This window comes from Psittacula echo (genome assembly GCF_963264785.1).
Source record: "Psittacula echo genome assembly, chromosome: 7".
Taxonomy (NCBI): domain Eukaryota; kingdom Metazoa; phylum Chordata; class Aves; order Psittaciformes; family Psittacidae; genus Psittacula; species Psittacula echo.
In genome coordinates this window covers 19,151,235-19,295,413 of record NC_137740.1, presented here as the reverse complement: position 1 = coordinate 19,295,413, position 144,179 = coordinate 19,151,235, and the positions used below count along the sequence as shown (strand labels likewise).

At 38.8% G+C, this 144,179-nt stretch overlaps 1 protein-coding gene across 2 annotated transcripts; it reads left to right on the top strand.

Moving 5' to 3' along the window:
- The first annotated feature begins 44,517 nt into the window (after window positions 1–44,517).
- Window positions 44,518–110,287, top strand: PLA2G4A (phospholipase A2 group IVA). 2 transcript variants are annotated; one of them, XM_080623086.1, is made up of 17 exons: window positions 44,518–46,466; window positions 52,174–52,255; window positions 66,260–66,408; window positions 69,055–69,168; window positions 72,927–72,964; window positions 75,196–75,337; window positions 83,497–83,633; window positions 89,060–89,282; window positions 90,984–91,098; window positions 95,170–95,307; window positions 95,638–95,730; window positions 97,851–97,922; window positions 98,880–99,122; window positions 104,088–104,272; window positions 106,701–106,896; window positions 107,098–107,255; window positions 108,729–110,287. In XM_080623086.1, exons 1-17 carry the CDS (start codon window positions 46,434–46,436, stop codon window positions 108,858–108,860), a joined length of 2,250 nt encoding a protein of 749 aa, XP_080479212.1. In that variant the 5' UTR covers window positions 44,518–46,433; the 3' UTR covers window positions 108,861–110,287. The 2 variants fall into 2 exon arrangements, with proteins under 2 accessions (XP_080479212.1, XP_080479213.1); XM_080623087.1 differs by lacking the exon at window positions 44,518–46,466 and adding an exon at window positions 51,622–51,720.
- Window positions 110,288–144,179: the final 33,892 nt, after the last annotated feature.

The window sequence follows — 144,179 nt, the reverse complement described above, 5'->3', positions numbered from 1 at the left end:
CCTGTCTTTCTATATGGTCTAAGAACTTGAGGTTCTTAGAGGGCATGTGACTTTATTCTTATTTTGCATGATATTTGGTGAAAACAACAAAATAATCTACCTTTCAGTTGTAGACCTGTTAAAATTTTGTCCTTAATGAGTGAAAGGATTGTGCTACATATCTTAAAGTATCCATGGCAAAATTGCATTTTCAAAATAAAAGCTATATTTTCTTGTTTATTCTGTTAACAGAGTTGACACAGTATGCTTTGGAGTTGAGACAAAGCATGAGTAGCTGTCTGGATGCCAGGATGATTTTAACTTCTCCCAAGCTTCCCCTGCATAGTGGGTGTCTGGTCATATCCAGGATATGGATGACTAACAAATGCTCTGATGGAGCTGTGTGGTGTGAATATTCTGGAGAGAGAGCATGAGACTGCAAAGACTGCTTGTAGTCCCCAGTGAGGTGCTAAGTGAGCTTTTCATCTCTGCTTTAGCGAGCAGCCAGTATTTTTATGAAACATTGAGTAGACGATGCATGGCGTTAAATAAGCACAGATACAGGCTGGGTGGAGACTGGACTGAGAGCAGCGGGGGAGTTGGTTGACAAGAAGCTCAATGTGACCTGGCAATGTGCATTTGCAGCCGAGAAAGTCAACTGCGTCCTGGACTGCATCAGAAAGAGTGTGACCAGCAGGTCGAGAGAGGGGCTTCTTCCTCTCTACTGTGCTCTCATGAGAGCCCCCTGCAGTCCTGCATCCAGCTCTGGAGCCCTCAGTACCAGAGAGACATAGAGCTGCTTGAGTAAGTACAGAGGAGGCCACAAAGATGCTCTGAGGGCTGGAGCATGTCTCCTGTGACAACAGGCTGACAGAGTTGGGCTTGTTCAACCCAGAGAAGAGAAGGCTCTGGGCTGACAAAAAAACTGGAGAGGGACTTTTTACAGGGACATGTAGGGATAGGACAAGGTGTAATGGCTTTTAAGATGTAAGAGGGTAGATTTAGATTGGATATTAAGGAAAAAATCTTTACTGTGAGGGTGGTGAGGCACCGGCACAGGTTTCCCAGAGAAGCTGTGGCTGCCCCATCCCTGGAAGTGTTCAAGGCCAGGTTGGATGGGGCTTTGAGCAACCTGGTCTAGTGAAAGGTATCCCTGAAACTAGATAATATTTAATGTCCGTTTCAACCCAAACCATTCTATGGTTCCATGATAAAGGCATATTTCTATTTGTAGCTACAAAGATCCACATCAGAGCTTTGTCAGATTTAGGTTCACCATGAGCGTGAGATGTAACATGCAGTGTATGTACCTGTCACAGCAAGTAGATAGAGTATGTATCTCTCCTCCAAAGAAAACCTAGTATTTGTGCCACATGCACAAAACCATGAGTGAAATATTGATAGGTACCATATAAAATGGCTGGGAAAAACCCATATTATTTCCCTATCCATTGTTTGCATTTGCAGATTTCTAAAAAAAGAAAAAATTACCCAGCCAGTAGGTTTTATAGTATCTGTGTGTCATGTGGAAAGAACATCAGTAAAACAAGACACTTGTTGTATCAGCTGGTTCCATGGAGTAAACTGAATTCCAATCAGTAGGGCTCTTTGCTTAAGCCTTTTTAATATGTTTTGAATATTTTCCTTTCCTTTGTGATTGTGGGAATATCATCATCATGTTTAACAGTGTAGTAATTCCCTGGCAAGCGAGCAAGTTTTGTTTCTTCAGTCTGTACTTTTCTGCTGTTTTATTGCAAAATGTGCCCAATCTGAAGTTTGCTATCACAGAGTTTTAGTATGTTGCATTTGAAACAAAAACACACTCCAAGGCTGGTGGGTACAAAGATATGATAACAATTCTGGATGTTCTGAAAATGTTCTTGAAAATCTAAGGACCTTAGGAGGAATTCAATATCTTTAAGCGTGTTAGCACAAATGTTTGGTTTTGTAGTTGCTTTGAACTTTCATTTAATCACACCCTGGTTTTTCTGGCCAGACGATTGGGCTGCTAGTTCTCTTTTTCTTTATTCTGTGTCCTCATGGGCTGCTTCAGTCGTTTGGGTCCCAGTTTCAATGGTACTCCTAAGTTTTGCTGGAAAAAAACCAGCCTCCATTAGTTGGTTTTGAAACAAGGGAAGTTTGTTTATTTTTTCAAGAAAATCACAGTTCAAAGGTGCCTTATTTGTGGAGTTTCTAGACTACTGCAATTTTGGTATTACTGTCTGGAACACAAAAGAAATTTGTTCCAGTTAAAAATATGTATGAATATAGAGTATGTGAGATCTGGGAACTGGATTGCCTTGCACTGAACAGAAACATCATGGACAGTGCTGGGCAAGAAATGCTTGTGCACTGGCTCTGGCTGACTATATAGACCTGTTTCAGGGAGACGTAGAGCATGAGATTGAGGTGGAAGGTAAGCTAAATGGGGTAAGTATGGGCATTGATCATTCCTTAGGAAAATGGGAGTGTACCTTTTCATCCAAATCAGTTTGGGTTGTTTGTTGGTTTTCTTTCCTGTCCTCCTGGAATTACCCTACACCCCCAAAAAAAGAAAAAAAAAAAAATTCATACAAGAAATATGCGGGCATGAAAAACTAAAGCAAGACCTTAACAAGTTTGGGCCCAATTTTTTATCTCCCTTTCAAAGATGCTTACCTTTTGCCCTCCAGCTACTGAAGGAAACATGTAAATCTACAGTTTGTGTTTTATTTGGAAGCCCATAGGGGTTTGTGGGAATGCCTTCCAATATGAAAGACTGTCATTTCTATCATTAACATCTGCTTAGAGTAAACCCTGTTCAAGTAACTCTTTCCATGCTTCTGTTTTTATTAACGTATCCAAGGTTTTGTTTTAATCCTCTCACGTTCTTGACTTATTCAGTTAAGACTCAAAGTCTGGAGTGAAACTAAGGCAAAAAGAGTGACTTTACATAAAGTTTAATGAGTGAAGACACCTGTTCACGTCATCATTCTGCGTCACAGCTAGGTTTCTCTCAGGTAGGCCTCTTTGCTTTGCAAATTCTTTGTCAGTTACCTGTATTATAATGTGGGTATAGAGCATCTGAACACTTCTTGGTAAGTGGTAAACATCAATTTGTTACAAAATAGAGAAAAAAAGAACACAAGAATTGCTTATTAATAACAGCTAAAATTTGAAATCTCCACCTTATCCAGAGCAAGGTTGAACTCTTTGTTTTGGGAGGTGACCAGACGTGGATTCACATTATGTTAAATGAAAGTAATGAATGAAGCTTCAGCAGAATGGCTTCCAGAATTGTGTTTTGTTTTTCAGATGAATCGTATTAGACAATATTATTCTTTTCCTCATTTGCAAACTTGGTAGTCACAAATTCAGTCCTGCCTGACTAGTTCCTGAAAAACAAACCCCAAATGACTTAAACTCAGTGAAAGCATTCTAGGACAAACTTTTTCCAAGGAGTGTAGATGAATGGAGTATGATGCACAACATTTTTATCCCATATGATAGTTTGAGGCAGAGGCTGACTCTGAAAATTTCATCCCAGCTGCTACTTGTCCCACTTTTTTTAGGCAGCAAGACTTTTAATTAATTTTTATGGTGACTTTAAAGGAAAAGGCCACAAACAAACTGTCAGTTTTTCAGCCATGCTCTGGATCAGATCTATGGATTTTTTTTTTCTTTAAAATAATTATTCAGAGACCTTGTTCAGATACACTCATCTATGAGATTTTCTTCCTTTTGAACTTTATTTATTAGAATGGAAAATATTTTTCATTATTACTTGAATGAAGAAAACCAGGCAGCTGGCTACCAAACTTAACCTGTGAACTCTGCTATTGTGATTCAGTTCTCTCGGATATTTTTTTTTTTAGCAGAGCCCTTGGGGTATTTTTCTCATGCAGCCTCAATATGTTCTGCATTTCTTATGTAGACATTTGATCACAGTTAGCTCTGAAAAACACGTCATGAGATTTTGTAACTCCTTTACAGAAAGAAGCATCAGCTGACATTTTATCTGCTTTTTATCTTCTCACAAAACGGCCGTAACTCATATTAAGGTAATTGCTTCTGTTATGCCTCTTATAATAAGCATTGTATATCAAAACAATCAAAAGGCTATCTTTCTGTGGAAAACCTCCACAGAAAATCTGTCCATACAGAGATTTGCAAATATTATGTTCTTCATTGCAGATGCTGGAATTTTCTGTTAACTACTTCCTGCTTAACTTTTAGCAAATTCTTTCATCCAATCTCACACTCTTTTGTTCTGCAGCTGAAAGTTGGCCTGTTGTTATGCAGCTAATATCATGCTTTGTAATTTTCCATTGCTTTCCAGAACTAGGAGTTAAACTGGATAAAGGAAACTGTGGTAGGTTCTACTGAGTAGAAAATTGTTATCTTGTAATGTTTTTTTACATAAAACACCTCTTAGGGTACTGAAGTTTATTTAGTTTTATTCATTAGTCCCTTTTCTCATTCAGCTTACAGAAAGTAAAACATGATTTCTGTAAAAAAGAGATTTACTTTTTTTCCTACAAGAGCATTTACCAGATCAATTTACAACAGTGAAAAAACTGCTGATCCATCTAGTAAGCTGTACTCAGCAGGGTTTTGTAATGTTTTCTGAGAACTCATAATTTCATAAGGTGAGATGCCTTTAGTCACTACAAGAAGTCCACAAATCCTGCAGATACAACATACATTTGTATCAAATGCTTAAATATAAGACCTGAACCCAGGATGTGATACAAATGCTCTTTTGTCATGTAGTCGAAACTCAGTCTTTTGTTATGGAGATGTATATCATACCTCAGATACAATTACTTTCCAAAGGAGAAAAAAGGAAAAAAAAACAACCCAGCAGCACTTTGGCATAAACTGCATAAACCAAAACATAATAGGGTTTACTGAAGAGAAGATTGAATCTAAGGCCACTTAAAACATTTATTCACATATGGAACTATATGCAGTATATATAGTTATATGTTGTCCACATATGTAACCATATATAATGAAAAATTAACTGTATTCACAGAATATTATCAAGCGCTCAAAAGAAAAGAAAAAAATGAAGCTGCACAAAATTAGCACTGCCTAAGTGCAGCTCATGTACTTCTAATGTAGACATTTATCTGATGGGATGCTAAGTTGTTTCCTGGAAGTCTTTGATGTGCAAGGCTATGCAGAGGTATAAAGTTCTGTGGGCAGGTACATCTATGAAGGTATGTGATTCCCAGTGATTATGCAGAGATGGATTTATTAACTCAGACAGTTAATTGTTAATTGTAAACTTCTGTCCTTAAGGCAATGCTTAATAGAAGTATGGGGATATTTTTGCAATGTGAAGTACACAAGTATAACATTTCATCATTTTTCACTCTCTTAGCTATGGATGAGCTTTCATCAAGGTCTAATATATTGCAATAAATTTTCTATATGCGAAACTCACATGTGAATAATAATTATGAAAGTGCATGCTTACAGTGCAGTAAGACTTTGTTAGGGCTTTTACAGTTTCAATACATAATGGGATTCTGATGATTAACAGCAGGATCTCACGAGGTGGATACACCCACCATGTGTATAGTAACATTCAGTGGAGATTTATTTTGGTGCAAATGAATGGATGCATGGACTGTCCTCAACTTGTCCTCTGGTTTTCAAATGCTGCTTTTGGTTACTGTGTTGGTTGCTGTGATGCTGCTGTACTTACTCTGATCAGCAAATTAATTTTAAAGTAACTCAGTTGGGGATTGTAGTATGATCAAACACTGCTTGTTAAGTAATAATATTCAGTGCTTTGAGAAGAGGGCAGCTCTACTCTGTAACTTCTTGTTGTGAGCCTTCACTCAGTGCCTACAGAGGAAGATGCCAGCACCATATATTCTTCGAGGACTAGATGTGGATTAAAGTGTTGATGTTAAGATGTTGAGTTCACTAAAACTGGCTTTAGCTCTTCACAGCTGGGAGGCTGGAGGAGTCATCTGGTGTCAAAGCAACAAAAAATGTTCCATGACACAGATCCATGGCAGCCCTTCAGGATGGAAAGTGCCTGCTCAAATTATAGTAATAGCTTGAACTGGGGTGGGGAGGTTCCTGGAGCAGGTTGTGTTCAGTGCAGGCTACCCAAACTCCCAAGTCTCCTTTCTAGTCATCTCCATTTCCAGAGGTAAATTGTGAGTTTTTCCAATATTCTTGTAATGGCTTGCTCCTCTGCTACACTTCCAACATACTCTTACAATTAAAAAAAAAAAAAAAAAAAAAAAAAGGAAGAAATTAAGAAATAAAAAGGACGAAATTATATTAAATGAGATGATTAAATGCTTATATTAAATGAGTGAAATGGACTCAGAGACCAGACTCAGAGACCAGATAAAAAAACTGTTGCCCATGATCCTTTTCCTTAAAAGGCCTTGAGAAAATCAATCAAGTGGATAACTTGGTGTAATTATTTGTAGTTGCCAGTAGGAATTGAAGGCACTTTAAAACATATTGCAAATTAAACCATTCAGGTTGGAACGAGTTTTAATCCAGGAAGATTCTGCCAAGAAAATGTACATCTCAGAAGAGAAAATCTGGAGAAATTCCTGCTTTTTTTTCAAAGTGAAATTAGATGATTGCAAAGGAGACATCACATCATGTTATGTCTTGCCAAGACATATGACTCTAAGCAAAGGCAAATAATTTAGAAATTGTTCAAATGCTTTTATGCTTTTTGAGACAGCCAATTATGTAATGACATAAAAAAAATGGCTAGCTCACTGGGCTTAAAACTGAGCCTCTGAGGGAAATAATGCCATCACAATACTTATCAGGAAATAAAGTCTCACTGGTTTTAATTTCTTTTCCCTAGAATTTTCAATTAAGGAAAATATATAATGATCAAGTATATAAAAATAGAAAATAATTAAGGAGATACAAACACTGCAGTGGCTGTAAGAAATCAAACCCACAGCTCAGCTAGTTTAGTATGTGCCAGGGAAAACATCTGACATTTCCTTTTAGTGCTTGAACTTGTTACAGGTTTCAGCCTGTGTGCGGAATGTCATCCACTTATCATTTCTATCTGTGTATATTAGGGAACCAGCAACTGGCAAACTGCAACACTGCAGAGCACCTTTTGCCTGTAGGAAACCCCCTTTACAAAAAGCAAAATAAGGGAATACCTATTGAAAGGCTGTTTTCTCAGAAAATGCTATGTGTTGATTTGATCCTGAATTGTCAGAATACAGGTTAAAGGACTAACTGATTTCCAGCCAAACATTTCATTACTGTTTGTAATAGCAATGCATACGATCTTGTGAACAGTTCATTATTGCACTCCACATGATTCATCTTCTATCATGACTTTTGACGGCATTTCTTTGTGGAGGAATTGTAAACTTAGTTTAATATTGACATGACTCTCTTCCATTATTTTTCTGTTTATCCAGTGGTGGTTGCTAATCTAGTTTTGGATTTATTTTTCGTCTTAACTCTCAGTGAAGAGAAGATAAATCATACAAATCCAACTGAAAACAATTCAGCTTGCCTTGTTTGGGTTTTTTTTCATCAGCTGTGGAAAGTATGTGCTGGTGCCACTCTGTACCTTGCTGTGTGCTCCTTATAGGTAGTTCATTAAGTCAATGAGGGCTTTGCAACATGTTCTGGCAATGCATGTTATTTTGGGTTTTCATTTCACATAGCAGTTTTCCTGGGATTGTTTTGGGGAGAGTTGCCAGAGACCTCAGGCCAGTCAGCCCTCAGCTTTGGCTTGAGGAGAGGTTTGGCTGGAAATAGCAGGGTATGTTGCACCATTATAGGGTTCTGTCTGGGGAGCTTATTTTGTGCCGGTGCCCCCACAGAGCCATTGTTTCTTTGCACCACCCCTAGTTCCTTTGAAGCAACTGGTTCCAGACCATTGCAAAGGCTATCATAATCTTGTGATAAGCCTTCAAGTGGTTTCTAGGTCAGCAGATGGTGGCAGGGCCAATGGGGATTACTATTGCCTGTTGGCTCCCAGAGAGCTTTCCTTCTTTGCCTGCAGCTCCTTAAGAATTTCAGCTGCTGCTGAGAAAAAAACTGCCTGACATGCTGCAGTGTGTGCCTTTCCTCTTGACTTGTTTTTTGTAGGGAAGGGCCATAGCTCCTATGCAAATAGCTCCCCCATGGCTTATTCTAACCACAAACTCAATGCCCAAAAGGCTCCTACACCCTCTGTCCTGGACTCGGTGAACTCAGATGATTCGGGTTCAGGCCTATGGGCATCTTGGGGTAGCTGTTAATGGCAGTTTGGATGTGGCAAGCAAGACCTTGTGAACTTCCTCTTGGTGAACTCATTTTAAATAGCTGGCACTCCTGCCCATATCAATTAAATATGGAGCATTTCATGCAAAGTAGTTCTTAGGTGTTGTAACGTACCTCTTGGGGCTTCTTAAATGTTTATGGACTTTCCAGAGGGTAGGAAAGAGGAGAAATATTTATGTGTAGAACATTTTGTTGTTTCACTTGGCTGCTAAGAATGGTTAGCCCCCCTGCCCAAGGCTCCTTGTCCCCTGCTCTTTAACACTAATGAATGTAAATGACATAAAGGCAGTACTGTGAGAAGTCATTTATTATTGTCACATTATGAGCAATACTGAATGGGGAGGAAAAAAACCCAACAAATGCAAAGCACTTCGCACAGCAGGAATTACTAGGTAATCTGGGTAACATCCTTTTTCTGTTGCTGTACTTCACATACTGCATTATGGTATCATTTGATTTGTTATCCACTCCCAAATAAGTCTCTGTAGCTCCACAGAGATTTACATTGCAATGTTTTGGATACTCTATGAGTCTTATCCTGGGGATGGAATATTTTAGTGATTGTCAATTATCACAGTTACCTAGAAGTCCTTCTCGGCACAAGGCGGTGTAAGATTAATGTGAAAGAACTTACACAACATCAGAATTTGGACAGTGAAAATGTTTGTGGTGAATAGGAATGAAACAAGCCTGTAAGCAGAAATCAAATTCAAATCCAAAGCGTTTCTTACACTGATACAAGCCTATCAACTGGATAACACTGTAACCTGGGACCAGTTCCTATGCAAAAACTGTGATTTGAGGCATCAGAAGTAGGGTTGATTGGAATAATGTGTTTCATTTTACACCCTAAACCTATTTGTATTTCAGACAGGTGAAAATTTCAAAACCTCCACTTCCCAGGGTGTTCTGATTCCAACTTAATTAGGATTGTAGTTCTAATTTTCCTCTTGCTAAACTGTTCCTTTTTGCTTAGATGCTTATCCAAAATATTAATGACTTGTTAATCTCCTGAGGATTAAAACCAGGCTTTTTCACCTGATGTAGCTATTTCCTTGTCTTAAGGTGAATCTATATCTCTCGCTTTGAATTTCACATTTCATATAGACATTTTAAACCATCTTTTAAAATTACTAGTATCAAGCGTCAATAGCAGTATCACTCCAAATACTGGGATTGTGTGCTGAGCCCTGAGTTCTAATCCTATCGGGTTTTTTTGCCCATGATCAAGCGTTCATGAACAGGAACACTATTTGGAAGGCTATAGGACATGTCTTTAAATATGATCATCCCTGCCATTAGCATATCCATATTCATATCGAGGTCTAAAAGAGTATATTTGAAGCTTGCAGAAAAAGTGTATTCCTCATTTGCATGATTTTTATTTAGAATACAGCACAATGCTTTTTCAAAACAAAGCACTTTGTTTTAACTAGAGCTGAAAGTATTTTAGTCCAGCCTGATATACAGACTCACCCCTCTGCTCATTCTATGCCTCTGTCATAGCTGAAAAGCATGGCTCCCTAGAGGGGTTTTTTAGGAGTATGGCTTATGTTTTTTCAGTTGTTTGAATTGATGCTGGAAGACAACAGGCAGTTAGGAAAACATGAAAACCAGAAACTGTACAGACAGATTTGGAAGAAAACTTGCTGTTATTTTATGTCCAAGAGCACATTTAGAGCAGGAGAACTATCATGATATGGTAGTGCTGCATGGTTTTTCAGACACAAGCTGAACTGTGGCTGAAGAGCTTCCAAACTGACTTTCATGGATTTGTGTAAGGACTCACATAATGCATTTCATTATGTTTTGCACTGAATGGAGGATTTGAAGGATTTCTCTTGTCCTATGCTCACAAAAGTTATGGAACAAGAAGCTGCCAGCATATTTGATGATAATTTGTGCCTGATTCCTTTGATGGATTTCATTGGCCAAGAGCTGGTTTATTTGCTGAATTAATAACTTCAAAATTGAAGTTCTCTGTTCCTGCTACTTTGAGGACAAGTCATAATTTTGTTGAGTTCTGTACAAAATGGAATAGATAACCAATCTCCTTTTTTCACAGGCTTCTAGGTTGTACCCGTATCTTTCTCCAGTGAGAAAAAGAGGAAAATGATGATTTTGAGAGTTAGCATACCTGCTGGGTGTTGCAGCTGAGGGGGAAGATACATATAAAAACCTGTGGAGGGAAAAAAAAGCAAGCAAACTTTATTTAGGTAATTCAAAACCCAAAAGATAATAATTAACATTGAGGTAAACAACACTAACAGAAATAAATGGGTTTTTTTAGTTACTGAATAAAGTAGCATTAGGCAAATTGGATTACAAATTTGAATTGACATGAAATTGCAGTAATGGTAGCCAACTTTCTTGTTCTTTGAATTCACACCACCTCCTTTTGCCCATATGACGTGACATGGCATTGGAGTTGGGTGAAAGAGGATTGTTTGCCTTCTCCAGTTACAAGGAGTGTTTAACTCAGAGGTTACCAAAATCCCCATCTCTTGAAAAGCTTGGGGATTATGGTGAGCTGCAAGCTCTGCAACAGCAGAGTAGCTGTGGTAGTGTCGTCAGCTCAGAGATTGTACTTAATAAAATATGGGCATAGCTAGTTGATAATTTTTGGCTTGCTGTTGGTGTTTTGTTTGTTTCACAGCCCAGAGAATAAGGGTGAAAATTTAGTAAGACCAAAAATTATCATCTGTTTGCAGGTCTCCTGCTGTTGTCTTCTCATTTCTTTTTAAAAAAGAAAAATGTTGGTTTTCAAAATATTTGCCAACTGAAAGTACACAACAGGTTGCTTTTGGCTAGGTTTGTACACAGATGTGATTCAGGTCCCTTTTTGATGAAGTTCACGAGAGTGTGTAAGTGTTGAATAGCAATGTGCATACGTGCCTTCTTCAGTCTCCTGTCTCTGGTTCTGACCTCAACAATCTCCTTTCTAGGTTTCTATTTTTTCATGTTTTATGAACTCTACTAGGCAAATATGTGTAAATTATTAAAAATGTATTTTTTTTTCCCATTAGCTTCATGTGTAACCTGGTGAAAATTGTTGAGGCTCCTGTGCTAAATTCCTAAGCAGAAGAACAGGACTTGTCACCTTTGCCTTGTCTTCTGGGCAGGGGCAATCTTCTAAGTTCCTACAGAATTAACACCTGGATTGCGGTGTCAGTGGGCGTCTCTGGTATTGTAAGTTACAAATAATCTCCCTAACAAGATGGATTGAAGTTTTATGATTGTAAACTCTTGACATGAGGTGTGATTTATGCTCATGGGGTTGGCCCTTTTTCTACCTGTTCAATTAAGAGAAGTGTTCAGGTCCCTTTTAACACATGCTGAGAAGAGATCTGCAAACAATTGTATTTGGAGAAAAAAATGGGGGAAGTGTTCAGTCTAAATTTAAAATGTAGATAAATATTGTGTCTAATATATGGCTGTTGTATCTCTACCTTCAACAGGTGTAGGTGTGATTTAATGATTCAGCTTTCAGGCTAATGTGAGGTATTTGGTTTTTAATAGCAGCACTAGGTGGCACACATGGTCAGGTCAGAGCACCTCACTTCAGGAGCCGGGGTTTACCTTCTCTCTTGGCTAACCAGTTGAAATGACTGCACTGAGCCTGTGGCTCGCAGTCCGAGGCCCCTTGCCCAACTCTTTCAGCTTACTGCAAAGTCCAAGAGATGCTGAAGCTGTTCTTGATGACAGCTGCATTTATGTGCAATAGCTATTTGCCACATCTGGAAGTACTGTACTACCTTCCTACAAGAACAGTTAAATTCTACTCAAATTTTAAAATGAAAAGTCACCTGAGAGTGAAGTGCATATAATCAACAAAAAGCACCCTCAATGTGGAAGTTCATGCATTCTTAATTCTCATAACGTGGAAGATGAAGGCTTGGTGGTCTGTGGAGTTGCTTGGATGCTGGATGGTTCTTGCTAAGAGAAAGCTGTGCACAGAGTCTGTGTAGTGAACTCCTGCTGTAGCTAGAAGTGTGCAATCAAGGTGAGATCCTGGTGGGGAAGAGCATCAGTAGGGGACCACAGGTTAACACCACTTTGACAGAAGCTGTTTGCTGGTTCTGTTACATGTAATTTGCATTGTTTTCTTGTACCTTTGTTTACTACTGCCAGTCTTGTATCATACTTCAAAATAAATCATAGAATCAACTAGGTTGGAAAAGACCTTTAAGATCATCAACAGTTACCCAGGTGGGTAACAGTTGGGTAACTGTCAAGTCCACCACTAAACTGTGTTGCTGAGGGCCTCATCTACACAGTTTTTGAACACTTTCAGGGATGCTGATTCCACTTCTTCCTGGGGCAGCCTGTTCCAATGCCTGATCACCCTTTTGGTGAAGAATTTTTTCCTAATATCCAGCCAAAAGCTCCCCTGGTGCAACTTGAGGCTGTTGCCTCTTGTTCTATCATTTGTTACTTGTCAGAAGAGACTAGCCACCTCCTGTGTCTATCCCCCTTCAGGAGGTTGTAGAGAGCAATAAGGTCCCCCCGAGCCTTCTTTTCTTCAGACTAAACAATCCCAGTTCCCTCAGCCATTCTTCATAAAACTTGCTGCATTTCTATTAAGTAGCTGGTTTAGCTATAAAGACTTTTTTTTTTTTTGGCCTCACTATCTTTGTGAAGATGTGGGTTTTTTTTGATTTATACTGGTTGGTGCTGAGAAACTTGTGAAGAAACTCCCCAGAACACCCACACTCACTCTACCTCAATGCAAAAGGGTGATCAGCATGAATCCAACAACTGCCAGCCAAATTTGCTGAAGGCTCAACATGCTCCAGTACTCATGAACAAAAGGATGGACCTAAAGGGGCGAAGAGCCAAAGTCTGCATTTTTCTTGGTTACTCAGGTCAGTTGAATCTAAAACTGAATGTAAAGTTGCAAATGAGTTTCTGATTATTGACAGCCTTGGCAAAATCTGGTACATGAAATTCAAAATAATACATCTAAGGAGAATCTATCTTAACTGTACTTAGTGGTAGATACTAAAGCAGCTCTGAGGGAGACACTGTGGACTTACCATACTCTGAATATTTGAATCCATAGGAAAAATTTAAGAATGTTTTTAAACTTAATGTACGTGCCCTACATGTAAAAGTATTACACTAATGTTTGTTCAGGTACAGATGTACTCAAACCCAGCTTGGTTTTTCAGACATATATATACATGACATCCATCCTTCCAGGATGACTGTTTGCTTACCTATGCTTACTCCGCTGCTTGACATGTTTTTGACCGAGTATGACCTCTATTTTTTGAGTTCTGATTCATAGCCAGCATATTTCCATCTGAAATTTTATTATCCTGATATTGATACCTAACTATTGACTTATGTATGTCTCACTTCCAGCAAATGTTTTAGCTGTGTCTTTTATCTTTTTTAGTGAAAAACACAATGCAATGGCATTTGTGTCTCCAGTACATGCCTGTCACTATCCAAAAGATCATATTTCCCCAGTTCTTCAGGCAAATAGAGACAAAGGAGTGGCTGAGCAGGGTCACAGCTAGGAAGCTATGAGATGTCAAGGTAGGTCAGCAGATAAATTGTCTGAGAGAAGAGCAAAGAATTAAAGCTGATAACCTACTCAAGCCATCTTTCCACATGGTGAAGAGCTGGACAAGACTTTGTCTTGGGGAAATACCCAAGGATTGCAGGCTTGGTGAACATTAGCAAGGTGAAAGTTAAATCCAGAATCAACAAGGACTCAGAGAATGATGAGTCAGCTGATGTGGAGACATCTTTGTTATACAGAAGAGCAGCTGGCTGCCAGAGAGTTATGGGTGTCCTGATGGAAAGCATGATTCTTAATCTTCCTGCTTTGTTAACAAAACTTCTTAAACCTGAGCAGCTCCAGTTGTATAAAGAAAGCCCCAGCTGGTAAATATTTCTCCTTTGATTTCTTTTATCTTTCTTGGTTGTGAGTAACTGATATTATATATGATGCAGATTTTGTTTGCCTTCCTTTTTTTGTGTGTTTCTGGCTCATACTATACTAGACAGATGTATTTATATAGATACAGAGGGGGTGTGTGTGTGTTCATATATGTGGCACATCCAGCCATATAAACAGGTACTGACTGGATTTTCTGAGAGTCCAATGTGAAAAAATAATTTGGTGCTTTTGAAACTCTTGATTTGATTCCAATCTAGATAAGAAATTTGTAGCATACCATTTCTGAAAGGTCTGGCTGTAGATACGATTTTTGATAAAATGTAGATAAAATCTTTACATTACCATTTTTTTAAATTGTGGTCATCTCAATTTAGTAGATTATTTGAAGCTAATAAACCAAGTGATCTATGTGGATGCAGAGGCTTTGTATGGTGCCGATAGTTTCAGAGTGTCACCATGCTCTGTGGATCCCATTTGTACCAGTGCCTGTTGCACTCAAAGAAGGTAAAATTAATGATGGCAAATCGATTCCCTGGCCTTCCTTCTCACCCTTTCCTCCTGCATTTCATCCAATCACTTCAGTCTGTGGATAAGAAAATAGCACAGATATTTCTCTAATTTGGGAAGGAAGTGTAAGACTATACCCGTGTGTGCTGGGAAGCATAATTGGAGGCATTACAGAATGACATTTAAAACATACAGAGCTGTTCTGGAATTGTCAAAGTTGGCATCTAAGATAAACAGTGTGCTTTGCTAGAACAAACAGTTCCCTATTAAGACACAGTGTAAGCATAGGGATGTCCTCCTTCTTGAGATTCTTTCAATTCTGTGGAGCATTTACCACTGTGCTAAATTTAAATTGGAAATATAATTTCCATTTAATTATTAGGGAAGGAACAGTTAGGTTTTTCTACCTAATCTTTCCTTGCTAATGACCCTCTGTGTCTGCTGGACTACTTGGTGTTTTCTCTGAGTTATTGTACCTGTCTGGCAGATGAATAAAATATAATGTGTACGTATAAAACTTAAAAATCTACTGATAATAGGTATTCCTAGCATGAAATAAGGGAACTTTGTGGGGAGTAGGAGTTAGTTATTTCCATGCAAGATTTTCCTAAATTTCAGCAAGCACATCAGGAAAAGTGGATTCCCTTTGGCAACCAGTGTTTTCTGACAAGAAAAGCAAGCACTATGAACCTGGATTTAAAAACTGAGCTCAGTTTGAACTGTAACAGTTGGGACCTTCAAAAATGTTAGAATTATTGCTCAGTTCTTAGAAACACTTAAACATCTGGATGTTTTACACTGAAGAGTAAAAATTTCAAAAGAAAAATGTTTAGGTCAAAGGGGTCTGGATTCAGGATATATTTTTAAGACTTGGAAAGTGAGTCAAAATTTCAAAACTTCTGATATTGTATGGTTCAAACCTTTCTTTCCGTGGGAGTTTTACAAAACTAGTAGATGAAGAGATGACAGCATATGACTATGAAACAATGTTTGAGTGAAACATTGTCAAATGAAATAAAAATTAAATCTTGACATCTCAGCTGCAAAACTTGAAATTTCCAGTGGACTGATTATAGACTGATGAACAGTAAATTAAAGATAATAAAAAATACCTGTTTTCTTACAGAAGTAACTACCTAGTCAGCTGTTATTAGTAAGTTAATTATCTATAAGTGATTACTAATTAAATTTTGGACATCTAGGAGAAAAAAGTAGTAAAGATTGAACTGCTTTGATGAGTATTTGTAGTTATTTTTAAACTCATAAACTTCTTACTAGTGCTGGTTTCCTAAGAAGATGTTGTATTTGTTTGAATTTTTGTAATATAAAAAAGGGCAGAAACTGTAAAAATATCATAATATTTCATTATGTTTTCCTGCTATTTCTGGTTTTAAGCTTCAAATAGCTAAAGTGTTACAAAGGTCTGTACATGGAGAAGCCTGAAATAACACAAAATGGCAGGAGGCCTTCAGGACAGAAAGGCCTGGAAGTAAACATGCTGTGATGAATACTGAAGACATCACGACAAAAACATTAAAAAATAAATATAGGATGAGAAATACAAAGATTTTCAGACAAAAAGAAATTATCTGAAAAGTATAGAAAGAAATAGGGAAAGAATTATTCCATTGAAATTATAGCGTAACAATTCAGAGCAAGATTCTCACAAATCTCAAGAGCAACCCATAGTATGATTTTTAGGTTGGTCCCATCACATACCAGAATGGGAGATAGTAATTTTTAGTGCAATTACACTTAGATCATGGCATTCTTTCTGAACAGAGGAGAGCTGGAAGAAATTAAGAGCAGATGCAGAAATAAAAAAGGTAAGTGGCTGGAAGGTTTGGGTTATGAGAAGTTATTGAAGTAGGTAAATATGCTGCATAACTTGGCTAAGTGACAACTCACTGCATAGCTAACTATCTATGGACATTGGAAGGGTATATACAAGAGGATGAAAGAACAGTTTCAGGTGTCTTCAAAAATAGCAGGCAACGTAAAGGGGGAAATGTTCATCTTGCTAAAAGGGGATTGTTTAAAAATAATGTCTTGTAGGCCATTCACAGTGGTGGAAACATAGGAGGGTGCTGAACAGCATATGGGGAACAAGGAGTGGGAAGGAGATGGCCTGGAGGTGAGAAGTAAAGCAGGCATAAACAACAGGCAGGAGTAGGGGGAGAAATGTCCTATTCTTTCCTCTTCCCAGCCATGCTTGTCCTGTCTTCCTATTACGGCACTGGAACTGACTTCTAGAGGACAGTTGTTCTTCTGAGCAGAAGGGGTTTAGTCTGGTAGAGCCTTTCCAGGTCCAGCTTATTTGAACATTTTATCTCAGCGACTGAGAATTCACTGAGTCCTGCTTAGAACACACATTCCATATGAATGACAGTGGATTTTTAGTTAGCAGCAGCCACCTTAATTGCCTTCTTTTCAAGTGACTGGTAGCAAGGAGCTCTGATGTTAAGACAGCCTGAACTCAAGGTTGGCATGGGACCAGAGGGGATACATGCCCATCCAGAGTAGTAAAAGCAAGAAATTCCCATTACCTACAGTGGAGAAGGACTTGGAGCTGCTAGAGCAAGTCCAGAGAAGGGCCATGAACATGCTCAGAGGGCTGGAGCATGTCTCCTATGAAGACAGGCTGAGAGAGTTTGGCTTGTTCAGCCTGGAGAAGAGAAGGTTTAGGGGAGACCTTAGAGCAGCTTTCCAGTATCTAAAAAGGCCCTACAAGTAAGCTGGAGAGAGACTTTATATAAGGGCATATAGTGATAGGACAAGAGGGAATGGCTTTTAAGATCGAAGACCAGAGATTTAGAATAGATATTAGCAAGAAGTTCTTAATTGTGATGTTGGTGGGACGCTGGAACAGGTTGTCCAGAGAAGTTGTAGATGGCCATCCCTGGAAGTGTTCAAGGCCAGACTGGACGGAGCTTTGAGCAACCTGGTGTAGTGGAATGTGTCCCTGTCTGTGACAGGGCGGTTGGAAATAGATGATCTTTAATGTCCCTTTCAACCCTAACCATTCTATGAATCTATGATACAGTGACAACAACTAGCTGCGTAATTGTTTCAGAAATTATAATATTCCATATCTATTCTTTAGTGATGTTTTATGGGCCAACAGAAATCAGAAGGCTTGAGAACATAACTGGTAAGAAGAAATATGAGTGGGAAAGGTTTATGGCAGAAGGATTTGTTTGCTGACCTTTAGCCACTGGTAGTGTTAAAATAAATTCTAAGGAAATACACCTAGGAAATTGGTTGTCTGAAACAAATAATGGCCTGAAAGAGCAGTTTGCTGCCTTAGGCAAAGCTTAAAAGACGTAGTAAATTAATCATTAACCACAGTAATGATTTGTTTTCGACAGTTTATTATAAGAAAAACAGGATTTTAATGTCATGTCTGAGAATTATTACTCAAGATTTAAAAATTTCTCCTAGTTAGGCTTAAGATAGTTTGCACATACAGAAAGGAGAAAGGATTTTATCTTGAAAAATGAATGTGTGAGCACGAGAATTAATTCCCCTGAGGGAAATGCAAGATCCCATAGGATTTTTAACGAATGTAGAAGGTGGCCATCTATGACCCATTTCACACCAGCCTTTAAGCATACAAGTGAAAAAACGCATATGCTTAAATTTCTTTGACGTCAGTGGGACTTCAACAAGGCTTAAGTGATGTCCTGGTTAGAGAAGCCTCCATCACCTCTGATTTCTGCTGATTTAAAACAGGACTGAAACGAAAGTCCTTCGAGCCTATGTGCCCTTTTATGGGGTATTAAAGTTCTATTTGCAAATATGTGCACAATAGAATAAAAATGCAGCTAGAAGTCATAATCAAAAGCAAAGGTAGCTGGATTATTTATTGCAATTTTTTATCTAGCTGTTCACAAATTTCGACACAGGAAGATTCATTTGGGGATGTACAGAAAGGTGTTTCCTTAGGGGAGGGGCAGCAGGGAAGATTTTTTACATTCATTGAATTAGATGTTGTCCTGCCACATGAGAAAGGAGGGAAGAGGTAGCCAGAAAGGAAACAAGAGTTTTATTCTGATAAGCAGATAACCAGTGATAGGCTGGTTTGTCTTGCTGAAACATTTCACTGCCACATATTAACAAAAAATGTAGTTTATAAGTCACTCTCCAATTATTTTTATTTCAGCTGTTTTACCTGGCAACTTCACAAGAGTAAACCCTGTTGTATTCATGGTAAATATGGGGCTATGTCCTTTAGGAGAATTTAGTTCGGGCATATCAGGAATGTAAAGAATTATAATAACTGAGGACTAACCTGTTGCACACATATTAATAATGAGGATTATGCTCTATCAAATAACAGCATCCTCTACTAATTCATGTATAAGGTTTGTTTTATTTGGCAAAGTACTGTATATTCTTTTCCAATAAATAGTGATACTTCTAAGGGGCAAGTAGATTAAACAGGAAGCTAAAATGTGTTTCAAAAATTGTAACACTATCCTCTAATACATTCAGTCTATATTAACTGAAATGGAGATTTGCAGTCTTGTTCTTTCCCAGGCAAGAAAGCTGTTTCTCTGGTCTTCTGCATTATGAGTTTTGGTTCTCCCCCCCCAGACAGTGAGACTTGCAGTTTAAAGGAAGGATTATGGAGGGAAGCCCTCCTAGAAGAGTGAGAGACACTGCCTGGTGCGGTCAGGAAGCCACTGTATTCTATGAGGTGGTGGTGCCTTCATTCACTGTCACCTCATTGGATTGGTCAGTAATATACGCTGGAGAAAAGAAAGTAAGAAAAGGTAAAATATTGTGTCCAGCATTCAGCAAGCAATGTTTTAAGAACTTACTGGGGCTGAGGTAATTCCTGTGACAAAGCATTTAGTGTCTGCACATGGACATATCTTTCATGTACTTCTCTAAACTCTGAGTTTGCTTAGTATTTGGACCTTTACAGTATCTTCTGTTAGGGATCTCCAAGATTTGCTTATGTGACAAAAAACTACCTGATTCTAGGAGGATACAGTTCATTAGTATAAGATGTAATAAAAGCACAACCAGTGTTTATTTAGGAATCACCCATCTCAGAGATTTTAATTCTGTATTAATTTAGCTGCAATAGATTCCGCCTGATCACTTTATCCCAGTGCAGAGCATGCATCTTTAGAGCTGCAGGACAAGGTTCGTAGGGCTGAAAGTCTTGTCTTGCGTTGTACAGACATGAGCTGCAGCATTAGGGATGCAAAACTGGGGTGTGGCGATCCACTTTTTGCTATTACTAATGTATTGTTACAGTCTGAGGTCAGTCTGGCACTCCACACTGCACAGCACTCCTCCCCGTTCTTGTCTCGTTAGACTAAATTATTTGAGGAAACACATTTGCTAGCTGTGCTTTTGGAGGTCAGTCACACTGGGGCCTTACGCTTGGTGAAAGCCTAACAACACAAATAAGAAGATAATAGAAATGACAACTCTTTAAAGGAAATATATATATATATATATATATATATATAAAAATTAATTTGACCCCAGAACTTCAGTCTGCTCTAGTATTGCATCCATGGCACAATGCGCATGTTGTGTCATTCTGCCTGCAGGTTGAAATAGCCTCTGCTGTATAGGTTCATGCTTTAGAGATTATCTCTAGAATTAAAAAATTGAATAGAAGTTTAAGAGAATGAGGAAAGCTATAGGAAAATTACCCAGAGTGTATTTGTAACTCGGCTATGCAAAACAGCATATCAAAATACTCCCAAGCCCCAGCTTCTGAGCCATGCAGTGCAGCCTTTTTCTTCCTATATTGGGTTGCCCAGGTTTGTCTGTAGGATTGTAAAAAAATATTTCTGAATATATCATGTGTTTATCAGCTCTTCTGTGTTGGTCTCTGTTGCTTTGGATATTTCCAGGTTTTACTTTCATTTCTTAACTTCTACTTTGTTGTTTTGAGGAGAGTGACAGATTGCCGCTGGGGTGATGTTGGTGATGTTTGTTTAGTTTTAATGTTTTCCAGCCATTTATGGGAGAAGATGTCTTTAATCATTAGAATACTTTGCTTCAGAAATAAGTAATGGAAGTATTCATAACAGTACATATAATTAATTGCCAGGATCAATTTGATAAGTAACAGCAACTCAAAAATTCAGCTTTCAAACAATAAGAAGTCTTTGGGTTTACTCTTATTCTGGAGTGCCTTTGACCATTTATAAAGACAGGATTTCATGGGTTCTCAGGGAGAGATGTGTAAGTCCATATAATCTCTGAGAAACAGCTGGCTCCTGAAGTTCTTAGTTTTATTTATATATTAAGACAAACATTTGAGACATGTTTAACTTACAAATGATCTATTCCTAGTGGTGCAAAACAGAAACAAAGCCATAAAAAGATAGAGTTTTCTCATTCTGCATATGTAAAAATTGATTATGTCTGAGTGTATTCTGCAAATTTGGACTCAATTTTTCCCAAGCTTTAAAAATTGCAGGTTGAGAGATTGTTCCATACAAGACTTATTTCGATTATTTGATGCCTGGTACCAGATAGCATTTGTACATTGAAGTTCAGCTGTCCTGGAAGTATTTTGAAAATTCACATTCAGCCTCAGTACAACAAAATGCTTGGTTTCCTTGTAATGGAAAAGTAGTGTGGGTCCATAACTCTTACAGGTAGAACAATCTCCTATTTGAGTTAAACTTCTTTTATAGAGTGTTTCTTCATGGTTAGAGAGTATTTTTATGTCCTTTGCTATTGCCATAAGAGTATAATAGATTTAGGACATAAGGTTTTCTGATAGCTGAAGATTCTTTGATGGTATCTGGAATCTTTACTGAACATATTCAAAAATAAAGACATCACTCTGCCTAGTGCAGTTTCTCATATTGGTCTTTGGTGCAGGTTTTTTATGTCTAACTTACTTTATGGACATGAGACAAAGTAACACTCAGGAGAATGAATGCAAACTAACTCAAAGAGATTAAAGCAGAATGTATCAGCTGAAGATGCAATACTTAGCAAACACATTTCTCAAGAGCTTCTTAATGTTTATCTTGCATACCTGGATTCCTGGGCTGTGAGCAGTCCCTGGAGATGTCTCTGCTCTTTAGCAGCAGAAGGCACATTTTGGAAATAGCACCTGAGATTTTCACTACTCATGGGTTACCGTTATAATTTCTGATATAGTTGTAGAGTCTCTTCTTGTGGTCATGATAAAACTCAGATTGGTTTTAGTCAAAGAAGCAGCAGAAGAGTAACAGAAATTTAGGGGTAGGGGGCAGGAGGAACTCCCTAAAAATCACTTTCTTAACTGCCTGAGCAAATAGTTCCACTAAAACCAGAATTGTATTAATCTGAATAAAAAATAAATTTCTGGAGTATTTAAAATGTTTACGTGAAACAGACTATTGCAGAAGAAGAAACACTTAAATAATAAAAAAAAGAAGTCAGAAGAAAAATTAATGCCAAAATGAGACATTGGAGTTTTTCTTACAGTGCAATGTTATAGTAGTGGAAATTCTGCTATAAATAACACGATGAGAATCTTTGCCATCACACACAAAAAAAAAAAAAAAAAGAAAAGAAAAAAGGAAAGAAAGAAAAAGGCCATTATAATAGAAATGCACTCATTTAGAAGAGGAAATGTGCAAGTTACCCTTTAACTGGAGCGTTCCTTTGAAGAACCTGAATGAAATATGCAGAAAACCAGTGACCTGTGATGTTAATAATAGTGTGTCAAGAGAATGTTTATTATGCAATAATTCTCAAAAGGGCAAACAAGGTTGTCCAAACACTGCTTTCAACTCTTTAGCAGAAATATTTTATCTCCTGAAAAGTGTTTCTCAAATATAAACTATAGATTTCTTTCAGGGTTTTTGTGATGCTTATGTGAGTTCTTCGGAGAAAATATAATTTACTTGATTGAAGCCTGAGCCCTCTCCAGTACTATGTGCTCAAGCACAGGAAGGGTTCAACCTGCTCCATTCTTTCAAAGTCAGAAACTTATCTATAAAACTTACTTTTTTTTTTTTTTTTAAATCATACATTTTTTTCCATAAATCCTCTTTGCACACAAAACACTTAAAAAAGTAGAATAAGCAAATACATCCTGCAAATACCTATTGCCAAGAGTAGTAACATTTTCTTTATTTGAATGAATTCCATGAGTAAAGGTTTGTGATAAAGAACATGACTGTAAAGGATGGGGCATGATGAATATGATTTGTATTCTTGTTACGGCTGTGATAAACAGAGTACAGTCCCTATGTGTACTTCTCTGCTTTTCACTGATGTGGCCTTCCACACTCCTGGATATTTTTCTTTGAATATTTTGAACCACTCTGCTGTTTAGTAGTGAGGTTGACTTAACTTCTTTTGATTTCTGTGTTGATGCTGGTTTTTTTCAGATCACAAAGTCTTCATTAGTTACTGATTTTTAATGTAGTTCATATAGTTTTCTGCTTGCACTGTCTTTTTTTATTCTTTTAGATGCATACAAGGTTAATAGGAGCACTCAAGGATGATGGCAAATCGTAGGAAATCTAAATTTAAAGCATCCATCCTCCATATAGCAGAAGTCAATGAGATTCCCACAGTAGAGTCATTATTCATGGGATGGGGTTAGAGGGAAAATCTTAGTAGATGAATTTTGGAGCAGACTGATACCAGAACTATAAGCATAGCTCATGTAGCAAAATTTCAAACTGCTAGTTTGGACGTGTGCACCCTATCACTTGATTCAGTTTCACCATGAGGCCAGTAGCTGGTGTACTACTCATTTATTTTAACAATGGTTGTAGGGTAGAGCCACAAGATTTCAAGGGGAAATCATGCCTTACTTACTCACTTTGAAGATGTCAACCACCTTTTATGTGATCCAATTTGATAAACTGGGCTTTTTGAAAAGAAGTTAAAATATTCACAGTCCTCTTATGGGTTAATAACTGGCTAAAAGAAAGGAAAAAGTATAGGAAGGAGTGTTCACTTTTTGTAACAGAGCAATAACCAGTGGAATCTCTTGCTGGAGCCCGTGCTATTTACTGTATTCATTCAGGGGGAAAAAAAAGGTTTAATAGTGAAGGAGTCAGCTTCATAGCAACCAGAATTATTCTCTGTGGCTAGAACTGCAGCACACATACACAGATGAATATTCAAATTCAGTATTATTATTTAGAAAAGAGAGCTGGCAACCACTGTGGCTAGCTCAGCAGTCAGAAAAAGGCAAGTAGGAAGTTAAAAATAGAAAGGGAACTGAAAACAAGCAAAGCCATTGTTATTGTATGAACTCACAGCTAGCCCATGTTTTGAATGACACGTCATTCTACTCCACTGTCTTACAAAGAATATAGAAGACAGAAAATGTAAATGAAAGACCAGTGACTTACACACCTCAAGAAAAAAACAAAACAAAACAAAACAAAACAAAACAAAACAAAACAAAACATGGATTCTTCAGATGGAAAAGATGTAACAGGCATAAGTCTGTAAGTGATGGGTGATTTGAAAAAAGTGTATAAGAAATAACTTGCTGTTAATTGCAGCATGACAACTCAGCTTCAGCTAATAAACTTGTACACAAACAAGGAAAAAAGTAAGCTTTCTATCAACTCAAATTGTGGAATTTCTAGATGTAGGAAGGTATAGAGATTGAAGGTATTCCATCAAAAAGATTAGATGGGTATGATAATACTAATGTCCACAGACAGATATTTAAAAATCAGGGTCCTGGTGCAACGCAAAGGGGAGTAAGTCCTTAGTCTGCACTGTCAGTGCCAGGGAAAGGAGCACATTACACCTTTTCTCATTCCTACAGTTTTTCTTTAAGTCCAACCACTAGTCACAGTTGAAGACAAGGTACTGGAAAAGAAGGAAGGTTGGAAATTATAATAAGGACAGCAGATCTTCAAAATAATTAACTCCATACCATTCATGTTATTAAAATGATATTTTTTTTGTCTATTGCTTCTTTTTGTGACTGATTTTTGTTTAGAAGGAGGTAACTTTATTTACTTCTATAATATAAATAGTACTCTGTGATATAATTTAATAAAATATTTGCTGGCATTCTCATCCCCTTTAAAATGAATAGTCCTAGTATAAATAAAATCAGCCTTAGTGTATAATTATTATTCCATTGATTTGGGGGAATCTAAGTGATGTGTCACTTTGTGATAGACACAGCTGTTCACCAGCTCAGGATCTGATGTGAAGTAGAATAGCTCTGCCTGCTGGAAGGTGATAGGGAAGATGGAGCCAGGTCCTTCATAAGTACATGATGGAGAGACCTTAGATAGTGGATGTGAGCAGAAACAAGAGGTGTATGTAATGGATTTGAAGAGAAACTTTTTCTCCAGAGATATTACAGCTATGGCACAGGTTGCCCAAAGAGGTTGTCAACCCCGACCAACCTTGTCTGACTCCAGAGGTGCCCCTGCTTTGAGCATGAGGTTGGACCTGAGGTCATTTCCAGACAGAGTTATCCTACCATCCCATCATTTTATGAGGTCAGAAATTACAGATATAATAGCAGACAATAACAGAGACTAACTTCTTCCTTAATATGAAGGTTTCACCCAACGTGCTGTACTTCAGGCTCTCAGAAGATATTTCAGGATCGCAGGATTGTGTCTGAAAGTTGCTGTTATTTTAGCCCTTCATGTTTGTTTCCATAACTGCCATGGATGACTTGACCACAACCACAGAAAACCACCGTGTAGGTGGAAGGAGGGACAGAAACAAGGGGCTTGCCAAGGAATCAGACACCTGAGCAGAATTCCTTAGAATTCAAATTCACCTCATTCATGTCAAGAATGTTTAGTTATTTTTTAAGTGATGGAAAAATGTTTATGTGTGGATGCAGGGGAGTAAATGCAGAGGTAAGCTCGCTTAAAGGAAATTTCACTTTTCTACTGTACCAATATGTCTGATAAATTGTCTTAGAGGGAAAAAATGGAAATTAAGAGTGTATTTATTCTGCCAAATGTCAATGATAGGAGGTACTGGACAGCTGCTGCAAGCTGAAAATCCAGCTTTGGGCAGGGCCTCAGCAACACCATTTGAAGTTATGCAATTGATAAGAAAATGGCCATTTTTCACTAGAAGCCATCTCAATAGTAAGATTTATAATTCCCCCTGTGGAGTTTGTAAGCTAGAGATCACAGTGATTTTTTTCTGATACAGTGTGAAATGTCTGTGCTTAAAAAATGACTTGAAGAAAATACTGGATTTGTATTAAGCATCTGACAAAGTACCTCTGTTTACTTAGTTGCCTTTTTGTCCTGGTAAGCCCAGTCTCACTATTCTATGGTTTGCCTAAAATAGTGTCTGAGCTTTGATGCTCTTGAGCAGCACAGTAAAACAGCCTCTGTAATTTCTCGTATCTTCCCTTACAAATCTGCTTCAGAAAAGACCTTTGTCTGCTTTGTACTTTTCAATGTCATTTTCCACACCTTCTAATCTGCAGTTTCCTCACTGCAGCTCGTGGCTTGTTTCCATAGTGAACCAGTCACTGTCAGGGAGGCAGCTCATGGTGTGGGGAGGCAGCTCATGATCTGGGGCTTCTGGCAGATCAGAACATATGGAGCACATCTTGATCACTGGAGGGCAGAAGTGACATCTCACACCATGGGAGCAGGTCTTTAGTGGGTTGAAATTGTCTGAAATACAAAAAACAAAGCAAAACAAAACTTCACATAAAAGAGAATGGAAGGAGGATTCTGAACCCTTATCCTTCACAGATTAGTTGTTGAAGCACCCCACAAAATCTTACACAGGCACAATGAGTTAAGTAAGGACCTGCAGTGTGCTGGGAAGAATGAGAGATGGGGAAAGGCATTCGCTAAACTTGTTTTGTCATAGGAAAAAAGATACCATAAAACTCTACTCATAATTTTCTTGAAGACATAGTATTAACACCAAAAATAACTTTCATAATATTATATGAAACAACAGGAACAGTCGTAATGTAAAATAAAACTTTTTATTTCTTCTTGCATCAAAAGGGAAGAGGAATTTTTGCTCACTAGTTAGTCAGCTTCTTATCAGGAGTCTGTGTTATTTCTTTGGACAGAGAAAAATTTTAGTTTGACTACTCAGAACTTAAGTTAGGGAGTTTTAATAGAAATACTGGAGTTCCCCTATTTGTTGGGCTTTGTGTTTATTTTTGTATTTGCTACCTGTAAAACTACAAAGAATATAAGCAGAGCCATACCCTGGGGATTATGTTTTACATAAATTTAAAATGCCAAGAAAGAGAGTTGAAGATTAGCTTCGGTTTACAGACAACCCTTCCTTGGAAGTTCAGGGACAGATAATCACGCCTGTGAGCAAGATGTAGCTCCACAGAAGTTTCTGTATGGCTGGAGCAGGACTGTGCCAAAGTGGAGATGCCTGGGACAAAGTCGAGCAACAAGACCCCTAGGAACACAGCTCATATCTGTGCTGGAGTGGTGGGTGCTTAAGGTCCCCTCTGGGACAAATGCAGCTTCTGTAAACTCTGCCTTTCCAGCACTCAGCAGTATGTAGTACATGTCTTGGACACTTCACAGTGAGAAAATTTGGGGGATTTAGAGCACAGGAAAGGTCGTCATATCCTCTTACCTCGCCAATCTATCACCAGTCAAAGGGAAGAAAGTAACTAACTTGCTAAGAAGCAAACATACCCATGCCTCTTGTCATTTCTACATGTCTCAAGACCATTGCTGAGCTCTTCTGACACATGTTAAAGAGTACTTTCCTACCAAAAGATGAGTTGATGGTGTTCTTCAGACAGTAGTTTATGTGGAAGTCAAAAAGGCCTGAATAGTGGCTTTGCTGCTTTTTTCTGGTTGATGTTCCCTCAAATAGGCACGATGAGGAAGTGAGTGAAGAGGTTGTCCACATCAAATAAGTGCTTTCTGAGCTGGCAGTCCTAGTTTTGTTTTCTAAACATAAACTTGCCCTTCTTTGTGTCAGTACTTACAGGACAGCACTTTCTTACCATGCCTTTTTTCCTTACAAGATTAGATGGAAAAGTAGGTTAAAAGTAATGGCCAGAGTTGCTCAGCTCTTGCAGTGCATCATAGCAGGAGACCAGTAAGACAGTGGAGAAAATGAGATTTCTGGCTTGCATTGGTTTGCATGGAGGAGTGGCTTGCTGTCTTCTAATTGTGGCTACAGTTTAGTGCACATTAAGGAACCTTGTTAAAAGAATGTGAATTGCCACTTATTTATCTCTCACTTGTGGAGATGTGCCCTTTGTTTTTCTTTGCTTTGAGGAGGTCCTAGTTGAGTCATTTAAACAATTTCCTTTATTTATCCTTTATCTTTACTTTTTTTATGGCCACATTTTTCAAAGAAATTAGTTCCTATTTAGATAATAAGTATGTGCAAAGCCCCAGCAAATTCCCAGCAATTTCAAAAGAGCTTGACGTCAATATCAAAGTGAAACTCAGTCTTGTCTTTTGGTGCATCTAGATAACTAGCTTCTTTGAGTACCCAAAGAGTTGTGGTCAGTGGCTCAATGTCTAGTTGGAAAACAGTAACAACGGGTGTCCCTCAGGGGCTGGTGTTGGAACCAGTCTTGTTCAACATCTTTGTTGGTGACATGGACAGTGGGATTGAGTGCGCCCTCAGCAAGTTGGCCGATGACACCAAGCTGTGTGGTTTGGTTGATATGCTGGAGGGAAGGAATGCCATCCAGAGGGATTTTGACACGCTTGTGAGGTGGGCTGATGCCAACCCAATGAAGTTTAACCATGCCAAGTGCAAGGTCCTGTGCCTGGGTCGAAGCAATCCCAAGCACAGCTACAGGTTGGGCAGAAAAGAGATCCAGAGCAACCCTGAAGACAGGGACTTGGGGGTGTTCGATGAGAAACTGAATATGACCTGGCTTCAGTGTGTGCTCGCAGCCCAGAAATGAACCATATCCTGGGCTGCATCAAAAGGACCGTGACCAGCGGTTCGAAGAAGGTGATCCTGTCCCTCTACTCTGCTCTCGTGTGACCTCACTTGGAGTATTGTGTGCAGTTCTGGTGTCCTCAACATAAAAAGGGCATGAAGCTATTGGAACAAGTCCAGAGGAGGGTCATGAGGATGATCAGGGGACTGGAGCACCTCCCATATGAAGATAGGCTGAGAAAGTTGGGGCTGTTCAGCCTGGAGAGGAGAAGGCTGCGTGGAGACCTCATAGCAGTCTTCCAGTATCTGAAGGGGGCCTATAAGGATACTGGGGATGGACTCTTCATTAGGGACTGTAGTGACAGGACAAGGGGTAACGGGTTAAAACTTAAAAAGGGGAAGTTTAGATTGGATATAAGGAAGAAGTTATTTACTGTGAAGGTGGTGAGGCACTGGAATGGGTTGCCCAAGGAAGCTGTGAATGTTCCATCTCTGGCGGTGTTCAAGGCGAGGTTGAACAGAGCCTTGGGTGACATGGCTTACTGTGAAATGTCCCTGCCCATGTCCGGGGGGTTGGAACTAGATGATCTTAAGGTCCTTTCCGTCCCTAACTGTTCTGTGATTCCACGATTCTATCTTAAGGTCCTTTCCAACCTTAACTATTCTATGATTCTATCATTCTAAGTTAAGAGTGCTAGATATGGTCAAGCAGCAGCTGAGGTTCCAGCCTGCCATGTTCTCTGACTGACTCATTGTGAAGTCCACACACCCAGGTGGGAAATATTTTTTTGGGGTGTTAATGATGCAGCGAAAAATACAATACAATACTTCAATTTATAAATATGCTTCAGTATATTTCAAAATACTCCAGTTTTAAATTCTTTGAGGAAAACAGACAATACAGAAGGGAACTTTAAGGTCATCTTAATTCTTCTCAAAGGGCGAAAGTGATAGAACTAATAACTATTAATGTGTTGTAGTAAAAACAACCAAAACCAGACAGCTGCTTTCCTTAATCCCCTCCTTTGCAATTCCACTTCCTCCAGGAAAAACTGTTGCACACAGCCAAAATCTTCAACTTTTAATTTTGCATGTACCAGGTGGGAAGCCAGTGGCATAATCTGAATAAGGTGTGATGGGGGTGTTGTTCAGACTAAAATCTTTAATAATGCTGAAGTGCGAAGGGAAGCAGTAGCCTGACAGTGAAAAGACTTACAGTGACAAGGAATGACTTCCATGGGTATGAGCTCAGCTGCTTTGCAGTAATAAACCTTAGAGTGGTAAAATACTACCTTGAAAGTCAGATTCTGCACTGCAAAGGCTTTCTTATCACTGAACTGAAGGATTTCCATGTGGACCAAGACACAGAGACCTTGCCGGTAGCCAGCAAGCCCATGTGCATGGCTCAGTGCAGAGCCATGCAAATACATTAGTCTGGGAAGTATAGCCCTGAGTATGGGGCACTGATACCAAAATAATACATCGTGTCTCTGGTTGCTAGCATACATTCTTGATATACAGCTTCTGGATTCAAACTCCCTGCTTACAGATTTACTATGCTATCAGTTTAGGTACCTCTGCATAGAAGTGGGCATAATTTCATTCTGTTGGTCTCCCACTTTTGATGCCTTTTTTTTGTAATTCAGTTCTGTGGAAGGGAGGGGAAGCGTCACCTGACAGTTTTTAAAGGTGATTGTGATGAGGCCCTGAAGCAGGTTGCTGAAGGACATGGTAAATGCTCCATCCCTGTCAGTGTTCAAGGCCAGGTTGGACAGTCATGGGTGACATGGCCTAGCATGAGGTGTCCCTGCCCATGGAAGGAGGGGTTGAACTAGGTATCTTAAAGTCTTTTCCAGCCCTAAACATTCTATGATTCTATGATTCTATGTTGTGCTTGGTGGACAGAATTGCCATTCCTGTCCATACCTCTGAGGATTTTGGATGCTTTTTGAACCCTGATAAATCCCTGGTGTAACTCCTGAAACATATTGTTGGCTCATGGATAAGAGGGCTTGTGATCTTCCACCTGCATTGTGAAGCAGTCACAGGATGAGGAGTTAGAAGATTTGCACTGGTGACCAGCAGGACATGGGCACTCCAGCCTCTGGAGCACTGCTGAAGCAGGTACCAGCTTGGTATCACTGGTACCAGCAGGTCCTGGTACCAGCACTGGGACTGGCTGCTCAACAGGGGCTTGCAGTGCCTGTTCCCATAGCAGCCAATGCAGTGCTGCTGCAGGTGCTTGGGGAAGCAAACAAATGCAGTATTGAATTAACATCTATTTATTTCCACAGGAATAGCCACAACAACAACGAAAGTCAGGGACTTTTTTTTTTTTTTTTTTTTTTTTTTTTTTTAAGTTATTTTAATGCAAACTTCCATTTAGCCACCTCTTCGATATTTTTTTTCTTGGGGGTGGTGGTGGTGAGTTTTTTTTTTGTTGGCCACACTCGGTACCTGGTGGCTTTCTACGGCTTCACCTTCACACTGCTCGTGAAAAGCCCCGCGGAGAAGCTAGTAATCTCCCGCCGGAGGGCCAGCATCGCACTTGCTGCTGCCCCTCTTCTCACAGGAGAGCGGTCTTTGGGCAGGCAGGTCGCTCTTAAGGCTACCCGCCTGCCCTCGGGGCTGCCTTCCCATCCCCGGGGCACTGACCACCGCCGCCGCCCCGCGTGCGTCGCACTCGGCCCAGCCATAGAGCAGAACCCAAACTCGCCTCGCAGCCATTCCGACCAACCGGCCGATGCTTCGCGCCTCCTTAAGAGGCGGTGATCAGCTGACGGCTGGCACCTCCCTCCCCGCGCGCTGAAAAGTACCGAATGCCTGCAATGAGGACCGCGATCGTGCCCTAGCTGAGAGGGATGGCCGAGCCTGCCGGACCCTAGGCAACTGTAAGCGCGGTGTCTTCTTATGCGCTCAATAGCGGCTCCTCCGCGGAGTGACAGGGAAAGGCGGGGGGCGTGCGGCTGCTGCGCCTGGCCCCGCGGGCAGGCAGGGTGCGGATGGCCCGGGCTGAGGCGGTTGGAGCAGTCGCAGGGGAGGGCCGGAGCGCGGAGGTAAGGAGGGATGCTGTCCGCCTTTCCTCGCGCAGGGCGGGCGACTGGTTGAGCCTCCTTCAGTGAGGGGTGCCGGGAAGGGTGGCTGGGGTCGGGGGACATCGGGACTCCGCGTCCAGCACCTGCCGCCGTCGCCTTGCCCATCCGGCAGCTCCGGGCAGCGAGGCTGTGGCTGCTGAGGAAGACGCGCTGCCCGCTCGCTTTCCTGTCAGGAGCACAGTCTCTGTACTGCGTGCGCCCTGCCCAAGAACGTACGCACTTAAAACGAAGCTTTTATGAGATGAAAGAAACGGAGCAAGGGGTAAAAAAGCGTTCGCAACGCTCAGGATGAGTGCCAGAGCGGTCAAACGTGTGCAGCGAGAGCTACGAGGGCACGCTCTTGGTGATCGTGCAGGAAATGGGAAAAGACTGCCAAAGTTGCATAAACTACATTACTCATGATGAGTCTCTCTTGAGGTGGTATGTTCATGCTTGCCTTGGTCCAGTGTCATTGGGACTGATTTTGGCAATGAGTACTGCAAACTCTCTTTTACTTACCCTTGTGTAGTATGCATGATGAAGCAATCAATTTTGAAATGTATAGGGAAGTAAAACAATACATCTGTTGAGGGGAAAAAAAAAAATTAATAAAATGCCTGCAATAGCAGATTTTCATTTGGGTTTGAAATGAAAAAAAAAAAAAAGAAAAAAGCATAAGCTCTTGTCCATGACTTATAGACAGGTTATAGACTGTTATCATCGTGTATTGGAAGCATGATCACAGACTGTAATCCCTTGTTTTCATGGGGTTACATCTTTCTGTTTGGAACCAAACTTGCACAGTTGCTGGTAGAGGTTAATTTGTTGTCCTGATTGACCTATGGTCAGTCCTGCTGCATCAATTGGATGCTGTCTCAGTGGTATGACCATTCCCTCTGCTGGCGGTTGTGCTTCTCCTCTCCAGTAGCTTAGGGGTTTGCATGGTGCAAAGTCTGTCAGCTTCCCTTAAGCAGCTACTGACAGTGAGTTTGAACTACCGTGAAATGGAGCTGCTGAGGCTCCTGCGCCTGCTGGCTGTTTGGCTCCTGCAGAGCTGGGCAAGAGCTGGTCTGTTGGCACCTTGTGTCATACCTTTGAAGAAAATTACTTTGTCTACCTGCGCTGCAGAGTGTGAAACTTTCAATTTGGAGCCTTCTTGCAGATGAGGGCATACAGACTGTGAAAATAGATAAAGATCTAATCCCAAGTGAGGAGATATGGTGCAGGTAGGACTTCTAAGGGCAGTGGATGTTCCTGCCAGAAAGATGTTTTCCTGCACTTCAGTAGGCTCAGATACTTACTGTAAGAAACAATTGATCGATAGGATCAGGTTCTTTGTGGTTACCAACAGTTGTTCAGCCTAATAAGAATTCAGAAAGAAAATGTGAACCTAAACCTGATGCGCTTATTTTTTTTTTTTTCTTTCTGTTAGTAGGGGGTTTTGAATACAGTACTGTATATAGTACAATATAGACTTAAGTGTTCCTCTGCCATTGTTGTTTCTCAAAACCTCCATGTTGTCCCTTTATGACAACCTTTCTGCACTCTCTTGTTCTGCTATGGCAGGGATACATAACAAAAGAGAAATGGCAATATTTATTCTTGAATCACGTAATTTAATCTCCTCCTGCCTGGCCAGTTAAACTGCACTGGAAAAATACCAGTGTGACTTTTGGCACCAAGTGCTGCTTATGACTTGTTTCTCTTAGAATAATTAGAGGAAAAAGAAAATAGAAGTTCAGTATGGTTGCATACTTGATTTCATCTTAACCTGAATGTGTTTTATTGAACATAGTTATTATAAGGTGCCCTTCTTGTATTTTCCTGATACTTTGTCTAATTACTTTTGTCAGCTGGCTTAAAATAGCTAGGATGGGAAATGTTTCAGCCAGTCTGGCTTTGCCTTGGTATACTTCAGTTCACACCTTTTAGTCATACATTGGGGAAAAATAATTTGTGCGGGTGAGCACTATTTCCTTCAGAGCTATTTCTGTGAAGCCATTGAGCAAGCTTCATTGACATTTTGGATAACTTCTACTCTTCCCTGGCATGTATTCCTGACAATACCGAAGGACTCTATCCAATGCAATGTAGCAATGACTTTGCAGGTGCATGTTACTTCAGGAGCAATAAGAATGGCTCTGTTTGAGTCTATTTTAATTGACATGCCATATTCGGGTATGTGACAACTTTGGTGACTTCCCCATAGGTTGGAAAAGGATGGCATTGGCAGTAGAACTGACACCGTTCTAGAAACTTGGGAACTGTGAATTCAAATTGAATTAAGTAAATTTAACGGCTTGGGCTGGAAAACATCAGGGAGAGACTTGTATAGCGGTGAGAGAAGGAGGTGTCTCCTGCTTGTACCCTGAAGTTCAAGCATATGAAAACTTAGTACAAAATATGAGAAAATACTTAGTTTTCTGTGCAAACTTTCTAGCACAACCAGTAGAGGCTTTAGAGTACTGTATGGCCTGTGGTTAATGTGTGGAGTTGAGAGATTGGAGATTAAATTCAACTTCATTGTTTACCTGATATAAAATACTAGTGTGGATCAAAGTCTCCTTATCCTAGAGGCAGTATCCTAGGAAGGGTAGTGACCTTGAGTGAGTAAAACTGAATTCTTGGCTAATTGCTTACTTGACATTGTTGCGGAAGCCCATGTTTCAGTGGTTGCTTTAAAGACAAGTACATGTCAAAAATATGCGACTTACAGTCTGGAGATGATTTGAGCAATAAAATCAAGTACTTTCCTGCAGCTCTGGTTCAGCTGGTGTTTCAGCTCCCAGATAAAGCCTGGGGGACTGGTCACAAGGCATGCTTTTAAACTGAGCTTATAACTGATCTGTTTTTGTTTCATTTGCCTCTTTCTAAACAGAAGCTCCATGTACTCTGTGAAGGAATTTTGCTTTGACTTCATGGGCAGTGGCAGCAGAATTTGCTATCATCTTCCTGAGAGGTGATGAACTCTATTGTGTGTGTTTGCTATGCCTCAGTGATATAACTGCATCTTTCTCACTAGTCTGAAAAACAAATCCCAGAACCTGTCTTAGTAATGGAAATGATCTCATCACTGCCCTAGGTTATAATAATGTGATGTAGTAACAGCAAACTTTCAAAAGAACTCTCTTTTGTTTCTTTTTTTAAAAAAATGCCAACAAAATCAACAAACCAAGAAAAACCATCTCAACCCACCCTAGTATTCAGACTTTCCTGAGGGCTTTCATCTACTGTTTACCTCAGAGAAATGATACAAATTTCCTGACTGTACCAATTTCCAGTAGCCTGTGTGTCAATGTCTGGAGCAGGGTTACTCAGCCCATGGTGCAGGAATGGGATGTGGTCTCTAGGACATATGAAAGTGCCCCATAAAGTGAGAGCAAACAAAGCACCAAAAACCTAGAAGGAATGATTTTTCTTTTTTTTTTTTTAAAGCAGATTTTGAGAAAGTAAAAGTAACTAATGAACATTTAAACCTTAGCCTAACTTTTTGGAAATGGAATATATTGTGGCAATACTGCATACGAGAATTGGTGGACTTCCCTTAGGAATATCAATTAGTTCTTTAGCATGAAAGTATTGTGTAGAATGAGATGATTTCTATAAGAAAGACCACAGTGTTGGTGAGGGGGAAAATATCAGTTACATATTTATAGGTGATGAGGCCATCACTGTACAAATTTTATTCATTTTTTTTGATGTTCATAATGAAATCCATGGGCTGTCACCAGTGGTAACTCTGAAGCCTGTGTTGGTCCTGTATCAGCTGGTGGGTGTGGTGGGGTGCACAGACACTGAAAGCTTTCTCCCAGTATGTTTTCCTTTCCTGGAAAGATCATTGCTGAGATGACACCTCTCGTCTCAGCTCATGCTTTTGCTGTGTGCTGGGGCTTTCCAGACTGTCAGCATGTGTAGTGACGGAATCTTTTGGGATCTGGATTGACAAATATGACGTTGTAGAAGTTGACGTGTGAGTTGTCCAGGCTCTGCAAGTAATCCCTAGAGGAAAACCAGGGGCTTCCAGGATGAAATTAGTGTGATACTTAAAGCAGATATCTAAAAGGTCACATAAATTATGTGCTAGGGATGCTTCTTTCTCAGCTAGCTAAGCACAGATGGTACGTGTTTGAGGTTAAGTGAGGTGAATCCTACCTTGGGTGTCTGTGAGTGTGCTGCACAGGTCTCTTCCCAAGCACTTTTTAAATTTTGATATGCAAGCTCCTCTCAAAAGAGTGTTACTATTGGCAATGGTGCATCCTAGAACTTAGAGCAAAGAGTACAGAGCTTCTTTTTTTTTTCTGCTGATAACAAAATTACTTTGGCAGATGCTTATAAGCTGGATTACTAAAATAAATATTGCTTATTATTTTAACCACTTTAGGATGCTGAAAGCATGTTTTTCAAAATATAAAGCAGGCTGTTTGCAAACACGAATCATCATCTCTCCATTGTTGCAGCTTCCATCCCTAAATATGCAGATTTAGGAAGGATATAGAGCACACAGGGTCAAAAGCTTCCATATAGACAAGTTCAGAGCTATACATGGTTTGACTCTGTCACATTTGTGTTTTTTGTGGTTATCTGGTAGTAAAACCACTGAACTGACTCATCTTTGATATTTATATAATATTTTCCTTAAAATGATCTCAGCATAAATCAGTAAAACTTTTATTCCTTTTTCTACTAGTATTATCAGTCAGTTATAACAATGCTTATATATTTAGCCAAGATCTGTAGGAATGCGTACTTCTGTAATAAATTATCCTTTCATGTTTACAATTATTATAAAGCTATATATTTGTATACACAGAGATTGTAAGATCATCTGTACAAATATGTATTTTCTGTCATAAATCACAGTTGCAGCCCCCAAGCAATTGCATTTCTGAAGACATGCATGATGAACAAGACTGATATATAGAATGTCGGTGTAGATGGAGATTATGGAGTAAGCAGCACAGACTATGTGATCCTGTTTAGTCCATTGTATTGACCAGACTATTCAATAGAAAAATCTGGGTTTTGGAAAGACTTGTAGATTAAGTGTGTGGTTTTGGTTTCTTTTTGAATTTTATATGTGTGTGTATATATATAAATATTTATAATATATTTATATTTTAATAAATAATATATATTTAATTTTTAATATTTTAATTTTCTTCTCCCTGTCCATATCTCAAGGTTATAGATTATATATGGGTCTTAACTACTAGAACTGTATTTTTTATGCATTTAGCTTACTGGATGCTAAAAAAAAATTCTTCAAAATACAGGATTCATTTTGTCCTATTCCAAGCTACATTAGCACCAGTGGGAAAACAAACACCACCCATGGGCAGTTGTACCAAACATGAAGAAGCTTTCCCTGTTGCCTGAACCATTGCTTTGCATATTCCTACAATTGCTTTGCATTGTGCCTTTGTACTCACCATGGAAAAGTATAACTTTATGCAAAATCAGCAGCTGCTGCCTAATGTCGTAGTCCTATTAGAGGAAAAAGAACCCACAGAGCTACAAATCATTTTGAAGAGTAGGTGACTGTCTAGACCTGTGGAATATAACTAATTTGAAACTTTCTGATTATTGCTGTTGTGTAATGTCTTTCAAGAATAACCCATAATTGAGAATTGTAAAAGATAATGTGCTTTTAGAGGCACTTAAAAAGATTCATAAATCTTCATAAATCTTGTATTTAAAGATTCATAAATATGGATGCCTGCTTAAATGAACTTCTGCATCCTGTCTCAACCTAGGCAAGTCTATAAAATATGGAACTAGCCAGTCTTATGCTGCTTTTTTGTTTGAATCTCTTTTTCCTCCTAATCCAAAGAGAATTGATGATGAATTTTTAATTATAGCATTAAATGCAGCACCCTTTTTTCTTTTGGTAAAGGCATAAAAAAGTCTGCTAAGATTTTGCAACCATGGTGTTTTTGGCTGTTGTCTTATGTGGAAAAATACTTCTTCATGTAACCAAAACCCTGCAGCTACAAATCAAGGACCCTGTATAAACGCTGTGTGTGTTCAGTGATGATACTGGCAGACTTGTTTTTTTTTTCACCAGGCAGTTTAAGGTTCCTGTAGGATGTTGGCATGATGTCTGTGCCAACATTAATAATAACCAGTTCTTTACCAACTGCAAAATCTTCCAACATTTTGCATTTCTCTGGCATTTTCCGCTTTGAATAGCGCATACCTTCCTGGTAAATGACTGATTACATTTAACTATGACATACTTCCAGTATTACTTGGCTTTTTATACTTAAATTGCTTTTTCAAAGAATCCCAAATTTATTAATTTAATGACCTCTTCAACTTTCTTGTGGCCTCGTAAATATAGGTTTAGTTTTTATAAGGGTTTTTCTGATGTAGAGAAATTAAATAGCTTCTTCCTAGTCATTAAATAAAAAATAAATAAAAAATTATGTATAAAATACTGAAACCACTTTTCATAGTCTTCTTTTATGCATTCTCCACTCCCAGAATCCACACTGTTGTGGAAAAATAGCCACTATGACTACAATGAATTTTATTAGGTGGTGTTGTCTGGAAAAAATGAGATGTGGGGTTTTGTTTTTTTTCTTGGCTTATCTTTTATATGCCTCTGAGGATTATCTCTTGTAATTTAGGAACTAAAATCATGCAAGTATGAAGATGTTTGGTATGCTAAAGCTGAAGGAAAACAGGTTTTGTTGCTTGTAAAACTTTTTTCACCAGTGAGTGCAAAGTAAGAAGGATCATATGAACCCAGTCTAGCTTCTCTCTCCAGTTCCATCTCCTTTTTAAAATCACTGCTTTACATGGGCCTGTCTATGATCAGCTATAATGTATAAACATTTCTGATGGAAACTGATGGATGATGATGGAGCTAAGTAGAGCAGAGCAGGTGAGTGCTGGCAAACACACTGGTGTGTGGAGGAGGAAAGGAGTGTTCAACCTGTTTTCTGCATATTTCAGACGAATTTGTCCCTGAATTTTTTGCATATTAGAGTAGAATATGTAGTTGACTGTGGGTCAGGCCTGCTACTTGGTATTACATCAATGAAGGGCCAGCAAAAGAATAAGCGTCAGGCGTGAGGGAGACTAAAATTAATGTCTGCTTTGAAATGAATAATGTGGAAAGGTGAACTTTAGTCTCCCCTAAGAGTGACCTGGCCACATACAGACTGGCTATTTTGAATTAACTTCAGTTCTGAGCATAAATTTGATTAAACTCTCCCCGAAAGAGTTTTAATAAAACTGATGTAATTCTCTGACAGCTTTTTGCCTTGACAAATTGATGTTTTTTGGAACAAAAACTTTTGTTGAAAAGCTCTTGCACATCTTTACTGTGCATTCCTTTGTCCTTTAATATGTGGCAGTCATTTCCTTTCAGCACAGAGTGGACACATCTGCTGGCATTTTAATATGCTGAGAAAGATTTGAGTTGGCAGGGAAGGTAGAAATCCTCAGTGTCTTAAGAAATAAATAGATTACAACTTAGTTTGGTAAGAGAGTAGTCATTGTTCATCTAAGTTTTGCTGAACTTTCTCTGGCTGACTAATCCTCTATGCCTCAGAGAACAGCATGAAAGTCCCCCTTACCTCCCTAATTTTGCAAAGCTATTTTAACAAGAGTATATGTAAATGTGGGGTTTCTTCTTGACTTTGATTGCTTCTTGAGTCATTGTTTGTGGCTCCTCATTGAATTAGATTGTTTATATTGCATTCCAAGGCCCCATTAGTCTGGGTAGCTAGCAGTTACTGCTTTTTTGTTAGTTTTATGGGTTTTGATTGTTTTATGTAACCACTGGTGTACCTAATCTCTTACTACTGATAGAATCAGATTACAGTAAGGTTTGTTATAGCTTCTTATTTATGATCAATTGAAAAATTTCCAATAATTGTATTAAATCAAAATGTTATTTTCAGTTTTAAACCATGTCCAAAGCCATAGTTGGTAGTGTTAATAGTAGCTTAGATCCTTCCCTTGTCCCCTTAGGGCTTGACTTGCATTGGTAACATTAGCACTGGAGAGAGTTCTCTAAAAATGAAGCGTCGCCCAATTCAAAGCTTTCTGACTAAATCAGCTGAGAGATTGCAAAAGAGCTCTTGCAACAGCTTGGCGTTTTTGTTGTTGTTACTCTGAACTTGGCCAAAATGGTGGAGAGGAAAATTCAGGCCCTTTCAACACTGCCACTATAGTCCTGTGAGGAGAGCAGGTACAGGCACTTGCTGGCTGGAGCACAGATGGCAGAGATGGCCAGGGAACTGAGAGCCTCAGAGAAGTGATGAGGGCATGGTGGTGAAAGAGGATGCTCAAGGGACAGAATAACGTGCCACTCCCTTGTGCAGTCTCAGAGCAGAAGCTCTCCAGCTGGGAGAGGAGGGCTGTGGAGGAGCTGCAACAAAGTCTCACTTGAATTCTTAGACAAAGTCAAAAGCCTTGAGCAAAGGCTTTGGTGGTGTATGTTTGGCTTCAAACACAAGCTGGTAACTCCAAAGCTTTTTTGTAACTGCTCAAATTCTGGACTGAGGGTCTCTCTGGCTAGAGACTCAGCTATGTGGGGTCAGGCGGGCTTTGCCCCAGGCTGTTTGACTTTGTGTGAAGGGTGGGAGTTAGATGAAGACCGCTGGTACTGATGCACTTTCTATTGCAAAAGTGTCCAGCCACAGACTTCTTCAAATGGTCAGGACAGTTGGGCTATCCTGCTAGGTCTAGTATTTATTTATTAAATTAGCTGATTATAAAACTACTTGTAGATGAAAAGTGCAAAGAATAATCTCATAGTATAAGTTTACCACTTAGTCTCTCCCCTCAAGAGTATAATGTATGGAGGAAGGAGGCCTATAGTTGCCTTTGTGTCTGTGCTTATGTGTAAAACATACATTTATATTACACAAACTCCAGCTGGGAGTAGCCATAAAGTATTTCCATATAAATTTTACTCACATAATTTAAAAGACTGAAAAATCTCAGTGTCAGGAGTTTGTTCATGACTACCTTTACTAGAAAGTCCTGACAAATTTACTTGAGTCACTCTACTTTGTCATGCTTTATAATGTTATGACCATATAGACCAAAGGAAGTGCAGCACAATTATCCTCTTTATTGCAGACAGTGACCAGAGCTCATATTTTGAGTAAATGGTTCAAAACCAGAACATGAAAGTTTCGATGGTGACTCATGTTGTACAGACATGATGAGTGTGAGATGATGAAACACACCTTCTGTGTGGAGTCCTTTATCCATCCCTGCAAAGCCAGCAAGGCAGTAGCTTGTGTGTGCTGGCTGGTGTTACAGTTGGCACTGAAATGTCAGGAAGTTCAGAAGAAAAGAGCAGTTTGGATAACTTGCTCTGGATCTGGTTAAATTAAAAAAGACCTTTAAGAGCTATTTAAAGAAAATGTAGCTGAAAGTTAAGCAAACATTTGTTTTATTGTAGATATACAATTTACCTCTTGGTAAAGTCATTCCTTCAAGAATGTAAGAGATTTTTATTTATTTCTCTTCTTTGAGGCTAAATCCAGCTTAATGAAGTGTATTACAGGAGTACGTCTGACTTCCTCTGACTCGCCAGTCTTGCCTCCTGTTACAGGAGGTTACTCTAATATGGAGTTCTCCAGGAGGTGGTGGACAGCTGTATATAAAGAACTAGCCTGATTGTGGGTTGTTCTTTTTTTGTTGTTGTTGTTTGTTTGTTTGTTTTGGATTTTGTGTGTTTGTTTGGTTTTTGCCACTTTTGTCTTCCTCACTTTTGGCCTCTAAAGTAGCCTCCAGCACTAGATAGGGTCGAATTTATCTTGTTCAAGGCTTCTGCGATGTTTCCAGACTTTCAGCCCTGCTAGGGTATTTTATAGCACTCTCTTTTTACTGAAAGGAAATCTTAGTTACTCTGTATCACCCATAGTTTCAGTAATTCATCTTTCAGTATTCTGAAATATACTATTTCAGTAGGTCATCTTTCAAGAAGAGATTCACAATCTCCTTCATCTACTACATTCTCTTTAGCAGGAAGTCAAATGTGGTTTCCCCATCTCAAAATCTCCTGTCTCGCTATTTATGTTGTACTAACTTCTTTGCCAAACTTCACCCCAGAATGTGCTTAGAATCCTTCCTGCCACCCATGCTCTCTTAGCAAGGCATAGGAAGAACAATCACTGCACATCAGCAAAGCATATACTTTTTAATTTGTGATGAAAATGGAGCAATGGGAGCTCTACACAGAGTAAGAGGTGAATCTTGTTTCTTGTGTGGAAAGACCTAAATTAAGAAATATCATTACAGTGATTTTCCAGGATGCTGGGTAAAATCATGTAGAAACAGATTATTTATTATTTCTGTTAAACAATCACAGGATCAATCTAACCAAATAAAATTCTGTTATCTGATATGATAAAAATGGATGGTGACATTCATACCAAAAGCCTGAATCAATACTTAGCTTATCCTGTACCCCTTATTCTTATCATATTAGATTAAGCATTAATGACTGTACCAGTGAGTCATACTTATTCTTTTCTTTTTTTTTTTTTTTTTTTTTTTTTTTTATACAGGTCTTTTGATTTTTAAGAATTGGCCAGCTTGATATAAACAATCTCCTTATGATTTTTCCTCTTACAATATTGAGGACTTACCCTGGTGGTGATATTTATATCATATTGTGCTTTACCATTTTGAAAGCTCTTCCCCTTGGTGAGACTAACTGTGGAATAAGCTCATGCTCAGCATGAAATGGGAAAATCTCATTATTCTTCTTGTCCTTTTTCCTGGGCACATCCTGTAAAACTGAAGTACCTGCAGGAAATTACTAAATCAACACAAAGGATGAAAATGTTGCATTAATAATCTCTGTGTGTGTGTGTGTAACTCTTTGTGGAATTGCTCTGTTATTTGTTGGTCTTTAGAGACAATAATCTCTTATCCATTTCAGTCTGTCATCTCAAGTAAAAATGAACCAAGGTCACAGAATTGTCTTGATTTCAAACAGCAATTCACCTATCCACTAATAGCTTGTTACTGTTTGAAACTGAAATTAAGTGCTCTTGGGTTGATAAAAGTAGAGGTCATGTTTGGATGAAAGGGAGATTTAGAAATTTAGCAGAAAGTTGTCTCTGTATTACATGACCAAGCTAAACTGTAACCCTGCAAGAGGTGTGTTTGCCATAGTATTTTGTAAGCTTTGACATTTGTAAAAAAACATCAAGACATTGATCCTTAATCAGTCTGGCCAGCTTAGTTAATTTTGGTGATACTGCATGAATTGACTGAAGTTATGCTTCTGTTATTGCAGAGGCGCTGCCTGCAAGGTACTTTTGTTAATGCTTTAGGAAAAAAGTCCATCAGACCTGACAACAGCACAGTTCACAGGTGCTGCAATATTACCAGATATCAGAGAAACAAAACAATGCATGTTAATAACGTTGAAATGTCTTTGGAGACTTGCTTAGAAGTGCTACTTCACCTGCAATCTGTCAAGGGCTGGTCTGCCACCAGCTTCAGCTGGAGTTCAGCTCTTTGTGCTTGTGATATAGTCCTTAATTAGTTGATGATTTTTCTATTAGGCTTCGTTTAATGCACAGTGTATAGTAGTAGTGTTAGATGAGGTAATTTTGAGGTCACAGCTCTTCTTACTGCAGACGTTTGAAGTAAACATTCCTCAAGACTTTTTTTGTGGTGCTTGATGAGTGTAATAGCATTTTCGCTCCTCTGCCACACTAAGATTTTTAGATGCAGAAATGCATTAGTGTGCTTCACCGAAATTCTGTTGATAATGTAGTGCAAGCTTGTAAAAGGTGTGGTATAATTATATTAGGGTCAAGTAATTCTGATTTTGATTAAATCCACTGTAATGGACATAAGTATTCAGGTCACTTAAACATAGATGTCTGCTACCACTTCAAATGTCCTGCTGGCTTCTGGCAGAGCATGGATACCTGTCCATCTGCCAGCCTCAGGATGCCTCAGTGACACTTGCATGTCTGAAATAGCACTGTATGCCTGTCTTTGCCTCTGTATTTCACATGTGAAAGACTGTAATTAAGACAACAAACCAAGAGCTCCAATTTGGAATAATACCAGCATGTCTAGGGCTGGCATCTGTTAGGCCGTTGGTTAGAGCTGTATGGAAACCCAAGATATCAAGCTTTATGTACCACGTTATGATCTACTTGCTCTCTGACCCTTTTCAGAGACTCTGGCTATATATCTTTAACTTGCCGTTTGTGCACGTGTGTTTGTGATACAGTTGTTAATTATGTGATTGCATATTTGTCTGTCTGCGTGATCCTTGCCTCATTCAACATGGAGGACGATGAACAGTGCTTGGGGATTTATTATGTCTCTGTAGTCAGACACTGTTGTTTTGAAAGATCACAAATGTTTTTCCCACAGATGTTGAAATAAATGAGGCAGGGGGTTATAGGAAAAGAGAGGATGATATCATGTCTCAGCCAGTTGACCAGTTGAGTGATGATCTGGAGAAACTGGAACTCTGCCTTTGGGATGCTAGACAAATAACTTGAACCAGGCTTCGCATCCTAGGCCTAACTCATTTTCTTATTTCTGCAGATAGAGCAGTATCCTCAGCTTGCTTTCCTGCATCCTCTACAAACAAGCATGGTAACTTGTTGGTAGTTGACTGTGCAGTTAGGGGAAATGGTATATTTTCTGGTTTATGACTTACAAACTTCCTCTTCATTACAGTGCTTGGATAGTCCTCACTCTTCCCTTTTTTTGATTGCCCTTTTCTTGATTGCAACTTTGCAACAGTTCCTCAAAAACTGATACAGCAGGGCTTGTTTACCAAGGTTATCCAAAGTCATGCTTTAGGTAGGACCCAAGGTAAAATAAACTTGAATATAACAAACCAGCTATGCGATATGTCTATAAACACAATGTTACTTCCCTCTAATCTGCCTGTTTACACCACTGATGAATTTACCGGATAGATTTGTAATAAAAACCAGCCTTTGCAATTATTAGCGCAGTAGGAGAAATAATGGTGGATTTTTGTGTTACAGACTTTTCCTCTAAGCCTGAAAAACTACTCACTTTATGATAAAGATGGCTTGTTCCTATTGCCCTGGCACTGAGCTGCCCTGAATGAAAACCATGAACTGAATGTATGTTAAAGTCTTTCTTATTCAGACTTCCTTAGACAAAAAAAAAGAAATAAACCCAGAGTAATTTCTAGCCTCAAGCTATTGTTGGAGCGAATAGGATTAAAGAAAGCATATTGTAATGTTCTAGTGATCATAACAAACAAAATTTTTATGGAAATGCCTGCATGCAATTGCTTAAGAGTAAGGGTTTTGGAGTGACATAAATTATCATTGTTTAGGGCTTATTCTGCCCTTTCAAAATTGAGGATTAGGAATTGAATTGTTTCTGTAAGACCAAGCCCCATATGGTACTTTTTTATTTCTTACTGTGAAGCTTCTGCTCATGGTTCAGGTCTGACTGTGGTCCAGCTGAATTTGAGAGCTGGTTCTGTCCAACAGTTTCCATGGTTTAGTTAGGTTTGTTTTTGGTTTTGGTTTTTTTTTTTATTTGTTTTGTTTGTTTGGTTGGTTTGTTTTTTTGTTTTTTTGTTTTTTTTTTTTTTTAGACATGCAGAAAGGAAAAACCTCTCTTAACATGTTTCTTAGTATGTTTTACTTTGATACTTGGAAACAGTTCTGAAGTTTAAGGCCTCTGGTGGCCCCTGATTTCAGTAGAAATCTTCACAAAGTGTTGAGAAAACAGTGGCCTAGGAAGAACCTATTTAACTCCTGCCAGCTGGTTTGCAGTTTGCCCATCAAAGCCTCTTATGAATCTCTTGACAGCTGGGGTGTCCAGTGAGGTTATACATGGCTTCTGTTGAATTCCCTTCCCAGGTTTACAGAGGGCACCGTTGCTGCCTGTTTGTAGTTAAATGGGCAGCTGCCAAATGAACTCTCCCGTGCTGTTGCTGTGGATTAGATGCTGGAATTTGTCTTCTGTTATTTTCTTAGGTGCAGTTGGGTGTGACTTTGGGAATTTGTTCTTTGTGGAAAAAGCTTTCAAAGTGAACGTGATATGAAAAGCTGTGTTAAAATGGCCAAACAGACCCTTACCATGGAGGGTTGCAGTTGTCTGGTGCAAGTTGCTAACTATTGTGCTTATGCTGTCTAACTGGCTTTTTAGTTCTAAAATTCATGTCCCTTGGGGTGAGTGCAGGACTTAACCTTGTACCTCACCTTGTACAGAAAGGAGGATAAAAAGAGGACCTTCATCTTTGTCCTGACCGTGTGAGCACTTTAATACATAAGCAAAGCATGGGAACCAGGTATTTGTCACTATTGTAAAAGGGCTAATTAACTAAACAGTGGGGTTTTTTTTATTTTTTTATTTTTATTTTTTCTCCCACAAGGATTGTAATGCATGAAAGCATATACATTTGAATGTATGTAATAAATATAATTGCCCTATTCTTTTGTTTGTCTGTAGAGCTGCTAAAAACACTTGGGTGACTGGAATTCAAGATAATTGGTTCATGGTCTTACCCTGAGGTAGAAGAAATAAGCACAGGAAATTTCTCTAGTTCAGGCAAGTAAGTATCTATACCTCTGTAGCTTACATGACATTAAGTTCTTGGTAAACAAATGAATTGTGGAACCTTCCTAATGTCAGAGAACTAATTTGTTACAAAATATGTACAAAATATTTTCTTACAAAATATTTTCTTACAAAATGTTGCTTAAAAAGAACATAAGAATTTTGATTTTTTTTAAATATTTTTTTTCCTTTAATAATTAAAGGGTCTGTCATACTGAAGTCAGCTTTGACAAACTAGGAAGCCTCTTCTGTGTAGGACTGAAATAGACATTTGACAGCTCTGAATAAAAGCTAAAGCAAAAATGGCCGTCATAGATCCTTATCAACACATAGTGGTGAGTAGCTTTGAATCTTACCTGTATTCTGTCTTGTATATACTGTCTGGTATAATGTACCATATGAGAACTTGCTCGAAATATGCATGCAGTATTAGAATTATTAATTCCTTAGAGAAATTTTAAGTGAGGTTAGAGTATAATGGAAGCATGGTTAGAGCAAATTTCTTCAAGAATTTGACTGAAATTAGAAAGATTCAAGCTAGCTTTTTGAAAGCGTGCCATGGCTTTGAGTATCATTGCTCATGTGTAAGTCAAAATGGAATACTGGCTCCTAGCAACAACATCATGGATGTGATGTTGTGGGATATTGTTCTAAAGGACATGCCTGTTCGAAGTGTTTCATCAAAGGTCCTGCAGTTGACTATTTCATACAAGTTTTTGCACACACTAATTTACCGATTGTCAAACTGAAATGCGGTCTACAAAAGTAACATCATGTGTCTTTCTCCCTTGCAGTACTTTTTTTTTTTTTTATAATTCTAATTACCAAATAACTATTTTTCTCTTTTCATCAGCATGGATAAAGAGATGTTAGAAATTTTGGATATTTAAATTTTAAACTAGTGTGTATCAGTGATGTTGATTCAAAGAGAATCTTCAAACTGTAGCCTGCAATCTCTAAGTATCAGTGGAATGACCTGTGCCACTCAACATCATACTGCTCCCAAAAGCTCTTGCTCCCCACTTCCTGCTTTATTCCGGTGTTCCTGTTACATCCCTTGTACCAGCTATCAAATGCATGTTATTGGGGTGAGCCAATCGACCTTGCTGAATTTGTGGAAAAGGTTGGCAAAGTTTCATTCTCTGCTGTCAGAACTGGCTTGAGGAAAGAATACAACCATGTGAGCACAATCTGTATAAGTAGAGAAGTAGGGCAAGGAAAGGAGAAGTGGGAACAGAACTGCCCTTTGCATGGCAAGCCAGTGCAGTGGCTCAGCAGCTAGTTGAATGTTGGCTTCTGGCTGTAATATTCACACATATCTTTGCTTGAGTGGCTTTCCAAAGTAAACAGTGAAATTCAATTCCTACTCAGACTGAAATCTTGAAACAAGCTGGGTGTGTTCATATGAAGCACTTTTCCTAACAGTCACATAATCTCTCATCAGGAAAAGTAATACGTACTCAAAGATAGTTACCATACACTTGTCATAATGTTGAACTTTTACACTGCTAAAAATACAGTGTATACTTCCTTGAAATGATCCCTTATCAATTATGTGGTTTCTACCCCACACAGTCATATCCTTTGCATGAATTTGCAGCCAGCAGATGTCAAACTGTTGTTTTACTCACTCCATAGTTCTGTGAATGCTGCTGTAAAGACCAGTTTCAGGTTAATGTCTGTATTTAAGTGTTACAACAGTACTCTAATTTACTCCTTTCTACAGCAGTGCCCTCTCCTGGATGGAATGCTTCATTTGATCTGTACTTCTATGAGTGCTCTGAGGCACTTAGTTGTATTTCATTGGGTCATTCACATGAAAGATCTTTCTTGATACCAATATATATACGATACTGACCAAAATGGAACATATACACAGTCCTCTGGCAATGTTGAACTCTTGCTGTGGGAATATTGCTAATACGGGAACACTGCTAATGCAAGAGTTGATCCTATAATTGCTTGAAAAGTGAATGGAAATTTCTGAGGTTTCTTTATTTGAAAATTGCAATTGCTTATGAAAGACTTGGAGGAATAAAATAAAGCATTCATAAAGTTACTGCAGGTACAGACAGAAGTGACTGTATCAAAAATGTTTTTAGATTCAGAGAATAAAGAATTAAGATGTGTAATATGCCTTTAGTAACATTGATATGGGAGCTAAATATTGTAGCAATGGGAAAAATCACTTGAAGACAAAATTTGTGTGTGCACGCACCAATGTTTGTCTTAATTGTCTTACCTTGTGAAAGAAGACCATGGAATGCATGACAATTTCTTACTTAAGAAAGCAAGACAATTGTCAGCTCAAGTGTCCTTAATGTTAAGTCTAAGCAGTAAATACTTATTACACAATCTTATCTATACCAGACCTTCCTGACTGGTATTTTGTGTGCAAGTATATCTCCTGATTGGGTTACATTTTGTGACTCAGCATTCGGGGGTATGAAAAACATTATATTAATGCATGCAAATCCCTTGCTTTCTCAGTAAGCACGGAAGGTTCATAGGTAAAACCTGATTGTGTTACAAGAGATCTTAGTGCATTGTTGTTTCCCAGTCCTGTTGTGGGGAAGGTGGTGGGATTTATGTACATACAAGTAAAGTGAGATGTAAAATAGAGGAAACCAGATAGTTAGGGAAATTTTACTGAAAGGAAAAAAAGCAGGCAAAGATGGGAAAGGAGCAAATGAGGCAGAGGGAGGAGTAAGAAATGATGAAAAGGTGTGATACTAGAACAGGAGATACTGAACCATGGCTGTGCAGGATACTAGGAAATTGAACCAGTAAAAGGTGAATACTGTCCATAGTAGTTTCCATAATTCAAAAAATCCATGTTCATAAACATGCATATTTTTACTTTTTTCCTCCTTCTGAAAATTGATGGAGAAAGAGGAATTGAACTGAAACACATATGGAAAGCTAGATGACTTTGTGTGTTAGGAGTTAGGTTTTTGATTAAATTGTGAGCTTCCGAAATTTTTAATCTGGCTTAGATTTTTAAAGGTATGCAGATGTTGCTCCACTCAGTGTTGCAACATTTAAGTTATTTATGTACTATCATCTGTTTTTCAGGATAATTGAGGAGTTGCCAATGTACAGATTTTTATCAAGGCTTAAAGTGAAGTCACTTTACAAAATGCGGCTTTGTCATCTAAACTAGCAAGGGCTGGATTTCTAAAGGTGTCCATAGTCAGTACATTTCTTGAGATATTTTCAGGGAGCATCTGACTTCTTTAGAACTCAATCTTCCCAAAAACCTAAAAAAAAAAAAAAAAAAATAAAAAAAAAATTAAAAAAAAATCTTTTGAAAGTTGTGCTGGCTGTTAATTTAGGTCTCGAGATACTTTCAGAAACTGGATCCTAAGTGGAAAATTGTCTTAATTTCCGATTGCACTTAAATTGCATGAAAAATGTTTATTTTGGTGTAAGAAAAGATCTAGACTCTGAGCTCCCTGTATATCTCTGTATATATAGATTTATTTTGTTGTTGCTGTTGTTTTACTAGGAGAGAGATAATTTATTTTGGTAGTGACAAATTTCTTCCAAGTGTGTGATTATGGCCAAATATTAATATCTCTAATTATAAACCTCAATGTGTTATTTTAGGTGAGGCATGGGGAAAGAAGATACTGTTTTTCTGTTTTGCCAGACCCTGTGGACTCGCATTCAGATCGAAGGATGCCAGATCTTGAACTAGACTTAACTTTTTTGGCAAAACAACAGCTGGAATGATGGGGTTTGCTGCTTAAATGGATAAAAAGCAGTTCTCACCACAACAGTTCTCACAGTTAGCAAAACTGTTATCGACCTGTAATAGAAGGTAGTGATGGTAGGCATTTTTATTAGTCATGTGAGTTTCCTAAGTTGGACTAGGAGATGCAAGAAGTGCTTTTTGTCAGTGAGCATCTTGTAGTATCCCCATTTTATAGTCAGGACTGTAAAATGGGGATACCACACCAGAATTGTATGAGTTCCACCTAACAGATAAGAATACAGCACGCCCATGTCCCATACTTGTAACTTAATTGTAACTGTATCCTTCTCCTTGTTGCTAAATGTTCAGTGATCTCTGATTTGTGGTCTCTAGTGAGGACAGGTTCTTTCTTAACAGCAAAGAATGAGAAGGGTGGTGTGTTAGTACTTTGGGCTATTTCTTTTAATTATAAGGTTGTATATGACAAAAGAACAACATCAGTCTGTGTGAACAAACTGAGGGCAGTGCTGCATTGTGAAACTGGCACTTCAGCGATTTGACATGCTTGTGCAGGTGATGCACACTGATAAAACAGCTTTGAGCACTTTCAAGAAGTGTCTGGGTTTCAGCTGTGCTGCGGTTGATGAACCACTTGCTATGCAATGACGATTTAAATATACCACTTGTAATAGTTTCATTGCCACAGTTTCCCCTCTGCCTGCTTACTTGTTCTTTGAACCAGACAACTCCTACAGCTTACAGGGGAAAAGGAGCTGAAATTTACTGCTGAACAGACTATCATGAAATGAGCCTCCAGCAGTCATCACAGCATGTGGGTGATTACAGCCGTAATAAAGATGCAACAATTCAGTGTCTGGGTTAGCCAGTGCCCGTGATGAAGTCATACCCTCAGTATCACTGTGGGCATTTTCTCCTAGTTATTTTTTGCCATGGTGATGAGGCTGTGCCTTTGAAGACCTCTAGACTACAAACTTTTTTTTTTTTTTTTTTTTTTTTTTTTTAGCTTGTATTAGAGATGTAGAATTTGGTTCTTGTCTCTGGGTGTAGGCATGTTGCAGATGTGAAATAATGGGGCTTGGCTGCAACAACCAGTTCTGAAATTGCTATGAGAACCACTTGGAGGCCCTTATAATGTCTAGCAGTTGCAGTAGCTTGAGTGGAGGCATGTGCCACTGTTGAAAACAAAGACATATGAGTTGAACTACGTAGACTATATTACCCCTGGTGGTCCCTTCCAACTTCAGCCATTCTTTGACACTTTTTGTAGAAGCACAGCTCAGGTGTGAGGTGGCCCCTCCCAGTGCCTGAGTTTCTGTTGCAGAAGACCAAGCTGGTCACACTCCAGGTTGAACCAGCTTGTGAGTCAACATCTAGGCACTGTGGGCAGTTGGACAGCTTGAGTGTCATAGGACTGGCTTGAAGATAGCAGTGTAGATGTAAGTGCTGAGAGGCAATTGTGGGAGACCTGATCTTGGTTCAGTAAAATAAAACTTACCCACAGCCTCTGTACTGTGTCTCTGTAAAGGCCAATGTTGTCTCATCTCCCTTGCAATATTCCATTCTGGTAGTGGTATTCAGTAGGTGGGTCCAACTTATGGCTATGTAGGTGAAGTGAAAAAGATGTGAGTTACTGATCACTGAAGTTTTAACATGTGTTTCTTAATTTCATGTCTTTTTTACTTCCCTAGTTCATTCAGGACAGATCTGCAGTTAGAAAGTCAGCTCCTGCTATGTGATTAGGCTTTGCAGAAAATGGGAAGCTCTAGAAGCTGCTTGAAATTTGCTTGTGAATGTTTTAACAGCCTGATTTTTCACCTTGCCTCCATTGTCTTAAGGACACTTGCACTTTGAATATTGGTGTGTACAGAAAGGTATGTTCTGTGCATGACTAACTATATCCCTTGTGTGTGCAGTATGCGTATATCTTTTCCAGAACGTATACTTTGAAATAATTGCACCCATTCTTTATACTGGGGGAAGGTAATTACAAAATCAAGCACACTGTAAAATAAGCCCCCTTTTAAATTTTTTTTTTCTTAATATACCATGTTGCTCCTGACTGACTAAATGCCTTAAAGCAGGCTCTGTAGAGAGGAGGAGTGTTATTCATTAAGATTACTAGGTGTGGCTGCAGGAAAAACAAGCACTGACCTTTCAGTAAAGCTACAGGGTGCAGTTCAGCTTTAAGATGCTCTATCCAGTATGAGTTTCACTTACGTTTTGACTGGGTGATTTCTCTCAGAGTTTTTGGACAAAATGAAACCTATTTTGATAGGTTGTTTTTTGTTCTGGAGCTTAACCTTTTCTAACTCTCTAACTTCCAGGTGGAACACCAGTATTCACACATATTCACTGTGACAGTAAGGAAAGCCACAAATGTCACAAAAGGAGCGATTGGTGACATGCGTGAGTATTTCTATTTTGTCTCTTTCTTCTTAGCAGACTGTTGCTATAGGCAGGGGGAGATGACACATCAAGCTTGTAATGCATTAAATGATTGTTAGTGGGTTGGTGTTTTGTTGGTTTTTTTTTCTTGCTTGTTAAAGCTAGGGCAATGTACCCATTTCATTGCTCACTCACTCTAACTCAGAAAGCAGATTTGCCACTCCTTCTTTCCATTGATCCAAAAAGCTGAGTGAGTTGTAAACAATTTGCCTACAAGCAAGCAACACCTACATTTAGTCTTTTGGCTCAGTTGGAAGTGCTGTTTTAACTAGAGTGAAACTGGCAATTGCTGTATCTTCAAAAGACTGTGGTTTGGTGATGGGAACACAAAAGAAAAAAATAAAAGCCTAGAGCTCTGCTGAGTCAATGCAGAGTAAGAAGAAGAAAGAAAAGTCTCAAATGGGTAAGGATAAGCAGATCTCATGGTAGAGAGCTGTACAAGACACCGGCTGAATCTGTAAAGAGAATATTCCTGCTTCCTAGATTATGACTGTTTTGATGTCAGGTCATCTCTCCCTTTTGCTGGTGCTTTATGCGAAGTGTTGCATAACCCAAAATATGCAGGCTAGAGTTGGGAGGGTGAATGTGATGCCACACTCCTGATCTCTCCTAAGGCTCGTTTGAGGTGCAAGCATTTCTCTCCCAGCATGTTCCTGGTAACTGCTTTTAGGTCAAGCTACAGCAACTTCTCTGACACACAGCTTTGCTTCAGTGGGTTAACAGTTTTGGTTTTTGGGTTTTTTTTAGTTTGGTGGTTGTTTTTTTTTTCCATAGTTGGTGTCTACTGTTGATACTAAACTTGGGGATGGGGGGGGTTAAGCAGGAGGGACAGTTGGAAGGGGTATGTTGAAAAACCAAAAGCATAAGGAGAAGAGAGGGGAGCCCTGGCAGGAGGGGAGAAGGAAGCATCTACTGTAGGGTGAAGGAAAGGAGCACACAGACAAGATGCATGGGGTGCTATTCTGGTGGTCTCTGAGAGGGTCTTTATGTAAGATGATCTCAGGAAAAGGGCTGTGAAGACTAGAATAAGGGCCCCACAGGTGTGCATGTTTAAGAAGATGGATTAAATGGGAAAAACACAGGTTCTCAGCCACTGAGGTCTCTGTCATGAGACAGTGTGGGGAACATGGGAAGGAGAAATAAAGAGGCTGAAATGGGGATGACATGGTATGATATTAAAGGGAGTATGGAAAGGGTGAAGCAAGCTAGAAGACCATGGCTTTACCCCCAGCCTCACAGGAAAAGGATGGTCCAGTGTAAATTGTCTATCAATACAATTGGATATTTTTTCCAGACAAAATTCTTGCCTTACCAAATCATCAAAACCAAAAAAGCTACTCAGGAAGAACTTGTCATTTTGATAAAATCTGACAAAACTATGCTCAAGGGCCACTTAAACCTGCTTAGCTTCCTGTCTGAGGCAGCTAGGAGTGCTCCATAGCCTGAGGCACCTGCAGCCTGGGGCTTCTCTGAATGAGTGTCTAAGTTTCTGGGGCTTGTTCTTGGAGTACTGGCAAATCCCCTGAATTGAAAAAACAAAAACTAGAACATTGCTTCTGGTTTTATTTTGGGAAAATGAAAAATGTGTATACACATAGGAAATAAGAAGTTTGGTGTGTTGGAGCCTGGAGTCTATTTGATAAAATCCGTAATCATGTTAATTCATACTAATTAAAGATGTGTAAAGCTGTGAGTGGCTGAGGGTCTTTACAGTTGATGGTGCCAGCCAGTGGTTTTTTTTTTCTTTTTTCATTTGCTTTGCCAAAACTGTAACCTGTTAAAGGAATTTCTGAATTTTACATTAGATTTTTGACCTCAAGGATAGGATTCACTACCAGGGAGGGTGGCTATAATACATAATTAGGTGACTTGGGCAGGGTGGGTACCTGAGTGTTGCTCTCCCATGATGGACACTACCAAGCTGTTGACTCTTCTGATGAGTTTCTCCTGATTTATTATGTTGTTGTTGCTCAAGTTTGTGTAGACAGTGACTGCTCTGTGGGCAAGAGAGATAATTTTACATTGTGGTGGCGATGGAGGTCCTGGGAAACATGAGAGATTTTGTATAATATTTTGCTTTTCATTTTTCCATATCAATCTTTCCAGGACTTTCTGGAATAGCTGTGAAAGACCTGAGTAAATCTAAGTATTAAATATGTGGAAGTGCTTATTATTTTGCTGTGTGTGTGTGGCATTTTGCATTTTAAGTATTTCAGATCTACCTCTGCTCAAGGAGTTTTAGATTAGAGATCTAGTATGCATGGTGCTCCAACTCTAGGTGGGCATAGAGGGCCTAAATGGCATAGTTATCCACACCTCTGTCTCCTCAAGCCTAGGCTTGGGACATCTGCAATATTTTCAGCAAATTTTTCAAGATTTTTTTGAGCTCTTCATTAATGGAGAATATAAATGGTTACATCATCCTTAAAACTTAGGTAATAGATGCCCACTACACTGTAACTTCCACAGTAATACGCAGTAACTTCCACAGGCAGTGTTTTTCCTCAAGTGACAGACAGTTCACACAGAACACTGCTGATTCAAGACATATTTTTAGCCCTTGCTTATCTGGATGGCTGGTACAATAGAGAAAGCTGCAGCCAGGATAGCTTCCCACCCTCCCTTTTTATTTTATTTGGCTGAGATTTCCCATTGTCTCTGTAAGCTTTAAAATTTTTGTAAAGTGATCTGACAAAGACAAGCAATCAAATCTGAATCTGGGTCATACCAGGATCTGAGTAGGTAAGCTACGGTAGCTGCTTTTGTTTCTCGCTGATAAAACACGTCAGAATAAACTAAAATGGTAATAATAACATCACAGAAACTTTCCCTGCAAATGCTTTTCATATATGAAGGAAGTTAGGTACTTACACCAGTTTCTCATTCTGTGAATGTGGGGATGATAAATGAGAATTACTGTAAGAATGCATAATCCAGGATGTTTAGTGGGGAGTGGAAAGGGGAATTTTTGAGAGCAGATTCCCTCTTTCTCAGTATTTCATTCAAATCCCTTCTTATTTCAAGTATCTGCCCAATTACTGTTGCCTTTGTGTAGGAGTACTTCCTTTACTGATTTCACTGGTTTTAGTTTTATGCTGTCCCTTTTAAGGTGATTCTTACACTTTACATACTGTCCTAACAGTAAGTTCTTTTACAGGCTGGAAGATTTGAGATGAGGAATTGCAGCAGATATGTGGTGGGTTGACCTTGGCTGGCTGCCAGGCACCCACCAAGCTGCTCTTATCACTTCCCCTCCATCAGCAGGAGTGGGGTGAAAAACATGATGAGAAGATTGCATGAGTCAAGATGAGGACAGGGAGATCACTTTACCTTTCACCATCACAGGCAAAACAGACTCAACTCGAGGAAATTAATTTATGACCAACTAATTGTAGCGGAGTAGAATAGTTAAAAATTAAACTAAAACCACCTTCCTCATTACACCTCCCTTCTTCCCACACTCCCACAGTTTCACTCCTGACTCTTGTCCCTCCCCAACTGATGCAGGGGGATAGGGAGTGAGGATTGAAGTCATTTCTTAACATGTCTCTACCACTCCTTCCCCACACTTTGCCCCTGCTCCAGCATGTGATGCCTCCCACAGGAGAATGTCCTTCATGACCTTCTCCAGTGTGGGTCCTTCCCATGGGCTGTTGTCCTTCAAGAGCTGCTCCAGGGTGGGGCCTTTCCATGGGTTATAGTCCTTCAGGACCAGACAGCTCCAGCGTGGGTCCCCCATGGGCTAGAGTTCCTCCAGAAAATCTGTTCCTGTGTGGTCTCGTCTTCATTGGCTGCAGCTCCTAAAGGGAGTTTGCTGCTGCATGGGCTCTACACAGGCTGTGACTTCCCTCAGAGCTCATCTAACTGCTCTCATGTGGGATCTTCCACAGGCTTCAGTGTGAATCTCTACTCCACCCATGGTCCTCCATGGGCTTGCAGGGAGACAAACTGTGTCAGTATGGGGGAATTTCTGTGCTGGCACTTGGAGCATGTCTTCCCCCTCCTTCTTTATCGACTTATCTGTATAGTTGCTTCTTTCACATTTTCTACTTTTTGTCACATCTGCTGTGATGTGTAGGGGTTTTGGTGTGTGTTGTTTTTTTTTTTTTTTTTTTTTTTTGCTTTCTTAAATATGTTATCATAGAGGTAGCAGCAGTGCTGCTATTGCACTCAGCCTTGGCTAGCAGTTGGTCTGTCTTGGAGACAGCTAAAACTGGCTTGATATGACATGGGGGCAGCTTCTGGCATCTTCTCACAGCAGCCATACTTGCAGCCCCGCTGCTGCTGAAAACCTGCCACATAAACCGAATAAAAGATGGAATATCTCAAGATTTGTATGATTTTGGTGAGGATTTAATTATCTAATTGCTTAGCTTTCCCATGGTTGCAAGGGTCAATAGATCTTTTAAAATCACTTCTGACTGGAGATTTTGGAAAAGAACTTGCTTCCAGTCCAGTGAGTTCTTATATAGTGGATGTTTGGGTTTGGATCTATTCCAGATACCATGCCATACTGTAAAGCCTTTCCTTAGTTGCATGTCAGTACAAGAACATATAGAAAAAGACCAGAATCCCAAACTGCAATATTCAGGAAGAGAACAACTTGCAGGGTTGTTTTTTTTTTTTTTTTTTTCCCCTGAAGCGTCTCTTCCTTTGCATTTTGAGGGGTCTTGGTGGAAAACCAGGCCAAAGGAAGCATCATAAAATTCGTCATAGATCTTTAAAGTTCTATTTTTCTCCCAGTATACTGGCTTTCAAAGCAATTGCTGACATCTACAAAAGAAACCAGTTGTATGACTCTACTCTTAGTGATTGCTAATCTTGTTTAATCCTGCTTTGGACTTGCAGCTTTCATTTGCTTCATCTATTTTTGATGCTATAATAATAAACAGTCTAATTCTGGGCACTTTAAGGAAAAAAGTATTTTCTTAAAATAAAAACTTTTAAACTTTGGGTAGCTAATGGCACTAGTACTCAGCTGCTATCCCAGTTTCTTTCCACCCGGTTGGAATTAAGGATGTGTTTCCTTAGTTAGGCTGCTCAGATAAACAAGTTACAGTACTGGGAGCAGTCCAGTCAACAAAGCGCAACCCAGATTGCAAAACTTGCTAACAGAGATGGAAAACAACTTCTGTCAGTGGCTTTTGGCACAATTAGCCCTTACTGCTGCAACCAGCATTAGATGTCCCCTCCAAAGTCAAGGAAGACATCCTTCTGCTAGGGCAGTGTTGCTGACATGCTTCCTGCTTGCCTTCTGCCTTCTCCAAAGGAAACTAGGAATTGTGGCATTGTATAGGACAGGTATGCACATTTCCCTGCCTGCAGCACCAGCTTGGCCCTGGCTGTAGGGTCTGCTTTAGCATTGTGGAGCAAGAGAGGAGGTGATGTCCAGTGCAGTTTCAGTCCCTCTGTTGGCCTTTGCCCTGAAGTTGTGTTCATCATGAGCCATAGGTCTTAATGTTGGTGCTGGCTTATTTTAAGGCATACTCACAGTCTAAGTGCAGTTTAGGCATATATATGAGGTAGCTGAAAGGGAAGCAACTGGAGATTTGCCTGTTTTTATTGGAGCAGGGACACACGAGTTTGTGTTACAGCAGCTCATTCAGGATTAATCCAGCTGTTCTCTGTATCACAGCTGGCCAGTCTTGTACTCTGACTTAGCTACAGTATACCTGAACTGTACCATACTAAACTGTTGATGTGTTATCAGATAATGCTCTTTCTGCAAGGCCCTGGAGGAAAGCAAGCCACACTCCTCCCATTCGCCTGCTTAACAGGCTGGAAAAAGTAGGTCAGAGGTGACCAATCTTTCAAGTCCTGCAGGCTGCACATGCAGATCTTTGTGTGGCCAGGAGCTGTAAGATGTACTGTATGCTTTACAGAGAAATGTTCCCATTTGGACCCATGCTGCTCCAGTCTTTGCTAGGGTGGCCTGGATGGGCATCAGTCCCAGGTTGGCCTAGCTCTGTGGGCCTCAGCAACCCATTTTGATATGACTCTTCCTGACAGTCCTTGTACCAGCCCTGCTGTTGGTCATGTCCTGTAGTGGTCTATCACCAAACATAGCTGCTGACTGTGGCTGTAGAGCCATAGGCTTGTAATGAAGCAGTGCTGGGAGGTGAAAGTTTTGTGGGAAACAAACTCGTGTTCCACAGTGAAACAACTGATCCAGAAAATGCTGCTCTTTCCAGTTGCAAAAATATCTTTTCAATAAGAACCGAACTCTGAATACTAACCATGTAGTTATTGAGGCAGGGACTGTCTGTAAAACATTACTGCAAACTTCTTTTCATCCTAGAGGAAGGCTCTCCAGTTACTTTGTTACACTGCAATAACATTAAAGCAATTGTACTGGCTTAGACCCAGGATCCATGTTGCCTGATACTCTGAAGCACCTTCTTGTCTTTCTGCTTGAGGCTCTTGCCATGCAGTGGCCAACTGTAGCCCCAGGAGAATGGGGCTTGATAGTGGTTTTGTTTCATGTGCTGTCATGTCTCCAGGTAGAACTTTGTTGTGGGGCTCTTCTCCAGAGAGTTGTGGACACCAGTTTCTCTAGTTTGAGCCTTTCTCTGCCTCCATTTAAGGTAGGCCTCCCTCCTTTTATTCCATTTGTCCTCTGTAACAGTTTGATTTCTTACTGTTTCTTTTCTTTTCCCTCTCATCCCCCTTCCCAGGGAGGGTTTTGAAGTTGTCGTAGGGTTGGGCCAATGCCTGATCCTAAGGGAGAATCAGGAACAACATCTGTCATAGTCAGATGCAAAGGGAAACTATTGTGCGCATGTGATATTTTCCTCTGATAGTCTCCAAGCACTCAGCTGTCCTCAGTAAGGGACTCCCTGAGCTGGATGTGCTTGTGATGTAACTAGTAGCCCTCACCAAGGTTTTCTTGCATTAACTTCACTGCTTTTACATGAATCCACATAGATCTTCTCATCCACAGCTCCTTTGATGACAAGAAGTTATGCAGGTTGCTGTCTACTGCATGGAGATGACTTCTTAAATTTGTTTTGAAATTGTTTTGTTTTGTTTTTTTGCCTTTTTTTTTTTTTTGTTTTGGGTTTTTGTTTTTTTTTTTTTTTTTTTTTTATTTTTTTTATTTTTTTTTTTTTTATTTTTTTTTTAAGTGTGATTTGAAGCATCTGATTGCTGCCTTGCATTTGCAGGATACTAACTGTCCTGCTTATTAGTCTGTATCAAAGGAAAATTCTTACAAATAAATAAATGCTTTCATTTATGTATTTCTAACTGAATGTATTCTGAAAGGGAAGAAAAAAAAAATCATCAGTCTTCTTCAACTTTACTGTAGAAAGGAACACTTTTGTAAAGCCTGGTAGTAGAAAACTATGCTCTATCAAATCACCCAGCTGACAGTGTTACAGGACAGTTGAAATACAGGGAATGTCTGCTTAATGCTAGGTTGTGCTGTGCTTATTAGGACAGATTAACTCACACGCACAACCATCCCTTTCCCTTTATGAACATTGATATCCGTATGCTGTTCTGACTCGGTGGTTCATAATCCATTCTTCAGGCCTGTAAATGAAGTGCCTGTAATAACCTGACCGAGCAGTGAGGCTGGGGCAGGGATAATTCCCAAGTGTCACTTTATGATTTGGTTTCCTGTAATTGCTTGCAGTAGCAATGATGGTGGTTTTACTAAGATGTGATGTTTACGTAGTGAACCTGAGCCTTTACTTATCTACTGTTCTGCCCAGTTAGGACAGCTCCAGGTTTTTAAAATGTTTCTAATGATTGCCTGAATTAAAAAGTCAAGGGAAGGACCTCTTCTCACTCAAAGGCTCCCAGGCTGTACTTCAACAGTATAGTAAATCAAACTCTAGGGCTGCTGCTAGAGGACTAAAACCTCTGAAACTTCATGATACCAAACAGCTCCAGTATAAACTTGTTCTGTGGCTTCAGGAAACATTGCCAGTTTAAATTTGTATTAGCAGACTTTATGCCAGACTAGGAATAATCTATACTCCATCAACTAACATAAATCTGGAATAAAAGTCGTATTGTGGGTTTTGACTAATTTACCAGGAATGTGATGATACACCTAAACCGACTCTAGATCAATTTATCACTGCCCAGATCTGGCATTACTGTGGACACACAGTCATAGCTGAACTGAGCAGCCACTCCACTTGTTCCTTCTCTCCTGCTTGTGTCTTTGTTTGCACAGTGAGACATTTCACAAGTAAAATACCAAAACTTTTAAGAACTAGGCATTTAAATTAATTAAAACCAACCAACCAAAACCAGTTAAAAATCCAAACTCCTTAGATTCTGGCATGCTGCTAGAAAAGCAGATTTTTGTCTGGGGTATTGCAAACTAACATTTCAGTCACTTTTCACTGCTGTCTGTCTGTCTGCAAAGGGACTGTACAGATAACCTGCAGAAGTGAATAATTTTTTCATCTTGGCACTTCTACAGATTTGCTTGGAACCTGTGAAGGGTTCAGCTGACTTGTTTGTTTGGGGTTTTATTTCCTTTCAAGTTTGGATCAGTGAAACTGCTAGTGGTGTCCAACTCCAGTAAATGGGGTGGTGTTGCAGTGCCAGTGCTGGGAGGTCATTTCTTTTCCTTCACTTAAGTAACACCGGAGATGAAAAGCAGCATAACAAAAGGCACTAATAATCTCTAATAAATATATTATGCAATCACAGGATTTCTCATAGCATAGCTGCTGCTTTGGGGGCTGCCTTACTTTACTTGTTGTCACCTTCCACTCTTGACATCTCACATTGCATCATCCCCTTTGCAAAATCCCTCTTCAAGGCCAAAAGCCCTGGCACTCCCTGTAGTACCTTAACCACAGGCAGCAAATAACTATTACTTCTTCCTTGGGACCCCCTACTGGTGATCTCTATGTGTACTCCTAGGTATATTAGGTTCCCTGTGGCTTTCTGGCATGGGAGGCCAGAACTGATAGTGGACTCACCTCTTTGAAAATGGAAATTCAGAACAAATCTAAAAAGACAGATTGAAAGTTTGGCCTTGTTGCTGCAATGTCTTATGGTATTGAATTGAGGGCTTGTGATTGTGCAGCTGTGTCAGTTTTAATGTAAAAATTATCTAAGGGCTTTTATATATGGCAGCCTGACACAGCCAGTTCTGCTCCTGACATTCACAGGCTCCGTCTCCTCAGGCTGGAGAGCGACTTGGTTTCCAAAATCACACCACCAGCCTCTGCAGCAAAGACTCTACATACTTGTTAGTTGTCTGTGAATTGGCAGGGAAGGTACCAAGCTGATGTCCTATGCTGAGCACCTAGCAGCCTAATCAAACTGTTTACCATCCCATCTTATAGCCGGGTAGCACAGTTGGTTGCTGTATGGAGGACCTTGCAGCTCTGCCTTTTTTCCATTCCTCCTTGCCTGTCTGATATTGAATTAATTAATCAATTACTGGTGCCTGTGTTTTCTCCTGAACACAGAAGACATCATTTTTTAGGCCCGTGATTTATGTTGTGGTTTAAGCCCAGACAGAAGCTAAGCACCATGCAGCTGCTCACTCACTCCCCTTTACTCCCCAGTGGGATGGGGAGGAGAATTGAAAAAAAAAGTAAAAAACAGTGGCTTGAGATAAGAACAGTTTAATAATTGAAATAAAATTATCTGTAAGTACTGTTTATAAGAATTCCTTTTTTAAAAAAACTAGAAAATCACACTGATCTGGGAAAACCCATGATTTTAAAATCTATTACATTTTCACCTGACTATGGCGGAGAGACCATATTTCCATGCCATGCGGTGAAGCATATTGTCCAGTGAGTCCCACTAAATTCACTATTTGAATAAAATTTATTATTTAACTAACAATAATTAGTTATTATTTTTAAACACACATCAAATATACATTTCTTGACTAGGAAGAGATTCACATAGCTCGTGCTGTACTGGTTTCCTGAGATCGATACTAGTTAATGTTCAACCCACTGGAAATGCCTTTGTGCTCCCTGCTTTGGGTTTCTGTAGGGAAACAGTAAGTTTGATAACTTCTTTAAAATACAGAGGAGCCCTGTGCTGCACAGACAGCTCGAGTCCCCTTCCCCAGCCAGAACCACTTATGAGTAAAGCATAGCTGGCATTCTTTAGCTTCCTTCCCCTCAGAGGACAGGGTGGTAGTTCAGCAATTCCCGTTATCAGCTTAGCTTCATTCAAGCCTCTCAGCTGCATGTAACTTTGTGCTAAACCAGTTATACAGTAAGTAGTGTAATTGTGTAGTAAGTGTGTAGTACAGTAAGCTAAAGAAAAATGGTGGAAAGTAGATAAAGGTGGTTGTTTGGAATCTAGGAAGCTTTTATGAATGGGGTTGCATTTCATGGTGGAGGATGTTGGTTAACCAGAAAGCAAAAAACTCCAATGAATGAAACTAACATAGTTCTTTAAGGAAGTTCTGCATTGTATTTGCTGGAATATACCTTTAATCATATAAGCATGGTACCTGGAGATCATAGATCCAAAAAATCTGGATCCAAATTTACTTTCTATAATGGTGATGTGTATGTTAACTGAAATGAAAGTAAATAAAGTTTTCTTTAATATCCATGATCATCACAAGTGTTTATGGCATGCTCACAAAAAAAAAAAAAAAAAAAAAAAAAAAAAGACAAAGTCTTATGGTGCAGATTTTTTTTTTTGTAGCAAACCAGATTTTGGAATACTTCAAGAACTTTGTATTTCTTTCAAATTTTGATGGACAAGTGAAGTAAATTTTAATGTATGATGGTAGCAGCTTCATCCTGGGTATTTTATATTCGAATATGCTTTCTGTTGTTTCTTTGTCTTTTATGCTATTGAAGTACTTGAAATTGAAATGACTGAAATATAAATTATATGTCTGAAATATTAATTATATTACTTTGGGGGCCTAATGACAGTCATCTCAACAAATTAGTAACATAAGATCAAATGGTTTTCATTATAGAAAATTTTACAGGTTTCTTTAATATAGAGATTACTTGAAGCATTAGTTATTTTTAATGTGAAAATTATTTATCCTAATTATTGTCCACTGTTTGTTTCACTTCATGCTTCATAATGTAATTTAGAGATATATTTCTGTAATAATTACTTGACCAAGAGATATGTTGAACAAGGAAAAGTCACTGAATACTTACTTCCCACCTCTCAGCCATTTCTTAATACAGTGTGTTTAAAAATAACAGTTTAGATGCTGACTCTGCTTTTGTTATTGGATGCCTGTGTTCAACCCCTGGAGATCTTGTGGATGCTATAAATCTTACAAAAGGGTTATTATGATCATCTTGTTAGTTACCTTTATAAGTCATTGAGGTATAAACTGCTAATTACAGGACTCTTACTTCCATTGGCATCAATGTCGAAATTCTTAATTTTATTTTTTACAGTAATGCTGGGGTTTCAGATACACTTGTTCATATTAGCTTTTTTCTTGAGAAACACTTATGAAGTCTGATTTCTCTATTCCACAGCATTATCTATGCCCTTATGTAGGAAGCTCTTTGACAGTAGAAGTGAGACATTTTAGTTGCATGCGCATGTTGAGGCACCTACTTTAAATAGTCAAAGAATGCCCTGAAGACAGGAATATGGAATCATAGCATACAGTCATTGTCTTACGGTAGTGCATGTGTCCATTTGGAAATCTTCCAAATTTTCCACTTGCAAACCTTCCAGATTTTACCTGCATTACAAAGTTGAGATGCACTGCAGATAGCTAGTCCACAAATTATGGAAGAGTCATGCAAGAATGCTTGTGCAAAGAATAATCCAGAGCCTAGCTGAGCTGTATCAAAACTCCATTTACTTCAGAAGTGTCCTGAGGAAGAAGTACCAAATCTTATAAGTTGCTTCTTTTTGAGTCTGTGGTTGGTATTTCAAGCAGGCTGCTAAAATAAAAGAGCAGTTCCACAACCACAAAAACATTTCATAAAGATGTTCCTTTTAAAATCAAAATACAGATAACAGCAATGATTAAGCTACTTTTCTCTTACATTTTCAGACAAGTTTTTTTGAAAAACATACCTGGCAAATCAACTAGCAAAAATCCAAACAGGAATAAATGGATCCATGCAAAAGGATACATACTCTGCCTGTTTAATCTGCCTTTGATAACTTTGTTTTCAAATACATTAAGTGAACACTTTTGTATTACTTGTCAGATTGCTGGTAGCCAGTTTTTTGTCCCTAACCGATAATCATGAAAAAGATTTTGATTAATATAATATAGCTTATAGCAATATCTTAATCAGAGCACAGTCTTCCAGTATTTTTCCTCTTCAGCTGAAGAAGGAATTTAAAAAAGAATAAATCTTCATTTTCATAATTGAAAATGGCACAAAATAAACTTTCAAACATGAAAGGACAGATTAATTCTTTGCCTCAGGTTAAAAACATAATGAATTCAGGGAGTGAGTGGGCAGCTTGGCAATAGGAAGTTACGAAGAGTGATTTTTCTAAGTTTAGTTGTTCCATGACTTCTGTTTAGTTTCTGTTTAAACACTTACTTGGAGTCTGTCAGATAGTAATGGCATCTGTATGCCAGCTGTGCAGTGATATGGGGTTTCCACATGCTTTGGGATTTTGAGTACAGATAGGCAACCATTTGCTTTTTGTGTTTAAAAGGAAAAAAAAATCAGAGTTTTGTAACTTATATTTAGAGCTGATCACATAATCACATAAAGAGTTGAATGAAGTATTGACATTTTGGCCAGAGCACTGTTCAGCACCAATATTTGGTTAAAACCCAAGCTTTTGTAGGCATGTTCAGTCTGTTGGCAGAGCAAGTCTGTAGTGCTATTTGCCAAAGTAGTGCTCAATATCCAAACTTAACAGATGAGATCTTGTCAATTCTGATTTCAGAAGTTATTTGTTTAGTTTCAAGGGGCCTTGATTCCTTTCATTCTGGCACAATTTTGTATAGTAATTCAAGGGAGTTAATGTATTCAGTAAAAATTGGCAATTAGTTATATCTGCAAGTGGGAAACATTTAAATAGCACTCGGGGGTTGATCTCCCTGTTCCCCTGGCTTTAAATAAGAGACAAGATCAGACATAAATTCTTTGTAGCTAATAAAGATTGCTGTTTAAAGGCTTTCCACACTGATTCCAAACTTCAAATAGCTACTTGTTAATTGTGCAGGTAACAGTGTGACCTGCCAAATTTTTAGCATTTAGCTAAGCCCCACAGATAATGGAGCAAAGTCTAAAACTCCATAAGAAATTCTGTGGACTGTTGTCCAAGGAAATTCTCACACACTGAAATCTTTGAATCACAAAGCCATACTACAAAATTTTAATTGAGGGAACCCAAGTCTAGGAGAAGATTTGTTTAATGTCCCTAAAGTTTCCCTAGCTAGAAGAATACTTAATTCAAAGCCCTTGCTTGTTATTCTGCGTCTCCAGAGATATTTGAAGTACATTGTGGGCAAGTTCAGTATCTTTTTATGTTTGCTGATGGCATCAGAAGGCACATTAGGTCTGTCTGATGTTCCCCACTAGAATTTCTGGGAGGCCAAGTTTTGCTTCCATTCTGCCCTGATATGCATGCAGAACCTCCTGGATGGTTTCAACCCCCAGTTTTTTTGTTGGTTCTTTTCCAAAATACAGTTGATTCCTATTTGAAAGGTCAGACATTTTTGGTTTGCTCTTTTCCTCTTTCTCCCAGCTGAAATGAGTTATTAAAAATAATTTCCACTAACTGGTAGAAGCATATATATTTCAATAAACTTGAATCAGTCCCAGCGCCGTTCTGTTTGTTAAGGGCTTTTTTCCTCCCCTTTAAAGCCATGATGTCTCTTTCTTTTGGGGAGATTGTTAATATAATTTTATCATTCATGTAATTGTATTTGTTATATATGTATAGTTGAATATTTTATGTCATAGACCATGAGGTGATCTGTAGTTTCACATAGTTGCATTCATTATTACAACCCAAACTTGAGTTATACCTAACTTGAACATGTGTTTTGCTCTGTAGTTGACACTCCAGATCCTTATGTGGAGCTGTTCATCCCATCCGCCCCAGATTGCAGGAAAAGAACGAAACATTTCAATAATGATGTGAATCCCATGTGGAACGAGACCTTTGAGTTCATTTTGGATCCTAACCAAGAGAATGTTCTTGAGGTAAATGACATGGCTGAGCTGCATCTTTGAAAATGGAAATTGAACAAAGCCTGGAAGATTAACATAACAGTAGCTTGTAGTGCATGGCATTTGTTGTCTCAAGATTACAACTTTTTTAAAACATTAAAGGCTGATTTTTGCCTTTAGGCATGGTGTAAGAAAGAGGTGTTGTATAAATTATTCAAGGAGTAGCCTTGAGAGTCATTATAAGATATGGCCCTGAGTCATCTCTTGGACTGCTTCTGAGGGCTAGTAGCTTAGTATTCTTCACATCAGCCATAAATTATTTTCTCCCTGCTTCCTACACTGATTCAACTGTTAAGGACAGCAGATAAGTGGGGGTGAAGTCAAGTCTCTGCTCATTCCCTGCTTCTCCCTAAGGAGACAGAAAGCAGAAGCATGGTTCTGTTGTCTCCTCTATGCCTGGAGCCAAGGGCTGAGTAGCTCACTCAGTGATGTTTTGGGTACTCTTCAATTGTTTCAATTTTGTCTGACAAAAGCCTTTGTGAATTCTAACAGAAGTCCTGGGCAGACTGTTTTACCTGTCTATTTGCAGATCTTGTGCTTCTTTGGAAGATCTGCAGGAGCAGCTGGCTAAATAGTTGATGTGATCTATGGTAGCTCTCATGAACCTCAAAAGATGAGCAGGATGGTAAACTGAGGAATAGCAGATAATACTTAAAATACAGTCCCTTGGGTTTTCTGGCATTATATAAAGACTGGGTCTGAGTCTGCTTGTAGTTACAATTTAGCAGCTTCACTAGTAATGTATGAATTTGTTGAGTACAAAATTTGGTTCAAGGATTTTTAAAGGATAAATTATTAAAATCACAAACAGCAGTGGCCAATGGCTTATCTGCTGCCTTCTTGGGAACACTACTACCTCTTACACTCTTATCTCTATGTATTCTGATGTGAAGAAGCTGAGATGCTGGCAAGCCATTAATTTCTTACTGCTACGTGATCTCAGATATTTTTGACCACGTGGAGACTTGACTCATTTGGTTCCTTCTGTGGTAACAATGTGACTAGCTCATTTCCCACCAGGGTGAGAAACCCCAGCTACTAAAACATCTCTTATAATTTAGCTAACATTTTGTGAGGTATTTCTCAGGTTTTATCATGGTTTTATGCAGTCATTATGAAAATTTTATGAGCTGGCACACTGCTGATTTCCAGCTCAGGATGGCCACAGCATGCTGCCACGTTCTGCAAGGCTCACCTCTCCACCCAAAACCTCTTTGTGAATTCCCAAGCTCAGACACACTCCACAATCCTCAACTCCTCACATTATTTTAATCTAAATCTTTAACTCCATCCCAAGTACAGTTTTTACTCTGGTAAGATGCTCCTCAAAATCCCATTAAGAAGTTTCTGCTATTGGTTTTAAAAGACAGCCCTCATAGATTGCAGCATGGACATAAGGTTCTACGAGGAAACAGAAGAATGTAGATGCTATTAACATTGTCCAGAAAAGTTGTGGCTGCCCTGTCCCCGGAAGTGTTTGAGGCCAGGTTGAATGGGGCTTTGAGTAACTCGGTCTAGTGGAAGGTGTCCATGCCTATGGCAGAGGGGTGTGGAACCAGATGGTTTTTAAGGTCCCTTTCAACCCAAACTATTTTATGATCCTATGAAAATAATGAGTTCTGTCCTAAAATACAGTTCGTTGTTTCAAAGGATTGCTTGTGGCACAGGATGAAGAAGATTCTTTACAGCTAAGAAGAGGCTGAACTCAGATGTAGGAACTAGTTATTCAAGTGATTGTATCTTTATTCTGTTTGGTTTATGCAAAAGATATGGCCCAAACCACAAACATGATATTTTAGAAGACACAATTATACCAAGTGGAAAAAAAATTGTAAGCCAAATGAGTTTGCAGAACTTATTTGATACAAACCATCTAAACAGTAACTTGAAATTCTTTCCGAATATTTTACTTGAGAACTTGGAAGGCTGTCACTGAGAAAAAAACTCCTATAAGTAGGTCCACATGAATTAAAATAAAAACAGGGAACAATGTTCTGCGGTAGCCACATACATCTTTGGATAGTATCGCATTTTGAAAAGGTATATGCTCTGACATGGAGAATATGAGAAGAGACTTGAAGATCTGGCTGGATACAGAGAAAATCTTTGTGTAATTTGGAATGCTGTGCATTTTTCCAAATCATTGCTATAAAGATCTAGGTCTGTAGATACAAAGCTAAGATGTATGGATTCCATCTCCACAGAAAAGTTGCTGTATGTTTTTTGGCATATCACAGTTAAAACTATGTAAGTTTCTCCATAGAGAAGTTCTGATAACTGGAAATTTGAGGTAATTGTATATTTTATATGTCAGTTTTGAAGTTATTATGTCTGCTTAGAAAGATAGTGAGATTTACTGACAGGAAGATGCTCAAATAAAAAACCTTTCATAAATGGTATTGTCATACTGATGCAAATGAATGCCTTGAAGGTGCTACCTACACTATACATGAGCATATCCTGTTTTAAAAGAACACATCTATTGGCACTGGGTGTTGACTGGGTTGGGTTAGGCCTATTCATTTTCCATATTTTTTTTTCATATTACTTTCGGCATAGACTATGGAATTTAAAATGGATTTATCAAAGTAAAATTGAATACCCATGTATCTTTTCTAGGTTACTTTAATGGATGCCAACTATGTTATGGATGAGACTCTTGGCACATCTACATTTCCTATATCTTCTTTGAAACTGGGAGAGAAGAAGGAGGTCCAGTTAACTTTCAATAATGTAAGTTGCAACATTCATATCTTTGCCTGTATTGGTGCAGTTTTGAACATGATGGACATTTCTTGAAAAAACACCTGAACTGAGAGACCTAAACTGTTGTGTAAACCAGGATATACCACAGGATGTGTCACATTTTAGTCTTTTATCAGATATCTGAATTTTATCTGTGCCACATTCTTGTTAGATAAAGCTTCTTCACAAATCACTAGATGATGCTGCTTATAAATGCAAAGCGATGTGTCCTCATGACTCTCACTGTCTGATCTTGCTCAAGTATTCCTGTCGTCATTTTGTTGAATCATAAGAAAAGCATTTGGTCTACTCTTGGTGCTTGTCAGAAGTACATGTTCCTAGATGAAAGGAAATCCAAGACTATTTCTGATCCCATCAGACTACCTGTTTTCTTAATATAGAGCTAAGTCTTGAATTAAGAAGGGATTGGAGGATATCATAGCAGGGATAAGGTTGGTGGCCTTTCAGTCAGGAAATAGCTGAATATCTGGGGGGCACGGGAGAAAGTATCTCAGATGAGGATTGTTCTTTGCACACCCTGTTCTGAAACTTTACTGTATTTATATTCTTACGGTCCTGCTGAGAGGAGAATGAAGAAAAAAAGTGTCACTGAATGCCTTAGTGTCCCTGTTGAGAGAATCCTCTAGAAAAGTCTAGTTTCAGACTTTTGCTTGCTAAACCAGTTTCTGCACAATCTATTCAATTTAGTTTAACAGTCTTTGACTGACCTTTGAGGGGTTACACCAAGTTTGCTGGTCAGTATGTTGCCTGTACTACTGATGTCTGTGGGTTCTGGAAAGCTAGCAGAAATCATTTTATTATTATTTTTTTCCCTTTCAATAAATAGTTTGCTGTAACACAGCCCTGGTTAACATGCAATAATACATTTATTGGATTATTCTCTTTAAAATATATACAAAACAGATGGACTCAGTTTAACAGTTATTTTTTGTCTGCATGTGACTCCTGGAAACTGTTGTTAAAGCTATGTGTAATTGAGCTTGTTCTGCTCATATTGGCATATCATCATTTATTGGAGTAACATATCACAGACCATTCTGAACATACTCACACCCTGTCTGATGGAAGGTGTCCCTGCCCGTGGCAGGGGTGTTGGGGACTTTAAGGTTCCTTCCAACCCAAACCAATCTATGATTCTATGAGATATATATATATATATTGTATGCACATAATATGTAGAATCATAGAATGATTTAGTTTGGAAAGAATCTTAAGATCATCTAGTTCCAACCCCCCTGGCTTGGGCAGGGACACCTCACACTAAACCACATCACCTAAGGCTCTGTCCAACCTTGCCTTGAACACTGCCAGGGATGGAGCATTTGCCACTTCTCTGGGCAACCCATTTGAGTGCCTCACCACCCTTACGGTAAAGAACTTCTTCCTTATATCCAATCTAAACTTTCTGTTTAAGTTTTAACCTGTTACCCCTTGTCCTATCGCTACAGTCCCTAATGAAGAGTCCCTGCCCAGCATCCTTGTATGCCCCCTTCAGATACTGGAAGGCTGCTATGAGGTCTCTATGCAGTTTCTCTTTTGCAGTCTGAACAGCCCCAATTTTCTTAGCCTGTCTTCATACTGGAGGTGCTCCAGCCCCCTGATCATCCTCGTGGTCCTCCTCTGGACTTGCTCCAACAGCTTCATGTCCTTCTTATGTTGGGGTCACCAGAACTGTGTATAAATGCTGTCTGCATTTCTGTTATGGGCTATGGTTTATTATATGATCAGAAGTCATGATTTGTGACTGCTGTGCTGTTTTCCATGTGATATAACTTTAAAAGTGTGGTTACAGCAAGTAACTGGATAATCACATTGTTTTCTGACTGAACATTGGAGTAGGTCACCTTCCCTGGAGATATTCAAGAGCTGTCTGACACAATCCTGAGCAATGTGCTCTTCTCGATGACCCTGCCTGAGCAGGGAGATTGGGCTAGATGACACCCAGAGGTCCCTTCCAACCTCAACCATTCCTTGATTCTGTAAGATATAGCAATTAATTAGGGAAGGTGGAATTTTGGCACAGTATGGGCTAACTGCAGTTGCCTGATTCTGCCCGACACAGGGTGATGTAGAGAGGTAGATCTGAGGAATAAATTTTGAGAGCTCAGTTTACAAAGCTCATGCCAATAATATGAGGCAGAGGCATTGCTGCGTTACAGATATGCTTTAGCTTCTCATCAGCACTAAGCAAAGCTTGGTAGAGAATGTAGAATGGAATAAAAATTCAGTAAAAAAAGCCAAATACGCTGAAATTTATAAGCAAATAGTGAGGGAACACTAAGTCAGGTTAAGCCCAATGTAGACAATTTGTATACACAACATGTATTCCTGAGATTTCTGTGGCAGTTTGTATAAGGTATAGAAAATAGCATGCTGGTTCCCTATTGGAACGTTTCACTTGAAGGGTTTATTTAATACTCTGTGTGTACCTTTTTTTTTTCAGCCATTGGATCACTGCATGATTTCTGAAGTACTTTCTAAATTAGTAATATCAGGTGCTAGAATAAAGTAATTGCCACCCTGTCTTTGAAGTATTTCTGTAAATGACTCTTCACTCTGTTTCTCCATGTTCTCCTTTTGTTATTTCTCTGCCTTTTCCTTTTTCCACCACCCTGTTAATTCATTACCTCATTTACCATTTCCATTCCAGACAGCAGTAGCAGAGTGCCAGGTTTACCTGACCTGTTGGCAGGTTTGTGAGATGTGGGAGGCCAGAGGCAGCTTTACAATTCTATATCCTTAACTATTCTGTTTAAATGTCAAGCAAATGTTCAGCCTGAGGTGTTCTAGCTCCATTCCTAGTGATCACATACCACAAACAAGGAGGATATTCCGCTTATAGCTACAGACAGTAAAACAAGACACTGTGTGAGTCTGTTACACTCCTAGAAGGCTGTACCAATGTGTAGATGGCCATTGCGTGTGAGAGAGCTTCAGGAGATGAAAATGCCTGTCCATTCTGTCTTAGTTCTAGCAGCCTCCTAGTCTTGGGTTTTGCCTAAATGCACTTGGTGGTTTAACCATATTTTTTTTAACCTTTGCCTGCAGGCAGCCCCTTAAATTGCTCTATGAAAGGCAGAGGAGATCAACTCATAGCTTATGGGTCAGGTGGATCTGTGTGGTCTGCAAGTGAAATCATTTTGTAGTGGCATTTATTAGTTTGCTTGCATCTTTCAGAAACCTGAAAGAAATTACTCTTCCTGATTGATAATTTATTATATTAAACTGTGGAAAGACACTTGGTGGCTCATATGGAACACAGAGAATTCATTCCCTTACAAGTTTTTGTGTCAGATAGAAGTTGAGTATGAAGTTTACCCAGTGAACTGGGAAGCAAGTGGCAGATAGACTGAGGCTGGTAGTAGAAGCAAAGGATCATAAGTGTGTGAAGACAATTAGATCCTTTCAGGCCAAAGATGAATAGCACTGCCAAAAACTGTCAGTGGAAGAAAGCCAAAACAATAGGATTTGATGAATGAAAGTCAGGACCTAGCAGCATTTTCGACTGTATTCAGTGTTAGTGGTGGATTTTGGAATCACATTGTGTGCTGTAAAAAAATTAGTTAAATTGAAAAGAAACTCATTCTCGTATTTCAGAAATGTCCTCCTTTTTAGAAAAAAAGTGGTCTAAATAAAAATCCTAACAGTAGTAGTTTCTGTTCCTGGTGTGTTGGTGGTTTTCCCTCTATAAGTGGTGTAACCATATTTAAATATTTCTTGTTTAGGTCACAGAAATGACTTTGGAATTGTCTCTTGAAGTATGGTAAGTGTCTCATATTAATAAAAAAAAAAAAAAGGTGTGGAAAATATGTTAGCAGCAAAGGTACTTTCTTATTTTACTCCATTAGAATTTTCTTAAAATCATGTCAGGTAGACTACAAATCTTGTTTTAACACAGAAATACCATGTACTGTAATCAGGAGATTTTAAAATTGAAGGTTATTTTCACATTTTAATTCTATCGTTGACTTAAATACCATTACTTGTACTAACAACTGTGTCATTTCCAAATATTTGCAGGAACAAGACCATCATATATGAATTTCTTGTCCTGGTTTATGTTAAGTGCTTTCATTTTCAAGGGCCTTTTCTCTAATAAAGTCATGGTTTAGCTGTTATGCTCATTATTTTACCTTCTGTGGTAACTTTGCATCTCACATTAACTTTTAGGACATATGGATACTCATTATAAAGTACCCTTGAAATGTTCTTGAATGTTAAGACCATGCAGTACTGAAGTCAAAGGTGAAGATCTCAGTAGGGGCAGGATTTCACCCTGTGTAAAGCTAAGCAGATGCCTAACTTTTTTTTCTCTCTCTAGCTGTCTTTCTCCCTCTTTCTTAGCCTATCTAGGTGAAAGACCAAAATCACCTTGAGGCATAATAAGAAAAATAACTTTAGACTTAAAGTCTAGAAATTAATTGCTGAGAAGAAGACATTTAAAGAGTCTTTTTATTGTCTGTAACTGTAAATGGCAGTGCTGAGCACTGTAACTGTAAATGTAGAAGTCTTTCATAATGATTCTGGTGACTGACAAACATCCCTCAGGGATAATTTCTCCTCATTATTTTGTACTAGCAAAGATGCATATGTGGGTGGTCCTTGAGACCACCCCTAAACCTTGCAAGCTTTGTATATTACAGGTATTTCATATCTCTGACATTAAATAAACAGAAGATGCTTGACTATGTTTTGCTGTTTTTAGGCAGTAGGCTTTGAAATATATTAAACTAAAGGATCTGATCAAGTTCTGCTCTATTACACTCGGATGGCTGCACAGATTTTGGAATCTGCATGGACCTCTTGTTTACAGTTATCATACATGCCTTTATGGAACATTGCTTCTAGGCAGTCTTTTCCCCTCCTTTTCTTAATCCTATTATTTAATTACTTAATTTTATTTATTTGTTTATTTATTTTAATCTGAAGAATTATTTTCTGTGCCTAAATAGATCCATTTCACCGTTTCCATAAAGGACTCTTCAAAATGCTGCCTTGTAACTAACATGTCAAAGTATCCACAAACATTTTTACCCCATCTGTGTGAATATGGGAATGTCAATGAGGTGGATGGATAGCAGGATGAATCTGTACACTCCTCACTGTGGTCTTCTGGAGGCAGTGCTGCTGGGAGCTGTTCTAGTTCCAACCATTTGAATGACATACAGGCTCAGTGAGTCCAAATGAGGTGGCAGTTCAAATTATTTATCCTGCCATGATGCCTGAAATAAGAAGTGGGAACTGAAGTTGTAGCTTCTAAGTACAGTATTGAGGTCTTTATGCAGCCCTATGTACATTTTTGATTGCACAATATGGACAGAAAGCTAGATAAAAAGCCTTAGTTTTTCCTGTGGTCAGCCAGTTCAGATCCATAGTTTTTGATTGTAGGACTGAATGGATACAGAGTTAAAATTGTGCTCTCCTCCCTAAACATGAACCTCAAATTTACAAAGAGTGTGTTTTAGTAGGAATGTATGAAAATTTTTCGTTATAATTCTTTGCAGGGAATTCAAATTTCTGCACTGCAGATTCATAATTATAAGAGTGGTGAACTCATTTGCCACATTTTAATTTAGTTTTTTTGAAGACCACGTTATATAGCACTAGAAGCTGCATATTTTGCATTTGGTTTTCACTAGTATGAGAACAATGCATTTTCTATATAAAATGCATAAAATGTCTTGTAAATGCATAAAATGTCTTAAAGATGTAAAGGCGCAGTGTGCCATTGCACTTCGTGTCCATCACTCCATAGAATAAGCTGGTGCAATTGTGTCGAATGATCATTATTTTATTTTATTTTATTTTATTTTTTTTATTTTATTTCATGTTATTTCATGTTGTTTCATTTTATTGTATTTTTTATTTTTATCTGTTTCAGCTTAGGTAAGTTTATTACGATTTACTCTTACTTCCACTTATTTCTCCAGGCAATATTTTGAATTCTCTTTTTAATTATGCCTTTTGTTAAAGCTTGTCTTTTTTTCAAAATAGCTCTTCAACTGATCTCCGGTTCAGCATGGCTCTGTGTGATGAAGAGAAGAAATTTCGGCACCAGCGAAAAGATAATATCATGCACAGTATGAAATCATTTCTAGGAGAGGAAAAAAGCAAGAACTTGACCGCTTCCCGTGATGTAAGTTTGGAGAGTTTCCATCAGGAACCTTTGTAGTCCTGCATTTGTTTCTTCAAGGGATGAGTAAGACACATCAGGTAAAAAGGTTCAATGTAAACTCGGCAGAACCAAAAAAATTTCTTTTTTCTTTAGTGCATACAACATTTCAGCTGGAGAATAATTCTTCCTAGGCTCTAAATTTATAGCTTAAAGTTTATGGAAACAAAATCCTGTGCTAAAATGTAGCTGCACTTATGTAATAAGATATGCGCATTATGGACAGAAGGACAATATGTGTAAATGCCATCATAAGATCAAAATCACAGCTTTTCATTTGCACTGGCACCTTAAATAAACTGTTGTATCTTTTATCTGGTTCTTTATTTCTTATACACTAGCAAGCTGTGTCTAGGTTAAAATTGGGCAAAGAAGATTAGTCCATGGTTTTCATTTTGCTCTGATTCTGAGTTCCATACTTTGTTATGGTGTTGGTTCTGAGCTGAGATTGTCATCTGAAAAATGCCTAAAGGGTGTGCAAAATACCTGCTGCACAAGAAGCATGTGGTGGCTCTGGGCATACGCCCAGCTGCAGAATCTGCCCTTGCATGTTTGATATCCAGCCTGGGCTTTTAAAATGGCCCTGCTGTATGGTCTTTGTGTCTAAAAGATTAGGCAGGAAGTGAGCTGTTTCAATGTTAAGTAATTTTTGAAATTCTTTGTTCTTTCCCTTTATCCCATTTCATATTATTAGGATTATGAAGTTTATTTCTTAGAGAATGTGAGAAGCTGCAGCTTTCATTAACTTGCTGATGCTCTATGCCAAGCCAACAGAAAGTTAAGACAACAGATCAAGATGTACTGATGGTGGTTTGGGTCACATCAAAGTGAGGAAGGGTGTCAAATCCTGCTGGTCTTCTCAATAAGTTCATAAAACACTGCATTATTATGAGTTAATTAAGGATACACTTGATACAGATCCACTTGTTTTGTAGTAGCTTTTCCACCCTCTTTCTTCTCTGCTTGTTTCCTTTCTTGTTCTGCTGCCAGAATTGTGACAGGAAGACTTGTGTGTAATGTCGGGGGTGTCGAGCAATGAACAGAGTCAGTGAATTAATTTGGGTTGATTAATTCATGGATATTGATTTGTTTTGTGCATTTTTAGTATAAGCAGAATGTGACAGTCTTTTGCAGATACTGGAACCAATACTGAAGGAATTTCTTTTAAATTTCTATGAAGTTTTGAGCAGGTGGTAGATGTGTTCACACAGTGCTTTAGGTTGGAAGGGACCTTAATGATCTTTTAATTTCAAGCCTCTTGCCATGTGCCAGGACACCTTCCACTAGACAAGGTTGCTCAAAGCCCCATCCAACCTTGTCTTGAACACTGCCAGGGATGGGGCAGCCACAGCTTCTCTGGCCAATCTGTTCCAGTGCCTCACCACCCTCACACTAAGTAACTTCTTTCTAATGGTTAATCTAAATCTCCCCTTTCTCAGATTAAAGCCATTGCCCCTTGTCCTATCCCTACATGCCCTTGAAAAAGTTATGTTATTGTTGTATGCTTTTGAACTCTTGCCTAATAAAATGTGTTTGTGTGAGCTTTCTGAGGAAGATGGAAGAATTTGGTAAGTATAATACCTATTTTATTTGTACTGTTATAAATTGTACACATTGTAAAGGAAAGTTTTAAAGGTTTTTTAATTTTCAGTTTGGATGTTCTAATCTTAACAAATGCAAATCTCTCAGAGTAGATATCTGTGAATGTGACATTGGTCTGATCTTCTACAGCAGAGTAATATCTTTCCCAGAAAGAACGCAGGTATTCTGCCAAGATCCAGCTAGAACTGGAGTGCCCTCAGTGCCGGAAGTATCAGTTCTATGCAGGTGGCATGTGTGCATGAATTATTGTAAATACTAGGTAAGAGGTCATATTCTTTTGACATCATCTTCCCTTGGTATCCCTCACTGTCTCAAATACTGAAATATTATTAGTTAAAATGAATCTTCCCAGACCAGACAGTAATCTCTAATTGTAAGCTTACCAACCCTGGGAAGGACTGAGGTAATGTGATCCTCATGTTTTTCATATGTCAGGTGTGTATTTCTAAGCTGACTTGTCAGAATTTTTAGCTGCTTCTAGTGATGAAAAAAACATTTTTTGTTAAAATTAAAATATAGTTTAGTCTTTCTAGCCTGTCATTTTTACTTTTATTGCTGCAGATGGAAGATAGCAGGAGGATTTATAGGATGTTTGTAGTCTTAGCATGGCATCAGAAGTCAGGAGACATTATGAGTATTCTCAGCTGGCTGTGAGTCGTTGTTTGATCTTAAACAAGTCACTTACTCGAAGTTCATCTAAGTTTCTTCATCTGTGAACAGCAACATGCATGCCTTGCAGGAATGCTATGAGACTTTAATGCCTGTGAAATAATTATATGTCCCTGGGAAGGGGAAGTGAGTACGTCCAAATTTCCATACTTACTGTCAAGATACATTCTGAAAACACAGGATGAGTTTTATTGTACCTGTGTCATTGCTTAGTTTATTTTTATAATTTTTGTTGCTTTAAACAATTTTCTAAAAATATTGTCATCAGTGAAAGAAAGCATACAATTCTCTAAGGCTGGATTTGAAGAACAATTTTCAAATAATCATCTGTGTACCCCGTGGCAACATTTTTTTCTACCACAGGTACTCTTGTCCAGATTTTATGCACTGTGTTTCCAGTGCATTTGGATAGAACCATCTGTACTACTCATTTCCAAACCAAGATTTAATATATTTTAGCTGTTATTTTTTTTTTCCCCCAGATTACTGGAAAATATGACTGAGATGCATTTTTCAGAGCTAGCTTTTCTTAAAACATGTCTTGTTTCCCAAATCCTTTTCATTTGCATGCCTAGTTTGATGATGAAGCAATCAGCTCTTGCTTAGGTGAGGAGTCCATTGATTGAAGTAGAACTGTATGGAACCAAGCTTATACACTGCCCCATGGATCCTAGAAACAGTACAGTTGTTTTGACAAAACACATCATTGTTAAATCCTGTTCAATGGAGTTTGTTCATATGATATCTAAGCTGAGTCCCTCAGCATTGTGCTGTGCAGACAAACCATAGGAAGAAGGAAGTCATGCTAGCACAGCCTTTTGATTGTTCAGAATTGGGCTCAACCATACAGAACTGAGTGTGGCAGTTTGGACAGGGATTAGAGCATTGGGCTTTTGTCTCCAAGACTTTTGAGTTCAATTCACATTTTTGCCATTGACTCGCTGCATCGCTTTCTTGTGAGTCACTTACCCTTTGATCTAAGTTTGTAAATCTGCTTGAATGGGTTTAGTACCTCTGCCCCAGTTTTACTGGGGTTCAGAGGACTTGAGGTTCAGAGTACCTCAAAGAGTGGAATGTGTCAGCCCAGCATGTGTACATGGAGAAGTGTGCACACCTTAGTATCCTGTCTTTTCTCCATTGTTTCTGAATCGTGAGATGGCTTCTTGGTTCATTTCCCTATCTGTTCCCTATCTGTCTGCAACTGTTTCCCCTCTGTCTCTGCCCTATTCATCCTATAGAAAACCTGTCAGATGGGTGTGTGTAACTTCAGATTTTACCATTTCTTGCCCTTAAATGTGACAAGAAAACTTGAAAACTGAATTGCAGATGGAAAGCTAGTTTACAGACCTATCTGCTTGGAAATGTGCTCTACCTTCCTCTGCAAAGCTGGAAAGGGCTCTTAACCTTCACCCCCTGACAACTTGTATTCAGTTGACTGAAATATATGAATGTAAATGTGCAAGAGATGCTTCTCTTCAGTTATTTTTTTTCACAACTTAACAGCTTTATTTACCATGGGTAGCTTACTTAAGCTGCTGCCTCTGCTCTAAAGCTCTTTAGTTGAATTAATTTCTGGAACTGAAAGCAGTGATTGCAGCTCTTTGTACTTGCTTTGGTATGAAGCGGAAATAAAGAGGTACTGTATATCCACCTAACTCTCGATATACCCATGCTTCCCCAGTATAGAAATCTATGATTTCTAAAATGTCTGTGGATTAAGTATACAGGAAGCATTTGTAGTCAGGATGCTAGTGACTCCTCGATATTCTTTGTTGATCCTTCGTATGCATCCTGAAGAAAACTCAAATTTTCCCTTGTGCTCATGCCACTTCACTGATGAATAGATTTGTTGAATAGTGGTGCTTTGGAAGTGTTCTCACATACTTTTTCCAGGCTTGCAAACCACCGTCTTCATCCTGTTGGGATTTGTCTGTGTAGGTTAATTAGGTGGTGTTTGTAAAGAGCTTTCAAAGCCTAACGTACATTATTAAATTTGTGATTAGTAATATGGCTCTTCTGTTCAAAGCAACTGCTCCATTACTGAGGTGTTGGCTTAACAAAACAGGCATGTGCTAAATCTTTACCTTTGTTTTGTCATTTTTTTGATAGATAGCTATCTCTGGAGGTGCCTGATGAATACTAATGCCAATAAATACCTGTGGTTTCTATTACTAAAGCTTAACACTTATGAAGAAGATAATAAAATAATCTTACTACATCAAGAATCAGCAGGTTTTGTGGACTGGAAGCCTCAAGAAATGTCTCAACTTACCTGGTCATTGTGCATGTTTATTTCCATGTGACTGTGTTTTCAGTCCACAAGGATATTTCATGGCTTGGAGTGTGGAATCTGAAGAAAGAAACTGAACTCAGTAGTAACATGGTTTCTTTTCTTATAATTAATCCAATCCATTGGCACCTTAAATTGCCTTTTAGTGAAAATTTTGACTGATTGATTACCAGTTTGATCAGATAGGGGCTTTCTGCACAACTGTGTAATTCTTTTTATTCTTAATAACAACCAAGGAGTTGTTACCTTATCATCACTGAACAGTGGAACATTCTTCTAGGTTTTGGAAACGGAGCCAGATGGTACTTTGCTTAGTCTAAAACACTTGAGGATGGTAGCAAGTGAATTTTTGTTTCATTTTATTTCACTTATTTTATTTCTAGATACTTGGGAAAAATATGCCGTGGAAGGGAACAGCTTTGAAGTCAGGGCTGGGAAGTAAGAAAGAAATAAGTATAAAATAAACCCCCTGTAGATACATTTTCAATATGTAACTAGGTCTGCTTTTGCTGACTTTGCTATCTCTTGGTAGCTGAATCGGTGTACAGGTACACATACATTCTCCTTACCTCTCCTGTAGTTTTTGCAAGCTAGTTGTAAATTTAAAACTGTTTTCATGCTATGTAGTTGTATCAGATGGTTTTATTATAAAATGTGTTTTTAAACTCCTAATCAAAATGTTATTTTTCTCTCTTCTGTTTCTGATTAGTAACTTTTACTGCTTTTGGCTCTGTCACAAAGATACAATTTGGATTAAAGCTGGTCTTTGGATTGCTTTTAAAATTTCTGTGGTCTTGTACCTGAATAGTTTATTTAATAAATAAATTTAATATCTTCTCTATTTTGGATTGTGGATAAGAAGGACAGACATTCTAAAGAAATTCTTAGTATATTTTTATTTATATATCTTACTACAAGTGGTGACTTCTTTAAATAAATACTAATTCTTCAAATACCAGGCAATTAGAGTTTTAAGTAACAGGATATCATGGGGGCAACAACTTACTAATGCTGAGATCTGACGTGGTTTATTCACACAATTTGTAGACGTATTGGCTGCATTTTAAGGTCTGAAGCAATGCCAGATATCTGTGCAAATGAACTATATATTATTTCAGTAGACAGGAAGCTAGGGAGGGGGATAATGATAGTATTTTACTTTCACTATATATGTATTTTTTACTTCTTAACCTGAAGAATCAAAAAAATCAGGCATTAACTTTCTGTTCCTGTAAGGAACCTGAAGTGGAGGATTATGTGCAGTGATTGTGCCCTATTAACAAGCAGTAGTGAATAAAGAGTATGACATAGCAGAGTTGTAGAAATACTGTTTAGAAAGGACCTCTGGAGGTCAGCTACGCCCACTTGTCTCTAGGAGTGCTATTGACAACACTCAATTTAAGGCTGACAGAGAAAACTGTAGGGATTCTGCCTAGCAAGTCCCAGAACAATCCAGAATTTAGTGAATTCCAGATTCGTAACTCTGATGCTCATTTCCCAACCTTGGCCTGATCCTGAACTCAGTCACTTTGTGAGGACTGCAGCCCAAGCAGCTCCCAGTGGCCGCATTTGCCCCTGTTTTTTTACTATTTGTGAGCAGCAGGTGAGGTACAGCATTAGTCAGCCCCTCCAACATCAGGAAATTGTCACCAAGGCTGCCTACAGACTTCCTGGATGGTTTGCACAATGCTAACCTTTCAGAAGGGGATTAAAATTCCCCTGTGAGGACCACAGCCAGATCAGGACACTTCTGTTTTTTTAGAAAAAGCCTTACCCACATCATCCCATTGGTCAGCAGTCTGACTGCCGCAACATCCCTAGCGTTACTTTCTTTCTGATCATGTCCCAGGAGCTCCCAAAAGACATGTCTCTGGTTGCATCCTGATGTTCTGTGCGATCAAGGGCATGCTTTCCTGTGGAGCAGAACCCCCTTACACCCTTCTCCCTTGCTTGTCTTCCCAGCCTCCACCCTTCCATGGCAGTGTGCTAGATGTGTGCTCTCCCACCAAGTCTGTGGCATTCTGATTATGTCACAGACCTGTGACTGCACTTGAACTTCCAGTTTTTCTTCTTTGATGTCTCTGTGCATTAATATTGAGATATTTGACATAAGCCTTGAACACTCTTCTTTCTGAGCAGGAACCTGCAGATGCATTTGCAACCTTCGCTCACTTAGGTCCCCATTATCAAAGTCAGTCTCAAGTCTTCCTTATTAGATTAGCAAGTCCATCCATGAAGGTGTTTCCCACTCTGTTTGTCAGGTGGATTCCTTGTTTTCCCATGGACCATCTTCATCAGCAAGCAAGGCTTCTTGGTCAAGTAGGCAGCAGTCTCACTCGTGATGCCACCTGACCCTGATAGCATCTGCTTGAACCATTCGTCTTCCAGACTAGAAAAATTAAGTCCACAGGCATTAGATGCTTATGCCCCTCATTCTTGCTCCAAGACAGGGCAAAACACCTCTCATTTGCTTTAGGTCTTCTCTGTTTGTGTCACTGTTGCCCACATGGATAAGCAGCAAGGAGCAGCATCTAGAAGGCCAGTTGAGACTCAGCCATTTCTCACTGCTGTCATGGATCTGGAGTCTGGGCAAGCAGCAGACCTCCCTGAATAATCAGTCTGGCTGGACTATGTTCCATAGAAGAGGAAGTTATCGGCTACTGTTGCTTGTAGTACTGTTTCCTATCCAGTAGCTTGAGATATCTGGTCCAGAATCCTCCCTGTCAGCATTTGTTCCTTCTCTGTCACCAGGACTCTGAACTGAGGCTAAAAGCTGCAGGTGAAAGGCTTCTCTTACTGCAAGCATTCAGTTCTCCCTCTCCTGGGAATTCATGCTGTCTTCCTGCCCTTGTGTTGCCTCAGTCATGTCTTTCTTCTTGCCTGCATGTATTTAAATTTATAAAAATTCCCTCTATATCCCTGCATGCAGGGTGCTTTGTTATATGCCATCTGTTTGCACCTCCTGATTGCTAATGGTCCTAGGGTACAAGATAAATATAAAGCTGGAAGAAAGTCTGCTCTGCCCCTCTGTGAGTGTTCCACCTTGGCAAAGCCTCTCATGGTGCTGGCTGGTTCCAGGCTTCTGTTGACTGTGTTCAGCTGTGCTCTACTCCCATGCCACAGTCCAGAAGTACTCCTGCCATCCAGCTCTGAATGGCAGAAGGTTACTGAGTATGACATACAAATATTGTACATCACTCTTGGGCCTAAACAACCTAGGAGGGACTGGTAACTTCATGGGTAGGATTGCAATACTGTTCCTTTCTATGTACAGTGCTTAAAAGTCATATCTCAAAGTGCTTTATTAAAGTATTTTGCCATTCTTTTACACACATACTGCTAAAAAAGTGCAGAATAGCTTCTTCTTGGCTTGTTAGAACTCTTGTGCAGAGGTTTGGAAAAGCACAGGTTTCTTCACTGTGGTGAGGATCTCTGGATGGTGACCTATTAATTGCTCAAGGCTGGTATGTTTGGCCAGTGATTGATGAATAATGTTTATTTACTACTTTTAAGTCTTTATCAGAATTAATGTGGTGATATGCTTTTCTTCTCATTTATGCAGGTACCAGTGATAGCGATATTGGGTTCAGGAGGTGGATTTCGTGCCATGGTAGGGTTTGCTGGAGTTATGAAAGCACTTTATGAATCAGGAATTTTAGACTGTGCAACTTACATTGCTGGTCTCTCAGGATCCACATGGTAAGGGGTTTTCTTTTGTTTTTCTATAGTTTTTTTTTTCGGTAGGTTCAAGAATGAATTTTCATTAGACTTGGCTTATTTCTAAAGTTATAATTCACAGTAAATTTTAGGCATACACTGTCAGTATGAGAAAGGCAGAAGGAGGCAGTATCTTGCAGCATAGCGGGTCATTGGAGCAAGTCTGCTGGTGGAGGTGTTTTGGAATGTTTCAAAGAGGGAGGGCAGCTCATCTCCAGGTGATCTTCCTAGGAGATTTGAGAGCAGGAATGGATGAAAAGAGATGTTACATGTACACGCCTACATTTCTGTATCAACTGCCAGTATTGTATCTATCAGGATTGTGTAACTGATTCTTTCATCTTGGTAACCAAAAATCAAGAATTCAAGCTGTTGATATAAATCCAAAATACTTCCTTGTATTTCTTAAAAAAAAAAAAAAAAAGGCCTTGCTATTTGAGGATGATGACTCATTCAGTCAAAAATTTTATACTCTTGGGGGATTTTTCAGAGATTCTCAAAATCACTGAAAAACCTTTGGGTCTGTCATAGACTCTATAATCGTTTTCTTAGTAGATTTATTGGGGATGTCTAGAACCTGTTCATTGATTCTTTCTTAATGTAAGGAGATTTGAGCAGATTCATTTCAGCTTTTAGGAAAAAAACCTGACTGTCTGCCATGCTGCAGGGCATCCTACTATGGATTGCCTTATATCAATCCTACTGTCACTATTTAATTTGGAAATTACATCTTTTTTTTTAAGTAGTTTGTTAGTCAGATGGGAGCAAAGATCTTCAAAGATGTCTCAATTAGAATGCCCTGATCAGGTAGTTATGATGTCCTTCTTTCTGACTCAGTGAATACCTCAGCCCATTAACAGGAACATCAACAGGAGGAAATCAGTGATGTCACTGTTTGAAAGGATCTCTCTGGGTGTTATGAACTCAGGGTTTTGCAGAATTCTTTGAACCTCAGTATTACATCTGCCTCAAACACAGGATTTCTGAATTAGAAGGTTTCTCTTCTCCCTACCCAATGCTATGAACCTGCAGCCTTTTGTCTTAGAATCATAGAATCATAGAATAGTTAGGGTTGGAAAGGTCTAGTTCCAAGCCCCCCACCATGGGCAGGGACACCTCACACTGAACCATGTCAACCAAGGCTCTGTCCAACCAGGCCTTGAACACTGCCAGGGATGGAGCATTCACAGCTTCCCTGGGCAACCCATTCCAGTGCCTCACCACCCTTACAGTAAAGAACTTCCTCCTCATATCCAATCTACACTTCCCCTGTTTAAGGTTTAACCTGTTACCCCTTTTCCTACCACTGTAGTGCCTAATGAAGAGTTCCTCCCCAGCATCCTTATAGGCCCCCTTCAGACACTGGAAGACTGCTATGAGGTCTCCACACAACCTTCTCTTCTCCAGGCTGAACAGCCCCAACTTTCTCAGCCTATCTTCATACGGGAGGTGCTCCAGCCCCCTGATCATCCTCGTGGTCCTCCTCTGGACTTGTTCCAACAGTTCCGTGTCCTTTTTATGTTGAGAACACCAGAACTGCACACAATACTCCAAGTGAGGTCTCACAAGAGCAGAGGGGCAGGATCACCTCCTTCGACCTGCTGGTCACACTCCTTTTGATGCAGCCCAGGATATGGTTGGCTTTTCTGAGCACACACTGCAGCCAGCTCATGTTCATTTTCTCATCGACCAACACCCCCAAGTCGTTCTCCGCCGGGCTGCTCTGAATCTCTTCTCTGCCCAACCTGTAGCTGTGCCTGGGATTGCCCCAACCTAGGTGCAGGACCTTGCACTTGGCTTGGTTAAACTTCATAAGGTTGGCATTAGCCCACCTCACAAACATGTTGAGGTCCCTCTGGATGGCATCCCTTCCCTCCAGCATATCAATCGAACCACACAGCTTGGTGTCATCGGCAAACGTGCTGAGGGCGCACTCAATCCCACTGTCCATGTCACCGACAAAGATGTTGAACAAGACCGGTCCCAACACCGATCCCTGAGGGACACCACTCATTACTGGACTCCAGCTGGACACTAAGCCATTGATCACAGCTCTTTGTGTGCAGCCATCCAGCCAGTTCTTTATCCACCGAGTGGTCCACCCATCAAATTGATGTCTCTCCAATTTAGAGACAAGGATGTTGTGTGGGACAGTGTTGAAGGCTTTGCACAAGTCCAGGTAAATGACATCAACTGCTCTACCCCTGTCCATCAGTTCTGTAGTCCCATCATAGAAGGCCACCAAATTGGTCAGGCAGGATTTCCCCTTAGTGAAGCCATGCTGGCTGTTTCCAACCACCTCCCTGTTTTTCATGTGCCTTAGCATGCCTTCCAGGGAAATCTACTCCAAGATTTTGCCAGTCACAGAGGTGATACTGACTGGTCTGTAGTTCCCCGGGTCATCCATTTTCCCCTTTTTGAAAATGGGGGTTATATTTCCCTTTTTCCAGTTGTTGGGAACTTCAGCTGACTGGCTTTTACAAATATTGTCCTAGATTACACTTATTACAAATGTTGCAACTATTAATTTTGATGTTTCTTAAATTAAATGATGTAACATACTTAAAAGCTGTATAATTTTCATCAGCCAAAGACATCTGACAAATTCAGTCTGAATTTCTTAACTGTTTGGACTCCTTAACCCTATGTTTTTTTCATTAAGTGAAAAGTCGCAGTCTTTTTTTTTGTCTAACTTTAAAACCTGATTTTAATGTCAGGGGGATAGAGTTTCAGTCAGGGATGTTGCATCTTAAGAAAATGTTGAACTTTTCAAGGTAGTATCTCAAATGTTGCAAAGTATGATTTTATCTAACTGTACCAGTTTGAATATCAGAGCATCTGAATCCAGTTTAGGGCCACCTAGTACAATAAAAGTGTTGACAAACTGGATTAATTCTATCAGAGTACCACCTAGGCAATTAGGGGATTAGAGCACATGAGAAAGTGAGGTATCTGGATTTGTTTAGCCTTGAGGAACAGGCCAAGATAGTGATAGGGGAGGTCTCAATGTTATCTTTAGCTACCTACTGAACAGATGTAAAGAAAACTCTTTTTGAAGATGCAGAGAGAAAGCACAACATGTAATGACCATAAGTTACAGCAAAAGAAATGTAATTAGCTATTAGGAAAGTTGTTTTGCAGTGAGAGTGGTCAAGCAGTGGAATGTATTGCCCCATCCTTACTTGACTAGGCTGGGTAAAGTCATCCTTTCTCTATCTGACTCAGTGAATACTTCATGTGAAAGCAGAACTTGACTGAACAAAGCCCTGAGCAACCTTATCTGACTTTTAAGTTGGATCTGCACTGAGCAGGAGGTTGGAATAGAAATCTTGAGGTTCCTTTAAGTCTAAATTATAAGATTATATGAATGTCTTATTTCTTCAAGAGTAAGGGAAAAAGACTTTTGTTGGAATAGCTAAATATAAATGAGCAGGGAATCTGATGAGTTTTATCCCCTGGTTTAGCTCTAAGGAGCCACATGAATGTTGCTTCTACGTTTCTAAGGAAATACTCTAACGCTAAAGCTGTTACCTCTTCTGAAACAGATAATGAACTGTTCTATTCCTTGTGTTTGGTTTTTTTTTTCCCAATTATTTTTCACTTATGTAAAGCTTGCTTCTCCCCTTGCAGACTAGATAGAAAGCTTTCAAAATGCCAGAAGGTTTTGAAATGCCAGAAGGTGTCTATGATCCAGAGTAAGTTCCTCATTCAGATTGGACTATAGAATACTGGCATTTCTGGAACCTTGGTTTTCTATCTCTAGTAGTTGGGGAGGCAGATTTATCACTGTCTGTTGAGAAACATGGATGTAATTATGTCAAATTTGTGAAAAGTAGAAGATATATTTTGTCTGGATGCAGAGCAATTGAATAGTGTAATGTGGTGTGAAAAATTTTCACTGTGTTTCTAGCAAATAATATGTAGACTGCATTCTGAAAACAGCTGGCCATGAGTCCTTTTTTTGGAAAACCCAGGTGTGAATACATAGCTGATCTAATGTAAACCTATAAAATCTGTATTAAAAGAGCAAGATTATTTGAACTGGTTCAGTCAGAAACATATGTTGGGAACAATTGTATTTAAACAAATTTGCTTTTGCTACTTTGGTAATGTCACCTATTCAGAATTTACTTGCCTGATGAATAAATAAATCGACACTTTGGCACTCCTTTTCTTCTCTGTTTTTTTCCATGCAGCCTATTACTTGGGAATAATGCTCTTTTCATTATTTTTTTTTTCTTTTCTTCTGAAGGGTGGAGAATTCCTTTCCTGGCAGGAGAGGCAGGTTTTCACTTGTTCCCTCAGATGCATGTCTAACCTTGGAGCAATGCTTTTACCTCCCTGATTGCTTCTGTCATCTTGCTTCAACCTTGTACTGAATTCCTCATCCTGCATTTCCCTTTCTCTGCTCACGTGGAAGCTTGCTGCTGTATTTGTTCCACTCACAAGCTGACGTGCATGCTAAGCTTTAGAGACTGCACAAGGACTAATGAATCAAGTTCTTAACACCATGCGTGTGACAGGGTTCATCATGCTGTCAAGTAAATTGCCAGGCAGTGATCTCAGGGCCAAGTTTATAGAGTGTATATGTCACTGCTGTGCAAATTTATACCTGCAGTATGGTATGTATACATGAGCCAGTTAATTGAATAAATAATAGTGAAATGGGCATGTAGTATGTTAGGACAGCCTATCTTGAGTCATCACCAATAGTGAATAAGCCAGTGTAAACAAGTGAATAAGTGCAAACCACATTTGTCTGGATGTGTGTCTAATTTTTGTTTTGGGTAAACAAAGCTTCAGTTTCCAGAGTTACTGCTCAGTGACAAAATCAAGATTTGCCTGATATGCCTCTTCTGAATCCTCACAGTCAATTAAATCTCTACATGGGTTGCAATTATAGTGCTTCATCTTATGACGAAAGCGCCTAGATCCTGGAAAGCATACCGGATACTAATGTTCTTCAGGAATTTTTGAATAGTGATAATGAACTGGAAAATGACAGACAGAGGTCCATTCTAGAGTGAAATAACTGCATGTATGCTTATAGGACCTCCAGTCTACCCAATCTAAGTACGCTCTGACAAGTTGAGAGGCTCTTTTTTCAGTTTATGATGATTCTGTCCATTATCCCTTAAACAGATAAATGAGGAGCACTTTACACTTTTGCATCATACACATTCTGGAAATTTACGTTGAGTATTTGATTGTATGCTTACATTTAGAACAAATTGTTTAGCTTCCTATGCCTTGAGAAAAATGAAACAACAGTTTACTGTATAAACGTTGAGTTAATTAATCTGATTTAGTCAGTAATTTTATCAAATTATTTATGAGCTTATTGTACATTCCAGGCAGCTGACATTGAACCAGGCTTTGATACTTACACATCCTGTTTTCCATTATAGGTATATGTCAACTTTGTATTCACATCCAGATTTTCCAGAAAAAGGACCAAAGGAGATTAATCAAGAATTGATGAACTCTGTCAGTCACAACCCACTTCTGCTGCTCACTCCTCAAAAAGTCAAACGCTACATTGAAGCACTGTGGAATAAGAAAAGCTCAGGGCAGCCTGTTACCTTCACAGATATCTTTGGAATGCTAATAGGTGAAACACTTATCCATAATGTAAGTCAATTTTTTTATGATTATAAGATGTGAAACTATTTCACACTAAACCACTATGTTTTTGAAATGACCTTGGTAACATTTAACAAAGCATGTTTAGTAGTAGGAATACTTGAAGTTACAAGTGAACAGATACTGGATAAAAAACTTGTAAAATGCTTTCCTTGCTCTGGGACGTGTTTTTGAATGGTTCTTATTTCTTTAAGACCTAGGAAAACATCATGCATTCATGTGCAACAGAAGTGAGCTCAGTCAGTGGGTACTTGCAGCAAGCTCATAACATTGTGTATCATCCATTAAAACTACTGCTCAGGCAATTTCAACAAAAAATTACAAAGTGGTTGTCCTGGTTTTGGCTGGGATAGAGTTAATTTTCTTCCTCGTAGCTGGTGCAGTGCTGTGTTTTGCATTTAGTCTGAGAACAATGCTGATAACACACCAGTGTTTTAATTGTTGCTCAGTAGCACTTGCCCTGATCAAGGACTTTCCAGTTTTATTCTCTGCCAGTGAGGAGGGGCACAAGAAGCTGGGAGGGAGCAGAGGCAGGACACCTGACCCAAACGAGCCAAAGGGGTATTCCATACCTCAACATGTCATGCCCAGTATATAAATTTAGGGGAGTTACCTGAAAGGGACTGATCACTGCTCAGGTTGGGCTGGGTATCAGTCAGCGGCTGGTGAGCAATTTTATTGTGCATCACTGCTGTTTGTTGGGTGTTTTTTTATAGTTTTCTCTCTCTTTGTAATTTCTCTTTTCATTATTATTATTATTAGTAGTAGTAGCATTATATTGTACTTTGTTTTAATTATTAAACTGTTCTTATCTCAACCCATGATTTTTATCTTTTTTCTGATTCTCCTCCCCATCCCACTGCAGGGGAGGGAGGGAGCGAGCAAGCAGCTGTGTGGTGCTTAGTTGCCATTCTTGGGTTAAACCATGACAGTGGTGCAACCTTTTTATGCACATTTTGCTGTAAGACAGGCAGCATTTGCTTAACAAAATACTAATTTCAAGGTGAAAGATCCACACCTCTATTATTACTTGTTGTTTTTGAGAAACAAGACCATAGGAGAGCTCGTACTGTTGTGTTTTATTATTGAATAATTGTATTGACTGAATGAGACACAAAGACTTCAAGTTCAAATGCATCAGGAGAGCAGAATTTGGATTTGATCTGATGGTAAGATTGAAATGTATTAACAGATTCACAGACATTTTTATACATTTGTGTCTTCCATGAGCATACATTACCATTGATTTTAAACATTCTAAAATGCTGAAAAACGGGCAACACAGCTTTTAGTAACTGGTATATTGAGTAAGTTTCTGACAATGAAAGGATATTAATGATTGTGTGAGGTTGGTTAGAAGTTCCAGTTACTAAGAGGTTAAACAAATGCACAGATGTTTAGCTTACACTTGAACAATGGGTGAAAAATGGAAATAAGGCTCTTGGGTACTCACTGATAAGACATCTTAGTACTGTAATGTCATGGTGACTCTCAGTCTTTCTTGATTGCAGACTCCAGAATATTTTCTGCAGTGAAATGCAGATCCTTGTTTAACAAGTGTAAGCCTCTTAAGAGTCTGTTTGCTTTTCATAGTTATCTTTGCTGCCCTTTCAGAAAAGTAGTATTCTCCCAGATGTCAGCAGGACTTCATAGGATCCATTTAGACATAGTGTCTTTCTTTTCATTCAGAGAATGGACACCACTTTGAGCAACATGAAAGAGAAAATCAATAATGCACAATGTGCTCTCCCACTCTTTACATGTCTCCATGTCAAACCAGATGTCTCAGAGCTGATGTTTGCAGGTATGTTTTCAATCTGTGTATTGAGTCACTTGTGAAAAGAAGAGTGAAGTGCATGAGTGACAGAACAGCCTATTTTTTTAATACTTCTGAGAATAATTGTATCCTGCAACTTGGCACACTTAGAAATTATTAGTCTTATGGCAAGGTTTAGGAAGGAACATTCTTCAGAGCTTAACAAAATTCACATTGTTGTAAATTAAGTACAGAGAGATTTTAATTTGGAAAAAGAATAGGAAGTTGTGATGTTGAAGAATATACCGATCAGGCACATCATAAGGACTGTTCTGGTGGGTTTTAAAAGATGATTGGAAAATGGATGCATTTGTGTTCAGTGGCTTCTAGGAATCTGACAGTAGAGTCTGTTAATAAGAACTGACTCAGGGATAAGTGATCACATACTTAAGTAGGTGGATAGTTATTCAATCAGTGCAGTATTTGCACCAAGATTACAGGGCTGTGGAGAGCAGCATCAAATGGTTATACTCCTCATGGTATATCATGGAACTGAGCCATTCATTGGCTTTTAAGATGCATTTTTTCCTGTCCATGGAAAGGCAAACAGACTGTATTTTAAGTCAATGCCTTTTGTTTCTCTGTCATTCTTGAGTTTGGAGACTTATTCTCAGACCATTTTGAAGCTTAAATTTATATTTATTTATTTTTTTTAACCTGAAATTAAGTCTAACACCATAACAGCCTCTTTAGGTTTCTGTGAAATGTTAAGCGATAGCCAAGTTTTATTCCCTATATGTTGCCAAAAAAATTATTTCCTACCAATTGACAAGAATATTGCTTATCCTTGCAGTATCTTACTACACTGCAAGAGTCAAGACAAAAAACAGGCTGGTGTCTCTCCAATAACAGAAAGCTGCTTAACACTAGTATATCAAATAGGTAAAGGGAAATGTCTTCAGCCATACAGGATTATTACTCTAAGATGAGTGAAATGAGAACTGAACAAACAAATTAGATATATTATCTCTTTTTTACTTCTCACACAGTGTAAAGTCCTGTGGGCTTTTGCTTTTATTTATTCCATAGGTTTTATTCCCATCTAGTAGCATCAGTTGAGAGTTGGTCCAGTTGTGCTAAATGCTGTACAAAGGATATGTATATGTACATAGTTACATATAAGACTGAGAACCAAAACACTAAGTGGCTTGCCCAAGGTTTATAAGTCAGACGTATCCACATTTCCTTAAAGATTATTTGGAAAATTTGTTGTCAAAACTTTGTGTGTAATGAAAAATGAGGTAGTAAATTAGGTTAATTTTTTCACAGGAGAATGTGAAACATTCCTCCTTAGGAAACTGAAACCTTTCTGTTTGAAAAGTATTTTGGTTTTTGATGTGCTTCTGTTCACTAATAAATTTTATTTGGGTTACTTATTTACCTTTTTAAAAGCAAAATTATCTTTAGTTAATGATAGCCTTCTCTAAGCAAGACCAAAAGGCTGGTCTAATTTCTGTAGTTTTACCAGTAGGCATAAAAAAGGTATTGACTCTGCCAAGGGATCTTGGTTTTGCTTTTTGAAGTCTATCATCTGTATCATTATATAGGATGCTAGATCTTGATAATTTCTATTGTAACTTTTTGTTGGTTTTTGGTTTTGGTTTTTTTTCTTTTAGAACTGAACAGCTATTCTTGATGTGAAATATTTAGTAAATTTTTAATAGAAATAATAAATATTTCTTATTTACAGGGTTATAGATATAGGTGAGCACTTTCATGTTGTTTCAAGTTGAAATATATTAATTATATCAGATAACATTCCTTCTGCAATGGTGCAAGATTTCATGCAGCTTTCATGACCCAGGCTCTGCATGTGTTTCCTACCAATAGCATTTCTGACCCAGGTGGTGCCAGCATACCCAAAGCTGCAGTAATCATTTTGACTGAGCATAATTACAGTGATTTAGACAGATTTATTTTTTTTTATTATGATAGCTTCTTTAATGATAAGAAATTACCTGAAGATATCCAGTGTTAAGGAGGGGAGTGGAATTTAATGTTTGGCTTTGGTATTGCATGCTCCCATCCCTTAACAGCCTCGTTCACCATCTTTGTTGCTGCTGCAATGACAGATCAGTCAAAATTTGGATTTGGCAGTTTTGCTCTTGAAAGTCACTATAATAAGCTTAAGTCTGCAAGAGGGTGAGTGTTGTGTCTTGCTTTGTACCAATAAGTACTACAGAATTTATTTGGAAGCAGAGCTGCCTTGAAATATGGATTCATAGCACTGGGATCCCTCAATTGGTGCTTGGCTAGCCATGATCATCACACATACCAGATCATGCATGTGGTTTTAATCTGCCTGCATGCAGCAAGGCTGGAATTTGGTCTCAATGTGTGAGTACAGGCCATGCATTTATGTGCCCAATCCTGAATCTACCAAATGCTTAATGTTAGCAAAATGTTCCATCTCTGTCTTCCCTCCTGAGAATGGGAAAAATCTGTTGGACCTTCAGCTGGTAAAGCAGTGTAGAGTTATGATCTAACTTAAATCAGGGCCACATCCAAAATGCAGTGAACACATATGAGAGATGTTACTTCAGTATGTTTTGGATTAAGCCAGACCCAGGAAACTAGTCTGGTTTGCTGCAATATAAACACTTAAGTATTTCTGTTGGTATAGAGTTCTTGTCTCTTGGGACATTCAAGTCCTGCTCATTTAAATGGCCACTGTCTCAAGGAGCTTCTGGAATGGCAGAAGATAATGCTGAAGCCCTTTAATTTTAAGGCAGAGACCTTATTTTCCTAAGCAGGATATGTGGTTTGAGAAATCATCTTCAGTGCAAATATAAAATGAAAGTGGACTATTACAGTTTAATTCTAATTCTAAATTCAGGTTTTCTGTCAACATGGTTCTGAATAGTTATCTGCCAATTCCTGTTTATATATCTCAATAGAAATACCATTAAATTTCTGGACTGTGTTTTCAAAGGAATATCCTTCTCCAATAAATGTGAAGTGTTTGGAAAATAAGATGTTGCATTTGACTTAGCATAGATAAGCATTGCCCCATGAAATAAAACTCTCAGCAGTCATAATTAAAACTTTCCTTTCAGGACAAGTGATAACCTTATGCTTAACATTTCAACAGAAACACTGAACATCTTGAGTAGTAGATAGCATCTTGTGACTTGTGGTGATTTTTCAAATCTGTTTCTTTTGCCATTCTATTTCAAAATTATTTCTAATTTGTTTACAGAAGTAGTTAAATCTATCACCACTAAAATACAGAAGATAAAATAGATGAATGGGTGAAATACTAGAAACATAGGGTTTTTTTGCTGCTATTGCTCCCTTTCTGAAATGAATTCTCTGATGTAAGCAGCTCCACAAGTATCAAAGAAAATATTTCAAAATCAACTAAAATCCAGTTTCTAAAAAGGTATGCATCGTAGAGTGTAAATCACTTCTGAAATTTTTCTGCTAAGATTAGAAAATATATTTAAATATTTTATTCCATATTTTTATTGAGCTCTATTCAGTAAAATGGCATATACTTTTAAAAATGTTTGGTGTTGTTTGGTATTGATAAGTCTCTCAGCTGACTCTCAGCTTTGCCCTTTTCATATGGGATTTCACTAGAAACTTTAGGTTTTGGTGTAATCCAAATGCCTCTTGTAGAATATTTCATTTTGTGATATTAAATAAGTTTTCTGCCACTTCTGCCACTGCCCTCTACATTTTGGTAGGACCATTGTGAGGGAAAAGAAACTTGGAACTTTCTAACCCACGTTGCATTTCACATGACAGGGAATCCTATTGAAGCATGAGATGAAAACCAGACTTGTGATCGCTAATTTTATACTTCTGGTTTTACAACCTCGTATTTTTTCAGCAAAGTTTATTATAAGAGACAATGAGAATTCTTCTCTGCTGAGACATTAGGCTGTCCTTCATTTAACATCAAAATTTTGACTGCATAACCTAAGAGATATTTCTGTTGGGTATTTAACTTCTCATTTACCTACAGTTTTTTTGCTTGGACAGAGATTTCATTTATGTATTTTCACCCTTTGTTGAGATTGCTCACTAAGTACAATTTTGTTTCTTATTTTGCAGACTGGGTGGAATTCAGTCCATATGAGATTGGTATGGCAAAGTATGGCACTTTCATGTCTCCTGATTTGTTTGGAAGCAAATTTTTTATGGGGACAGTGGTGAAGAAGTATAGTGAAAATCCTTTGCATTTCTTGATGGGTGAGTATGTGGCAAAGTATGTGGTTTATTTTAAAATACACCAAATTTCAGTAGTTCATGGACAAGGGTTTTTAAATACAGTCACAGAAAGAGTGAAATGAGAAGTAGAGTTCTCAGTTTGTTGGAAGACATCCATTTGTAAGATTTCATGGACATGGACTGGCATTCCCTATTTTTTCGTTTCTGGTATGTACCTCTGAGCTTACAGCTTAACATGTTCCAAAATCAGAAGTGTGTTCAGAAAGCAAGCAACTGCTTAAATAGTGCATTTTATGGAGGCTTGTTTTCCTTCTACCAGCCTCCATTCATTGTTTACTTTTTCCTTTTCAGGTGTCTGGGGCAGTGCATTCTCTATATTATTTAACAGAGTGCTTGGTGTCTCCAATTCTCAGAATAAAGGTCCCACCATGGAAGAAGAATTAGGTAATATTAGTAAATAATTCTTCTACTATGCAAAAGAGTTAACTAGCAAGAATCAGTGCACACTCATTCTGTGGAAGGATGGCACTCTGCTGATAGTCATTTTAAGAATGTGGAATTCAAGCAACTTTAATTGCTGACATTGCTAGATGCTGATGAGGTCAGAGAAAGAGAGTTAATAATTTTCTTTCACTTTTGTTTCTGATCAGTATCAGAGGTACTGAAAGTCACATGCATATATCCAGCTATGAAGTTAGTAGAATCCAACTCCCTTTTTTATGTCATTATGCTAGTTTTTGGAGATCAGAAGTTGATAGATATTTCATAATTCCTATTCAGAAGACAGCATTTCAGGGAAATAGATAACCAACAAATACGTTGTACTAGACACCAAATTTTTCTGAAGAGGATAGACAGAAAATGCAGATTGAGTTGATTTTAAAAAACGACAAAATAACACCGAGCTCTTTAGCTGCCTCTGTCTCCTTTTTGGTCACTAATTTTGATTTTGACCTGTGTCCTATGTCGTTGCTCAAGAAGTTGTACGCATTTGTCTTTTGTGTGTGCTTGTCCATTGATGGTATTTGAATGCTGATTGAGGACCCGCTGAGTATTAAAAAGTATTTAAGGGAAAATACATGATGACTAAGCTCTCCCATCTCTGTTGTTATTTTAACAGTGTTGCACGTAAGTCTAAGAGAGCATAGTCTTCTTTAGAAAAAAAAGCAACAGTAGTGGTCATATGTATCCAGTATTCATTGCCAAGGGTAATGAAACAGTGCTTTTTTATACTTCATACCATGGTGAATCTCTTCAATCTTCTCTTTCAGCCAGGCCTGCTTATAGGAATTAAATTTAGACTTTAACAAAAAGTGCAAAGTGTAGTTGCTATTGTTTTGATACTGCATGTATAGAAATTGCAGCATTTGTTGGAAATCACAGTTCAAAGCAGAGTGTGCCACCAGAGACCAACACCTACTTATCATTCTATTAGAAAAAGATCTTATTTTATTTTCATTTTGTTAATGATAAAAACAGTTAGTTGATAATATGTTGAAGTTCACTAGGAAAAACCCTCATTCAGTTTATTTTAACTGGCTTCAAATTTTAATTAGAGGTGATTCTTGGCATACATTATACTAGGGAATAAAGGGGTTTAGTTTTCAAAAGTCTCTCAGGTACATTTGCATCACTGGAATTCAGTGCCTGTCTCTAGTCTTTGTAGGATATAAGCTTCCAAGATGAGACTGCTCATAAACCACTGGAAATCTACAGTATTTCAAGAAAAGCTTCCCCCCATAATTAGCAAAAATAATGTAGTTAGCATATAATCTATTCTCACATGAGTTTACCTCCACTACAAACCTTTTTCATTATTCATCTTGACTTTGAAATAATGTTTTAAGTTAGTAATGATTGATTAACAATGATTTCGTGGTTGTTTTGGAAACAAAGCAGTTACCCCTAACAAAATGCAGATTTTTTACAAAGAAGTTCACTCATTTCTGGTTTTATTTCTCTCATTTAATGTTATGAGATAAAAAACATTGTCTTTTCTACCCACGTAACTGTATTGGCCTTTATTTTTCACACATACTCCAGTAGAACTTTCCTAACTATCTTGGCTTTTTTTCCCCACACTATTTTTAAGGGTACCCACTCATAAATGTATGAATGAAGTGAAGAGTTCCTATTTAAAAAAAAAAAAAAGAAAAAGAAAAATTAGCAGGTAATTAACAGAAATTAATATAGTCTTCCTAGTTTACTAGGAGTTAGTGAGAGGACAGAAGCTGTATATCTAAATTTTAATCAAGGTGAATGAAATGTGTCAGATACGTGGAGAGGAGGTGAGTGGTAGGTACTGCTTTAGTATTACATTTTGTTTTCTCAGCCCTTTCACTAATCTGCTTGGTACAGAAGCTTTACAAAAATTGCAGGCTAGAGCAAATACATTCTGATCAGATACTGAACATAGAGATGTCCAAAGCAAATAAAATTTCTTCAGCTGTATTTTGCCTTATGAAGACTATGATAATTTTATGACTCAAATTGTTTTGAAATTCTTAGCTGTTCTGGCAATTAAACCCTGGCAGTTTAAAGTAATTTTCTATTCATTTCAACAGAAAATATTAGGTTAAAACACCTTGTAAGTAATGACAGTTCCGACAGTGAAGATGAATCACAGCACCCAAAAGGTAAGGAAATCTTCACATTTTATTTCATAATTTACTTTTTTCATCAGCTTTTGTGTATTATGGTCAAGTTTGTGGATGCTGGAAATTAGCCATAGCCAGTTTTCCTGAATCTCACCAATAGTCTCTTATAACTGAGAACTCTGCTTTCATTTATATTGATGGCAAACTTAATTGCCTAGCTCAAGGATCCTAAAGGAGCCAGTGGCTCAGCAAAACAGAGAAACCTTGAACAAGAGACCTCAGGAGGTACTTTGGCTTGACTTCATGACTCCCACTCAAGCTGATGATCAAATGATTCTCTCACGTATCTTCAGTCTTGGTGTCAGCCCAACAGGGCTTCACAGAGGTCTGCAATATCACATACACCCCAAAATGAGTCTTGCTGAGCCAGTGATATCCAGAAGTCTGTTCCCATCAAACTGCTGAGCTCAGGGGCATGTTCAAATTACCAGCTGAGTAAACTAATGCTATTCATTGTTTTCAAGGGTTCCTTGAGGAAATATTTGCCTGAGAATAGTTAAATTTGTGTTTCTAGCATTCATATATGTCTTCCTTTACAAATGACATCTGATACAGGAAATTCCTACTGTTTGAAACAGTGTTTTAAATAATGCCTAAATCCCTGATGAGGTACAACCACAAGGGGAGCACGGGGCAGTGGAAAGAAAAAATCCTATTGAAAATTATCTTTAGGTGCCTAAGGCACGTCGGGATTTCTGTCATTTTAGTCAGGGTCTCTGTCTTATTCTAATAATGCTTTGTACTTGATGATACGTTTGGAAACAACAGTGATTTTCACATGAAGAAATTGGTTATGTTTTAACAATGCAAGCAAAGATGGAAGTGCTATACCCAGTTTATTTTAATAGTCTTTTATTTTAGTAGACCCAGAAATCTTGGGTTTATACTTTATATATTAACTCTCTTACCATTGGTTGTTTTAATTTTACTCCTCAGGCACTGAAAATGCTGAGGCACATCAAGAATATCAGAATAGCAGCCAGGAAAGCTGGGTGCAGCGAATGCTGATGGCTTTGGTGGGTGATAGCGCCCTTTTCAACACCAGGGAAGGGCGTGCTGGGAAAGTGCACAACTTCATGCTGGGATTGAACCTCAACAGTTGTTACCCACTGTCTCCTCTGGCAGACCTTCTTACTCAGGAGTCCGTGGAGGAAGATGAATTAGATGCTGCTGTTGCAGGTTAGCTCACAGAAAGTCTACGTTGCTGCATATTCATTAGTAAAACCAGATACAGAGATTCTCAATGAGGCTCACAACAGCATGTACTCCTCCAAAGGCAGGACATGCTTGTCACTTGATGAAGTGTGAGCAGTAGACATTGTCTACCTTGATTTCTATAAAGGCTTTCAATCTGGTTTCCCACAGCCTCCTCCCTCATCCTAGAGAAACTGATGTTTTAGACTCTCGAGAAGTGGTCAGTGTGGTGGTTAGGGAATTGGCTGACCATCTGCACTCAGAGGATGGTGGTGTATAGCTCCTTTTCCAGCTGATGACCTGTCAGTAGCGGGGTTCCCCAGGGATCAATATAGGGTTCAGTGCTTTTCATAAGTAATCTGGATGGATCAAATGTACGCTGATGAAATTTGCCAATGACAGCAAACTGAGTGGGGAAGTGGACTGTTTGGGAGGGAGAGCCACCCTGCGGGATGAGCTGGATAGGCTTGAAGAGTTGGATAACAAGAACCTTATGAAGTTCAGCAAGAGGAAGTTGTGCTCCCTCCATGTTCTTGTGTAGCGGCACAGCACTACCAACAACCCCTCACAGTAATGGTAATCACTTCAGCCCTTATTTTCTATTCAGAGGAAAGAGATTGTCCTAGCTGATTGTTATGCAATAGTAAATACCAGATGTCATTTAAAAGCTTAAGTAGCAGACGCTCTCTAATGTGTGTTTGTTAATGTAGCAAATCCCTTTGAGTGATTGTATAGTAATTTCCATCTGTACTCCACTTTCTAAATATTTTTATCATCTTAGAGGTGTTTACAACTGGATAATCTTAATATTTATAATAGTTGTAAAAGAGGCAGGAAAGCGGGTAGTAAATTTATGGTTGGAAAAAATGACAGTTGATGAGAATTTTGCATAATTAAGACATGTGGGTAATCTTCAGAATCAACTATCAACTTCCTGGGGTTTAATTTCAATTGAAATTAAGTTTGACAGAATAAGCCTGTCCCTCTGAGAAAATTACTTTTGAATATCTGAAATTTCTTTGGGTAAAATGTCTGGCAAAAATTTTATATAACTGCAATTTTTTTTTAATGTTAGCTTAAGCCCACACTCATAAACTGGAGCTAACAATTCGAATCTAACGGCTAGGAGTATTTGCAATATTATGGTCAAGAATAGCTAAAAAAAACACAACCCTTGAAATTTCAGTAGATAATATAAAATTTAATCATTCAGTAGTGTTAGAAGTGTATCCACATTTTAATGCTGTGAATTTTGCTACTATATGTAAAAGCCTAGTTGATCAGAAGAGTAGATAGAAAGGAAACTTTGGTGTAAATTTAAAATACTGTATATTACCAAAGCACTGGATGCATTTAAACTTTGCATATTTATTCCTACCACCAGTTTACCTATCAGCTTCAGTACAGAGAGAAGTCTGAATTGCTTTATAACTTAACTCTCTTTTTCTTGCAAAACACTCCGAAGTAGAAATAAATGGATCAAAAAGGATATAAATATTTCACATCTCCAGTTGTCTCAAACCTTTTGTAGACCCACTAAGTTGCTTAGCAGAGGATGAACTGTGGCAGGCCTAAGCCAGTGTTACAGTCATTGCTAAGGGTTGAATTTCGGGTTTGCAGTGCATACAGCAGAAATCCCAGAAAGATCTGAGAGGAATATGCTTGGCTTTACTATCGATTCTATTTGTGCTGAGCATTTTCTTAATTGGTCTCAAATATGCTTTAAAATTTTATACCCCTTGAATGATTTCATTGTGAACTCAGAGTTGTTCAGTTTCTGTGCCCTGATATTACAACACCAAAATCACTTGAGAAAATACCAAGTGAATAACAATAGTGAAAAAATAACTCATAATCTCTGCTTCCTTATTTCAGTATTTATGGAAACTACTATAGTAGACACACGTCAGTAGCAAATGCGCTTTTCATCTCACATGCTTCCATTGAAGCTGCTGTCTGTGACAAAGTTTGCCCTCTAGAACGTGTTCTCTTTTTTTTTTCCAAACAATTCTTAATTTCTATTTGTGTATCTGATTGCTGCAGATCAGATAGGCATGCTGTGCTGGTTTGACACAGAGCTGTACTTGGAAACATCTTGTGCTTCTTCCAGTTTGATGGACTGAAAGCTTATTGTAATATTTCATAGAAGCATTCCTCATGGGCTGAAAATTAATTTCCGAGGCTCTCAGACATAAATACTCCATTCAGTCTCCATACTGTTTGATGAATAATGATGGATTCACTTACCAGAGCTGTTAGAGTATATAGAATGATTGTCCTGCATTCATGTGTTGTAAAATATAAAAAGAACAAAGCTTCTTACGCAGTCCTTTAGAATAACTACAGCACAGGTTATAGAGTATGTGATGCTTCTTTTATCATCAGGGGTACTTATTGTACATTACAACTCTGCCAGGAGCAATTGCAGGCTCACCTGTAGTGTCCTGACCCATAGGTCAGTCTGCCTGCTCGCCTTGTCTCACCAGGGTATTGTGTGCTGCTTATGGCCTCTGGCTCCATATTCTGGATAAATCAAATTACATGCTGAGCCTGCCTTTAAAGTCATGTCATTAAAGTAACACTGTATTACATTAATTGCTTTTTGAATCCTGACCCCACAAAATGGACACAGATTACATTTTGGAACTTTTCTTCTCAGTTCAAAGATTAGAAATGCACTTCTAAAGTTAATTATGATAAAAAGAAAAACTTCTAAATTGAATTTCTACTGTAATCACAGAAGACCACAACTAATAAAAGCAATCTGTGTCATCATTATATATCTATTGATGGCATTTTTGACATTTTGACATTGAAAATATAATAAAATTATTATGATAAATTTGATTATGGAGTCATGAAGTCTGTAAGCTATAGGAACTGTCTTGTTCTCCAGTGCCTTTTTTGGTAGGAGGTTTGTGTATACAGTAACACTGCTATCATAAACATTGTTCTAGGTGTTACTATATTTGTTTAAATGATCACTGTTGACTTTTAAATTCAAATTTTGTAAAATAAGATAATACAAAACTTGAACAAAAATGCTGCTGCAAGTTTTATAAATTCTATTGAGAGCAAGGGTTAAATTACTTTTAAATTGTCTTTTTTAAAAGAAATTATTTAAAAAAGGCAGTAGTCAATGATTTGAAAGTGTTTTCTCCCTTAGAAATCAAGGCAAATATTAGGAAACTAGTGTCTCATTTCTTAGCAAATTGCCTCTAATAAACAGTGCCAGAAATAAGTCAAAATATCTTTTCTGAATTTATTTTTGCTGCTCATAACAATAATTTTTCTTCATCCTGAAATTATAGGAACTATAGTTTCAATTATTATTGCTATTGCCAATAAGTAGGTGCTAGGAAATTTAATTACACAAGAAATAGGTCTATCGTGCTATTCAGCATTCCTTAGATTACACTGCCCTCTACAGGTATGAGCATTAGTTTTTATGCAAAAGGCGAAAACATGCACTGGAAATTATTTTAAGATCTAGAGCAGGAAAAGACTGTCAAGAGAAAAGTCTGAAGTACTGCAGGGATCGTTTAGTAGTAGCCAGAGACTTGGATAAGTGTAAAAGCACTTACTAAAAATTACTTCGGTTTTTGCTCAGCTGCACCCAGGGAATATTTGGCTTAAAAGGAAAAAATCATCTTCAGCCCTCAGTTTGGGCATTAGAGATAGGAGGCTATTTTATGCTATACCATGACAGTGCTATCAGTAAGTGGCTTACATGTAATTCTGCCCAGTATTTAAATTCCACAAATGGATATGGGTTATCTTTTCTTTACATTCCTACTATATTAGTGAGTATAAAGTAGTGAGATTTGGTATAGGTTGAAAACCAAGACTTGATAACCCTAATTTTAATGGACAGAAGCAGATATAGAATCATAGCATCATAGAATGATTTGGGTTGGAAGGGACCTTAAAGCTCATATAGTTCCAGCCCCACTGCCATGGGCAGGGACGCTTTCCACTAGACCAGGTTGCTCAATGCCCCATCCAACCTGGCCTTGAAGACTGCCAGGGATGGAGCAGCCACAGCTTTTGTGGGCAACCTGTTCCAGTGCCTCACTACCCACTCTCACAGGGAAGAATCTCTCCCTAATGGCTAAATCTCCCCTCTGTCAGTTTAAAGCCATTCCCCCTTGTCCTCTCACTATGTGCTGTTGTAAAAAGTCCCTCTTCTGCTTCCTTCTAGGCCCCCTTTAGGCATTGGAAGCTGCTCTAAGGTCTCTCTGGAGCTTTCTCTTCTCCAAGCTACACAAGCCCAGCTTTCTCAGCCTGTCTTTATAGGATAGGTGATCCAGCCCTCAGAACATCCTCATGGCCCTCCTCTAGACTCACTCAAGCAGATTCATGTTTCTCTTGTGTTGGGGGCGCAAGTGCTGAATGCATTATTGCAGGTGGAGTGACATAGACAAGCGTCATGCAGGAGCTGAACCATGTCAAGGATTTTTAGGCAAATTTCAGTTATTTGGGGAAGAGGAGCTGGGAGGAACGAGGGATTGGGAGGGAGCCTGGGGAAGATATTTGGGCAGGGTTGTAGGACACTGAGGGGATGTACACTGTAAATCTGTCTCTTACCATCCCATGAACACTTTCTTTTGTGTATGGGTTGTTAGGGACGACAGAGTAAAGATGGGAAGGTTAGGGTCAAACTTGGGCATTTGTCCCTTTTGTACTTGCCTCGAGCTACCTCTGCTTCTGCCCTGGGACTGAGATCCTTTCCAGCTCTGTTTTTTTCACCTCATTCTCTAGTTGTTAAGATAAGCATTAAGGTTACACGAGTTCATGGCATGTTTAGCTGGGATACTGTACATTTTAAAGTCTGGAATCTTCAGTACTTGGGGAGACACTGAAAAGCCTGGTACCATTTTGAAATAAAAATTTAAAAACTTCTTAATGCAAGTGTTCTTGGTTTGGTTTGGTTTCATTTGTTCTGCACAGATCCTGATGAGTTTGAGAGGATATATGAGCCACTAGATGTGAAGAGCAAAAAGATTCATATAGTGGACAGCGGACTTACATTTAACCTCCCGTACCCACTTATCTTAAGACCTCAAAGAGGCGTGGATCTCATCATCTCTTTTGATTTTTCAGCGAGGCCAAGTGATTCCAGTCCTCCTTTCAAAGTAAGTGAGATAAGCCATACCTTTCTTTGTGTTTATAAATTTGTCTCAGTTGCATTCGTCCAGTCAGGTTGGTTGCACATCTCATGGTTCCAGAAGGCCTTAATGCTACTTTATCAACAGCATAGGAGGAATTTGTTTCTGCGTCAAGGCAGAATATTGTGCTTTGCCTCAGTTCCTGTTTACATGACTCACATGAGATGACTGACACAAAAAGGGCTAATATGACTTATTTGAAGTATTTGCTCTGTTGTTTTTGTGGAAATCTTGCATTCACACTGAATTGCAGAATTTTATTTTATGTCAGTATTAAACCATTAACTCATTTACCATTGTGCTAATGCTCTAGCTCTGTACAGCTGTTCTCTGTGGTGCTGTGATGTAAATGAATGGTTTTCTGTCATCATCTTGCAGAAATGTGTCTCAGTCACTCTGGTATTGCTAAATACATAACATTTTGGAATTGGAGCTAACCGTTCATTTGCATTTCACTAGGATAATCCCAGTACTGGTTTAAATAGGATTCCTGAATCCATTCAGGACAGGCCAAAACAACAACACAAAAATACAAATTAAATGGCATGGCTTTTTTTCAGTAGCAAATGTGGAAAGCACAGCTGTCAGTCTCTACAATGGGTGCAACCTCTGCATCCAGAGAGCTCCAACTGATCAGAAAGGCTTAATGCTGGATCATTTTGGTAGCTTACACCAAAAAAAAAAGGCATCACTTATGAGACTATCGTGAGGTTCTCAAAAAGAGGCAATATTTATTTGAAACCCAAGCAGATTTTTAAAAATTATTTTTAAGGAAACCCAGAAAACTTGCCTGTTTGAGAAACGACTGGCATTCTTTGTTGCTTTACAGACAAATTTCAATTAGAACAATTTTTTTTCCTTCCTCTTGCTATCAAGGGACAACCCTACCAACCAACATTAGAAAATAACAGCAGTAGCAAAATGAACTCTAGATCATTGTTGTCGAATGCAATTTTAAACAAGTTCAGGAGAATAAAAAGGAGTAAAATGACTTCTGTAATCTCTAGATCTCTTGGGAACTACTTTGAAGAATACAGAACTGAGAAAACTGTTATTAGTGCTGAGATCCTTCATTTTCCTTAATTGACTGAATCCCACAGTGTGTTTCTGTTGAAGAATTTGCCTCCTTTTTTGTCACACCTGAGTATTTTCCCCATCAGCTAAATTTACTGACACTGCATTGCCATCTTTGAAGCATTTTCTTTTTCCTCCCTTTGTTAATGTTCTGCACACGAAGTCTGTGCAAAAGGCTGTGTATCATCTCTGTTATTCTTAGCCTATGCATTGAACTTTCTGTCATCATCAACTGCAATTTTCTGTGTCATTTTGGGTAACATACCATAATATGGAGAGATTGATAGGAAGTCAAGTGGTATCCTGGGTTGTTTTCTGTAAGCTATAATTTTAAACAGGAGAAATCCTTTTACGCACGAACAGTGGTAGGAAAATTAAATGGTGCCGTAGGTTTTAATGAAACCACTGTTGAAGGGAATTGTGCATTATTTCTGAAACGCAAATGTGTGTATAATAAAAAGAGTGACGTAGCTCCAGCTAATACACAGGTATAGTCCACAAGTATAGGCTGTATGCTAACGGCCTGAAGGACAGAAACCAGTTTTGTTTACAATCCCATTGCTTCTGCTTGCATTACAAAGAGTAAATGCTAGTTCAAAAGTTTGCCTGTATCTATAGTAGTACTCTAATGTACTTTTATTACTCCAACACATAGGGAAATCAGCCAGCTGAAGTCTATGACTGTACTTTTATCATTTTACACCCACTATGTTTTAATCTCTTCTGTATCCAAAACAGTTGCCCAAAGAAGGGTCCTGCTTCATTCAAAACCAACATTAAAGATGTTTACCTTCCCTCTCTTCCCTCTCACACACCCTCATTACATGCTTTTGAGTCATTATTTACCAATTATTTTGTTTACTGAGTTGTCATGAGTTTAAAAAAGCCTATTTTCCAGGCTTCTTCACTTAGCATGCTTTCAGAGGCTGTTTTGTGCTATGATGTGTATCTGAACATAACAACACGTGGACTGATGTTTATTAACTCTCATTGGTTTCCATAGCACTGGTACTCAGTTTGCAAGTAAAATTACAGATGGTTTTTTCTAGGTGTCAGCTCTGTAAATTCACCAAAGATTTATGTGACAGACCAGCTCTTTTCTTCCTGTGAATCATCTCAGGCAGTGAAACTTGGGCAAACAGAATTAGGTGCTCAGTTCACCATACTGAGTAGTCTATACAAAGACTGTATAAAAAAATCAGTCCTCCTGTGTAAAGAAGGGTGCGTTAATAAAACTTTTTCCAGTAACCAATTTGGCCTGTGTTTCTACATAAAATCTCACTTTGCAGTGGATGCTTACATGCACTTGTTATCTTTCCAGGAAATTTTGCTTGCTGAAAAATGGGCAAAAATGAACAAGCTTCCTTTTCCCAAAATAGACCCAAATGTATTTGATCGAGAGGGCATGAAGGAGTGCTATGTTTTCAAACCAAAGGATAGCTCTTCGGAGAAAGACTGTCCAACTATAATCCATTTTGTTTTGGCCAACATCAATTTCCGGAAGTACAAAGCTCCAGGTGAACACACAGTTTTTAATGATCGATCTAGCTGTTCCTTTGAGGCTTTGTAATGACATGGTGATTATGTACTAGAAATGGTTTGTCTCTGAAATAACTCTTAAGTCTGTCTGTAGTAGTTAGGAGTTCAAAAGAGCCATTAAAAAATAAGTCCTCAGACCTAACATGTAGATTGTATTTTTGTGTTTGTTCTGTATGCAGGTATTCCAAGAGAAACACAGGAAGAGAAGGATTTTGCAGACTTTGACATTTTTGATGATCCAAATACACCATTTTCTACCTTCAACTTCCAGTATCCCAATGAGGCTTTCAAAAGGCTTCACGATCTCATGGAGTTCAACACCCTCAATAACATAGATGTATGTATGACAGTGTGGAAGGGGCTTAAAAGCTTTAGGTTGTTAAATGGGAAATAGGTGATGTGAGTAGAGCGCTAAATCCACCATACAAAAGGTACAGGGGTTTACTTCAGTATTTGCCTGATTGTTATGCCATAAAAAGTACTTCTTGCATTCGGTTATGCGCCTTGCTATTCTTGAAGCTGAGGCTGGATTAAAGCCCATTATAGAAAGTGGAAGGGAGCCTACTTGATTTTAATGAGGCGTAGAGATAACCAAGGTAAGTTCGTTGTGAGCTGTGTACAAGCATGCACAAACTCTGGCATGGTTAACTTGTATCCTTCCAGCCTTGGAAGGAAAGAAGAGTCCAGTCACCCTAGGTAACACAGTGGCTGGAGTTACCTGAAGAGAGCTGGATGAGATACACAGTGAGAATCAGGTGAAGAGAATTTGGCCTCTTCACTTGACCGCTATTTCTGAAGTACTGAAATATCAGTGTTGAAGGAAGTATTACAGTATATCCTCTGTCAATAATAAACCACTAAGCAAATATGCTGCTGAAAAAGCCAGAGGTGCTTTCCAGTGGGGGAAAAAATGAAAAAAAGAAGCCTAAACAGTATTTCTGGGGCTAAGAAGATTAATACATTATTGTGGTCATCTTCCAAATGGAAAAACTACTGGAATGTAATATGTATGCTTTTCACAATGTTTAAGCCTGTGCTTGTGAGGATCCATTCCAATTCATATCCTTTTCTAATTTGGTTCCTGTGTTGTTTTTTCATTTTACCATCAAAATCCCTGCAGGGTATCTGAGCAAAGGTGACTCTGTAGGATGCAGACATTATCTTCAGGATTTTATACTAAGTTTTTGTATATGATGATTTTCTAACCAAAAAATAAAAAAAGGAAAATTGGAAATTTTCTGTAAAGTTCTGTGGAAATTTATCAACTCACTCAGCAATAATTTTTTTTTTAATGGATGCAAGCTGTAACTCAGCACCATTATCCCAGCATCTACAGAGTGACTCACCTTATTCACAAGCGTAAATGATCAGCCTAGATAAAGAAATACTTTTTTTTTTTTTCTTAATATAGTAAAGAAATCTTGTTACTTCAGGACAAAGGAAGCAAAAGTGAAGATTTAATCTTTCTCAATATAGTAATTATTTTCTATCTCCTTTAAGTATGGATGTTCTCAATTTTAATTTACCCTTCAGAATTTCACTAGGACTCGGTTAGATGGTGTATATTCTTTTCTGACTTCTTTGACCTTGGTGGCATCCAGTTGTATCTTTATTAACTACATTAAAATCCGTGTTTTATATAATCAGGAAAAAGTATTCATAATAATACTCAGCAATCACTTTGTTCAATGGTGGAGCAATGTTAAAAGTAGGAGAAATAGTTGCTAACATCTGAAGGGGTCTTTTCTATCAGTTAATAAATCATTAAAGTGTTAGTTTCCCTGGCTGACATGTTGTTCACTGTTTTGAGGTGATCAAGCAAGCTATGGTGGAGAGCATTGAATACAGGAAGGAGAATCCATCTCGCTGCTCCGTGTCCCTCAGCAGTGTTGAAGCAAGACGATTCTTTAATAAGAACAATCTTAACAACAACCACACATAGAGGATAAGTCATAGGTCCTTCTCCTTCAAGAAACTGGTTCTACCTTTATAACTGGAGTCAAAAAGACATTATCAAAACATCACTGCTGCTGAAAAGGGCTGTGCAAAACTCCTGAAAACGTTTTCTTGTGGATTTTCAAGTTTCAGTATAATTTTGTACTTTTTTTTTTTTTTAACTAAAAACATTGAAAACATTTCAGTATGCTGATATCCTTATTTTTAAAACTGTGGAATTAGTTTATTTTGACTATGGCTATTGGGTTCAGTGTCTTTTTTTTTCTTACAAAATAGTAAACGCTGGTTTCTTGTGGGGCAATTATCTGATGTTTAATTGATGTAAACTGGGCATATTGTGAAACATAAAATGGAATTAGAAACACAACAGAATAAAATTTTGTAACAGGGGCAATATATATACCTGAGCTTGAGCCCAGATTCCAAACTGCTATCAATGAGAAGATTTCCTCTGACTTTGGTTTGAAAAGTCAGTAATTGCTGACTACTGCTAGGCAGCAGCAGCCCCCTAGTATATGAAGTTGCTTAGATGCCTACTAGCTCTGTTAAAGTTGATTTCTCATATTGGAAGGGGTTTTGATCACTAATATCCATTGTCTATATTGGCCTTACCAAAACTCCATCATCAAGCTATGTTTTAAATTTCACTTTTCTTGCATGAATGGTGTCTCTTTAAAGCATTAATGAACTGCTGATAGCAAACAGATATCAAAGAAGTAGGGTTCATACATCTTCAATATTATAAATAGGATCCTTGGTTGGTTATTAATGCTAGTAGAGCTTTTGTAACTGATGCTAAGAAGGATCTGCTCTTGAATCTTTTAATCTCGAGTATTTTCATAAAAGTTGAAGTCCACTTTACTACATTTTAAGAATGTATGTATCCACTCAACAGAAAATCCAACATCTTAACTTTTTCTTTCTCTTGTTCCACAAAATTAGATTGCTTGAATTCTTGAGCTAGTAACACCTGTGTGTTATCGTTAATTCATGTATTTCTGACCAAAATGTTGATAGATAAATTAAAAGTGATTTTACTTTTAATCACGATTAAAAACATCACATTTCTGCAAAGGGACAGTGGCAATGTTTACTTGGGGATAGATAAAATGTTCCTAGGTAAGGATGTGAGGTAGTTCAAGTATTAAGGGCTATTTTAAAAAATCTATTTTTAGTACATTGAATAATGAAAAACTGTGCATAGACGTATTTTATTGTAGTAGCATCTCAACAAGTGTTGAGGTAACTCCGCTGGTGTTGCACCTCTGAGAACTTCCAGACTCCTTTGAAATAATGTAATCAGCAACTGTCACTTGGGAAAAAAGGAACTGATGTGGTCACTGAGGTCCACACAGTGAAAGACCTGAGAGCCACACACTTTCAGGGCACTTGATAGGCTTGTTTTTCAAAGTCTGTGGGATTAACTCTCAGCAAATGGGCCTGGCAGTCCCAGCACTGGTTCCATAGCTGCTTCCTTCTGAAGTCTGAAGAAGGTAGTAGGGGCTGAATAGTTTGGCTCTAGGTAAGATTGCTGGCTCTAATGCAAAAAAACCCCATAAAAAGCTGTGCACAGAGGTGGGAGGGGAAGAACACACCCCCAGTTGCCGTGTGGACTGCTTGTCCTATGCTCCACAGCAGACGGAGTGAAAAAGCACTCCTTCCACTAGGATTGTCATCATGGTGGAAACAAAGCATGTTTTCAATAGGATTATTTGCAGTCTTATGGTCAGAAGGCATACATATTTCTCTTCAAGAGCTGAAGTGGAATTTTGGTCTCAAGATTTCTGTTGACGTTAATAGGGTTCAGATTTCCCCGTCTTATCTTGCCGATAGAGCTATCAGGATCCTAGCAAGTGCAAAGATCATGGTATTAGGGAATGCCATCACTTTGTGCAGAGTCTATTTGAAGCGTAGCTGATCTTCTGGTTGGTAGTTTTCTGACAACTTTTACAGTAACTGCTGATTTATCAGCTAATTGAGTGGCTGGTCCTTTTATTGTGAATTATTGAGCTATTTTTAATTTCTAAAATCTGTAAGCCTGTGAGAAGAGAAGTAATTATAATGCATTTCTTTTAACAGCCACTGCATCATCCCTCCTTAAATCTACATGCAGTGTTTCACGATTAATAGCATTTTCTGTATTGATCAATAGGTTTTATTTCTGTTTGAGTTAGTATACATATAAAATCAAGAGAGAAAATAAAAGTAACTTATCTTAGTGCTGAATAATTTAAACATATTCAATAAATTTTGGAATATAGGAAGAAACTGGTACTGTTATTTTGTTGTAATATTTTCTTTTTTATGTTTTCATTTTCCTTTTGTTATTATATTTTTTATTTTATAATATGTACTTACTCTTATGGAAGTGCTTCATCATGCTTTATACAGTTTATGTTATCACAGTGTTATCAGACAACAAAAAATAAAACAACTATATTTGGCACTTACTGTTTTCAGACAGTTTAATCATTTGCATGGTATTTTCACTTTTATTGTGAAGAGATCTAGAACAACTCGATGGTGTGTGGAACCTCGTAGGACAGCTCACAAGCAGGAAATTCAAGGTTTTGCATGTTACTTTGATTTTAGATGTTAAAACTACAACTTTTTTGAGCAGTTCAGTGTTTGGGGACAGCGCATCCATCTGTTTTTATTCCACCTGACATATTTTGTTATCAATACTGTGCCAGTATTTTGTGCTGTTCTGTTAAGACTGACTACAGCAAATTACAGTATGGATATTGAGTCTTTGCTGCCCTGATTAAAAAGCAGATAAATAAGGGAAGTTCCTCCAGAACCACTTGGATCAAATAGCTGCTGGCCTGTTGCTTCTCTTTGCTGAAAAATAGCAGCGATCTGTCATTTGCAGGTACTTCAAGATGCAAAGGCATCATTCTGATAAATAATGTGTAAATATTCTTCTCCCATTACTGTATGGTGAATATGGCTACAAGTCAGGATTGACAGTCTCTTGGATCTTGTCCTGATTTTTTTCCCCTCCTGGTTAAAGGTTGCTAATATACAGAAAAATGTGTATTTTTTAATTTAATATGTTGCAAACCACCATCAATTTATTTTAATCAAACCATATTTTCCGAATATATGCTGTAAGATCCAAAGTGTCAGTTTCAGTATTACCTACAAGAACTCCCCAGGGAGACTTTTTACAAAGGAATGTAGTGACAGGACAAGGGGGAATGGCTTTAAGCTGACAGAAGGGAGATTTAGATTAGATGTTAGGAAGAAATTCTTTACTGTGAGGGCGGTGAGACACTGGCACAGGCTGACCACATAAGCTGTGGCTGCCCCATCCCTGGAAGCGTTCAAGGCCAGGTTGGGTGGGGCTTGGAGAAATCTGGTCTAGCGGAAGGTGTCCCTGCCTGTGGCATAGGGTTGGAACTGGATGAACTTTAAGGTCCCTTCCAACCCAATCCATTCTATGATTCTATGAGCTAAGAGTCTAAGGTCTAAGAGTAAAGTATTAGAGACATCAATAGCTTGCGGTCTAAAGCATCTGTGGACAGAGTAACAAGCATGCACCAAACTCTTGAGCCAACACTGCTGGGACCTTGCAATGCTGTAGGTGCTGGTATGGGCTTTCTTGTTTTGGAGCAGTGTCTGTCTGTCAGGGCAGGCATACCTCTTACAGAATCAAAAAAGTTAGTCCTTTGTTTCTTATTTTCCCTTCCTTCAATTCCTGGTTCATCTTGTTTATTCCTGTAACTGAATGTATTATACCTAGAAGGTGGGTTTAGAGAATTAATTATTTCAGATGTCAGAAATTATTTTAGGTGATGCCTGCAGGAAATGGAAATGCCATTATGCTAGCCCGAAGTGACTGCAAAGAGCTCATCATTGCAGATAAGCGCTGCTCCTGTAAAGCAGATGTGGACAATGTGTCTGTCCCACTCCAGGGAAACCTGGCACCAAACCTGGCCCTGAGATTGCATTTCTTGTCTATAAGACCTTTGGGCAGTCCTGCTGGATAGACATCTGAAATTTCTACTTGCCTGTTTCCTTCAACAGCAGAAGTGAATACTTGGAATAAAATCCTATTGACCCAGAAAGCGTGAGAGCACTGACCTCAAGAGTATTTGCATCAGTGGGAAGAAAATTCATTTTTGCAGGGAAACAGAGCTGCAACAAATGTGCTTTTTGGTTTGACCTGGCATATTTTGTCAGTGGGTTGACCCTTGAGAAGTCGGTGTGAATGGTTTGTGGTGTCCTCTCTAACACAGCTCAGATCACCCACAGATCTCTGCTTTTACTGGACCAAGAAGCTCAGTTTTGAGAAGATCTGTTTAGCCACTCTAGACACATGAACGGATGTGAGATCAGTAACACTGGGGAGCGAGTTGTGCAACCCCATGCATTTACATAACACATGTTTGCTCTGATCTCACTCAAAGCAAAGGCATGTAGATGTTTCCTGAAGCTGTAAATTCACCCATCACTCTTACTGTTTTTGCACTTCACATATGGCCTAGATTTGTGTACTGATGTGACTCAACCAATTAAGTTATATATACTGGCCCTTTTTAAGCTAGGTAAAAAGTAAAGACCGTCATAGTTCACAGGCGAGGAATTTCCCATGACAACAAAAACATGAGACTGTTTTGCATGCAAAGAACCGGCAGTGCAGCAATGAAGTACCCAGAGTGCCTTGTTAACCCTTAGAGTAAGCAAAAACTACAGTATTCGATACAATAGAAACAGGAATTCCCTGTGTGACCATTTAACCCTGGAGTGCCAAGCCATGCAAATTTGATTCAAGCGGAAATTAGGACCAAAGGCCAAGCCAAAAGACCTCTGTTCTCTTCAGGTTTTCTGAGGATATGTATGGGAAGAGAAGACCCAAAGCAGGCAGCCATGAGCTAGGGCAGACCCCAGTACGGGAAGAGTGACCTGGACCGCAGGGATGCCACAAGTACAGCCAGGCCTGAGGAATGGATGGAAGCAAACGGACCACTGAAAGGGAAACCAGTGACAGGGCCACCAGGTAATTGCTGGTGCTAGGACTGAAGTTGAAGGAATGTCTGATGTGTGCAGAGGGGGATCATCCTGACAGAACTCTGGGCTTCTCCTGGAGTCATCTGCCCTGTTTGTTTGGCGTCTTCCCGAGACTTACCAGAAAAAGCATAGAGAATTTAACATTGATCCAACTTTACATTTAAAACATATTTTGCCTTTAATCAGAACAATGCTTTTCCAGCATGTCCTCCTTGAAACCTGTGGCCGAGCTAGAAGCAGAAACCTGAGTGCTTTGGGATGGTTTTGCCCTTTGTGTTTCCATCTAATTCTCAGCCAGATATATTTTTTTAGGCAAGTGAAAAGTGAGCAGGGAAAAATAAGCAGCTCTGTTCTTATTCAGGTGTGAAACTATAACTTCTGCCATTATAGAAAAAGCTACATAGTCAAAGTTATACAATTTCTTTGTTGCCGTTTTCTAATTTAGCTTCCTCACCCAACTTTCTGAATGGAACCACAGACATAGGTGGCTGGGGCCAGCACATGATCTTCACAGGATATGGAAACTTGCCTCTTCTGTAAAGCAGATCATTAAGTGCTTACGATGAGGAAGTTAATGTAGGAGGCACATTCCACATCCAGCTTGTGCTGAACACGCTATAGACATTTTGTTGCCAACACATTGTTTAGGGTGTGTTCTGGAAAATATGAAATGGAATTCATGTGATGATACTCAAAGAAATTCAGGCAAGTGTTTTGTGAGCATAATTAGGAAGTAGTAACACTGATACTTTACAGCTGTGGATTTAATACAAATCCTTCTTCCTGGTCCTGTTTTGCTAAATGCCAGGGATTTGCTACAGGACATTTTTGTATTATAGTCAAACACTGCTTATGACACTAACTAAGCCTTGCTAGCTGTCAATGGAAATAGACACAGCCTGAACAGCTGAGATGATGGTATCTGCGTGCTGGCGAATGCAGATGTGAAAGTCTGTCTGTTTGTCCATAGCCCCAGGGCTCTTGCTTTTAGCCAGGATGCCAGGATGGCCAGGGTGATGGCTGTAGAGGAGCTGTGACCTTGCTTACCTGTGGATCTCGGGGCAGGATGAGCAAATGTGGCGGGACCAGAGGTGGAAATGAGGACTGACTCAGTGGGCAAAAAGCCTTATTGGTGCTGAAGTGGGACTCATGCCATGGGCAGTCTCTAAAGTTTGGTTTTGCCATCCTGTTGCAGCTGACGATTAAGGTTGGGAGGAACCAACAGCCTGACAGCCTGCACAGTGTTTAGCATTTTCCCCTTCACCTAATAAAGCTGCTGAAAAACCAATTAAATAGTTTAGACTCCAGTAACCTCTTCTGGTTTTGAATTAGTGCTTTTTTGACCTTGCAGAAGTTTCAAAATTTAATAATGCTGATTAACTATCGTTTGCTGTTCCTCCCTCAGCTTCAAGTCTCTTTTAGCATCTTGTTTAAAGCAACATACCCCGCCACTCCCTCCTCGCTCTCTCCTTCCCACCATTCCTTTTAGGGTGGAGAAATTTCTTTCAAACAGATTTAGAGCAAGTTTCAATAATCCACTGGACCACAGACCTTTTTCTGTTATTTTGAATGCCTTTGTGTCTTTCTCATTTTTCAGGCAGTGTGGGACAAGGAAGGGCTTGCTAGAAAATAAATGAGATAATTGTTTTGCATCTGAAATCCTCACTGTGTCTCTGTTGGTTGCTTCCTTTTCTTCTTTTATTTTTATTTTCTTTTCGAGCCTGAACCATTTCTTCTTTAGGCTGATGTGCTATGCCAAGCAACTCTGTGCCTGTTTGCCAGCAAGTGGGTGGTGACCCTAGGAGCCATGGTGTGCCAACAGCATGTGTTGCCTAAGGACTGTGTGTCCACGGGCTTCAGCAGTGAGGTGCAGAAGCTGTTCACCAGTATTGTATGTTCTTTATTTCCCAGGAAGAGCATCTGTGCTCTCTTTTCCTTATCACTCTTCCATGGCATTTCAGAAGGAGGATATGGAAATGCCTAGATTAGTGAGATGCCTGTAATTAGTAGGCTGAGAAGCCTGTAATTAGTAGGCTTCATTAAGTTGCTAATGTGTAATGGTTGCATCAAGCATTCAAGGAGATAGTGGAAACGATGGGTCACAATATCAAATGTGAGCAATAGAAATAGCAAAAGGTCACAGCTGATTTTTCTTCATTCCACAGAAGAATAGCTTAAAATTCAGCTCTCTTCTCTGGTCAACCCAGCAGGCTCATTTTCCTGCTGCCACTGTCTGTTTAGATGTCCTGTGTGAAAGCATGTGGGCACTTAGAGTCTGCTGAGACCCTGTTCTCCAGAGCAGCACAAGGGACAGGGGAGTTTTGCTTTTTTCTGATTTAGTTGCACAAAGCTCTGTAACACAGCTGTGAGCTCGGGTAGCCAGAAGACCAGAAGATCCAGCAGCAGGGTGCAGGGTGATGTGATGGAGCACCAGGCAGCTTGCCCTGTGGCTGACCGGCTCCGGATGTAGTCATGGCAAAAAACCCAAACCAAACCAAAACAAGACAAAACAAAAAGAAAAATTCTGGTTCACCAACAGTTTTACTGTTTTGCAACTTGCTTTCATTATGGAAAATGCCAAACAAAAGGAAAAGCATGCCGCTGGAACACTGGCCCTGCAGCCACTCTGGAAGCAGCCATTCTCCATATTTTTTTGCTGTTTCTAGCTCCCCTGATAAGCTGCTGGAGCTATGTCACCCCCTACCCTGATCCAGATCCTCTGGATGACACAGCCCTGGCCCAGAACAGGCAGTTTGAGTCTTGTAGCTGAACCACCTGCAAACAGCTCATTGTGGCAAAGTTCTAACATTTCACTCCAATGTAAAATTCCAACATTTATGTTCTACAGTGTGATGAAAGCCAACTTTTCTCCTATGTTGTGTAATGTAATAAATGTCAGATTAAAAAATTCAACTTCATTGAAACGTCTCTTTTATAATTGCCCATGATGTTGTAAGATGCACTTAGCATCTTAACGGATGCAACTGAATCAGTTTTCTAATGGCAAATTATCACAGTGGAAAACAGCTTTTGCTAATATTTTCCTAGTTCCTTCTGTGGCAGAACAGTCTTGCAGAAATCTCTTGTAAAACACAAAACTTTGTCTTATGAATCTATAGGTAATACCCAAGTGATGGCCTTTAGGCTTCTAAGTAAACAGAGGTTGTTTAGGAAAAATAAATATAATTTTAAACCTGGCCTTCGTCTCCCAGCAGAAGGAAGAAACAGTGCTCAAGAGCGTCCCTAATGCCAACTTTGGCTCCTTCAGTGTTTTCATCACCACCAACACTCCCCCTCCTCACTGCTGTGGTGTGATGGCTTTTATCAGATTGATGTAATCCAGTGCTGCAAGGACAGTCCCACAGAGCAACAATCTGCTCCTTGGATAGCCTGGGCAAGCTCCAAACCTCACCCATACCCCGCAGTCCTTCCACAGGATAGAACAAGGTGCTAAATGCAGTGATATATGAGCTTAATGAATGGGGATTTAATGATTCATGAGATTTCTCCTGGATGCATGTACACACTTTTGCAGAACATTAACACTAAGTACCTCTGAGCAATCTGGTCACCCATCAGGTGAGGAGGATTTAACCTGCTGAAACTGAATGAGTCCTTCCTGTGACTCAAGGACAGGCCACCACACTATCAGTCCATCAAGCTGCAGAAAAGCTAATTAACCTTGGAATAGGAATTATTTCAGCATAAAACTGAACATGTTTCAGTCTTCCTTTACGGTAGGGCACATCTGCCAATTTGTTATAAGATTTTTTTCAGCAACCTTATCCCAAAACATATTCTACTTTCAGTGGTATTATAACAATTGCAAGCCTATTATTTTTTTTTCAGTATAATTCTGTATATGGATACAAGACATTAATGAATAAATTGTTGAACAGCTTTGCATTTTGTGGATTCTGTAAAGTTTAAGGAAAACATGGAGAAGACATTGTCAGTGCCTCCATGCACTGAGCTGCTGAGTTTACCCTACTTCACTGTTCAAGACTGTTAGTCTAGTTAGACTATGGTTTTTTGCTAAGTAACTTACATATCAGTCCACCTGCTTCATAGCCATCTGTGGCTATAAAAATCCTTGCCAGCCTGTGACTCATGCTATAACAAGGACAACTGTATGTAAAAATAAAAAGAAAATAAACCTCTGCTTCTAAAAGTAGGCAAAATCAGATTTCCAATGATCTTGTGGCAGCAACATATCAAGGAAGAGCTGCTGGCCCTTTCTCTTATCTAGTAGGAATTGCAAGGAGTCAGTGTTTTCGTATAAGAGTGGCCTTGGCCATTTGTTGATAATCACAGTGGGTGATCCTCACACATCTCTCTGCTGGGGCCATCAGTATATATGTGTCTTAGGTTCCTGCCATATCTGCATGTGGGCCACTGAAGGCCAGGTGTGTCTTCTGAGGTTTCTGTTTACAGCTGTTTAAAAAAGGTTGATTTGGATGTAAATTATTTACATGCACTGATAATACAATGGGACGTTTAATCTCCAACCGTTTTTTCACCAGTACTAAAAATTCCTGCTACTATTTCCTAAACTCTTTTGCTCTTCTCTCTCATATTTATTTTTCCTTGCTCCTGAAGGTTATGATAATCAAAGATACCACCTGGTAGCCTCTGGGACTTTTTATATTTTGTAAGCAGTAGGTGAAAATCTCTGATTAAATATATACTTCATGAGAATTTCAAAGTGGGAGGAGTCACACAGATGCAGGGATGGGGAAAGAGCAAGAAGAATGGAGGCTGACCAAGCAAGCGAGAATAAATTTTAGCACATCTTCCCCATGCAGCCATAGGTATCTTTAACAGCTGGACAATCATCAAAGCCCAATGGAAGTCATCCTGCCCCCCTTTTGTTTTTCTAGTTGCTACCTAGTAACATTTACAAACTACTCCATTATTCAGCCAAACAGGAATAGTAATTAGCTGTCGTGTTTTTCCCAGGTATGTACAGCATTGTTTTAAGCCTCCAACCCAGAACTAAACAAACTTTTAGTTCCTTCTTTGTTAATATTTGCCTGTGCAAAAAAGGCTGTGGTTATTCCACAGCTTGTCTTGTAATAGTTACCTGTTTTATTTTCTCTTCCTGTCAAAGAATTACAAAATCCTGAGGCTGGAAGACAACAAAAATGTTACATCAAATTGTCGCTCATATTTATCTGGATTTCTGCTTAAGGACAGTCACACAAGGACCTGTATTTTTATCCAAAACAATCCCTCTCCAAGTAATAGCTAAATTTGTTTTGGAATTCACAAAATAAGTCCATAATAAGAGTTGTTTCAGAATTTAAGGAAACTTTCAGAATTGTGTAAAAATGACTAGAAATGTCTCTAAAGGCAATGAATTCTGTAAGGGTGAGAAATTCTAACAAGTACTTCTACAGTTTCTTAATTTTGTATTAATACAGGATATTTTTATTAAATGTAAAAAGGAGTCCAGATAAATGCTTTGTTACTTCAAATAGCTTAATTTCAAATTATGTTTCTTAATTTCATGTTGGTTAGAGTTTGAACTGCTTAGGCAGTTGAGGGTAAGGTTTGGTGCTGAAAGCCCATGTGGTTAAGATTCTGCAAACAACACAAGGATGGAAAAAATGATGTTATTCCCTCTACCATGGAAGGAATTAGTGAACTTTTTCCTGAGTTAGTACTTTGACTTGAAGATGAGGTTAGTTCACCCTCATGGACTACTGTTGTTAGAGCAGTGAAGGTATGGTAGATCATAGTGCTCTGATGGGTTTTCCTGAGGCAGGGAAACGCCATTTGCAGCACAGAGCTGCTGATGAGATCTGGGCATTGCCAGAGCAACAAAGACCACTCTCCACATCTATAAAAGGCAGCCTCAGGAGCATGAACCATCAGCGTGTGGCATGACCTGTAGTCCAGGAGCAATCCAAGAGAGCTCAAGTAGGGCTGGTGAGAGGATCAGGGGTGCAGGTTATTTTCTCCTCTCTCCTTCCAGTTGCATGCAGTGACATTAGAAGAAATAGACAGACCTAGTCCTTAATATGTTGGTTGGTGGCTGGTGTTGCTGCCACAATTTGGGGTTTTTGGTAAAGGGATGGCCTGCATGACACCAGGTTTGCTGGCTTTGGATGGGATTCACCTTTCTTAACAGGGGAAAAGGGTATTTGCTCATGAGCTAGTGGGCTCATTGAGAGAACTTTAAACTAGATGTCATGGGGGAGGGGGATGGTATCAAGCTTACCTGTGACAAGCTGTGGGATGGGATGTCAGAATGCTAGTAATGACCCTTGGCTGGTAGAAGGGCACCTGAGGTAATAGGAGACAACAGGGAAACAGAGATAAAACACCCCAAAGGAAATTAGGTGTTCCTCTAAGAGGGTGATGAGACCGACAGCTCAGCTGAAGTGCCTCTACACGTGCACACAGATGCACACAGCATGGACAACAAACAGGAGAAGCTAGAAGCCACTGTGAAGCTAGAAAGGTATGACCTCATGACCATTACTGAAACTTGGTGGGATGGCTCCCATGACTGGAGTCTGGCTATTGATTGCTACAGGCTATTTAGAAGGGATAGGCAAAGATGCCTTCTACATCAGGAGATGGATAGAGTGCAAAGAGTTGTCTCTGAGGAATACCCATGAAGAAGCTGAAAGCTTATGGGTAAGAATCAGAGACTGAGACAACAAAGCAAACCTTGTGATTGGTGTCTACTACAGGCTGCCCAGTCAGGGCAGAGCTATTGAAGTCTTCTCACTCCAGCTACAGGAGGCATCGTGCTAGCAGGCTCTTGTCCTGTTTGGGTCTTCAATCACCCTGACATCTGCTGGAAAAGTAGCACGGAGAGCTATAGGCAATTCAAGAGACTCCTGGAGTGCATTAAGGATAACTTCTTAAGCCAGGTAATAGACAGCCCTACCTGGGGGGTGTGTTACTGGACCTGATGGTCACCAATGCAAATGAGCTAATTGGTGACATCAAGACAAGAGGCAGTGATCATGCACTTGTGGAGTTGCAGTCCTGAGGGAGCTGGGACAGGCAAAGAGGACCCTGAATTCTAGGAAAACCAACTTCCAGCTCTTCAAGGAGTTAGTCAATAGGACCCACTTGGAAACTGCCTTTAGGGACAAGGGAGCAGAACAGAGCTGGAAGACTTTTAAGGATGCTTCTACAAAGCCCAAGAGCTTGTGATCCCCAGGTGTAAGAAATGTGTTAGAGCCTATGCTTGCAGCAATGCTCAAGTTTTGCTCCTTTTCCTCTTAAACAAAATGATTCAGCCATACTCCTTTAGTGGCTTGAAGGTCTGCTCAGTTGACCCTTCCAAAAGTGTTCAGCTGTCCTCTCTATGTTATCATATAAATCAGCATGATGGAAAAGATAAGGCAGACCCAGTGTATGAGGAAGGAAGGAAATCCATCTTTTCAAGCACTGTAAAGACTTTTCTTTCTGTTAGGTGAAGTGTTTAAATTCAAATGTCATTTTTGTGTACTTTCAAGAAATTTGTTTATTTGTCACACTGCTTGTAACTCACAGTAAATGCTGTAAATAAATACAGAGCATGCACTATATTGGATAAGAAATTAATTTCCTTGTGCTTGAAAAATCTTATAGTGAAGACAGAGTGCTCTTCTGAAGTAATTTATGCTTAGGAGAAAAACATTGAAGGTGCAAAAAGTGGTAGTTCTCCACTGATTGCTTGCTAGTAAGAAGATCAAGCAAATTACAAAGGCAGCTGGAGGTGACTTTAGACATAAGTCAAAAGAAGTATTCTATAAGGAATGGAAGAATATAATAGGCTTTTGCTACATTAATAAATGCATGAAAGACTCCCTTTTTAAGTGAAATAATTCAACTGTATTGTTAAGTTTCATGGAGAGAATAAATATATTCTTCCATTTGCAGAATTTCCAGTTAAATCAGAGCCTTGCTGGCAAACTAGCTACTTATATCTGTGTTGGTTTTTGCTGTGGTTGCATGAAGATCGCCCATTGTGTTAATGGCTTTTGAACCTGTTATCATCCTGCTGTTAGGTGGAGAGCAATTGAAAGGGAAAAATAGGAAAAGAAATTGTACGCCAGGCAGGCAGAGAAAAAGCCTAAGCCACAGGATGAAAAGAAACTCATAGACTTTGCAGAAATTATGTATAAAAGAAAGAAGACCACATGGCTGAGCATAACTTTAATGTTCTGTTGTTGTGCTATTATGCCATGAAAATAGTTTAATTAAAACACTTACAGTACTCCAGATGGAACATGGCTTTCAAGCAGGTGTATACAGCATGAAGTCTACAGCGTGAAACCTCCAGAGTAATTTTTCCCTCTTCAAAAGACACAATAGGGTCCATTGGGTTTGGTGCAGAATGAAATCTTGGAGTTTTCTCAAAAGTATGTTTAAATATTGGCAGCTCCACCATCCCACCATACCCTGTTTCGTTTTTTCTTTTTAGGCAAGTGACAACTATAGGAAGACTGTTATGAATCTGGACAAATACTCTATAAATGAAGCTGTTAAAAGATTTCTTCAGCTTCAGCTCCTTTGTCTTGATAAAATAATAGGGTGGATTTATGGGATGTTTTCCTTTCTGCTAATTGGTGTTAAGCTTGGTATGTCCTTCATTTGAGTTCAGAAAACCTTTAATACAAGTAGGTATAGTAAAACACAATAGTTATAGCTGATTAGTCAGCTCTGAAGTACTGGCTTGTCAGTCTCTTAAAATCCTGCAAGTATTTATTTGTATAAATCTGTTTTTAAATACTTATGATGGCTTGGCTTCAGTGAAATGTCTTGATAGTGAATTTCGCAGACAAATTTTAACCAGACCTTTCCCCCATTTTTTTTTTCCCCTCTTTCAATGTGTTGCTGGTCATCAGCTTGTGTTCATAGCATGAAAGATCAAGAAATAATAGACTTGCTTTGTTTAACTGTACTAATTTCTACTCTAAAAGGCTTATTTTTCTCCATCTGGGAATACACTGGAGCTGCAAGTCAGGCCAAGTATTTGTCCCTTTACCTCCCCTATTCAGGAAAACTGAGGCATTTGGTGATGGAGATTTCCCCATGGTGGTCTGGCAGCAGAAACCACAAATTTAAGTCTTCCACCCTATTACTAATGTTGAACTCTATTTTCTGATATTACCTTGAATGGTCTTTTTGCCAATGTGTTTTATGCACCTATGTTTGTTTTATCCTTGAATGCTTTTTTTGGCTATTAGTCTCTGAACTGGACTGTATGTAAATATATTTTATCCAACCATGTCCATATTGCAATGCCATGGTAAAGAAATGCAAGACTGATCAAGACATCAACAGCATTCAAAACTTCAATACAGTAATAGTCAAATTCTGAATTTAGTAGTTTTTGCTTAAAATGTAAATAGTGGATATTCACTTTTAATTTTAAACCTGAGAAATTTCAGCTTAATGAAACTGAAAAAGAGGCTGAAAATGCCTATAGGAATATTTAATATGGAATTTCACATTTATTGTGTGCTCTTCTAGGGTGTATAAAACTGAAGCTGGGGCAAACAAAGGAAGTCAAGAACCTCTTTTAGGTAAATCAATCAGCAAAAAATGTGGGAAAGGAGCAGATTGCTTATTTGGGCTATTCAAGGCTGCAGTAACCCAACATGTAGGTGCTTGGATGCTAACTATTTAGGAAAGCTGCCGATTCCAGATTGGAAAGGGCTGTTCCTTTGCTCTTTTTGTACAGTTAAAAAAAATCCCAAAGCACAAAGCACTCCTGCCAGCTTCTGCTATTTGTTTTTCAACCTGTCTTGATAATCCTGACACAACCTGCATTCTGCTGGGCAGATCCCCCATTTCAAATCAGTTGCATGGGCAACATCTACTGGTTTCTGAGCGCCACCTCTTGGTCCCACTGGGGATGGGTTACTCCTGCTACGCTTGTGAAACTTGTTCTTGTCACGATCTATTAATTTCTGGCTGGGCTTTCAATAAAACCATATTAAAATAAATGCAAGTGAGACCCTCAGAATCGGTTCACGACTTGGTTAAAAGCAGAGCAATATTGCAACAGTGCTTTACAATGTGGTCCTCCAGTAGGTTATCTCCTGTGAGGACTGGCAGCAAAACTTGCAGGTGCTGGTGAGAGCTGGGTCATAACTGTACAATTTCAATGCATTTCCCATATCCTGATCTTAAGCTTCCCTATATGATGCTGAGATCTGGGGCATGTGGTCAGATCTCCTTCATATGGTATTGAACATGGGGCTGATGGGTGGGCTCTGCTCTGGAGTTCTGCCTGTTTGTGAGGAACGTGAATGTGAGTGGCAGCAGCTCATTAGAAACATCCCTGCAACATCAGCTGGAAGTTTAGCAACATCATACCAAGTAAATGGGAAAAATCTGCAACTCTGAAACTATTTCCAAAACTGCCTTGGTAAACCATACGTTTGTGAGCAGAAATTGTAATGTTTTTGATCAGATGATATTTGTCTAGTTGCATTTTTTGTTTCTTCGGATTTTTTTTTTTTGTGTGTGTGTTTTCTGCTTGGTTTATTTTGTTTGTTTGTTTGTTTGTTGAGTTTACTATTATTATTTTTTGATATTTTTGTGGGATTTTTAGTCTGTAAGACTAGTATGTGCCAGATCTTTCAAAGAAACCCACTATACCCTCTAGGGAGAAAGTAGACTGATGTGAAAACGTCAAAGGATGAGATTCAGCATCCTTTTTATTAACTCACAGAAGCACAGGTGCAGTTCTCTGTTCCCTTTCTTCTCATTCATCCAAACTCTTGCGTAACTGATGAAAGTTTCAAGAATAGAGGAAGACAATGCATTTCAGCTCCTTTGTTATTGTTCTCAGGAAAGCAAACTTTCCCAGCATGGCATGTGTTGGAGGGTTTTACATGATGGTCTATGAGCCCCTGGTGGCATGCAGAGAGAAGTCTGAGCAGATGGTGATGGCTTTCCCTTGGGATCTTGCATTAACATTTGGATGAAAATCTCATTCGTTAGCTCCTTAATGTTGAGTGCTTGAGTAAATCTTGGGGCATTATCTGAGGAATTGCAAATGAAGGAGGTCTGCATAACCACGAGTGGGATGGAAGGTGAGCATTTTAGCTTAAAATGAACCTTTCTGCCCTGTGCCTGTAGTATGTAAGCCATCATAGCATCAGAACCTTTCAATGTCATCACCCCCTGAGGCTTTTCATCAAACAGGTTTACCTCCCTATTTTAAAACTAAATGTACAGACTAATTAAGGGACTTGTACCTTTGGGCTACTTTCTCCATTTAAAGAGGAGGAATTGCAGCACTATTAGTGGTGCTAATTAGATAAATAACAGTTTTGTAGCCTGTCTCAAGTCCTTGAAAGAGGATTAGATATGGAAGGAGTTAACTGTTGCTGCTTTTTACAACAGGAATTTGGGCCCCAAAGCTCTTGGAATAACTTGCTGACTTATAGTCTGCCTTATAGTTCACAAGTTTTACGATGCCACCCAGGATTAACTTATTTTGCCATTAAAGGGAGATAGAATGATAAAAATAAAAAGCAGTCTGTAAATTCCAGCAACAAGGGGTGCCAACCTCTGCGTTTTGTAATAGATGGGGACTTTGACATTTTTGTGTTCCTCTTTATTTGCAGTTTAGCTCTAGCTGGGGGAGACAACATTAATTGCTGAAAGGTAGAGAGAAGAATGCAACTAATAACATGAATTAATAGGACTGTGGGATGGTTTGGAAAAGCACGAGGATATTCCTTCATATTAGTCTATCTTGATCAGGTATTAAGTAATCATTAAAAGAAGCCATAGACAATTTTAAAGGAATGGAGGGAGGCCTACAAATGTATTTTAGGCTAGAAAGTCCAGGTAATGAAGGCAAAGCAAAAAGTAATGGGATTAAACGGCACCAGTTAAAGTATAGTGAAAATGTTCCCCTCGTTAACCTCCAGTAGAGTTTTTATTCTTCTCACAGGCATGACTTGAGCATCCATCATGTCTGAGAACATCCCTGGATTTTACAACCAGAAGTGGGATTGCTTTCAGCCCTGGAAAAGCTGTGGTTGTCTTTTATCACAGGGTACCTACACCTTGCGATAGAAGAGGTCAAACACTGCTCCCTGCGTGGTCTGAAGGTGAGAAGCAAACTCCAAGGTTTCATTTGCTGACGATCTCAGGTGGGCTGTGTTTGTCATGGCAGTTTTGTTCAGGTGCAGCAGACCACCAGTGAAATGCTCTGAAGAAGAACTTGGTAAGCTGACGTTTTCCTCTTGGCACAGCTTGTGGTGACAGCATTTTTGTGTTTTTTTTTTTTTTCCCCCTTTCAGAAGACATTTGGCAGAATTTTGCTCACTTATGCCCAGATTCAGTACAATCATTAAGAATGAAAGGAAATGGAAATCAGTACACCTCTGACTCGTTGATCATTTACAGTCATTCTAGCTTAAAGTAACCTGGACAGCAATACCAACAAAGCAGGAGCAAAACACAGGAAAAAATGCCAGGTTTGGGTTTTTTTTGGGGGGTATGTTTTGTTTTTTTGTTTTGTTTTGTGGTTTTTTTTTTCCTAAAATGAAAATTGAACGATCTGTCTCCCCCTTGTCCCTTCCCTGACTGAATCAAGGGCTTTATTTCAAGTGCATAAGGATAACTGCTAGATCTACAAAGTACTCTTACTATAACTGATAATTCAATGTACCAGCTTTGTTCCAGAAAAGTAAAATTGTGGCGAATGGATTATGCTTGGAGTTGAATTTTGTGGCATGAATTGCAGACTAATTTTCATCGACAGAACAGAGCTTGCAGGGATCATTACTCAGCTTGGGTAGTGTAATTTTTTTATCTAAGCTGGGTACTAAGGATGGCAGAGAGTTTATGTAACTGTAAGACATTAACGACAAACCAGCCTTCTCAGCCATGTTACCCTATAGGCCAACCCTTAGGATGGCCTTAGGCACATGGCATTGCCAATTTTCCATATGGTATTTCAGGGACCTGTGTTCTCCAAGGCTGGCTGGTACATGCAAAAGTTGGGATGCTCAGAGGTATTCTGTCTACTTACCCAGATACTTACAAGGCTTCTAATACTTCAGGATCTTGTTGCTGAGTATTTTTTTTATCCTCCTCTAGCTTCTGTGTGGTAAGCAGTAAAACTGGAATTATTCTATCGAATCTCTTTAGTTTTCTCCTTACCTGGAAAAATGACCAGGTTTTCCTGGGGCGAGCTGTGGAGAAAAGGTCAAGAGAAAAGAAAGAAAAACAGGTAGAAATTGTTTGCTAAAAATAAATGATTTACATCTTCTCTTTTATTTCGTAGGAACCTGGAAACAAACTGAATTAAAATCACTAATTATAATTTTTTAATTTAGAGATTAAAAAGCTGCCTGAATGCCAAAATTTCATTTGAAATAGAAATTTCAGGTAAATTCAGCAGATTTCTGTCTTGAGCATATGAAAGAAAAGGCATTGGCTGTGGCAATTAGTTAGCCAGTGTGGGATTTTGAAAGTTTGCGTATATATTCTGGGCTGAATACAGACTGGAATTTTATTCCACGCAGTTATTTCTGTACGGGGTTAATCATAAAAAACTGAAAGTGGCTTAAAGGGTGGTTTAACCAATTAGTGCTTTGATCTGATCTTGCAAAGTTGAATTTTGAAGGAAGTATCCCAAGAAGTCAATATGTATGCATTTGTATGGACAAAACACTCTGATAATGCTATGAATTCCCTTTCTAATTTTGAAGGCAGTTTTGACAACGGGTCATAATTTTAATACAGACAATAAATGAGAAAAGATATATAAAGAGGCAATCTGAAGTACAAGTAAGCATCAACAAAGTGAATTAGTCTTATATTTTTATTTTATTGATAATGTCAGCTCATAATATCTTGATCAGAATTATATTTTCATTTCTTTGAGGGGAGGGAGTCAGAGAGATAGAGATGAGAATGATTCTAATGTGTCACTTTGGGGTCTAGCAAACCTGCACTGAATACTAGGATATAGATGCCATTGGATAAATTCTCATTTGCACATTTATATTGATAAATTGCTCTTATAGTAAAAGAGAATTTTTCCTTTTCCAGGTATCATATCTACCTTTAAAGCTAGAGGAGTAAAATGTGACACACAGTTGTCCCTCAGGGCTGCAAAGCATTTCAGCTGAAGAACCCTGAATATTAAGTTGGATGGTCCTAAAATGGTGTGTTTGGGGATTTTGCTTTCAAGGTTGTATTATTAGTCAGGCCCTGGTTTGCATGAAATACCTGAGGCTGCCTACAAGGTGATATAAAGCTTTATTGCTTTCCCAGTGGATGGAGTGGTGAAGAAATGCTCAGCAGGAATGTATTTACTTGCAATTTGCTTGGTTAGCATACTGTAGAATGCAATTTTATTCTTTTTTTTAGAAGTTAAAAAGTGTACAGGCTCTTCGTGGCATCTCTCGCTTGAAGTAGTCTTTAACTTCAGTGCTGTTACTGACCTCTCTCTTCTGGTAGCTTGGTCCTCAGGAATTCCCCAGTCCCAGCATGTTCATGCAATGGGTGGCCAGACACTCCTCCTTGAGCAAATATATTATACTGAGGTGAGAGCTGGTCTGTCTCATGGGGCCCTGCTGGCTGGCATAGATGATTGCTGTTTCTGAATGCCACTTCCAGTTTATTCCTGACATTAATTTATTTGTGGCAAGCTTAAGAAGTCTTTTTCCCCTCTGGGAAATTAAAAAAAAAAAAATCATTTATTCAAAGCCAGTCTAATATATTTTTAGGTATGACAGGAAGAAAGCAGAGGAAAGGAGAAGCCACCTAATGTGTTATAAGCTGATGGGGAAAATTGGACTGTGGGGATCTGACTTCTCCAGTAACAAAAAACTATAAAGAAGGAACAAATCCCACCATTGACTTGACTCTTGGCAAAATCACCTCGCAGTTCTGATGTATCTAGGAGTTAGAGTAAGACAACATAGGTGGAATCCAGTTTTCAGGAGAAGCTGCTAGAAGCTGTTAATCATGTTTAAACACATATGGAACAGATACCAGTCCTTATGGAGGCTTTCTTTAGCACAGCAGGAAACTGCAGAAAGAGCTAGAGCAAAAGCCAGAGTAAAGAATAACAGATATTTGAGAAGAATAAATGAACCCAAATCTCATGGTCCTATAAAATTTGCCCCAGAGAGAATAAGCTGAGTTATTTAAGTTTAGTTCTTTAGATCTTTAAATAAAATTTCAGGTAACCATTAATTACAGTTGGCAGGGAGGTGTGAAGCATGATCTGAAGTGAGTAGAAAGTGTGTCATAAATTCCAAAAATATCAAGAGCTACTGGTAGTACAGTAAATTAGAGATGGTTGGTTTCATGTATAAGAGAAATGTAGTATTTCCACTAAAGCTTGTGTCTTTCCTTCTAGTTCTTCACCATGAATTACCAGCAGGAAGGAAGCTTCCTGCTGTGAGCTCTCTAATGTGAGAGTCCAGTATGTCGCATAGAAGTCTTGATGTTATACTCTTGAAACTGGTGTAGTTATTATGTTAAGATATGGTTACCAGAGCAGTGTGCCTGCACGTGTCTATGTGTATGTCTACCTTCTAATGGATCACTGTTCTCAGAGTCCATAATTCAGTGGCCCTGGATCAAGATTGTATGTACATGTAGCCTGTGCTGATATATTATTTGCACACAAGAATAGAAGATTACAGCAGGGGGTCCCCAAAATACAAGCATGAGATGCTAGAGGCCTTGAGAGTGTGAGGCACAGAATGATAACTACTTGTAAACATGTGCCAGTCATTACTGGTTCTTAAAGGGTGTAAGTGTGGGTACTGGATAAAGCTGATTTTAGGTATAACAAAGAGAACAAAGAACAAGTATCCATCATACAGCAATTCTACCATATATAGTAAAACCTTATATAACACGGAATTTATGCACCAATGAGGAGAAAGTAAGTAAGCAAACCATTAGGGAAGTAATAAAAATAACCTGTGTAGACTCAAAAGCGAAGAGGAAGAAATCCCATCATCAGCGTTATAATCCTCCTGCGGAGGAGTGTGGGATGCTGCTGCTGATGTAATGGCATTCAGTGAAGGGCTGGTGTAACACCAGAAAAAGAGGTAGCTGTGAGAGTTTTGCGTGTTTGGATTTTAATTATATCATCATTGCAAAAGAGCTGGATTATATGCTTTGGATTATAAATGTTCTTATTGCAATGGGACTCACTGGATAATTCTTTGATTAGATAACTGTCGTGTTTGATGGAGCTCCCCATGATGTGCCACACTCCTTTCCTAATGTGGACACAGTCTTTGGGACTCAAACTGCCCAACATTCCACCAATCTGTATGTTAGAGGAAGGCAGAAGTCTGCATTTCTACTTTTAGCCCTTTTATGAAGTCTTTTGCAATTTGCAGCAACTGCTCCCTCTACAGCCTGTGTGCTTTTTCGCTTTTCCCATGGGTTTTGAGGACGGAGATCTTTGTCTAGCATCACACAGCCACAGCAGCTTAGCAAAATGCTGGGTCACTCTGCTTGCAAATCTGTGCATAGTGTCAGTTATAATAATCTTATTTCATAACAAATAATACAGAAGCAAATAATGTTAAAGTATAGTGCTTGCCTTAGAGAATGTTGCATTGAGGTTCCTGTACACTTGCAGCATGGGCAATAATCTACTGGCACTCTGTAAATTCAGGGAGCTACTCATTATATTACTTTGGTGTGGAAGCTGAGCATGTGAGGACTGATTTTAGCATTTCCTGCCAGCAACCCATCTTCCTCTTCCCACCTGCTAGGGAGTTTGTGGAAGTTTTTTGGTGTGGGGGTAGTTAGTTTGCCCCTCTCATCAGCAGAAATGGCAAAGTATCCCATTTAAATTTGGTAAAATGGCAGTGAGATTTGACTAGGGCTGTTTGAGTTGGTGTATGCATATATTTTTAAAAAAGGGGAGGGGGGTAAGGGCATACTCTTATTTTCTCAAGTCTGTTTCCAGTCTTCATGGTGAATGCAGAGCCGCAAGTTTCTGCTGTGGAAGTTTCTCCCATATCCACTAGATGTTACTATTGCTCTGTAGAAGTGAATTATAGCAGCTATACTAAATTCCCTAACAAATATTTGCAACTGAGTGTGTGGAGACCTTTCTGTGTCAAAGTCTAACCCATCACCAGTGACCAACCTTCTCCTTACTCACTACTTTTTCGATTGTTACTGTCATGTTTGGAATTTACAAAATTGTCACTTAACAGTAGAAAGTGACAATTTCCTTCTAAATCTCCAAGTTGTGGAGACGTCTCTTGCCCTTTTTCTAAGCACATTAAATGCATGTTTCATGGCAACACTTTAAAGAGCAAAACAGTAAAAAGTAAGGCTATCTTTTTTAACTCTTCTGTGAGTTTGACTTCAAACTTGCAAAAAGTTTCTAATTTTCTTTAAATAAGTTCTCTGTTATTGGCATGAAAATTAAAACGATATATTGTGAAGTTTGTAATGAATTTAAATTCTGGGTTCTCATGTTTTCATTTTTGTGTTGGTTTGTTACATTAGCACTTAGGAAAATTTGCTTATTTTTAAAGAAAATTGTGTTTTGCATCTCTTCTGTCATGTTTGTTCTTCCTCTTTCCCCTCATTTAGGATACAGACAAATGAGGAGGGCCAATGCAAGCCTATTTGCTTACTTCAGTCCTGTCACACATGGTCATGGCTTCCACTGCACCAGCTTTAGCACTTTACTCATGCAGTGATTAATCCAACAACAACAACAACAACAACAACAAAACAATCCAGAAAATCCCTTGCAAATCTAGAAAAAAAGCACAAAATCTTCTTGCTGATGAAGTGAGCTTTGTGATAGACAAGCACTAGGAGTTGGGATCAGGATTCCATCTTCCATCTTTCTGGGGGCTTTGCTCTCCACTGGCTGTGGACAGTAAGAAGCAGCTCCTGGAGTGAGGTGGGAAGAAGTAAGCCTATTGCTTTTGGAGCTGTTGACCTGCTAGATAGGCTCAGCCCTAATTCATTGTAAAACTCCTGTATTTTATCTTACAAGCTTGACTTCTACTCTGTTTCTTTCCATCTGATTAGGACACCTTCAGTAAAACATGATAGTGCAGAAAGTCCCTAGTAGGCTTTCAATCTACTATCACACTGGGGAGTTCAGGGAGGGTAAACCATCCATATATCCTGCTGAATTCCCCCAGAATTGTTTCAGGTTCAGCAAGATGATGTTGCATCAGTAATTCTTAAATCACAAATCAATAGCTATCTCTGCAACTAAAGCATTGGGGAACAGCAACAGCTTCTCAGGTTGTTCCAGGACTCAATGTGCAAATAGATACTGGCCTTAGCAGGCTTAAGCTGTTTAAAACACAGATTGTGCTCCTGTTTCAGGCACTTGCTAGCTGTCCTCAGCCTTGCTTCTCCTCTCCAATCTTAGTTTTTAATCGCCAGTATTTCCTCTGTTATCAGTGTGTGCAGTGATGAGGGAAAAGGTCTTATAGGCTCAGCTAAGTGTGGCACAAATATTAATCTATAACAGATAACTTATGCTGCTGAAGAGCTCCTCCAAGGAGGAGATTGTTTCAAAGCTGGTAAGTGACTTTGGACAACAGCCATAAAATGTCTCCCTCAGTAGCCATGACTACATATGTATGGTGTAAAGCCTGTAGTCTTTACATGTACATGATTTCAAAGGGAAAATGCAAATGTCTCAAAGCAAATCCTGGCAGCTTTAGTTGCTAGATATTCTAGTTATTTCTGTATATGCTATTTTAAAATGTTTATATGCTATCTAATTAATCCACAGTTGTTCACAAATTATAACTGCCTGTAGTAGCAGCTCCATAAATTGGCTTGACCAAGCCAACTGTATCTCTTGAAGAAACTATTTAATGTCTGGTAGCATTAGGGCAGAAGTCACAGGCAGATGTGATTTAGTAGATTGTTCCTTGGCTGTGTAGGCTGTGATGGAGGTGGACAAGCAGAGCAGCCTGGGAATGCTCGTCCTGCCCCAGCCCAGGCTGTGCTGGCTCTTCCTGAGATTTTCTATGGTTGGCATAGAAGGATCACAGCAGGACCATGGTGAAGTGTCTTTTGAACTTAAATGTCTGTGGGATCTCTCTCCCTTGAAAGCCATCCAGGGGAAAAGAGGTAGGGCTTATTATTACCCATGGTGAAGGAGACCTTGGTGAAGCACTCTTTTCTATCTGAAAGGTTTGCAACTCACGCATCCAAGAAAAGTGCATTCATCACTAGGTTGGTTTTCTTTTGTGCTGCCTGGAAGCTTAACTTCCCTTGAGGATAACCTTAATGTCAATATTAGTTGACAGTCACACCACCATGGTATCATAGGCACTCAATTTCTTAAATTTCTTTCAAAAGGACAGAAGAAAATGCACATGCCAAACAATTCTGTTGGGCCACCAGCCCAAAATAAATTAATATTTACTGAGATGAGAGAAGTGCTAAACATGACCCAACTGGTCAGAGCTCTTTCTGGTTCCACCCTAAAGGAATGAGTTGCACAATGTTTCTGACATGAACTCAGGAGCCTGTTACAACACTTTCCCTTCCTCCCCACCACAACTCAGCAAGCATGAACCAAGAACGTGGACAAATTTCTCTGCTTACATGTTGTATTTATGAAACACTTTGTGGTGTGCCTTGTCCCAGCTTAAAATATGAAGCTTTGAAAACCCTTCAGTTTCTTCCCTTGTAAGATATTCATTCCTATTTTCGTTACCTGGCTGAGAATACAATTCTCTTCTGAACACTCTTGGGAAACAAATATGCAAAGCTACTGGAACTCTTCCCATCACCAGTCACTTCCTTCAGAAGATCATGAAATAAAAGGAAGAAAATATAGTAATTCAGAGATGCTGTTTTATATCCAAAACAATTCCCTTTTAGCCTCCTAACTGCTTGTCTCACCTGTGCCTGGTTAAACAGTGCATGTGGTCTGTACAAACTGAGACTATCACACCTGCTGTTGCTGAACTGACCCTACAGTCTCAATTTCCCCCAAAAGAACAAGTTGAGTGATTTTGGAGACCTGTCTTGCAGATACAGACGTGGGAGCCTTTTTCAGATTGCTGTTCTTTTGCTTTTACTGAGATTTTTACTGGATGTGCCTGTTTGAAATCACTCCAGAAGGCATTTTATACAGGGTGTAAATATGATATAATAAGTAAGAACTCTGATATTTTGAAGTTGTGTACTTTTTTGCAGGTATTATTTTAATTTGGTTTGTGTCAGGAGTTGGAATTAGATAGGAATTTCATTGCTACAAATGGTGCCTTGACGAAAATCTTTGGTTTAGTACAAATGGAACAGAAATTTCCTATTATGCCCGTAGGTTTAAAAGAGGAGAATCTAAATCAGTAATGCAGCAGGCGTTGTCTAGTTGTAATTCCTGTTCCCTCATTTGGGTGATATCAAGCATCATATCAGTTCTGGGACTTGTGCAGATTGCCTCTGGTGTGTTAATGTCAGCAATACCTTGTATTTTCCCTGAAAGGTAATATCTCTGCATATACTTTAACTAAGGTTCAATCTGAATATCAGTCAAGGCTTTATTAACTTTTCTTTCTTTGTCTTTCCTTTTATAACAGCTCACTTTTCACCTGAGATGAACATATTGGGCTTTACTGGCGCCTATGCTTAAGATCCTCCTAATTAAAAATCTTCATTGCAAATTTCAGCAACCCTTGGCTCTATTATTTAGAAGCCATGAAATATCTTGATGGTCTTAGCTAGCTTGCTGTTTCCTCCCCATGAATTAAAGGGAAAGTTTGAGAATAATTAAATTCCCTTGACTTTGCACAGGAAACATATCTGCATATTGCTAAGGTAAGGCAGAGCAACCCAAAGCTTCCAGGAAACCACCACATTATTGACTTATGACTAAACTGGTTCAAGTAATTATGTGACCCTTTTTGAAAATTTTATAGATAAAGGAGCTGGCATCAGCCTTGATGCCTCACTGGAGTTTATTTTAGATGGTAATGGTGGTAGATTAACTCACTTCAGGTTAGCTATACTGCACTTTTGATATGGAAGAACAGAATTTCTTACAAGGTTCACCTCATGGCAGATAATATTTGCTTGCAGTTAACCTTTGTGATAATAACAGAAAGTTTCTGAACACTGTGTTTTGTTTAGAAGATCACCTATGTTGACAATTCTTCCTTACTCTGGTATAAAATTACATGTTTCTTTTAATAAATGAACAGAGGAATCTATGGGGAAACATTCTGGGCCTTTAGTTTAATTTTTAATAAAAAAAGGGGAGAGAATGTATCCATTAAGTTTTTTAAAAATATTTAAATATAAATATTTCTGGGGTCATTTGAAAGTGCCACCACTAGAACTGTTAAAATACATGAATTTAATATTCTGCCTTAATTTGTTTGATGGCTGTTATTGTAACTTTAAGTCTTGTCATAAATTTATTGGCTAAAATTAAAGAGCCCAATGCCACAGATAAATTCCTCATGATGATGTTTATAAGTAATAATTAAATCTTCTTCTGACTTCTGTCCTGGGTTCAGCAGCAGCAGTCAGTTTTTCTGCTTCTTAGTAGCTGGTGCAGTGCTGTGGTTTTGACTTTCGGCCTGGGAATAATACTGATAAAGCCGATGTTTTCAGTTGCTGGTCAGAATGTTTACCCTGACCAAGGACTTTGTGAGTCTCATGCTCTGCCAGGGAGAAGGAGAAGCCGGGAGGAAGCAGGGACAGGACACCTGACCCAAACTAGCCAAAGAGGTATTCCATACCACAGCACGTCATGCCCAGGGATGTAACTGGGCGTTCCCCGGAAGGGCGGGATCATTACGGGGTGGGGGCAAGGTACCAGTCAGTGAGCTGTTGTATTCTCTTCCCTTGTTATTTCCTTTATCATTATTATTAGTGGTAGCAGTAGTGATCTGTGTTATACGTTAGTTATTAAACTGTTCTTATCTCAGCCCGTGGGAGTTGCATTCTTTTGATTCTCCTCTCCGTCCCTCCAGGAGTGGAGGGAAGAAAGGTGGGGGCAGGGGGGAAGTAGACTGCGTGGTTCTGATTTACGGCCTGGGCTTAAACCATGACAACTTCTCTTTAGGGTAAACTAGGCAGACTGAAGTCTTGGACTCTCCATGTGGGGTAAAATTCCAAAATCTCTGATTTATCAGTAGGCTTTTTGAACCCTGTGCATCAAGACAAGATGGGGTTTGCTGCTTGTTATCTTCACCATATACCTACCTATTTACAGTGTTATGTTTCAATGTATTTAGAGGAGTGCTGCTTGCTTTACTTGGTCTAGTAATGATTAATGTAAGTCTTCATCAGTGAACACTCCTCTTTCATGTTTTCACCTGCCCCATTCCTTGTTTCACCTGCAAGTTTTGGTGAGCGTATGATGGAAAGTTTTCCTTCCTCATATCACTAATAAACCCATGAAACCCAGCAATTAATCCTTGTTGAATCCCACTAAAAACATTTCTATTCAATTCTGTGTCCTTTCTGATTTACAGTAGTATTTCAAGAGCCTCCAGGTACTACGTAGCAGCTGTCATGATGAATTTTTTGTAGTACTGGCTACTTTTATCAAACCACCCTCTATACTTAATCAAAGCTTTCTGACAAGGAAACACGTGGATACTTCAGTTAGATACCTGCATTTTCCAGTGCTTGTATGGAGTGCATGGATATTGCTAGGTCAGTTGCAGAGCAGAGGAAGCTAAGGCTGAGTTGTCTGAAGTGCATGGGAAGTCTGTGCCTGGAAGAGAACAGAAACTCCCTTCTTTAGTTTTCAGTCTTATTTCCCTGTCAAAACCAAGATCCTCCTACTTACTAACTGAAACTGCATCCAGTGCGAAAGAGGCATAGGCATGCTGCAGAGAGTGCAGACAGGGGATACTCTCAAGATGTACAAGAGAAGATGATGACGAGACTGGAGCACCTCTTCTGTGAGGAAAGGCTGAGAAAGTTGGGACTGTTCAGCCTGGACAAGAGAAGGCTCAGAGGGGAACTCATCAGTGTATATAAATACCTGAAGAGAGGGTGCAGAGGAGGCAGAGCCAGCCTCTTTTTGGTGCCAAACAACACAAACTGAGACACAGGAGTTTCCCTCTGAACATTTTTTTTTAACTGTGAGGTTTTACTGTGGGCACTGGCACAGGTTGCCCAGACACGTTATGGAGTTTCCATTCTTGGAGGCACTCAAAAGCTGTCTGGGAATGGTTCTGGGCAGTTGGCTCTAGGTGCTTGAGCAGAGGAGTTGGACCGGATAATCTCCAGAGGTCCCTGCTAACTTCAGTCATTCTGTGATTCTGAAATTTAGTGTACCTATTCTTTAATTCTGTAATATTTCTGTATAAGCATATTCAGCTATATTATTATTATATATTCAGCTATTATTATTATTATGCTCTCTCATACTCTCTATAAGTAATTAGAGGAATGAAAGCTGATGACTGTGGGTTAGAGGTCATATATTCCTCTGACCTTGTTGATGCACATAAGCTGTCTTTAGAAAATAACTCTCCACTCCACAAAACCTATGGACCTGCAGCACTTCCTACAGTATTGACATACAACACAGATACACAGATTTTAGTTTGCAATGTTTTTTGATTTTTTTTTTTTTGTTTTGTTTTGTTTTGTTTTTTTGGTGGTTTATGGTGTTTTGGTTTGGGTTTTTTTGTTTGTTCATTGAGTTTGTTTGGGTTTTTTTGGTTTTTTTTTTGGTTTTTTGGGGGTTTTTTGATGCAAAGACTCAAAGATCCAAGACAGTGTCCTGGCTTGCTCACATCTATGAAATGTATTCTGTTGACTTTATGACCAGGCTTCAGCTTTTTTGCAAAGACTTATTGGAGGGACTGTGTGTATTTGTGTAAATTTGTCTAAGAGGTTTACATCTGAACTGTTTAATTATCTCAAATTAGTGCAATTAAATTGGTTTTGGGTTATGCGGTGTGGTTGCAGCTCTGAGGCCCTTCCTGTTCAGGCCCAAATCTGCATCTCGTTGAGTTCCAACACTTACTTTAAATATGCTCATGAAATCTGGCTCTCCACATTAGGAGCTTCATCTTGCAAAACGAAGTGTCCTCCAGCCGTTGTCCTACAGGGAAACACCTCGACCATGCTAGTGCAGTAGCCAGGCTACTCATATGTGCAGAACTAAATAATATGTATATGGTGCAGGTCTGGAGTCTGGGTCCCAGCAGAAACTTCAGGTGAAAGAAAATGATTTTCAAACTGCTTTGATTGTGTGCTTGTTTTGTATTGCTTCATTTGGTTAATTTGAAAAAGATAGAGAACTATAGGTTCTGAATTTTCCTAGAGATTATTCTTTTACCATTGACCCCCTCCCCCCCAGAATGAAGTTAGTTTTACTATCTCTACCAGAGCCTCATATTGCTTTTTGAACTGGAAAAATTATGTGATATTAAAATTAGAGTCTGAGAGAAACTTAGTTTTCTGTGTAAATGTTTTGCATGATTGTAATGAAGAATTGAATACATAATTATGTATTCATAAATATGTATTCAATTTTTCATTATGTATTTTTATCTTTTCATAGGCAAAAAGCCCAAAAAGGCAGCTGACGAAGATGAGGGTTTGTTAAATTGCTATTATGTCCAGTAACAAATGTTACTTTGCCAACATGCTCCCATTTGTCACCCATGGATTAATGCAGTTCTGTAAGTTGGAGGTTTGTTTCTTCCCAGTGCCTTCCAGTGATCATTTGATACTACAGATAAAATTGCTTCTTTGGAAAGTTATTACTACTTGGAATATGGGATTTTATTGCAAATATGGGAAAGAAATGTCAAAACCAATGTGAAAACCAAATAATGAAGGGTGGAGAGAGGTTTTCTGACTAGTGGAGAAGCACAAACAGTGGGGATCAGTGCAACAAAGGAAAAATCACAGTGATTATAAATATTAAAATAAAACAAAATATCACTTGACATTTTCCAGAAAACTGGAACAAGAAAATGTCCTGAAACTGGTAAAAGAGACTGTAAGGTTAGTGGTGTGTCTGTGTAGACATGGAATTCACTTTATGATTCTTATTCAGTGAGTCTCTGCAATTTATTATTCAGAGGAGACTATGCAAATGGTTGGCATTAGCATTTTAACACATAGCCATGTTGAACTACTTTAAAAGAATACACTGAAGCCTATGAATGCAAAAAAGAGTTTTTATCATCATTCACCACTATCCTGTTGTATCTGGTATTTTCAAATTTATTTTGCACAAATGTGAACAGGAGAGAATGTCTGATATTGGAAGTTGTCATAATGGAGCTATTTTTCCCAAGCTGTATGAACAAAGGTTATTTGTTAACCAGGAGGTTGTTTATCCTTAAATGCTCACTATGCATTTGAAAGATGAATCAGAATTCTCAGTGCATTTCCTAGTGGACATACTAACCTCATAGAAATGAAAAAAAATCCTGAAAGGGTTGACATGAATTGACATATTTTTCTAACTAATACTTCCTAACAGTATTATCTGAGAATACCAAAGCTATAGACAAAAATATCTTTCTATTACTATAAATTATTTACATAAATTTTGGTAGTACAAAAGCAATCCTATAAAGAAATGGAGGATAATTTTATAGTATAGCCAATTCAGAACAATTCCTCACCTCTTACATCAGTTTAATGGAAAACCTCCCTTAGCTAAAGAAATTGTACTTGGTTTGAGGAAACACAAAAATGTCAGCCTTGTTTTAACTGCACTACATAGATACTGCCGTGTGCATATAGAGGTGCCGGTCTAAAAACCAATGTTTCACAGTCTATTCCATGTTTTGGGAGGAGAATAAACAATACTGAGGCAGATATACAGCATACGTACATGTATATATTTTTAACACGTATAGAGTTGGCATTTGACTACTACATAGGTCTTAAACCATTCCTTTAAATATATTGTAAAACAGATGTGCAGAGGGTTGACCATTGAAGAAATGGAGCTACATAGCTCTTAGCTATGTTCTTGCAATTCAAGATGAAATTGCTTTCTACAGTCTGAAAAGATTGTTTGTAGAAACCCATTGCTCTGTGTTGATTAACTCAAAACATAAGCTGTTGAGCTGGCCTTTATTTGCATAACCAGTAAGTTGGTTTTTTTTTTTGAAAGACCAAGACTTGAGAAATGGTACCTGGCACTCGACATACTGCTGTCACAAGAAAATAAAGCACTTTAAAAACACTATGCAGGGCCCTCCTGAAGGATCTGTAAGTGTCTCTGATGATGCAAGGTATAATTTCTGAGATGAGGAGTCAGATTGGCAAGCAGACACTGAGAATGCACTGTTAAAAATGGTTGCCTGTGGATGATTTTCTGGCAAAGAACGGCCACATACCCAGATCAGCAAGTGCTTACGTGGAGTTTGACATGAACTGAGGGACAACTAAAGGTGAAGGAGGATGGGAGTGAGGCACTGGGAGTGAAAATCCCAGCAAGATAAGAAGGAGCTGGAATTTACTGAGTTGCTAAATTGAGGACTGTTGGAAAACTTTGAAGGTCAGGTTCTCACACTTGTGCTTAACCAATTATATGTTAGTTGTTAAGGGCCTTAAAGATATGCATCCAATCACAATGGGCCAAGTTAGTGTAAACAACTTTAAGAAATAGTATATAAAGAGTTAGTTTTCTATAATAAATGGCTTTTGCCTGATCACATTGATCTCTGACTGAGTCCATTCCGTGACAGTTGCCCTGTCATGGTTTCAGATGTGACTCAAGAAAGCACAGAACAGCTGACCTTCATCTCTTTGAATTTAAGTATATTGATGAGCAGTTTAGATAAACAATGATAAAACTTCTTTATTTCTTGATATTTTAAGAAGAATTCCTTCTCCTTTGCTCAGACTGTTAAAACTAAGTTGCCTAGGTAACACAGGAAAGGAAAACTGTTAGCATGCATCTGTGGTGCTCAGTGCGACTTGGTGATCTGACAAACAAATGTGCTCTAAGGAAAAGCAGCCTTTCAGTGTGTGCTTAGATTTATTTTGCTAGGTGCTAAAATCTGCAGAGCTGCAAGATAAAAAAAGGACAAAAATCAACCTTCTTCACTTCAGTGTGGCTCTTATCTTACCCCAAGTATGAACTTCTTAACAGCCCCATTTTTGTATTACAAGTTCTTTTCTATGGTTAATCTCTTAACAATTTTTTAGCAGTTGGTTAATCTTCTTTTTTCATGACAGAGAAGAAAATCAATATAAAAACTTGATAGCTCAAATTCCATTTTACTTTTGGAAAAACCTAAAATAACACGATGAAAGAGGCTGTAGGTTGAGGCTGACCACCACCCTGTCCTTGTACCATTCCTTATTTTTACGAACTCCTGTTCTGGGTTTTGCCATTCATACCTGTGGCAGGTACACCTGGCCTGACAAAAGCCCATGAAATCTCACCACAGACAAGAGCCTGGGAAAACTTCTGTCATGTGCAGCTCTTGTGCCACCCACATGGTGGTGGTTGGTGGGTACAGGAGCAAGGAAGCTGGGTCCTGAGCCCATCGGGGGCTACATGACCATGTTTGACCACAGCTCAGATTTCAAAAGGGTATAAAATATTCACAGCTGGGCAGCTGTTTAGAGTCAGTCTTCCTCAGAGCAGCAGGCCAGCAGTTGAGCATTCTCCTCTTGGGTCAGAATACCATTGAAGAGAGCTTCTAGAGGTTGAGAGTCCTCCCTTTATTAGGTGAGTGACTGTGCATTTTGGATCATTGACCATAAACTTTAAGAATCAACAGTGTAGTGACGAATCTATGTGATATCCTGAATCTGTAGCTGATGTTGGTGGAGCTTTAATTGAGTTTGAACAATAAATTTTGTTTTACCTCAATTTATTGATTCTGTGACAATACGTAAGATCTGAACTAATTTTTGAAGTCAAAGAACTGCTCTGTCTGTCTCTCAGAGGGATAATCTCTTATGCTGAGAAAATCTTTAGAGTTAAAAACAGGTTTATCATTCCTGTGGACTTCCAGAGGCCACAAAAATGCCCTGTTAATTCTCAGAAACTCTTTATATTCCAATTCAGTTATATTAAGCAGAGGTTTATTTCAATGAAGGTAACAATCCTTTCCAAGTGGGACTTGTTTTGCACAGAGCTGTGGATTATTTCTTTATCTCCTCTACAGATGCAACTCAAAAACTTACTGTACAAATAATTATTTTTGCACCTTAAAAGCAGTACTGAACTCAAGGCCCCAGTTGAGCTCTCATTTAGAAAGTAAAAATATCCTCTGAGTTTACCTCTTATAAAGCTTTTTTTATTTTTATAACTGTTTAGCAAGAAATGTAAAGATATGCATCTGATCAAAGAAAGCTCCCTGATGTTTTATGCAAAAAGTCTGCCTTTGACTAGCACAAAAAGTAGATCTGAGAGTACTTTAATCTGTTGAAAGCAGAAGGGTACAGCATGCATCAGATCTCATTTGTCTGAAGTGACTTAGGATTTTGTCTTCTGACTTGACATTGTTTTACTTCATTGTCCATGTATTTAAGATAAAAGTAAATCATTACTCTTTTAAAGTTAACACAAAGAAAGTAGTAATGATCAACACCACAGGTTTTCAATTCCTTGTTTCTAGGTTTTCGAAATGTTTTGTGGGGTTTTTGGAGTAGCTTTCTGTATACTTTTTATGTACAGTTACATATTTATGTTAAGTTACTAGTAAACTACATTATGATACTGACAAGCTGGAGAACAATCCTGCATAAACATCCAAAACTCTGTCAGGTCTTTGGTTTGCAAAGTTGGGCTTGAATTCTTCATCTTTCTCTGATTACTAGTGTTTTCTGCTCTTTGCTGGCATTTACACACCAATTGGGCAAGAAGCCTTCAGTAGAAGTTAGAAAATTATACACTTTAGAAACTTACTTTTGTCTTGAGATTGTTCAGCAATTCTAGTTGAGTAATCAGTGTCTGTTTTACTGCTTCTCAAGAAAAAGAATTTGAAGTCTTTACCTTCCTTCTTACCATGTGGAGCGTCCAATTATTGATGTGCAGTTGTAAGATTTTCTTCATGTTTTGAATGTTTTCACAAATTCCCAGAAGACCTACGTTCTGAAATATGGATTTAACATGTGGGCAGTTTATTTCCAGTCATTGGTCCAATACTTGTCCTATTTCTATTGCTTCTATCTCTTCCAGGGATCTAAAGCCAAACCTGACACTTATGTTCCTTTTCAGGCTGTTCTGACTAGTTCTGCTGGTATAGTATACCACACAAACAGAAGCTCCTGTGCAGATTCCCTGGCAGCCCTAGGTGTGTAACTCCATTCTACAGTCTAAACAAATGAAGCATGAGCTTCGACTGTTATAGCCAGCAGCTCAAATGCACCTCCCATCCTCGTTTGTGTCAGATTACTAACAGAGGGATTTGTTGGAAAGAGAGTAATGGAAATAGCATGCAGGTTGCACTACTGAAGCCTGCTAGAAGATTTGAGGGAAGGCTGAGGCCAGTGTGGATAAGTTTGCCTGGTATGTTGGCAGCATCCCCATTAATGTCATCCTGCTGTGGACTCCAGAGGAGTTGTGTGTTGCCTGTATGACAGATCTGCTGTATCATCTGCTTTTAATGTTACATATTTATTATGGTTTTAGGTCACAATAAGAAGTAGATACACTGCTCATAATGTTGTTAATGTCAGCTACTGCTTCTTGAGGCTCTCTCCTTCCTTTTCCCTCATTTTCTCCATCAGCATTTTATTTGAACCAATCATTTCATCATGAAGAAATATTACATGACAAATCCTTCCTTGAAACTTGTTCCCTCTAATGAAAAGTTTTGATCTCAAATGATTCACAGTGAAGGAAGACATTTTGCCCAAGATCTTTCACTTTGCTTTGCTCCATATTTGGTCTTTGGTTCATGTGTTAGCAGCCTTTAAACAAAAGCCATTGTCCTACAAAACAGTCTGCAGGGTCTGTCTGCCCAACACAAGGACACTGCATCCTTTTTCATGACAGTGGTTTTCTTTATGGACGATGACCTATTCATGTCTAGTCTTTGGCTGTTGTTGTCATTAAAGGAAAGAACCTACTTTTGGTACTGTTGTGCCAGCTGGAGTTCATCATCTCAGACAGTTCTAATTGTTAAATATTGTTCCTCCTCTACAAGTGCCTGTGTAAGGACTTTCTGATCTGCCTCAACCAAAATCCACTGTAACTTATTTAAGTAGTTTTTTTCCAGGTGCTTGCTAAATTATACAGGTTGGAGAGAAAAAACAGAGAAACTGTGGAATGAAAGTTTCCTCAGCAGCACAATAATAACTAAAAAAAGAACACATGAAGAGCATTTAAATTTCCTTCCCTACACCTTGGGTAGAGAAGCAACCCCTGGCTAGT

Excerpts from the sequence above, each read along its gene's own strand:
- PLA2G4A (XM_080623086.1), top strand. The coding sequence starts at position 46,434 with ATGGCCGTCATAGATCCTTATCAACACATAGTG. Across the intron at positions 66,409-69,054 it reads ACCAAGAGAATGTTCTTGAG|GTTACTTTAATGGATGCCAA; the intron begins GTAAATGACATG and ends TATCTTTTCTAG. Across the intron at positions 107,256-108,728 it reads ACACCCTCAATAACATAGAT|GTGATCAAGCAAGCTATGGT; the intron begins GTATGTATGACA and ends CACTGTTTTGAG.